The 144,179-nt window shown below is 42.5% G+C and overlaps 6 protein-coding genes across 8 annotated transcripts; 2 read left to right on the top strand and 4 right to left on the bottom strand.

Annotated features, from left to right (window-relative positions):
* Window positions 1-34,784: 34,784 nt before the first annotated feature.
* ccdc3b (coiled-coil domain containing 3b) lies at window positions 34,785-61,900 on the bottom strand (the record flags this gene model as incomplete). Its single annotated transcript, XM_080728112.1, has 3 exons — window positions 34,785-35,108; window positions 46,699-46,873; window positions 61,515-61,900. The coding sequence occupies 3 exons, from the start codon at window positions 61,898-61,900 to the stop codon at window positions 34,785-34,787; spliced, it is 885 nt and encodes a 294-aa protein (XP_080584238.1).
* Window positions 61,901-65,943: 4,043 nt separating this feature from the next.
* Window positions 65,944-66,447, bottom strand: LOC308286697 (ubiquitin-conjugating enzyme E2 G1-like; the record flags this gene model as incomplete). The annotated part of the gene is made up of 1 exon (XM_080727793.1): window positions 65,944-66,447. The coding sequence occupies one exon, from the start codon at window positions 66,445-66,447 to the stop codon at window positions 65,944-65,946; it is 504 nt and encodes a 167-aa protein (XP_080583919.1).
* A 2,728-nt stretch (window positions 66,448-69,175) lies between these two features.
* Window positions 69,176-70,558, bottom strand: LOC308286989 (glycerol-3-phosphate acyltransferase 4-like; the record flags this gene model as incomplete). Its single annotated transcript, XM_080728110.1, has 1 exon — window positions 69,176-70,558. One exon carries the CDS (start codon window positions 70,556-70,558, stop codon window positions 69,176-69,178), a length of 1,383 nt encoding a protein of 460 aa, XP_080584236.1.
* A 2,093-nt stretch (window positions 70,559-72,651) lies between these two features.
* LOC308286988 (putative chitinase 10) lies at window positions 72,652-93,679 on the top strand (the record flags this gene model as incomplete). Its single annotated transcript, XM_080728109.1, has 18 exons — window positions 72,652-72,709; window positions 74,426-74,666; window positions 74,981-75,037; window positions 75,171-75,336; window positions 76,195-76,328; window positions 76,660-76,777; window positions 77,256-77,438; window positions 77,784-77,900; window positions 78,893-79,025; window positions 79,142-79,484; window positions 79,818-79,874; window positions 80,003-80,168; window positions 80,729-80,853; window positions 87,427-87,484; window positions 89,931-90,113; window positions 90,930-91,046; window positions 91,795-91,927; window positions 92,280-93,679. The coding sequence occupies 18 exons, from the start codon at window positions 72,652-72,654 to the stop codon at window positions 93,677-93,679; spliced, it is 3,789 nt and encodes a 1,262-aa protein (XP_080584235.1).
* Window positions 93,680-99,888: 6,209 nt separating this feature from the next.
* Window positions 99,889-135,462, bottom strand: ankrd52b (ankyrin repeat domain 52b). 2 transcript variants are annotated; one of them, XM_080728819.1, is made up of 28 exons: window positions 135,315-135,462; window positions 132,750-132,833; window positions 131,890-131,968; window positions 131,181-131,251; window positions 128,855-129,055; window positions 127,335-127,422; window positions 122,525-122,667; window positions 120,904-121,116; window positions 119,289-119,367; window positions 117,858-117,972; window positions 116,596-116,678; window positions 115,740-115,857; window positions 115,075-115,143; window positions 114,854-114,994; window positions 113,474-113,536; window positions 112,105-112,216; window positions 111,931-112,002; window positions 110,703-110,907; window positions 109,655-109,742; window positions 109,016-109,133; window positions 107,294-107,513; window positions 106,366-106,453; window positions 106,105-106,188; window positions 105,334-105,479; window positions 104,783-104,865; window positions 103,274-103,359; window positions 102,090-102,181; window positions 99,889-100,838 (listed from the first exon to the last, which is right to left on the bottom strand). In XM_080728819.1, exons 1-28 carry the CDS (start codon window positions 135,348-135,350, stop codon window positions 100,558-100,560), a joined length of 3,258 nt encoding a protein of 1,085 aa, XP_080584945.1. In that variant the 5' UTR covers window positions 135,351-135,462; the 3' UTR covers window positions 99,889-100,557. The 2 variants fall into 2 exon arrangements, with proteins under 2 accessions (XP_080584945.1, XP_080584946.1); XM_080728820.1 differs by lacking the exon at window positions 103,274-103,359 and having other exon boundaries at window positions 100,699-100,838.
* An 888-nt stretch (window positions 135,463-136,350) lies between these two features.
* On the top strand, window positions 136,351-140,994 carry LOC308287821 (EEF1A lysine methyltransferase 3-like). Of its 2 annotated transcripts, XM_080729112.1 has the most exons (4): window positions 136,351-136,511; window positions 138,494-138,605; window positions 138,765-139,170; window positions 140,977-140,994. In XM_080729112.1, the coding sequence occupies exons 1-3, from the start codon at window positions 136,356-136,358 to the stop codon at window positions 139,166-139,168; spliced, it is 672 nt and encodes a 223-aa protein (XP_080585238.1). In that variant the 5' UTR covers window positions 136,351-136,355; the 3' UTR covers window positions 139,169-139,170; window positions 140,977-140,994. The 2 variants fall into 2 exon arrangements, with proteins under 2 accessions (XP_080585238.1, XP_080585237.1); XM_080729111.1 differs by lacking the exon at window positions 140,977-140,994 and having other exon boundaries at window positions 138,765-139,241.
* Window positions 140,995-144,179: the final 3,185 nt, after the last annotated feature.

Here is a 144,179-nt window from a genome sequence, read left to right as displayed (position 1 = left end):
GGCCGCCTCTGCGTCCACGGACGCGGCTCTGCGTCCATGGACGCGGCTCTGCGTCCACGGACGTGACCGCTGACCTACTGGTCCAGGCGCATACCAGCACGACCTTTGCCGCGTGTCGCTCCCCATCTCTCCCCCCTTTCCTGTCAGTCTACTGTCCTATCCAATAAAGGCATAAAAGCCCAAAGAAAACAAATCTTAGAACTGCACACTGGTCGTTGTAACAGTTTTTTTGACTACTTCCTTTCTGACCCAACCGGGGCGAGTTTTCCGGCACTGGGGTCGAGCAGTTCGTGAAACAAATGGGGGCAGTGTGTTTTGGGGAGAGCGTTCCAATTACCGACTGCCCCATCCCCATCTACAAACACAATTCCCATTTCTCTCATCAGCAGTTACCTGCCTACCTACAGTATACTCCACCAGAGCCAGGTGGTCTGGTCCCTTTTCTTTACAAGCAGTGGTTCTCAAAACCTTTTAATGTCAAAGACCCCATGAGAGAGTGCAAATGTGTACACTCTAAGAAGGGTTCCTCAAGGAGCCATGAGGGTCTGTGGACCCCATTTCCAGAACCACCACTTTACAGCAATGGTAGAACTTGAAATAAAGACTGGCTGTGCATTGTGACTGAGCTTGTAGATCTGCTAGTGTGTACGTTTATGTGCGTGCGTGTGTGTGTGTGTGTGTGTGTGTGTGTGTGTGTGTGTGTGTGTGTGTGTGTGTGTGTGTGTGTGTGTGTGTGTGTGTGTGTGTGTGAGGGACCAGGGCTGGATTAACCATTGGGCTGGTAGGGCTGTTGCCAGGGGCCCTTTGGCTCTCAGGGGCCCTTGGGGGAACTGGGCCGCGTGGTCATTGACAATTTACTATTAAATGTATAGGTTAATTAAAAAAATCGCAATGGGTGATATTCATCTAATACAATTTTGAAATTCAAATTCAATGGTCTGTTCAGTTTGGTCAATTCATAACATGAACGGTAGATATTGGCTAAAGCCAACCAATCAGATGTATCTGTGCCTCCGTGTTTATGACACCATACTCACGGAGGGGGGGGGGGGGGGGGGGGGGGGGGGCTTATGGTGGGGGGTGGGAGGGCCCTAAAAGATTATCGGCCAGGGGCCCTCGTGAGGATTAATCCGTCCCTGGGGGAGGCACCTAGTATAGACCCGTGTGGGACTCCAATCATCAAAGTAATAATAGGGTCTAAGTGGTTAAATGATCATGTATCTGGTACTGGACTTTTAGTAGACACGACAGAAACCTTAAGATGTTGGACAGGATACACAGTCCCCTCACCAGCCCTCTATGGTGTTTAGCACACAATTTGTGGATAAAACATGTACTAAACTATGTGAAATTGAAAAGAATCAGATGCTTGCTGGATGGATCCCTGAAGAAATTCAGTAGGATGTTGGACCCTGTTTTTAAAATATTTATATGAGCTGAACCTCCCTGATATTTCTGTCTGATTGTCCAGTCATTTGTAGAATAATGAACGGTGGTATGACAGACGGCGGATCGACCATGTAATCTTATAACTTTTACCAGTGATATACTGTATCTATATTTAAACATTTTAATTCTAGTTTTTCTCTGTACTTTTTCTTTCCAATAGGTTGAATCCTTTATTATTTTGTCTCGTCCTTTTCTTTTAGATTGTATTCTAATGTGGTGTTTACAGTGTCTAGTTATTGTTTTGTCTGGTTTAACACTTGCCAGCTTTGCTGCTCCATTACGGTTTTGATCTCTTTCACCACTCTGTCTTTCTTGTAAACTTCAAAACTTCAATAAACAGATTGTTGGAGAAAATAAAGGACAGGTGTTTAGCAGGCTTAGCGAATTCCCTCCGTTGGCGAGTGCGAGCACATAGATAAATGAACACATGCATTTCTCATCATGTCATGATGATGACACCTGGTCCTAGTTGCACTGAGGGGAGAATTGTTCACAAGATCATGACTCATGAGATGATGTTTGAGTAGTGGAGGAGGATGCTGTTTTTACCTGAACCCTGGCAGGGGTATGATGGGAACAAAGTATCTTCCACAAGGAGGCGTTTTGTTCAAAACGGCCCAATCCTGCAAACTTTGGAAGCCAATCTAAGCCAAACAGGATGGAATATGGAAAATCGGACAGATTCTTGTCGATCACATGAATATAGAGATACTGTCTATCCCGATTTGCGTGATTTTTTGACTGTTCAGAAATGAGTCCAGCAAAAACCAGGTGCATGTGAAAAATGTGGGGCAGAGGATCTGAATTGGCATCCATTGGCCTGGCGGAGACAAATAGAAAATCAAACCAAGTTGATGTGAGTGGTGGATGTGAGCAGTTCATGTCGTTATAAGCTATACCCTGTGTGTGTGTGTGTGTGTGTGTGTGTGTGTGTGTGTGTGTGTGTGTGTGTGTGTGCGCGTGCGTGCATGCGTGCGTGTGTGTGACTCAAAAGCTACAAAGTTACAAACAGACCCACACATGCAGTGAGTCACGCATAGGAGACGGTGTGACCACCGCTCAAAAACAAACAAACGTTAGAAAAGTTAGAAAGTGGAGATAAGTGGTTTCTGGCTGACGACACGGACAAGTAACAGAGTATTTTTATATTGGGGTAGGATCTGTATTGCTGCCAGCAGGGCTGCTCATCCTATTCTGGCCTCTCTGCTACACACATTCCAACCTCAACCTCAGCTAGATTACAACCTTACAACCAGTGGTGTAAAGTAACTAAGTATGTATTTATTTACGTAAGTATTTACTCAAGTACTGTACTTAACTACAGTGTTGAGGTACTTTTAGCTTAGATGGAGTGTTTCCCATTTTCGATACTTGTACTTCTACTCCACTACATCGCAGAGCCAAATATTGTACTTTTACTCCATAACAATTATTTGTAGATTTGTATTATTATTATTACAAAACATACATTAACCACCTCAACCCAATATACATTTTGGCCATTTGAAAATAGCAGATTTACAAGCTCACAATGCGTCGTGGTGAGCTTGTTGATCTATTCTCAAAAGATGTTATACATTTGAAAACTTGTGAAACGGGACATTCTGCATAATGAGTACTACTTTTCGTACTTTAAAGTGATCCCTGGCTAATACGACAAATATGCCTTAATACATTATAATTGTCGTCTATAACTACTATGTAAAATTAAAAACACCTTAATTATTTTATTTCTTCTAGAAATAGCTAATCTTTCACTCAACAGGGGAAATGCCCGTCGCAAGTTGATGATGTCATAAATGTCATGTGTGATCTATCCCTATGGAATTTATGGCATGCATGTGCAAATAAAAACAAACGTAATACTTCCTATGGTTAATATGAGCATCAAATCAATATTTCAAATGTGTTTTTTGCAAATGCATGCCATAAATTCCATAGGGATAGAGCACACATGACATTTATGACATCATCAACTTGCGACTGGTATTTCCCCTGTTGAGTGAAAGATTAGCTATTTCTAGAAGAAATAAAATAATTAAGGTGTTTTTAATGTTACATAGTAGTTATAGAGGACAATTATAATGTATTAAGGCATATTTGTCGTATTAGCCAGGGATCACTTTAAGTACATTTTGATGTACTTTTACGTAAGTAAAAAAACTACGAGTACTTTTTGGGTGCATCTCTCCACTCCGACATGTCTCCTTTCCGACATGTCTCCATTCCGACACTAACCCTATCTCTACCCCTACCCTAAACCTTAGGCCCATGGGGAGTGTCGCCACTCCGACAATAAGAAGTCCATTTCGGAGTGGCGACATGTCGGAATGGAGAGAGCCTCCCGTACTTTTTATGCCTCTCAAAGTGGGTGCCATGGCACCCAGGGGTGCCTCCGAATATTTTGATAATATTTGGAATTTACCAATATCACTTCAGTTTAGCCACCTGAGACCTGAGTTGCACTGTACTTTTTCAGCCTACATACAGTACACCAAGTCTCAAGCCCCAAAAATAGCAGATCTACAAGGTCACAGATGTGACACGTTGTGAGCTTGTAGATCGTCTATTTTTGGTGAATGCTCGCCCCAGAAGCTGGGATTTAAATGGTTAAAGGACAACTCCTCCCTAAATCACTTCTAGGCTCACTTTCCTTCTTATATTGATCCAAAAAGACTGTCCATGGGGTCGATTAGGCAGAAATGCCCCTGTTGTCCAGTTTCCCCAGCAGAACCCAGCAGCTCTCATACAGTAGCATAGAGTGGAGTCTATAAGCCTATCGCTTTTACTCTATTTGTTGTGGTCAAAAGTGTTTTTATTTTTCATGAATGTGGTACAAGTTGTCGTTACAAACACATCCATGTCATTGTTATCCCACACAAGCCATCACACTCTGCTAAACAGACGTTAGGCTTTTATGTGTTTTGCCAAGTCCCGGAAAAGATGCCCTGTGATTGGCCAGTACAGTCACGTTGATTGGCACTTGTGAAGAATGCTCACCCCAAAACATCATTTATGAGATTGTGGTGGCTTGTGTGGGACAACGAAGGCATGGATGTATTTGTAATGACAACAAGTAACACATTCATGAAAAAATAAAACACTTTTGACCACACGAATTAGTGTCATAGCGATAGGCTTATGCGTCGTGGTGAGCTTGTTGATCTATTCTCAAAAGATGTTATACATTTGAAAACTTGTGAAACGGGACATTCTGCATAATGAGTACTACTTTTCGTACTTTAAAGTGATCCCTGGCTAATACGATAAATATGCCTTAATACATTATAATTGTCGTCTATAACTACTATGTAAAATTAAAAACACCTTAATTATTTTATTTCTTCTAGAAATAGCTAATCTTTCACTCAACAGGGGAAATGCCCGTCGCAAGTTGATGATGTCATAAATGTCATGTGTGATCTATCCCTATGGAATTTATGGCATGCATGTGCAAATAAAAACAAACGTAATACTTCCTATGGTTAATATGAGCATCAAATCAATATTTCAAATGTGTTTTTTGCAAATGCATGCCATAAATTCCATAGGGATAGAGCACACATGACATTTATGACATCATCAACTTGCGACTGGTATTTCCCCTGTTGAGTGAAAGATTAGCTATTTCTAGAAGAAATAAAATAATTAAGGTGTTTTTAATGTTACATAGTAGTTATAGAGGACAATTATAATGTATTAAGGCATATTTGTCGTATTAGCCAGGGATCACTTTAAGTACATTTTGATGTACTTTTACGTAAGTAAAAAAACTACGAGTACTTTTTGGGTGCATCTCTCCACTCCGACATGTCTCCTTTCCGACATGTCTCCATTCCGACACTAACCCTATCTCTACCCCTACCCTAAACCTTAGGCCCATGGGGAGTGTCGCCACTCCGACAATAAGAAGTCCATTTCGGAGTGGCGACATGTCGGAATGGAGAGAGCCTCCCGTACTTTTTATGCCTCTCAAAGTGGGTGCCATGGCACCCAGGGGTGCCTCCGAATATTTTGATAATATTTGGAATTTACCAATATCACTTCAGTTTAGCCACCTGAGACCTGAGTTGCACTGTACTTTTTCAGCCTACATACAGTACACCAAGTCTCAAGCCCCAAAAATAGCAGATCTACAAGGTCACAGATGTGACACGTTGTGAGCTTGTAGATCGTCTATTTTTGGTGAATGCTCGCCCCAGAAGCTGGGATTTAAATGGTTAAAGGACAACTCCTCCCTAAATCACTTCTAGGCTCACTTTCCTTCTTATATTGATCCAAAAAGACTGTCCATGGGGTCGATTAGGCAGAAATGCCCCTGTTGTCCAGTTTCCCCAGCAGAACCCAGCAGCTCTCATACAGTAGCATAGAGTGGAGTCTATAAGCCTATCGCTTTTACTCTATTTGTTGTGGTCAAAAGTGTTTTTATTTTTCATGAATGTGGTACAAGTTGTCGTTACAAACACATCCATGTCATTGTTATCCCACACAAGCCATCACACTCTGCTAAACAGACGTTAGGCTTTTATGTGTTTTGCCAAGTCCCGGAAAAGATGCCCTGTGATTGGCCAGTACAGTCACGTTGATTGGCACTTGTGAAGAATGCTCACCCCAAAACATCATTTATGAGATTGTGGTGGCTTGTGTGGGACAACGAAGGCATGGATGTATTTGTAATGACAACAAGTAACACATTCATGAAAAAATAAAACACTTTTGACCACACGAATTAGTGTCATAGCGATAGGCTTATAGGCTCCACTCTATGCTATGAGGGCTGCTGGATTCTGCTGGGGAAACTGGACAACAGGGGCATTTCTGCCTAATAGACCCCATGGACAGTCTTTTGGGATCGATAGAAGTAGGAAAATGAGCCTAGAAGTGATTTAGGGAGGAGTTGTCCTTTAAATGCAACGTATAATGGTTATTTTCGATAGATAGATAGATAGATAGATAGATAGATAGATAGATAGATAGATACCTTTATTATCCCAAGAGGGAAATTCAGTTGACCGAATTCAGTTGTCGATCTGTCCTCCTATAATGGAAACAGATATTGTCTCAATCTTCCTCATGACACATATTGTATCTTAACGAGAAAGATTTACATAATTGACATAAATGTAAAGTAAATGTAATGCAGGCGTGCTGTGGATGAAAAGGTTATTTATAGGGGGTGAACCTGAGCCAAAAAACGTTAGAGAACCACTGCTCTCTACACAGATTCCAACCTCAACCTCGTTGCTACCAAGATTACAACTCTCCAACCAGGGGCGTCACAAAGGGGGGAAAAGTGGGACTGAGTTACTACAGTGTAGGGCCCAAGGTGGAGGGGCCTTAATTATTTTATACTTTAACTATTGAAAAATAGCAGATATACAAGCTCACAGCGTGGCACCGAGTGCCGCACTGCGAGCTTGTAGATCTGCTATTTTTGAAAAGTCGTGAAAATGTGTGCAAATCTTTGAATATATGTACTTTTTAAGCGAACATTTGTCTACAATTTTGCTTCTGGGGGGTCCCTGGAACTAAATATTTTGAGGTGGGGGTCCGTGGCCAAATACACATAATTTTTCAGGGTCCTTCACATGAAAATATTTGAGCACCACTGACCGACAGAAAAAAAAAATCAGATATATATTCAGACAGGCACAACATTTTCAAAAATAGCAGTTCTACAACCTCGCAGCGCGGTACTCGCTGCTGCGCTGTTAGCTTGTATATCTGCTATTTTTCAATAGTTAAAGCAAAAAATGTGAGTGAATCCTTGTACCCAGGGCCCAGAATTTGGTGTGACACCCCTGCTCCAACCCATGTGAAGGCTGGTCCCTGAGGACCACCACTCTGCTGCCTGAGCCCAACACCCCCCAGTCCCCCGTCCTCCCCCTGTCCCCCCCTGACCATGAAAAATGACATGAGTTTAGACATGGAGCGCTGCTGAGAGGGGCAGGGGACGGGAGGGGAGGGGAGGGGAGGGGGTGTCGGGCAGGCTGTGGTTGGAATGAAGTAGCAAGACCACAATGTAGAAAATGAATGTCCCTGTCGGGCAAGAAACCTCTTATCTCCATGTTTTAACTGTCATACCACAGCGTCATACGAAAGCATCAAAAGTAGCAGATCCACAAGCTTGAAAAAGCGGCACGAAGTGACCCGTGTTGAGCTTGTAGATCTGCTACGTTTTGCTGCTTTTGAATTTGAGTCCTGTAAAGAAACCGTTGTGGACGTGACAGAGACGAAATACTTTCAAGTACAAAAGGCCTGCAGTGCTCAAAAGGTTTTACTTGAGTTGGAGAATAACGTATACCGGTATCACAATAGGTTTAAGTACCAAAAGTGAAAGTACTCATATGTATGTCCACTTTCAGAATGTCCCATTCTAAAAAATGTAGGCTACTCGGGTACTTGAGTCAATGTATTTAGTCAATTTCCACCACTGGGGGTGTTTTCTTTTTAGCAAAGAACAGCAGTCAGCAGACAGTTTGAGGTTGTTCCCCCCATGAGAGCACCCTCAACCCTTGAACAATCACTCAAGACCACCATAAACATCTGGGGTGGAAAATATGGGAACGTAAACATAATTCCCCCCAAGTCCAACCGATAAAAAAGCAAGGGTTTTCGCACCGCTAACAACAAACACATGGAGTCGTGTTCCTGTTGCGTTTGCTTTCCGACTGCCGACTTACTGCCAGTAACCCAGATGAAGAGAAGAACAATTACAAGGCAGAGAGATGGTGTGGAAAACCATGGGGTGATGGAGGAGTGAGGGAGGATAATATGAACGTCAGGCTACCATTTTACCAACTGGCAACCATGAAAGGAAGGAACGCTCGGTTAGGGCTGATACTGGCCATGATACTGACCATGACACTGACCATGATACTAACATGATACTGGCCATGATACTGACATGATACTGACCATATACTGACCATGACACTGACCATGATACTAACATGATACTGGCCATGATACTGACATGATACTGACATGATACTGACCATGATACTGGCCATGATACTGACCATGACACTGCACACTGACCATGACACTCACCATGACACTGACCATGACACTGGCCATCACACTGACCATGACACTGACCATGATACTACAGGCATAGGCGATTTTAAGGGGTGTCCTAGGGTGCACGTGCACCCCCTGGCCGCCAGGCGGCCATTTTGATTATTTTTATTTTTTTGTAATGTAACTATATTTTATAATTATTAAATAAAACAGTGATCGTGATTTGTAAAATGTGCGCAAAAAGAGAGGTGGAGGGGCAAGTATTTCAGCTTGCTTGCTTGCAATGTAAGACCTATCAGCTTGCTTGGCGACGGCGCTGTTGGCAGACTTGGCAGGCACTGTGGGTGGGCTGTGAGATTGACACCTGTGCTGGCCGGCTGTGTGACTCTCTGATATGATGACCCACAATTCCGTGATTTCCTTATCTGTTTCCGCCCGCCTAAAACAATATGGATACAGCAGCAGAGCAGCAATAATGGCGAAACAAACTATAAATACAAAGACAATTGACCAATTCTTTATAAAGAGCAAACCCAGTGCCACAACCGATAATTCATCATCAGGAAATGTGAACACGGGTTCACTCGACACTGACAGTAATGCTAATGAACGTGAACCAGAGGAGGTGGACGGAGCTTGCAGCAGCAGTGATCCAGCCACCGACATCACTGTGGAAGGCTCGCCGTTGCCGGAGACCGAGGCCCCGGTTCCTCCACAGCAAGCAAGCCCCACTCCAGACTCAACTGTTGTTACCCCAGGCCCAGACCCAGAGGAGCCAAATGAAGCCAACTTTGTTCATGAAAGAGACCCTTGCCATGGCCCGGATAAAGCCAAGCAGTTTTTGGCTTTGGGTCCATATCAGCCAGAAGATGTAGAATGTCCATTAAAGGCCGCTGGCGAAAAACAACGCAAATTCAGAAAGGAGTGGTTTAAAGATTTTGCCTGACCGGGCGTTCTGCTTTCCATGTCGGGCCTTTGGTTCTGAGAACGCCGAGCAAGCTTTCAGGAGGACAGGTACATAAAGACACATCTCTGTTTACACAATGCTGTTGTACTCCCTCCAAGTGCATAGTCTATTATGTTATGAGCGCAGTTTCTCTACTTTGAGACAACTAAAAACGTATTTACGGACAACCATGACTGATAAAAGAGTGTCAGATATAGGCATTTTACAGATTGAGAAAATACACGAAATTAAAGTGCAGAAAATAATTGAAAGGTTTGCAAGTGCCAAAACCCGGAGGCTGCAGTTCATTGTGTAATAAGGATGTGTCTACTATTTGTTTTTGTGAAATGCTTATTTGACACTGTAAATGACTGCTTGATTGCTTGATGAATGATGATTAACTTGATGTTTGTCCTGGCTGTGCTGCCTCTGTCTGCAAAATAAGTAAATAAATCCTATAGATAGACATATGGTGTCTAGAAAAAGAAGCACCTGTTTTACACTTTTTTTTGTTTATATTGTGTTACATTTGGGTACAAAATTAACTGCAGAAATCCGCTAAAACAACGTTACAAAACCGCTAATATCCGCAATTTAAGCGCGCACGCGAGCGTCGTGCACGCGCGCTGCGCGCGTGCATGAGGTAATAGAGGTCGTGCACCCCCTGCTGGAAGAGGCTAGAATCGCCTATGACTACAGGTACATGATACTGGCCATGATACTGACCATGACACTGGCCATGATACTAACAAGATACTGACCATGACACTGACCATGATACTGACCACTGGTCGCAAGTTTACTATGAGAAACGTCACAGCTTGTTCGCGTGTAGACGACACATTTTTTAGGTCTATAGAGCATCGCAGTTGAAGCCCCACCCCGTCTTCACTCTGGTGTCGGAAGTGTTTCCCCCATTCATTTCTTCCATAGACATTTCATAAAGTATTTATTTCAACGTTTTTAAGCCTTGGACAAAGCCACCTCGGCTGGAGAGGAATCATGACAATATATATATATTTTTTGAATGCAACAATTAATTAGAAAGCTGAAAAAAAGGGCAGGGTACAAGACTGTGTACATCATTATTTTCAAAATTGCGGAAACTACACTCCCAGAATGCATTGCGAATGACACTTGTTTCCTGAAATATATCCCTTAAATCACGCTCAGTTTAGTTATCCAGGCCAGCATATGGCCTGATATGTAGTGATTGTCATCTCTGTGGACGCTCTTATCGTCATATTTAACACAGTGCATCATACTTGTAAAAGAAAGACACTCGCCCACGGAGTTCTGCTGAAGTGCAATAATTTGCCGGGCAGACAGGGGCAGTAGCTATTTTCGCGGCAACCTCAAGATATACAAAAGAAGAAGAATCTCCACCAATCACAGTCGATTTCACAGGAAGTTTAGCAGTATGGGTAATGCAGTTCTTCTCCGTGCGATCTTTATTAAAACATGTTTTTTTTTTACAGGTGACATCACCTATGTAAAAGTCCATATGGGTATTCCCCAGAATCCCTTTTATGCCCATATATGAAGATCCCTGATGTCATCGATATAATCACTGGCCAGATGGCCAATACATGGCCCATATCTGTTTGGCTGGTTCAGATAGGGATCTCCATGTATGGGCATAAAATATATTGTATGTTGTGATGTCATCGGAACCACTTTAACATAATCCCTTTTATGCCCATATATGGAGGAGATCCCTGATGTCATCAATATTAAGCCCATATCTAACAGGACTTCATATGGGAATACCCATATATGGAGGAAGACAGCCATTATCTGTATGGCTGGTTCAGACAGGGATCTCCATGTATGGGTAACTGGTCCGATATACATCACTGGCCAGATGGCCAAGAATTCATGTCGCATTGAGCCGTCTTACTAGTAAACTAGAATTGAAATATCAATAGAAAGTTTTGGTGCTTGTTGTTTTCTTAATGTGTTAAGCCGCAGGGGGGTCCGGGGGGTAATCTGCCTAAAATATATGGCGAAATTAGTACAGTTGTGGACACAAAATGACAATGATCGTGCAGTCCAGTCAGCCCAGTACACATTTATCAAATCCCACATCGATCCCAAAAGTCATCCACTGTCTTCACAAACTAACCAGGACACTTAACCATCAGAACGTCAGGTATTTCATGCCATTCCATGCCAGAAAGTGTCCAATGCATTCAAAACACGGCCCAAATCGCCGATGTCAATAGCCGATGCTAACAGCGCTACTTTGTTAGCATGGCCCTCAATACACTATAGATGACAAAATAAACACATCTAAAAAAAACTGACTGTACAAACACACAATGTTGAATGTCTTTAGTGCCTTTTCTTTGTCAACATACACTTAAAGTACCTCTGTCTGCTGGCGTCTGCTCATCCTAGACCCGTATCCTAGGCCTATTAGGGTTGAAGTGATTCGCAATCATAGTCAAAATCTACAAACCTGTAACTAAAATGAGCCAGTCTTTTGAACGGCTCTTTGAAAGGAACGGATCCCAGAGATCCAGCTCACTTCAAAGAACCATAAATCCCATCTTTACTAATAAAGTGGGGAGGGCTAGCCAGCCCACTCAAGCTGTGGCGCTCGATTCGACATCTATGCTATGCCGAGGGCACTAACATACGTGCAGACAGCCTCGCGCCGCCCGCCCATCCTCCTTCGGACACATTTATCGCCTTTCCCAAACCAAAAAAGGGGGGCCACTTGGAGCAACTAGCAAAGCCCACGAAAGGAGGAGGGCTACATTCCACATGATCTGCAATGCTGAGTCCACTGACTTCAATAAAAAGACGTAGAGGCAGCCTATAGCGCCGCCTGCGTGTCCTCATCAGGGGACATTTATCCACTTTCCCATGCCCACGTGACTGTCAAAGTGACTTCCAAAGCCTGGTAAAGAGTTTTGCCTAGCACCAAAACTAATAATGTTTGGGGGTGAATCGTCACTCAAAGTGACTCTGGCGAATCACAGCGCATCTTTTCCGGGACTTGCCTGAATCGTGCTACGGTCCATTATCACGCCTCTGGTGTCATGAGAACGACCTCGCTCTCAACGTCAACACAAGACCGAGGCGTTGATCGAGGACTGCGGTAGAGAGCACGCCACCTATATCACCATCAACGCTGTTGCTGTGGAAAGGGTCAGAGAGTTCAAGTTTTCTCTGTGTTACACATCGATGAGATCCTCAATTGGGCCCCAAGTCTTTGCCATGGAATGTGGTATCTGTTGACTTTGCCAGTTCTTCTTTTCCTTTCAGCTGTTCCCTTTTCAGGGGTCGCCACAGTGAATCATCTGCCTCCATCTCACCCTGTCCTCTGCCTCCTCCTCTCTCACACCAACTATAACTTCATGTCCTCTTTCACCACATCCATAAATCTCCTCTTTGGTTTCCTCTACAGGCCTCCCTGCCTGGCAGTTCCAACCTCAGCTTTCTACCAACATACTCACTATCCCTCCTCTGTCCAAACCATCTCAAGTACAGTACTTGAGTACATGTTCTGTACTTAGTTACTTTCCACCAATGAACATAATGTAACCTCATTGAATCCCAGTGGACAGCTGTGGAACTCAACCTCGCCCATCTGCCATCAGAAAGCCTCGGTGTCCCACTGACACCACCACACCCCATATAGAAAGGGAGGTTTACTGCACAGCACAGCACCGCAGCTCCAAAGAAGCAGCTTGACGTTCCCAACCCAACTATAGCAGTATATTTTGCTTCCCGTCTCTGAGGTCTCGGGGTTCAACATTACAGTACCGCGGGGCTTACATCGAGGGTATGGTATTGCAATTATCCTTTAGACTGGAACAGCAGACTATGGTCTCCAAAGGGGAGAAGACACGCATCACTCATCTTTATTGATGCTGACATAGAGCTAGAGCGGCCGGCCGGCCCGGCGATGAAAAAGCATGCATTCCATCCTCCACCATGAGTACATCTTGAGATTTTGTACTGACGCGATGATGAGGAAACCCCCCCCCAAAAAAATATCTAAAGCCCTGTTCATTAAAGGTGTTAATATTAAGAATCAGTGGTGGGAAAAGGTACCTTTTCTTTAAGGAAAAAGTATCAATATCAATACTGCAACGTAGAAATACTTTGTTACAAGTACGAATCTGGTAATCGAAATGTACTGTTGGCATCAAAATACACTTAAAGGAGTAGTTCACCCCCAAAATGACTTTTTTTCTATTGATTTGTCACGCCATGGAGACTAGAGTTCAATAATATTTTTAGGTTTTTCTCGCATTCCCAAGACAAAAATGTGATAACAATAAATTTACCCCCATTCATTCCGGATGGTGACCCGTTTCGAAACGGGTCACCATCCGGAATCAATGGGGGTAAATTTACTCGAATCAAATTTTTGTCTTAGGAATGTGACAAAAACCTAAAAATATTATCGAACTCTACTCTCCATGGCATGAATAATCAATAGAAAAAAAGTCATTTTGGGGGTGAACTACTCCTTTAAAGTACCGAAGGTAAAAGTAATGTTATCACATGCCTAACATATATTTTGAAAATAGCAGATCTACAGTACAAGCTTACGATGTGTCGCATCACAACACACAGTGAGCTTGTATGGCCGTATATATACTGTAGGCCTGATGGGTTGTATGTACAGTATATGTACATAAAATGTAACCTACAAGTACCTACAGTACTTGAGTAAATGTCCACCAGTGATATTAATAATGCATTGTTTTTATTGAGGACAGGTTTTAGAGACGCTTGTGGCTGTGAAAGTCAGTACATCATTTGAATTTGAAGTATATATCACTCTAGGTCGTCCTCAGACGAGCCCTCCATCGTCGCTTCCATGCACCCGGTCCTCCATACATCTGGCCAGCTCGTTGGAGCTTTGCACTCCTGCATCTTTCTTGAGTACATTCAACCATAGTAAAATCACATCGAGACCAAAGGTCTCTTTTTCAAGTGTGAACTGGCACACAGCGTTGTAAAACATGCAATTCTTCAGGATACACATTATGTCATGTCCTAGTATGAGCCAATAGGGGAAGGGGATCAACGCCACATGATTAATTGTTTGGCCCGGCAAAGACTCAAATGTTTATCGGCAGAATCGTGGAAAGTGGCGATCCTGTTTTCGTTTCACACAAGATCGGTGGTTGTTGCAATTACTTCAATTTACCTGCACTACAGTACTTAACCATTATGTTGCGCTATGACGAAAAAAAAATGTGTACGTTTCCTAATACAATCCAATTGTGAAAGCTGTGTTGTTTTCACCCGAATAAATAATGGCAGTCCTTATATGTGTCTCGAATACAGATGTAAAGCAGACACAGGGTTGTTAGGGTTACTTTTAAAAAGGAATCCCCTACAGTTACAAGTTACTTGCAAAGAAAATGTAGTCAGTAACGTAATCTGATTATCACAATTTAAAAAGTAACTGCTAGTTACTTTCAGTTACTTTTGGATTACTTTTTAGCAAAACTCTCTTTAATTAAATAAAACAAGTTTTACCATTGATAACTAGACAAGAATATTGAGCCTATGAAATTAGGAAAAGGACAACAGAATTTTACTTAAACAAAGTGGCAGTACTTTATGTTGATTCGACTTGATTATTTTATTGTTTGGCGTTATAACTTATTTGTAAAATTGATGAGGGCAAGGGGAGAATGTAATCCAGCATGTAACCCCCATCATTCAGATCCGTTACTGTAATCCAGATTACACATTTTAAAATGTAACCTGAGACTTTACAAGTTACCAGTTTTTTGTAATCTGATTACGTAATCCCGTTACATGTAATCCGTTACTTAACAACCCTGAGCAGACAATACAATAGAAATAGGAAATAACAGCCATGAAACACACCGAGAACTACAATGAGAGAGGATGAATCAAAGGAATATAACAACATTAAACAACATTAAACTTTATTGGTACAAATAGATGTTTGAACTAATACTGTTAGCAAAGCCATATTATGAATAATCCTATGAATGTGATGTAGTCTGTACTGATCCATGATATGTTCATGGTTCACAGAGTGCACATCATGTTGTTGTTTACTGCGAGGGGGCGATTAATTAAAACCATGAAGAGCTAAGCTTCTGTGCTCAAAAGGAAACAGCGGCTATCCACATGAATGATTTGACTAATTACCCACAGAAGCCCATGGATACCAGAAGTGCGGCTTAGAAAAGCGTGTGAGCTTTCCATGGCGGATTTGAAGGAAGGACCGAAATGACAAACTGCATTCTGGCAAAACCAAAGTCTAACTCAAGTAGGCCTGCCTACTGTATGTGACACCTACAAGTGTATGTGCACAATTGTAATTTTGTATTTATTTTACTTTGTGTATTTCTACTGAAAAAGGCCAAATCCAGATAGTGTTTTGTGTTGAAACTACAGTAATACTAATTACTTAGTCCCGCCACCAGGGGGAGTCTCGCCTAGGGTGAGCAGGGATTGTGAGGTATTATAGACCTGTGAGGCTTCCGTCCTTCAGACAGACTACAGCCTGCTTTGAAGAACAACATTAACGTCTCCTGTCTATATATTCTCCCTGTACAATACAGGTTAGTAATATGTGCAAAAGCATCACAACTTATAGCAAAGGACTCATAAGCCTTTCTTATTTTGTTAACTGTAAGACTGATACAGAGATATTGTGTTTTGGTGAAGTTTGAGACTGTTTGGGAAATGTGCAGTGACTGACTGTGATCCTACAAAATGGAGGCCTTGTTTATTTTCTGTAAAAACGGCAGCTCCTTGACATTTGTGCCTTAGCTCCACACTTTAGCATAGGATTTGGTGTTATATTGTACATATGATTATAGTAACTGTTGTAATGGTTTTGGGTAAAAGTATTTTGATATTCTTTATAAAAACGTTCTGTATGCAGTAAGACTGTGAAAACTAAACAGTACAAGGTTTAAAAACAATGTTACATTACAAACAGTATTACAGTATTTACTGGGAAATTAAGAGACTGGTTAAAAAGCAGTATTAAGTAGAGTGTGTTTCAGAGCACATGCAGATTAAAGCTACACTACATAACTTTTTGTAAACAGTGTTTTTGGTGAAATATGACAACAGAAAAGAGACCAATGTGTAACAATGACATTCTGATAGTAACAGTTATTGTGAATTGTGAACTATGGAATTATGGATATTTGATTATTGTGATTTGAGTGATTATTGGATTTAAAGAAGAGAAAAGAGAAAGAAAAGTGATTAAGATTTCTGTGAATAAAGAGACAGACTACAGCCTGCTTTGAAGAACAACATTAACGTCTCCTGTCTATATATTCTCCCTGTACAATACAGGACTTGTCACCTGTTAACAGCTACTCAATCGTGAGGGCTGTAACAGATTTCTGGAGGCACTGCTGGGATGAACATCACCAAACCAGAGAGGATGCTCATCTTTAACCCACGAACCTAGGACCTCACAGTACCGGTGTGGTGGGGTGACAGTTGTGCGACTGAGGCAGCTACGGACCACGGCGTGAGAGGGACCCTAGCTGGAGGAGTGCAGCACAGCTCGTCCAACATCACAGAGCCAGGGTGCTGGAGCGGCAGACGTGCGACTGAGGCAGCTACGGGACCACTGCGTGTGAGAGGGACCCCAGCTGGAGGAGTGCAGCACGTCTCACCCACTAGTACTTGAACTGTTTCGGTCCAGAGCCGCTGGACGAAGACTACTTGAACTGTTTCCTGTCCAGAGCCGCTGGACGAAGACTACTTGAACTGTTTCCTGTCCAGAGCCGCTGGACGAAGACTACGAACTGTATCCTGTCCAGAGCCGCTGGACGAAGACAATACGAACTGTTCTGTCCAGAGCCGCTGGATGAAGACTAAACATGGAAGCTAGGAAAGAGCTGACATGGAAGATAAAGAAACGGCTTCACAAATTGACAGCGGAGGAGCTGTTTGAAGTTGTTGAGAAAATCACACCAGTACCAGATGTCGACTCATCAACAGTAACTAAAGGTGATGAGGAGAGTTGTTTTGATTATATCTGTACTTATTTGAATTGTAAAACACTGGTTGATTCTGAGGATCAGGGTTTTTCACATTTACTGGCTTTGAGAGATGTTGTTAATGAGATCATTACTCTTCGTTTTACAACACCTACACCTGCTAAAGTAATTAATACAGGGGGTAAGATAGCCGATACATCTCCCACTGATTCTGCTGATCCACAGGCGGTTGAGTACCAAATGTTATTGGATAATTACCAGGCTTTGGGCAAGAAATTAGCTGAATGTAGGACTACACTGACACCAGCCCAACACACACCTACCTCCACTGTTTCACCACAGTCAAATCTGAGTGCAGACACATTAGCTCAGGACCATAGCACTACAAACCCAGCACACAGCCGGCCTGACAGCATGGTTTCTCTTAGAGACTTATCCTTTCTGCAACGTAAAGAATTCAAAATCTATGGGGGTCAGGTGGGGGACAGTACATCAGACATCAGCTACCATGGGCTATGCAAGCAGATTGATGAGGGGCTGAAAGCAAAGCATTCACAGAGTGAAATCATCCAGGGTGTTCTACGCATTGTCAAGCCAGGACAGTTTAAGGACATGCTAATTAATAAGGATGACTTAACCCTGAGTGAGCTCAAGAGCTTCATGCGTTCACACTTGAGTGAAAAGAGTGGAAGTGAGTTATTTCAGGAGTTAATGAGCACTAAGCAGGATGAGCATGAGAGTCCCCAACAATTTCTGTACAGGATGATCGGATTGAAGCAGAAAGTCATGTTTGCATCTAAACAGGGTAACATGGACATTGAATATGAGCCCCGCACAGTCCAGAATGTGTTTTTACGTACAGTTCACCAGGGCCTTCTCCCCAAATACAGTGACATCCGCACTGAACTCAAACCCCTTTTGTCTGATTATGTGGTGTCAGATGAGTCCCTGATAAGGCAGGTGAACAAAGTTTGCAGTGAAGAAAGTGAGAGACAGCGAAGACTGGGACATGGCCCTCGCTCAAAAGTAACACATGCCCACAGTGCTCAACTTGAGAATAATGACACTGAAAAACAACCGGAAAGCAAGACAAAGAGTAAAAGTAATGTGATTGAGGAACTGAATGCCAAGGTTGATGCTTTAACAAAATTGGTTGAGGCCCTCACAGCTGTTAAGACCCCAGAACAACCCTGTCAGTGTGACCATCCCAAGCCAAAGCCCAAACCCATAGCAAGGCAGTACGGATGTCCTAATTGTATCGAGAAAGGCTCATCAAACTCATGTAACCATTGTTTTGTATGTGGGGAAACAGGTCATAGGGCAATAGGATGTCTTAAAAGGGGACAGACCAAAAACGCTAGTCATTCCTCTGCTGATGCCCATGCCCTAAGCAGCAGTGAACAGCAATGCTCCACAGAGGCAGAGCTGCCACATGAAAATCATGCCCATGTGAAAACTAACTTTGTGACCCCCTCACCCATGAACAAAGAGACTGAGATCCGAGAGAGAGTGGCCCAGTTAGTTGGGAGGAAATGTAATATCAAGTGCTACATTAACAGTTATGCAGTAGACTGTTTATTCGACACAGGTGCCCAAGTGAGTCTCCTCGATCGTCAGTGGGTAAAGACTTATCTCCCTGATTACAAAGTGCGTCCATTGGCTGAACTGATTGGACGACAGCCTCTCAATGTGCTGGCTGTCAATGGGAAACCGTTACCATATGACGGCTGGGTAGGAGTGATGGTGAGTCTCCCTGACAACAGTGACCCCAGTCTGACTATACAAGTGCCCTTCCTGGTCAGTAGTGTGCCCATGGACCGCCCCCTGATCGGTTTCAATGTTATTGAGCAGCTGATACTGGGACCAGAGGGTGGTGCTGACCTCATACCTACCCTTGTGAGCCTCCTCCAGGGTGCGATGAACCTCCAGGACGATAAAGCCAGTGCATTAGTCAGTTTCGTTCAGACCAAACTCACCAACGAGGAGAAAGTCAGTCGAAGTGTGTTGAGAGTGGGACTGCATGATGTAGTTATTCCAGCAGGTCAGGTCAGACATGTTAAGTGTAGAGTCCCATCCCCCTTTGACACGTCTAACCCACTTGTGCTCTTTGAACCCACTGAGAACAACCCACAGTTACAACAGCTGGATGTTGGAGACAGCCTTATAGCAATCAATCAGGCAAAAGTCCCCTATGTAAGAGTCCCCATTGGTAACCACACAAAACATGAAGTGACCCTGTCCTGCAGAACAGTGCTCGGAAGCATTGAGCCAGTAGTTAAGATTATACAGACTGATGAGGAGGGACTGAAGTCCAGTGGCAGTCAGGAGGTCCCTAAGACTCAGCAGGGAAACAGTGGTTGTGTGGCAGAGAGGTGGGACCCACCAGTTGATGTAAGCCACTTAAGTGAAGAGCAGCAGAAAGTTGCAAAGGAACTGCTACGAGAGGAGTCAGCAGCGTTCGCACGAGATGACAATGACATGGGGTGTATAACCAGCTTAGAAATGTCTATCACACTCAGTGACCATAACCCAGTCCAGAAGTCCTATGCCTCTATCCCCAAACCCCTATACAAGGAGGTAAAGGAGTATATTGAGGATCTTCTTGCCAGAGGGTGGATCATAAAGTCTAAGTCCCCTTACTCAGCACCTGTCATCTGCGTGCGGAAGAAAGATGGCACACTCAGACTCTGCATTGATTACCGTCTCCTGAATCAGCGCACAGTCCCAGACCGCCACCCCTTACCAAGAATTCAAGATCTCACAGACACCTTGGGAGGGTACAGCTGGTTTTCCATTCTCGATCAGGGGAAGGCGTACCACCAAGGGTTTATTGCAGAGGGGTCACGCCACCTGACCGCTTTCATCACCCCTTGGGGTCTGTTCGAATGGGTACGGATACCGTTCGGGCTGACAAACGCACCTGCTGCGTTCCAACGTAGTATGGAAGAGATGCTCGCTCCCCTGAGGGATGAGTGTTGTATCCCTTATTTAGACGACATACTGTGCTATGCCAAGACGTTTGAGGACCACGTGGAAGGGCTGAGGAAAGTCCTTAAAGCTCTGCAGAGTCACGGAGTGAAACTCAGGCCCACAAAGTGTGACCTGTTTAAGCATGAAGTGAGATACGTTGGCCGGTTGGTTTCAGCCGAGGGCATCCGCATTGACCCTAAAGACTTGGAGGCGGTGCACGCCCTGAAGAACGAAACACCAACCACGATTGGAGATGTTCGAAGGATAGCTGGATTTCTGAGCTACTATCGTTCCTATGTCCAAGATTTCTCCAGAGTGGCAAAACCCATCTATGAGCTCTTGCAACAAAAGAGAAACCCAGAACAGCAGTCTCAGGAGAGGCGCAAGACTCAGAAGGGCAAGGGTGCCCAGTTGCCATCACGAACTCCAGTCGAATGGACTGAGCAGCACCAAGAGACCCTGTGCAAGCTATTAGACCAGCTAGTGAACCCCCCTATTCTCGCTTACCCAGACTTTGAGTTGCCCTTAGTGCTCCACACGGATGCATCCGATAAGGGACTTGGAGCCGTCCTGTACCAACGCCAGAATGGGAGGCTCAGAGTAATTGGCTATGGCTCAAGAACCCTCAACCCAGCTGAAAGAAACTACAGACTGCACTCAGGCAAACTAGAATTTCTCGCTCTAAAGTGGGCCGTCTGTGAGAAATTTAGGGATTACTTATACTATGCCCCACATTTTACCATCTATACAGACAATAATCCCTTAACGTATGTCATGAGTACAGCTAAGTTGAACGCAGTTGGGTACAGGTGGGTGGGTGAACTGTCAGATTTTAGATTTGACATAAAGTACAGACCTGGCAAAGCAAATGGTGACGCAGATACGCTGTCCAGATGCCCCCTAGACATCAACAAGTATGTCACTGAGTGTACACAGGAACTGCCCAGAGAAGCTGTCACTGCTACATGGGGAGGTTGCAGGGCAGGTGAGAGCGGAGATGTTGCCTGGATTGCTTCCCTGGCTCTAGCACAGAGTGCTCAGTCTGAACCAAGCAGCAGAGAACCTGTGACACCTATTGATCTTGCGGAACTGCAGCAAGCTCAGAGAACTGATCCAGTGATCGGACAGATTCTGAAAATGAAAGAGTCAAACCAAACACTGACAGAGGACATGAAGCGGAGTGTGAAGGGCACTGGAAAGAAAATGATGCACGAGTGGACAAGGCTTCACATTGAAAATGGGATTCTCTATCGTAAGACAGCAGAGAGGCGTCAACTAGTCTTGCCCGCCAGCTTCAAACCCCTAGTCCTCAAGCACTTGCACAATGATATGGGCCATGTCGGCACCGAAAGAGTTCTCAACTTGGCGAGACAGAGATTTTATTGGCCCTACATGAGGCGTGAGATTGAGACCTATGTCACCAGACAGTGCCAATGCATTAAGCAAAAGAAGCCAGTGACACACATACGAGCACCAATGGGTAGCATAACCTCCAGCTCACCACTCGAGCTTGTGTCCATTGATTATATGCACTTGGAACCTAGTAAAGGAGGATACCAATACATTCTCGTGGTGGTAGACCACTTTACCAGATATGCACAGGCTTATCCGACCCGCAACAAGTCTGGAAAAACGGCGGCGGAGAAGATCTTTAACGAGTACATCCCTAAGTATGGTTACATGTCTAAGCTCCACCACGATCAGGGGCGGGAGTTCGAGAATGACCTCTTCCGGACCCTACAGCAGATGAGCGCAGTGGGACACTCCCGAACTACCCCCTACCACCCCCAGGGTAATCCGGCCGAACGGTTTAACCGTACGATACTCCAGATGCTTCGTACCCTGAGTGAGGAAAAGAAGGAAAATTGGAAAGAGTATCTTCCCCAGATTGTACATGCATACAATAGCACACGCCATGAAGCGACTGGTTATTCACCTTTCTTCTTGCTTTTTGGTAGACACCCAAGGTTGCCAATAGACTTGCTATTCCGGATGGTTGCCAGTGAAGAACCCCAGACAGCAAGGGGCTATGCTGAGAAATGGGCAAAACGCATGACTGAAGCGTACCGCATAGCATCAGAGAACAGCAAAAAGTCAAGTGATCGTGGCAAAAAGTACTATGACCAGCACACAAGAGGAGTAGTGTTGCAACCAGGTGATCGAGTGCTCGTACGCAACCTGAACCAAAGGGGTGGTCCTGGAAAGTTGAGGGCATATTGGGAGGACTCCATCTATGTTGTCAAAGAACAGATCAATGACAATCCAGTCTACAAGGTAGTCAAAGAAACTGATCGGAACAAGTCACGTGTCCTGCACCGCAACCTATTGCATCTTGTCAATGACCTACCTGTTGATCTGCCTGCAGAGACAGAAAAAGCAAAGTCAAAGAAGAGGAGAGGTCCCAATACACCTCACAGAGAGACAGAACCACAACCTGACAGTGAATCAAGTTCTGATGAAGATGGAAAAACCTACTATGAGCTAAGATATAATCTGAGAAGTGGAAACAGAATGGATGCTGCACCCACAGAACAGAGAGAAGCAGAACAGGAACAGTATGGTGATGACCAGAACAATGAGCCTAACAGTGACATTGAAGAGGAGGAACATGATGGAAATGAAGAGCCGAGGGTCAGCCACACACCTTCCATAGCGAGTGAAAGTGATGCGGAGGAGCCTGTTCGAGAAGAGATACAAGAGAGACCTCGCCTGACCCCTAACGCTACTGATCACACACCTAGAAGGTCCATTAGAGATAGGAGGCCAGCATCACGTCTCACTTACGATACTTTAGGCCAGCCTTCAGTTCAGGGACACCCTTCAGTGAGTAGTGCAGAGGTTTATGGACCACAGATGACACATTGGGGAATGCATATGTACCCTTTCACACACTATCCAATCTCAACCCCTTATTCCATCCCATCACCATATTGGCCATCCCCTTTCCCCTATCGAGTATACCAGAACATGCCAACCTATTCTTAGAGGGTTGAGAATTTGCACTAAAGTTTGTTATTTTGGGTCTTGTGGAGTATTTTTGAATGGTAAAATGTCAGGAGCCATTTTATTTTTTGTTGGGGAGTGTGTGACACCTACAAGTGTATGTGCACAATTGTAATTTTGTATTTATTTTACTTTGTGTATTTCTACTGAAAAAGGCCAAATCCAGATAGTGTTTTGTGTTGAAACTACAGTAATACTAATTACTTAGTCCCGCCACCAGGGGGAGTCTCGCCTAGGGTGAGCAGGGATTGTGAGGTATTATAGACCTGTGAGGCTTCCGTCCTTCAGACAGACTACAGCCTGCTTTGAAGAACAACATCCTGTCTATATATTCTCCCTGTACAATACAGGTTAGTAATATGTGCAAAAGCATCACAACTTATAGCAAAGGACTCATAAGCCTTTCTTATTTTGTTAACTGTAAGACTGATACAGAGATATTGTGTTTTGGTGAAGTTTGAGACTGTTTGGGAAATGTGCAGTGACTGACTGTGATCCTACAAAATGGAGGCCTTGTTTATTTTCTGTAAAAACGGCAGCTCCTTGACATTTGTGCCTTAGCTCCACACTTTAGCATAGGATTTGGTGTTATATTGTACATATGATTATAGTAACTGTTGTAATGGTTTTGGGTAAAAGTATTTTGATATTCTTTATAAAAACGTTCTGTATGCAGTAAGACTGTGAAAACTAAACAGTACAAGGTTTAAAAACAATGTTACATTACAAACAGTATTACAGTATTTACTGGGAAATTAAGAGACTGGTTAAAAAGCAGTATTAAGTAGAGTGTGTTTCAGAGCACATGCAGATTAAAGCTACACTACATAACTTTTTGTAAACAGTGTTTTTGGTGAAATATGACAACAGAAAAGAGACCAATGTGTAACAATGACATTCTGATAGTAACAGTTATTGTGAATTGTGAACTATGGAATTATGGATATTTGATTATTGTGATTTGAGTGATTATTGGATTTAAAGAAGAGAAAAGAGAAAGAAAAGTGATTAAGATTTCTGTGAATAAAGAGACAGACTACAGCCTGCTTTGAAGAACAACATTAACGTCTCCTGTCTATATATTCTCCCTGTACAATACAGGACTTGTCACCTGTTAACAGCTACTCAATCGTGAGGGCTGTAACATGTACATCTGCGTGAAATGTGTACTGCCTTATTAACCCATAAAGACCCGAGGTCGATTCTACAAATGTTCTCAAGCGTTTTCGTGGCAAGGTCCCCCCGAAAATGATATGTATTTGGCCACGGAGTGCTGCCGGACGGCCCCCAGCGGAAAATATTATGTACCAGGGAGACGCCCAGAAGAGATCATTTGGGTTAAAACGCTCCAAATTATTCAACAAACACCTTTTTAATTATTTATTTTATTTTTCAAAGCACTGTCCTAAATCGTAAGAGTTTTCTGATGTTATATATAGGGAGAGAATGGGGTCGGAAGTACCACTTTTAACTCCTGGGGACATAATATGCCGTGAAGTGGGTGACGCCAACTTCTGGCTGTACATGAAAATGGGTCCATGGTATTGGTACAACAGTCCCCTATGTACTTTTAGACCCCATTCTTCCTATGTATGTAAATGTATATCTATCTATGTATGTATGTATGTATGTATATATGTATGTATGTATGTATGTATGTATGTATGTATGTCGGTATGTATGTATGTACCGGTATGTATGTATGTACCGGTATGTATGTATGTATGTATGTACCGTATGTATGTATGGATGGATGGATGGATGGATGGATGGATGGATGACGATCAGATTTTCTGTAAGTACAAAATAGCGACCATAAACGTAAAGTAAACCTTTCATAAAGCAAGACAAATAAACCGTGTCTACAATTAGCCCCGACCTCGCTGTATAAGAAAGGACCACCGCTGTGGCAGTCATATTGTCTGACATCTGTTTTGCAGCTTTTGGCAGTCAGTCTGCACACACACTAGTGGTTTATGTTAAGAAAGCAGCGTGTGTGTGTGTGTGTGTGTGTGTGTGTGTGTGTGTGTGTGTGTGTGTGTGTGTGTGTGTGTGTGTGTGTGTGTGTGTGTGTGTGTGCGTGCGTGCGTGCGTGCGTGCGTGCGTGTGTATATCATGGTTGGCCCAGGCCCGTGTGGGACTCTTTGACAGATGGCTGCAGGCGTGCTTGTCTGATACGAAGCTTTCAGGGAGAGAAAGGGAGGAAGAAAAAGGGGAGGAGAGAAAAAAGCTATATTTTGTAACACTTATATATCCTCCAACTGACTGCATGCCATGAGGTAAAGCTGAGGCTCACGGCGAGAGAGGGCTTGTAAACGTCCCGTCTGGGTATATGCTCTTATCTTAGCTGTATATAGAGCATCCAAGCCTGACGTCATTTACACATCCTACATGGGTCCCATTTTTTTTTTCTTTTCTCCACATAGACTTCATACGTGTCAAATAAGAACTGTGTTCCAAAATTATATCGGCGGTTTGACTCATAATGGATATGAAGCATCAATAGACTGCGAGAAAACAATTTCATTTTTTTTAAGAAACCAATGATTCCCTATGACCTCATGCACACCTGCTCCAAATTTGCTGTGCGTGTGGGGCAGTGCGTTTTTTTCCCGATTCCCGTCTTTTTGCATGCGGTAAAAACTCATTGACTCCTTTTATGACTCCTGTGGTTTCCGCACAGCATTGCACACCAAATCAAATGCATTTTAACCATGCAGCAAACAGACAAATTGCAACGGGCCTGTGTGCAAAGCATTTTACTGCCGCTGAATAAGTTACATTTTCGCCAGAACAAAATAAAAATAATATGTTATTCTCCATAGAGAAATTACTTCCGGTAAACGGGATGAACGAGTGACATCAGACTTCTATACTCTAACAATCCCAGGAATTTGGAGGCAGAGACATCCCACTTCTGACACCAATGTCACGTTTCGTGCACCAAGCTATAGAATCAAACCCCGGTTTTCAGCTCGGCAGACCGACAGGTAACAAGCAACACCAAGAGAGCTATAGCTCCCTCGGAGGAGCGATATGGCTGGGTCTTTTGCGGGGGCGGTACAATACCCTATGTCAGTACACACACACACACACACACACACACACACACACACACACACACACACACACACACATATATATATATCCGTGGTTTGTTTTATATTTTATTCAAGGAGCCCCAGTTTGTTATGCACAGACCCCTGTAACGCTGAGAATGTACAAATGGAACCAATGAAAATGATGGAGCTTGCCCAAAAACTACCCCCACTGGTTTTACACGTGTAAAAACCTATGATGTGACAATAAAGTCTGATTCTATGTACATTTCATTTTGTACTTTTACTCAAGTAAAGTATGAATTCCAGACTTTTACAGAGTGTTTCTACAATTCAGTATTGATAATGTGGATGGTTTTTCTACCTCCCATGTCTCCCATTCTCTCTAGGTTCATGAAACACGCTACCATATGGAAGACATTTGGTTTTGAGTACTCTCCTGGAAATAGTGTTGAAAATATAATAGAAGACATCTCTGCCAACATTATTTTGAATGTGAACCCAGTCCTTTGAGCACATTTCTGGCAAAGGGGGAATCAAACGAAAGCTCGAGAAAGGAAGCCATGAAATCGGCTATATATTTTATAGGTCTAAAAAGCCTTTGAATCATCACCGTTTGTCATAAAACGTTGGATTTACGAGAACAGCATCACACTGAAGATGTTGTTAATACGGCGATGTATGCTATCGATCATCCGCTATCATCGCAGGCAATGGACGGCGTGGGACGCGGGAAACGTCAGATTTTGATTTGTCAGTGTTCTGAAAAAGAAAATATCGCATTCATTTCATTCTTGATTCTTCTGTAGAAAAAATAAATAAAACAATCAGAAGACATATTAAAGAGCTTTAAAAGCACTGGTTCTCAATGTGGGGTTCCCCAGGAGTCCTTGAGGAGTTACTGCACGGTAACTCTGAGAGTGACATGGGTATATGGGATACTTGGGTATAAGTACTTACATACTGTACTTACTGTAGGTCCCAGAGATTAAGGGGGTTCCAAATGGACCCTTTCAGGTCTGTAACTCTGAAGGGGTACAAACATAGGCGACTCCACAGGGGGGCATTGGGGGGCAATGCCCACACAGTTTAGACATTGTGCCCTATCCTGTGTTGTTGTGCATGCAGCATGGGAAATTCAAATATTTTCAGTGAGAAAACTTGTAATGGACATTACTAGTTTGGCTCAAAACGCCTAAAAAATTGGCTTGCTATATATAGGGGTGTGTTGAAAAATAAAGTGCCCACTTTAGAACATTTAAGGTCCCCCTGCTGATTAATCCCTGGAGTCACCACTGGGTACAAATGGACTTATGAGGGTCCTTGAAATAAAATAATAATATTGAACCCCTGGTTGCTGTTGTTATATGTATAGCCTTTTTTATCTACGTTTTTCAGAAAAAGCATTTAACCTCCATAGAATAATCAAAGATTTTTGAATGCTTACTGTACTAACTAACCAGAGGTAGGCTACATAAAATGTATATTTGAAAGCTATTTGTGAAATATAGGTTTGACTTAATCCTTGTCCTGTGTTGCAAAAGGACGCAGTAAGAAACCATGCTCACCACATCTGTGCACCATCACTCCGTGTTGAAAAGCCTTGTTTAACTTTAAGTCATTAGGTGAGATGTAACATCGCTGGATTCTAAAAGGCGCGTGTCAAAGTTTTTAGTTTTTTCGGATGTAAAACATGAGATCATAGCCACATGTCAATCATCGTTCAAAGATGGACGTTCAACTGCAGACAAGAGGGAACGTTTTCATGCATGCCTGCTTTTCTAAGATGGAAACACAATTCCCAATATTGCAAGTGGGGCCCCAAATAATTGGCAAAGATTGTATTTATAATATGTCATTAACAGGCCCTGATTAATGCACATGCACATGCTTTAGGCCGGGGCTGCAGCCCAGGGCACCTACCGGTATACAAGCTCGGGGGGAGTATCAAACGTCTGGCCGAAAATAAAATAAAGACCAGACAATTGCTAGTGTTGAAATACTGTCCGGGGCACTTCTGCTGAAATATTGCTGAATCGGTGCTAAAAAACCCGTCAGGAGCACGTCTGATGAACCTATTGTCAATGTTACTAACCAGTAAGACCTTGACCTTTAGGGTGATCTTGGCCAAAAAACTAAAACAAATACTTATTTTCTATGAATTACACACCCCATGAAGCCTTGAAAGTTATTTTTTAACTTTTTGTTGTATTCTAATAATTTGATGACTGGGTTATCGGTCAGTAGCAGACTCAGTAGGAGACTCTTTGAGTCGCCGGTTATCAAATTGGCTCAGGAATGCGACAAAAGCGCTTCATGGGGTGAGTAATTGATAGAAAATACGTATTTTTGGGGGTGAACAACTCCTCTTACCTCACAAAAACGATCTAAACCTAAACTTAAAGGAGCTATCAACTTTTTCTTGAAAAACGGATGCTAAAATAAAAATAATGTTTCGAAAATATTTTATAAAAGAATAAGCTTCATATATGTGTTTCTATTCAAAAATGACCACAAAAAGCGTAAAATAATGATAAAATAATCATTTTGGCCATTGTCAGACTTTGTTTACATTCTAGTCTATAGAGTAGGATGTAATCAAAGTGTCGGCCCTACAATGAAAAAGTTGACTATAGCTCCTTTAAACCTAACCTCACAATAACATTTGTCAGACTATAGAGATGTTGTTGCATGAAAAAATGAACCTGGTTGGACGCTGTCACCTAACGTTGGCAATGGAGCACCCTTGTTTGATAAAAAAAAGTACATTCCCTGCGTTGACAATGACGCGACGCCCGATGGCTGCAGTGGAGCCCTGGCGTAATGGCCAGCCCCCATTTTTGACAGGGTAAGCTGACCAAATTCATTCATTAAAACACCAAAGTATCACCCTAACCTTGACCTAACTAAAACTATGCCTAAACCTAAGCTCTCGTTACTCTATAACATTTGTCGGACTATTGAGATGTCACACTAAATGGGCAGACCCCCATTTTGACAGGGGAAGCTGACCAAAATCATTCATCAAAACAAGTGTCAATGAGCTCTGAGCTACTCCAGCAACAGTTCAGATATCGTCGTTGTCGGGTGAAAATCTTGTATGTCCAAAACCGTTCGTTTTGCATTTATCATTTTAAAAATGATTTAAACTAGTGAAAACAGCCGATCTACAAGCACACAACGCCTCGTGGTGCGAGGCGTTGTGTGCTTGTAGATCTACTGTTTTCACTACTTTTGTGCGACGGCCTTGTTTGATGAAGCAGGGCTTTACTTTGCGAAAGAACGTACACATTTTGAGATACAGGTTTTCCACCCGACAATGACGATATACTAGTGTTTTTGCTGCTCTTATACTACCACTATTACTGGGGTTGGTGGGGGCCAGACAGTAGCCCCCCGTGGGCCGCAAATGGCCCGCGGGCCGCCTATTGGGGAACCCTGGCCTACGGTATATAGGGAGCGAGTATGAGAAATCAGAAAATGTTTTCTGCTTTGTACTGTTGTACAGTAGCGGTTGAAATGCAGTCACTGATTGGCCCGGTCATTTTCTGATTTCTCATACTCTCTCCCTATAGTCCTGACTGATACCGTGGAGGAACGTGTGAGTGAATCAGTCTAATGCCAGGCTAGGCTTGAGCTGTTCTCACGTTACCTTGCATCTGTTATGCAAAAGAGCTGAACAAATATGAAAAACATGATCAAATAGCCTATAAACAGTATATCAATAAAAAGTTCAAAGTTCAGACAGTTATGTAAATGTTCATATATATTTTTTACAAAACATTACTAAAATGATTATGCAAAGTAAAAAACAAAAAAAACAACAACAGATGTTCAATGTTTTAAAAACAAAATAATGATAGCTAAGCTTAATATTTATGGCAACAGAAAACTTTCATTTCTGACACAGAAAAGTCTGATATTGTACCACACAGCCTCAAGGAAGGCCCAGTGGTTGTACGTAATGAGTGCTCAGCACCCTAATTCAAAAATACAGAAAGTATACTTTCATTTGGTACAACTTTTGGTATACACTTAATGTGAATAATAAAATAAAATAAAACACCATCAAAAACCTCAGTACAATTCAAATAATACCACTAAAAATGTTTGAGTTGAGTTTCCTGGATTTAAATAATCACACTGCCTTTGGCGTAAAGTTTCCTGGGTTTAAAGAGATTAAACAGGTAAATTACAAACAGCTGGATTGCATATGACACATAGTTGCCTCACTGAGGAAAGTATAGCCAGGAATTCTGGGCCTCCGTACAAGATATGACAATCCACATCCTCAACCCCCGAGCCTACAGCCTCCACCGTACAGCACAGAGGAACCTCTTCCATAGTTTCATGTATAAAACAAAAGTCGTGTGAAAAGCTTGTATGTCCAAAACAGTTACTGATCAGGAAATTGATAAGTTCCAATGTGTTCCAATAAAATAACCCTCGCCCCAAAACACACTCATCCCGGGTCAAATCCTTGGAACGGTCGCCACCAGGTATTCCTAAACGTACAGTAAAACTATTTCTAAGCCAAACCTTAATCCTAAACGTAACCTCAGTAAAACAAAGAATCGCTTAAAACGGTTGACTTCAAACGTTTTGAACAAGCTAAAGTGTGTGACGTGCGTTGTGATTGGCTAATTTTGCTACTTTTGTGTGACATTGTGGCAACGACAAAGTAGGGCATCACATTACGAAATGTATTTCATGTTCTGAAGGATTTCCTAGTTCAGTTTGAACTCTGACAATTAGGTAGAACGTGTCATTTGGAATGACTTAAAGGTGATACACCATGAAAATTCACTTTTCCTATTTTAAAACCTTTTTTTGGGGTCCCACTAGCACCTTCTATCCTCACAAAGTCCCATTTCAGACCGTTGTGTCTTTCTCTGGTTTTGGGAAGGTGGAGGTTAAAAGCATCCCACGGGTTCTCAAAATAGGCTGTCCAGATTTGCTGCTGTTTGTGACATCATAAACGGCCGTTTTTGAAGAAAAACATTTTTTTTTCAAAAATGAGAGGCTCTCTATTCAGGAGTGGTAATTTAGCCTCAAACCTTTTGAAAAACGTTTTTGGGACATAAACAATATGACATAAATACTTTTTAAATGCATGGTCTATCACCTTTAAAGTGCTACATTACTATATTTCAAATAATTGTATTTAATTGGTTAATTGGTTACTTAACACCTCATTATGAATACTGTTGTTGACTATATAAAACAAGCAAATGCTCTGGTTTGAAAGCCATCATGGGAATATGCTTATTACGGCACTTGCTTTTAATGCGATGATCAAGAATGGTATAGGAGACAAGCTTTAGTCCAGGGCTCTCTCTCACGCTCTGTTCCAGGAACTGTGTATTCTCCATAGACGGCAAAGTGTGATGTCTAAAAATAAATAATATAACAATAGCCCTACTCACTGAAATAAAGGTGTTTTTCTAATGATGATGAAAGCCTATTTTATCTGTGGTGGGAACCCTCTCAGAAGCCAAGCCTTTGTGTAAAAATCCACTTTTAGGGCCAGAGAATAAAATATATCCACCAGAAGGGAGTTTATTTTATTTCAAGTGTGAGAGTTAACCACTTAAACACTATTGTGTACTTGGTCCCTATCTTTTCCCCCCTATTACTCCAACTCTCTTCAGTGGAAATAGCAGTGGAAGTGTATCTGTCTGTGTGTAGAAGTATGGAACCAGCGAAAAGTACTGACAAGCTAAACAATAACTACATTAGATCCATTGAAACACAGGTTCTGTTTCCATTTCCTGAAAAGTAACTGTTTTGGACAGTTTGGTGATGATCATGCATTTAAACTCGGATTTGTGCCCCTATTATGATTTTATGTTTTGGTACATTTATACCACAATAATAGATATCGTCGTTGTCGTGTGCCCAAAATGCTCCGCAGAATGGCTTTGTCTGTGTGTGGCTATGTGGCTGGCTTTGTGCGTAGCATGAATACCGCTGGTGCAGTGGTGCTGTTGAGTCACACACACACACACACACACACACACACACACACACGCACGCACGCACGCACGCACGCACACACGCACGTTGCGCAGCCTCCACCGCTCAGTTCACACGAGTGTGATTTTTGATTATTTTTAAAATGATTAAAATGTTGTGTTGTGTGCTTGAACAGTACATATCTATTTTCACTACTTTTTAGCGACACTTTTGTATGATGTAGACTGTGACGATATATAGGCCTACTGTATATTTTGCACAGGCATTTTCAACTTGTGCAAACTGTACTATAGGCCTGAATTAATTTAGTTGTGCTATAGAGTGTATAGAATGCTTTATAATGGTTATGGGCTACTGTATATGCACAAACACACAGAAGGGTTGTGTTGGGTGTTAACGGTGGTAAAAATGACTATTCAACAATAACGGACGCTTGTTGCTGCATGTTGACGTGAACAATGAACAGCAATGAGTGAGAGAATCATCAGTCTATCATCAGACAAAACGCATGTTGACGTACAAACAAGTTCTACTACAATAGAAGTATTAACCTTGCATTACTTTAGGTATGGAAGCAAACGTGGTGTGTGTGTGTGTGTGTGTGTGTGTGTGTGTGTGTGTGTGTGTGTGTGTGTGTGTGTGTGTGTGTGCGTGCGTACGCGTGTGTGCATGTGTGCGAGAGAGAGAGAGAGAGAGAGAGAGAGAGAGAGAGAGGGAGAGAGGGAGGGAGGGAGGGAGGGAGGGAGGGAGGGAGAGGAAATCAGACAGCATGAGATGTAAATCAAACAATATAGAGTAGCTGGTGGAGTAGTGGAGTTATACAGTATGATGTGAGTGAATACATTATATTGCTCAAATACAAAAATGTAACTACATTCTAATACTTATGCATAATGTGCCCAGCACAGAACAAAGACAACAATGTACAATATTTGCTTACAAGTTATGTTTTTTTCCCCCACCTTCTTTTCATTGATAGCCAAAAATGTGATACATGTGTGAGTTGATAGTAGTAGAAGGAAAGAATGGTGCAACCTAACAGTAAGCAAGATGGCTATGTGGGGTTGGAATCTGGAACCAGAAGAACCGGAGAACCGGATTCAACATGAGGGCCTTTTCCACCGGCAAAGAACTGGTTCTGGTTCTTTCTCCCGTCTATGGGATGAACCAGAGGTGAGCTTTTCCACCGAGAACCGGAGTTGGTTCCGAACCGTAAAATTGGTTCCGAACGGAACCAACCACTCTGATAATGATAGAAGAAATGATGGGATCCTCCAACATGCCTATATTTATACCCTGTGCTTTCATTTCAGTTCAAGGCTCCCTAACGTTCAAGGTGCATGACTTTAACATCTGTAGTGTTAGTTTAGTTCTGAGAGCGTACATACATACAGTATATATAACCAAATGGACCTATAATGGTCCACATTTGTACATTCCTGATTTTTTCTTCTTTTTCTTTTTTTTTTACTGTGGACAGTTCAGTTCAACTGGCAACAACCCATACTGTAATGGTGATAAGCAGACGTTCACCGTAGACTAGTTCCCAACATTCAGAATAAGGCATGGGAAATAGTAAGATATGAATGTCTCCACTGTGATTATACAAATCCCACTGGTTGAATATTATCATGAAATATCCCCCGCAGCATTCTTCTAGAGCTAGCTCAAGGACCTCCGAATTGAGAAATGTAATTGGCCACCATTGGCCACAATTTCAAAATATCTTTTGTCAAGATTTCATAAAGGCATTATGAGCTTTAATTTTGGAATAGGGCTTAAAGGAGTAGTTCACCCCAAAATGATGGAATCCACTGACTTCCACTGAAGTCATTTTGGGGGTGAACTACTCCTTTAAGTGTTTACTTGGAAACACTGTGGGGACCCCACTTTGAGAACTTCCGCCATACGTAGAGAACTAATAATAAATCAAGCCTCTTGAAAAGGCATGTAAAAGGCTATGTTCCTTTTTGCAGTGACCACACTGCTCCAATTAAACACCCACTCACGTTACTATTTGACGAGGGAGTGAATTGTGTGAAAAGGTGGTGTATACATTTTTTAATGTGGTGCCTATATAGGGCAACACAGTATTGTTCTGTTCCAAGTTTATGGAGGAACTTTTAGCCAATGAAGAAGCAGCATTCTCGTGATATCACCTTTATGCAGCTTCCTCATTGGCTAAAAGTTACTCTATAAAGTTTTTGCTCCTTCCTCATTGGCTAAATGTTATACTCTATAAAGTGTTACACGTCACCTTTACGCTGCTTCCACACTGGCTAAAAGTCACCTTATAAAGTAACCCCATGGACTTGAATGGGAAAATGTAAAAAAAACGGCAACCACAATCACAATTTCCCAGAATTGCATCTCTCTAGTTTAGTCTTTAAGCTTTTTTGCCGAGGCCCTTTTGGAGCTCTTCTGGTTGACGGTAGTGTCCTGGTCTGGGTGGTGGTGGTGGTGGTGGTGGTGGTGGGGGGCCTGCTGGGGAGGGGGGTCCGCCTCATAGAGCTGTTTAAGGCTCAGGGTCTGCTGGTCCTTGGTGGTGGTGTCTCTCTTGGCCTGCCGCAGCAGGCGCTTCATGTTCTTCACCCGGTCCCGCAGGTGACCGTTGGCCTTCTCCAGGGAACGCACCTTCTCCGAGAGCGTCTTCACCTTCTCCTCCTCCTCGAACAGAGCCTTCTGCACGGCGGAGCACAGCAGCTGGAAGGAGACGGAACAAGCCACGTTAAAGGGATAGTTCACTCCAGGCACGTGCACACATAGACATCAAAGGGGGCTTGAGCCCCTGCCCTTTTACCCGTCTGTAAAAAAAGTGCCCTCTCCAGACCTTGAATGCAGTTTTCACTATGGTGAAATAAATGCAAATGATGTCCCCCCTTTCCATGCCTAGGCTACCTGATGGCAGAATCTAGAGAATTGCGTTGTCCAAACTCTCCTGAACCTGAATGCAGCATCTTATGTTGAAAGAATTGCCCTTCATGTGTAGAAATCCATGCCATTACGCCATATCACCAGTACTCACTTGATTATGCTTTAATAGTTTAGTGTGGTATCAAGTACCCAAAATGGCCGACCTCCAAGCTCACAACGCGTCACAGGCTCACAGAACAATGCGTTGTGAGCTTGGAGGTCTGTTATTTTCAATATTTTCACCAAAGGCCCCTTTCGAAATTTCAGCCCCTGCACGTCCCTGGTTCACCCACAAAATGACTTATTTTCTATGGATTACTCACCCCCAATGAGACTGGAATTCATGGATATTTATTTGGTTTTTGTTGCATTCCTAAGCCAATAATTTGATGATGACAATAAAGACCCTCATGTACTGTATCCAGTAGGAGACACAAAGAGTCTCCTTTGTCTAACCCATAACCAGTGGTGTAAAGTAACTAAGTACATTTACTTAAGTACTGTACTGTATTTCCAATTTCCAACACTTTTACTTCTACTCCACTATACATCTCGGATCCAAATATTGTACTTTTACTTCACAACAATTATTTGAAGCTTGTAGATCTGCTATTTTAAAACATTTTTGTACTTTTACTTTTGGTACTTTAAGTACACTATGATGCCAACACCTTTGTACTTTTACTCAAGTACATTTTGAATTCCAGACTTTTACTTGCAACAAATTACTGTATTTCTACGTTGCAGTATTGATACTTTTACTTAAGTAATCATTTGAGTGCTTTTCCCACCACTGCTAATTAACCCAACTCTGAGAGATACAGACCCTGTAAGGGTCCATTTGGAACCCCCTTCAAGGAACCCTGAGAGTCCCTGGACCCCACTTTGAGAACCACTGTCCTAGATTCATATGTGGGTATTGGATCAGTATCGGGTACATCTCTAATCTCATATGCAGCTTTCATAAAAGACCTTGGAGCTGGAAAATGCAGGAAACTGTTTTTAGTTTCAGTATATTTGTGCCAGCCAAATCGTGATGTTCTTTTATTTGTGTTTGCTTTTTAACGGTTCTATTTATCTTGTATTGTTATGTGTGTTTGGTTTATTGTCCTGCTGCCCTCTTGGCCATGGTTCCCTCTTGTAAAAGAGATTTTACATCTTATTAGCTGCGGTTACAATTTAATAAAGGTTTAATAATGTCATAAAATAAAAAATGACCATACCCGGTGTTCTGGCATGTTTAGTCCATGGACAACAACTTAACTTAATACCTTAATACTTGACATTAATGCCAACCATTTTCCAAAAAGATATCAAGGTTGTTGTTTTTACACCTCGGCTGAAGGCCAAGCCTACTGCACAGCAGGGTTTTACAACGTTTTATGTCTGTCTCTTCAAAAGTAAGTCGGGGGTCTTCAACAGGGGGTCCGGGACCCCTAGGGGGTCCTCACAGTTACTACAGGGGGTCCTCCAAATCTTCCAATGCTATATTTTATATTTACAACTTGAACCCTAGCGTCCATATTCTGAGAACTTTAGCCAAAAATAGCAGATCTACAAGCTTGTAGATCGGCAATTTTCGGCAAAGAGCCTTGGTGTATAGGGGAAAAAGAGCAGACTAAGTACAGAGTAAAAGGTCAAGTTTATTAGGTAATGACATTGACGGCTCAAGTGGTTAAATATCTGAAAACACACACTGACATGAATCCAAAATACACTGATGATTGTGCTGTTAAACAATGAAACTATATACAAGGGGCGGCATAGCTCAGGGGTAGAGAAACTGGTATTAGAGCACGAAGGGTATAAATCCCGAAGGGTTCCCAGTTCGAATCCGGGCTCCCCCTGAGTTAATGTCGAAGGGTCCTTGGGCAAGACTCTGAACCCCTAATTGCCTCCGGTGAGTAGGTTGGTGCCTTGCATGGCTTCCTCCGCCACCGGTGTATGAATGTGTGTGTGAATGGGTGAATGTAATGCACAATCTATGTAAAGCGCTTTGGATTAAAAGCGCTATATAAATGCACCATTTACCATTTATATGGAATCTATGATAAGGTTGTGGGGGTCTCTGCTTCATCTCTCTCTCAACTAAGGGGTCCTTGGCCTGAAAACGTTGAAGACCCCTGAAGTAAGTCATTTAAATCTATGTGAACCGGGCTCAGTGCAGTCAACGTCGTGCAGCGGGTGGGGGTGTTCTGTGGACTACTGGTATTTTCCGGAGAGGAGAGAACTATAGTAGCTGCACGGAGCAGTCAGTGGTAAGATGGAATGGATTAGGTTCAATATGTTGTTAGCGAGCGCACGTTGCAGGTGGATCCAATCATGACCAATCAAATGGTCACTTTTGGTTAGCTTTAAAGAGCGGTTGCGCTGCGCTCTGGTGTCATATACCTGCCAACCCTCCTGGATTTGGAAGGAGTCCATTTGACCATTTTACCATTTCTCCTGCACAACTCCTGCGCCAGCATTTCTCCTGGATTGGGGGATTTTCACCCTTTTTGCGTGGCAACTGGCAAGTAATCCATGTGTCAAAGGCCCACCGAAGACCACCCCTCACAAACCCCACTATGCCTATTACAGCCATTACGTTCCTTGTCTATTTGATATGCAAATCGCCATTTGTTCTTTTTGTTGAGGAGATGCGAGACTGACTGTCTCACACCTTTCAACAAAATAACAACAAAGTAATTAGTAGTTACTATTAAATTAACCTTTTATTGCTGCAGTCATCAAATCAATTTCTGTTGGCCTGCTTTTCGATTTTTAATGGATCCAATAGTAAAGCCTTATAAAAGTGTCAAACATGCGCGCTATCAATGCCCCTAGACAGAAACGAGCAAAGACAAAAAACAGATCTACAAGCTAACAACGTATCTATCAACGTATCACGTGTTGTTAGCTTGTAGATCTATTATTTTTGTCACGTAACGTATTAATAGGCCACGTGTAGACATGATTTGGGACGTGTTCTATTTATTTATTTTATGAACAAAATCAATAGCCAAAAACTACTGATTTAGACCAAAATGCAGATTTTTTAAGGCCCCCTCATTAGTGTGTGTGATATCTCCGAAAAGAAATATCGTGGAGACATTGTATCGTCTCACCGATATTTATCACCATATCACCCACCCCTAACACTGGCATGGTCCTTTGGAGTTTGAAGAGGATTGAAACCTATATAGTCTGAGCGTTTCAGGCAAAGATTGTGCACTTTATGAAAGAAGCATGACATTTGGCACACAGTTAGAACATGCCATATGGAACATTTTTGGCTATAGGGGCATCACATTGTGGGAGCCAATCAAAGTTGCTCTCATAGACTTTACTATAGAGTAAAATAATACAAAAAATAAATATGCTTTAACTAGCATGTGAGGGGTCAAACTAGGTGTTATTCGGGATTCTGAAACCAATGCAAGCATTTGTTTTGCACGAAAAACATTCCTTTCCGAGAAACGGCCGCCACAAAACTTTGAAAAGTGATGACTCATCACTAAACCATAGTTTTATGGGGTCCGTTTTTAGCCGAAGGAATGTTTTTCCTGTAAAACAAATGTTTGCATTGGATTAAGAATCCCAACAAACACCTAGTTTGACCCCTTACATGCTACTTAAAGCACATGTATTTTTTGTATTATTTGACTCTATAGTAAAGTCTATGAGAGCCCAACTTTAATTGGCTCCCACAAGTTTCCCAAGACAAATCTGCGATGCCCCTATAGCCAAAAATGTTCCATATGGCATGTTCTAACTGTGTGCCAAATTTCATGCTTCTTTCATAAAGTGTACGATTACATCAAAATACTGCCCGAAACGCCTGGACTAAAGTAACAATGTGTAAAAGCTCTTCATGAACATCACATTAATTCTGCAGCCACACATACTTTCCTTTCCAACAATACTGACCGAGGGCAAAACATGCTGACGTCATCATCGGTCTGCCAAACTATATCATGAGTTTGTAAATATAGACCGTGGAGAACATGATTTCCTAGGAACAAACTAAGAGGGAAAATTGGGGGAGAACACCACTGGAATTTTATTTGGGCAGGCCGGCGGTGCCAACAGCCTGCATGTCTCGCTGCGTTATTCCATTGTTTGAGTACAGAGTTTAGCCACAACAGAGCTGTAAGAAAAAGAGGGGGGGAAAAAAAGAGGGAAAGTTAGGAAAACTGAGAGGGCCAGGGCGAAAGTATAAAACGTGTAATTAATCACAAACGTACCCATAAATAGGGTTACTTTACTCTCGGCGGTCTTGCTGAACAGCCTTGTAAAAGCATGTCGTCGTTGTCGGGTGAAAACCTTCTATGTCTAAAACCGTTCGTTTGCATTTATCATTTTAAAAACTATTTAAACTAGTGAAAACAGCCGATCTACAAGCACACAACGCCTCGCACCGCGAGGCGTTGTGTGCTTGTAGATCTGCTGTTTTCACTACTTTTGTGCAACGGCCTTGTATGATGAAGCAGGGCTTTACTTTGCGAAAGAACACACAAATTTGAAACTTGGAGATTTCCGCCCGACAACGGCGATATGAGGCACATTGAGTGTGAAAAAATACACTATGATCCCATGTTCTTTAGGTAATGGATTTTAAAGGAGAGATGATATTGAGGCGTATATACGTAGGTGGGGGATCGCTAACACGAATCTCGGTTAAGAGAGAAAGGTTTTCACCGTTCATTCATGCTTTGTAACACAGCCCTGTGAAAGCCATCATGAGTATGCTGACCACTCTGACTTTCCCTTAAGTGAAAGATTTGCCCCAGATGCTGCTTGCGTCTGGAACCCTAGAGTGTGGATTTCCTCGGCGGTTACTGAAAAAGGCTGAGTTTATACTCGACGCAACCAAAAATATCCGATCTGCAAGCTCACACATTGCTTCCATGCCGCCCGTGGCCTGACCTTGTAGATCGGCTATTATTATCGGTTCGCGATACGCGCACGCACACTATGTAAGTATGAAACAGGCATAATGCTTCCACTAGACCAGAGTGAAACAGTGATGTAAATTCCCTACCAACCCGATAACCGCAACTGAGGGTTTTGAGGAAATGTTAAAAAATTTGCTACTTGGATTCCGTCCCACATCTCTGGTTAGTGCATTACTTGCAGTAACATTATAGCCACGCATTTTCCCATGTGTTCTTACTTATATATCCTGGGGGGCTTCTTTCTGTAGATGTGTGTGTAATGCTATATGATACAGCATTATCTCCATAACTTCAAACAGCATCTATTCTCCCAAATAAGAGGATTCAAGTTATTATAGAAAAAGGTGGTAAAATGATACTTCATTGTCACGGAGTTCAACGTTTTTTCAGGCCTAGGACCCCTTAGCTGAGAGAGAGAGATGAAGCAGGGACCCCTCCTCACTACATATTGTATAACATTATGTTGCTGAATAAACCTTTTCATAGAGTTCATTAATAGCGTCACTTCAGACATTAACCACTTAAAACCTCAATACGAGAAATCCTGATCCGCTCTTTTTCCCCTCTAAACCAAACCACACACAACCAGAAAATAGCCAATCTACAAGCTCATAACGCCTCGCAGCATGAGACGGTGCGAGTTTGTAGATCTGCTATTTTCGGCCAACGGCCCCCTCAGAAAAGGAATTGTGGGGTTCAAGTGGTTAATGTAAAAGAAAATAAAAATATAAAAATAAAAAGTTCCTATCACACAAACATTTGCTGGCCACCCTGTAGTAACTCTGAGGACCCCCTAGGGGTTTCGCCAGACCCCCTGTTGAAGACCCCTGCTTTAGAGAAAAAGGTATACATTTCACACACAAGTGCAAATAAGTGGATTCAAGTTATAGCGAAAGGGAAAAAGTTGGTAAAATGATCCTTCATGTTCTTTTAGAGAAAATGGTTTACATTTCGCACATTAAAGTGCACCATATTTAGTTCCTATCTCTCCACGTGGACCATGTCTCTCTACAACACTAAGCCTCTGTGTATTGGACAACATACTTGGGGTAATTACCCTTGAAGAGAAGTCTGGAGGTCTGGAGCCTGAGAGCAACAGCAGCCTGCCATGCTGCAGGCCTGCCTGCTCTGTCTGTATACGTCTCAATAAACCTACAGCAGGGGTCTTCAACGTTCTCAGGCCAAGGACCCCTTAGCTGAGAGAGAGAGAGATGAAGCAGGGACCCGGACCCCACTACCTTTTCATAGATTCCATATAGTTTCATCGTTTGACAGACACACATCCCATGTTTGTTGGTACTAGATCCCGCAAGAGTGTGTTTGTTGCTGGTACAGAGAAAGGCTGATAATAAAGTAGATTTTCTCCTTATTTGTTGCTGAAAAAGGCCAAGGCTTGTGACTATCGGGTCCAATATTTAGTTCAGTATTAAACCGTGGGGCTAAAGTATGGTTCAGAAGCTGTGCTCACGTTCACTTTCCCATTGGAAATGAATAGATTCCAACCTTCTTCCCAAAAAGGCGTCAACCTACTTCACGCAGATACGGAGAACGTAAGATAGTGCGTCTTGTCAAATCCGTCTTGGGTAAAGACCGTCGGGAACGGGACTCGAACCCACGGTGTGCTGTCAGGCTGTGAATATAGATATATTTTATGTTCACTGTTACGACGCACCTGTCCCTGTAGGTGTGCAAAAGGACCTTTTACTTCTCTGTCTGCAGCTATACCAATCAAGTGAAGCTAAGGGAAACTGAACCGGAACCGGAAAGGGGTATACAGTACATATGCGACCTTCGGGAAATAGGGACTTCAGTTGTGTATACATAAGAGCCTGCTCTACTTCCAAATGCAATACAAAAAAATCGCACCAGTGTGAAGTGAGCGGTGCAAACACGACAATGCAATCGTGCATACCGTATCCTCTTGCATGGGCCGTTCTGTTCGTGACGCCAGTTAATTTATGTGTATTAGCACGAATCTCCATACATGGAGATCCGTGCTAATACATTTGGGTAAGACACAAAAAGTGAAAAGTTGGAAAACGTTACCAATGCAACCTATAGATACGTAGTGAACTATGTAATGAATTACTTTGATCACTCCTAATGAGAACAAGTGCATTCATCACATGTGAAATGCAAACTCCATAGAAACCAAACCAAAACATTAGCAACATTTAGACACTCTCCTCTCGACATTTTCCCTAATCTTCAAGGAACTTTTGTTTGAGTTAAAACAGATGGGCGTCTCGGCACAGAATACCCTGGCGCATTAGGGACAAATTAGGTCCGACTGGGTTAATTGACAAGCCTAACCACAACAGTATGCGAGGGACAATTACCTTGTGGAAGGTTTCAAGGTCCGTTGCTGCCCAGAGATGACAGCTATTTATAATCTGTCTTCTTATAAATGACAGCGTTTATGACGAGTTCTATGCTTTCTTTGGAGTTCACGCTGATCAGCCATTCCGGTCGCCTTCACTCCGTCATTTAAAACACAGTAATTTGTTTCACAAACGACGTGTGGGAAACGGTTCGGAGTTTGAAGTGTTAAACCGGTTTGCTGCTAACACTGGGACTAAACAGCAGCATGAGACAAAAAAAAGAAAGAAAAACGTATTCTAATCTATCGTTTTCATGGTTGCCATAGAACTACGGTATGTTCTGCTGTATGAGGTGAGGTGAACGCTCCACTCTCCCCAGCAGTCGCGTAGTAGAAACCGATCTGTGCGGAGTGGACGCGAGATCATAGTTTCGCCTGCCAAACGGGGCCGAGCCGGTGCCAACAAAAACAAAATGTGTTTTCCGTCAAAGACGAAGCCTAATCATAAAGGATGATGTAAAGTATAAGCACGGTGGATTATACTGCACGGACCATGGCTGATAGCTCTGATTACAAGAGCTATGACCTAAAGAGCCTGCTCATTAATGAAAACGTGAACCATGCTTTTTTGGTCCCCTTTGCCATAACAAATCCTTTGCTTTTCGTGAATAGTCAGCAAATGACTGGAAACAGAGAGTGAATTAGTAGGAGAGACTTGGATCATGTTCCTTGTATCCTCTCAAAGGGAAGAAGGGGGGGGGGGGGGTGCTGCAAGGGGTGTTTGGTGACTGCTGTTCAGGGACCTGCAGAGAATGTGAGAGAGGCAGGGGCTGACATTTCTAAAAAGGCCTTTGGTGAAAATATTGAATTTAGCAGACGTCCAAGCTCAAAACGCGTTGTGAGCTTGGAGGTCGGCTATTTTAGGTACTCGATACCACACTAAACTAAGCATAATCAAGTGAGCACTGGAGATGTGGCGTACGGCATGGATTTCTACACCAGAGAGGGCAATTCTTTCAACATAAGATGCCGCGTTCAAGTTCAGGAGAGTTTGGACAAGGCAATTCTCTTGAATGCTGGCTTCAGGTACGGCATGGAAAGGGGGGCATTTGCATTTCTTTCACCATAGTGAAAACAGCATTCATGGTCGGGAGAGGGCACTTTTTATAGACGGGTAAAAGGGCAGGGGCTCAAGCCCCCTTTGATGTCTATGTGTGCACGTGCCTGCTACTGTTGATATTTAAACACTCCCACATCCTTCTCCGAGATGCTTAGCTGGGAAATAAGCAACCAAGGTCTACGAAAACAAACCCAAATGAAGCACAATTATTCCCCAGCTTTAGTGGTGCTGTGCAACTGCAACAGATAAATTGTTGAACTCGCCGACTATCTGATCGGTTCCCCCACATCTATACTATAATTTTGCGAATGTCTGAGTGTCTGAGTGTCTGTCACAGCGTTTCTCCTCAGTGGCTGGAGCAATTGATCTGAAATCGCATCACCATAAGCATATGAACACACCTGACATAACTGTGAAGCCCGTTTGTCACTTTCACAAATCGTATGCTGTATATTAGCATTTTTATGGTGTATCTACTATCTATTCTGCATCTAGCATGAGGCACATCTATTCTGCATCTAGCTTGAGGCAAAATGTTTAACCAGCTCTGTGTGTGTGTGTGTGTGTGTGTGTGTGCAGGCAGGCGGGTGTGTGTGCAGGCAGGTGGGCGGGCGGGCTGGGGGGGGGGGGGGGGGGGAACAGTATCTCTGTAGCCATTAAACGAAACGGGTTTCTTACATTGATGCTCCTACATCATGCAAGCACCAGTTAAAGTTACTTTCCATCCCTCATATACTGTGTGCACAGTGCACATCCCATAACCCACACACTGCACATCATTTCGGAGCTCATATCTTTGAACGGGTAAGGGCTAGTTCCTATAATTGCTCCAGTGGTGTAAAGTAACTAAGTACATTTACTTTTTAGTACATTTTTTAAATTTTTAGTATTGTAGTTAAGTACAATTTTGAGTTATTTTTACTTTACTTGAGTATTTCCCATTTCCAATACTTTTACATCTATTCCATTACATTTCGGATCCAAATATTGTACTTTTACTCCAATACAATTATTTGAAAACTAGAGTTACTTTTCAGATATAAATGATTATATTATAAAGCATACATTGATCCACTTTAGCCCTATTTTATACCTAGGCTATTTGAAAATAGCCGATCTACAAGCTCACAACGCGTCGTGATGCAACACATTCTAAGCTTGTAGATCTGCTATTTTCAAACATTTTGTACTTTTACTTTTTTTTAAAGATTTGTTTTTGGGCTTACAGTAGACTGACAGGAAATGGGGGGAGAGATGGGGAGTGACACGTGGCAAAGGTCGTCCGGATCGAGAATCAAACCAACGCCGCCGCCAGGCATCCAGGTGAATTGTGAATTCCGGACTTTTACTCGTAAAAGAGTATTTCTACAATGCAGCAGTGATGGGCAAGCTACTTGGAAAATATAGTGAGCTACACTACTAGTTACTCATGATTAAATATAGCTCAACTACACTACAAGATATCCCCAGAGAAATGTAGCAAGTTACACTACAAGCTACAGGACAAAAATAGCTAGCTACATCAACACTACTTTTTTTCAAACAAATGGGTATGCAGGCTAAAATGCTCGCATTTTTTATTTATTTATTATAAAACAGACTGAAACTGGAAACCTTCTGTCTGGCTTTAAATTAAATGTATACCCCTCACTATTGGGGACACTATTGTAATGACTGTTTTATTAATGTATTTATTCATCCTGACCGTGATGGCCCAGCTACTTGGAAAATGTAGTAAGCTACATTACTACAGTAGTTACTCTTGATTAAATATAGCTCAACTACACTACAAGCTATCCCCAGAGAAATGTAGCTAGTTTCCATTACGCTACTTAGAAATGTAGTTAAGCTAGCTACTGCCCATCACTGCAATGCAGTATTGTAAGTAAAACATTTGAGTACTTTTTTCCACCACTGCCTATGATTGCTCCCAACGCGCTCACAGCCACCTGTACAGCTGAATGAAATGGAAGAGATTCATCAAATTCCCCTGTCCGCCTGAGCTGAGCTGACTTTGAAAAGGAGTCCAAGTTGTCATCACCTCATGTGATTTCCTATGTCTTGGTTTGGCAGGCCTCAACTAAAGAACATTCCTAGTTGACTAAACAGTCACGGGAATGTGTTGACCAATCCATTAGTTGATTTACAATTTACAATTTAGGCATTAATAGCAGACGCTATTAATCCAGGGTGATTTACTGTAATCAAGGTAAAGACGAGGGTAATAATACATCAAATGCATAGAAAAAGTAATCTAGCCTGATTTCAGACTCAGCGCTGGAGCTTGAGTCTGTCATTGTCTCCATTTTAAGCGATTTCAATTGGGGAGGGGATTGGTGGGAGGGGTTGTGTTTGATTGACGGACACTCGCACGCCTGTCTCTGGCTGCGTGGGAGTCCGCACAGCAGAGTTCAGAGTGATTGTGTACATATAGGATACTGTACTGTTGTTCTTAAGATTAAATACAAAAACAAACTATCAAAACTATTATTCACTATTATTATTATTCTTTTATATATGGAATTTCTTAGATTTGTTTGTTTTAAAATGTATATTATTTTATTATTGTTTGATGTAGGAAAAGAAAATGGGATTTTTACTCAAGTCGTGACCCATAAAAATGTATCTGTGACATACAAATGGGTCCCGAACCACTGTTTGCCCTGTCGAGAGTCAGGGCAAACAGGAGTTGAGGCATTACATTGTTACATTTTGTATAACACGGTTCTATTGTGAAAATAGCAGATCTACATGCTCACAACACAGCGTTGTGAGCTTGTAGATCCGCTATTTTCACAATTTCTGCCTCTAATATTTGACCATTTGGCCAATGTTCAATTTGTCATTTTAGAGGTATTAAAAAGTACTGAGCAGATACCCTATACACTTAAACTTTATGTTGGTTTGTTTACTGTTGAGTGAGAAGATCGTCTGGGGACCTCCCAAAATAATGTGGGGACCCCTCTGGGGGTCCCGACCCAGTGGTCTACTAACTCTACATACCCTGCTGTCCTCTTGTGCCTCCCACTCGGGGGAGTAGCTGTGGACGGAGGTCCCGGCGGTGCAGTTGGAGAACTGGAAGAGGCTGGAGAACATGCGGTGGTTCTCTGGGGTGTCGGAGAAGATGGGGTCCTGGAAGTTCACCCCGTGAGGGATGATGTTGTAGTTGTCATCCATCCTGCACGGGACAGAGATTACAGGTTACAGTAGGGGTGGGCGATATGGTGATAATTATCGTTGAGACGATACAATGTCTCCACGATATGCCTTCTCAGAGGTATCGTATATATCGTGATACAATTGAGGGAGCCTTGTAAAACATCCTGTTTAATCGTTAATACAGAGATTCATTGCAGAATTCAATTTAAACCTGCATTTTGGTCTAAATCAGTAGTTCTCAAACTTTAAAATGTCAAGGTCTCCACTTAACTCTGAGTATACACATTTCATTTGTATACTGTCAGAGTTACATACTTGTAAAGTTCAAATTAGACCTCCCAAAAGGAACCCAGAGAGTCTAGTTGTTGTCAAGTAACTTGAAAAATAACCATAAAAACCAATGTGAAAAAGAATCGTGATAAAATCGTGTATCGTGATTAGGGATGTGAAAAAAAATCGGAAATCGACGCGTCGATCGACTCACGCTCACCGCGACTCAAAAAGTACGAGTCGAAAAGTCGAAAAATATATATATTTTTTTATTTTTCAAAAGTTTTCCCCCCAAAAAAGGTTTTAATCGTTCAAAAACGTTATAAGCGTTAATGTTTTCCTATTATGTGAGAGGACCGTGTGTGTGTGTGTGTGTGTGTGTGTGTGTGTGTGTGTGTGTGTCTGTGTCGGAGACGAGCGCATGCCTGCATGTGTTGTGCATTCGCATGCATGCGGCGCTGGTCAGGTCCGCGGACTACTGGTTGAGAAACACTGCTGGAACGGGCTGATGTGCGCGTCATAGCAGTGCGCGCTGACTTGCCTGACTGTATCAACTCTATGGACTGGATGCTTTTGTTTACCTCCTGCCTCTGCATGCATCATTGCTTGAGACGAAAGCTCGCTTGTTAATGGCAGCGTCGCCGTTGTGTGCGATGATCGCAAAATACACGTTAATGCGACACACCCGTTGACTCGTCGGGGAGAGAGCGAGTCAGACACTGCTCCACATTTGATACACTAGCCTGGGGTGCTACTGCTAGCCTGAGCGCCCCCACTAAGTTTCAAGGACTTTGTAACTCTGCTTCTAGTCTCTAAAGAACAGACTCCATGCTAACGCAAGGAAGTGCAATTATTAATGCGTCGATTAACATCCCTAATCGTGATACAGCTTGGGAAAATATCGTGATATTGTATTTTTCCATATCGCCCACCCCTAGATTACAGATGTTGTAGTTGTTATCCATCTTGCATGCGTGAGAGAGAAAGACACATTACACACATCAGAGACGTGCAGAGAATGTTAGAGAGGCAGGGGCCGAAATGTCTAAAAATGGCAGTTTGGTGAAAACATCGAAAATAGTAGACCTCCAAGCTCACAACGCGTCACGCTGCGACGCATTGTTCTCTCCTCTGTGTCATCAGTGCCCATACTAGGTGGGGTTGGCGAAAAGGCCTTTCTGTGTGGAGTTTGCATGTTCTCCCTGTGTCCCAAGGGTAGGTACCCTCACAAACAACATGCAGTAATCCTGGTCTCTAATCTCTATATACTGCCTCCCCCTGGCCAGCCGGGGTGCCTGATGGAGGGGAAAGGAAAGGTACTGGTTGGAATAACGTATTCCTTCCAAACGCTATGTCCAACCACCTGTCAGGTGAAAAGAAGTGGCCTGCACTCCTCATACAAATCCCCAGGTAGAGGGAGAGTAGTGCCCATTACAATTTAGGCAATGGCACAAGGTGAAAATGGGTTACAAAAATTGTGGGATAAAGATTTAGGGAAAGATATAAAAGAAAAAGGCCACAAAAAGTCTGGAAAGTTTCGGTCAATGTATTTCTCCTCTTTAAAAAATACCAGGTATATTGCAGGAGATTTGGGCAAAAACCATTATGGCGCTACCCACACATTTAGCTGTGTTGCTCATTCCACGAATGTCCGATACTTACAAGCTGTACTTCGTTGCAAAGGTGAGTAATCAACAATAAAAACTATATAAAACACAATACCAATTGTTATTATTAAAAGGGAGAAATAATTGTCCGAAGTTAACTTTCCGAACTAGATACAGTATATTTCTTATACTGTATACAATGCCATACACTGCATTGGAATGATGAATTACATGTGGTGCTGACTCTGAAGTTTGTCTCTGCGAGTTATAAGTGCCAAAATATGCATATTAAATCATATGGTACGCAGATGATGTTTATGTGAATGTAATGGAGTAGCACTGCCCAAGGTCAATGGGGGAGGGGGGATGTAACAGAGCTCATATATGAGCTCATAATCTCCCCTGGCCATGGGGGGATTCGATTCCCCTTTGACTGAATGGTGGTAGATGATTGGTTTATGAAGCGGGAGACCCGGGTTCAAATCCTAGGTATTACATGCCATTTCCCCCATTTTTGGGGAAATACTTTCAGCGAAATGTAGATAAGCTGACACATTTCTAGTCATTTTAGGTACATAGCTACTTGTGTACAATGACAAATCACAATGAACACAACAGTACAGTAGATAGATCAGTAGATAGATCACTATAATGCCTTAAATATATCGCTCTATCAAACTATAGTGGCTGATAGCAATCCCCAACAAACCGATCAGCCGGCAGGCTAATAAGCCTGGGAGACAAACTAAAAAGGACTCACGTCCAAAACTAAAGCTCAAGTATAAAAATGCTTTACTTCAAAATCACAAGAAATAATAAAAATGTTCCAATAACATACATCTGTGCAAAGAAATAAAGAGAACATGAGCATTTCCCCAAAAAATGCAATCAACTGAAATCAACCCTCCCAGCTCACCCTGCTATTAACCCACGGTCAAACCAGCTGACGTTTTTGCTAGCTCTACTTAATAGTAAGTAAGTAAGTAAGTAAGTAAATTTTATTTATATAGCACCTTTCAAAACGATGTTACAAAGTGCTTTACAGTGGACACATCCGACACAATAAAGACATTAACAACAAGTAAAACAAGGTCAACCTAAAACACAACAGTGTAAAATGCAAACAACAGAAAAGAAAAGAAAAAAAAGGGAAAGGGGCAAAAACAATGACCCAAGCAGATAAGGCCAGTAAAACTTCAAGAAATAAAATGTAGTTGAAACAGATGTGTTTTCAGCAAGCGTTTAAAACTGTCGACTGACATAGCATTTTTTAACACCAAAGGTAGGGCGTTCCACAAAGTAGGAGGCTAGGAGCCACCACTGCAAAAGCCCGGTCTCCCTTCGTTTTAAGGTTCGTCCCGGGGACCTTCAGAATATACACTGCTGCATCATTGTGCCTTATTGCCTATATGTCTTAAGCCAATCAGAATGCTTGTTACATTCCAAAATCACTTTCTGCCTAAGTCAGCTTTAAAGGGAAACTAGGTCACTTTAAGACTATTTTGAATATATAAGTATATGCATTTTTTAGCAGTCATTTCCCTTTATCAGTCACTATATTACTGTGCTGTGGTGTTTCCTTGCAGAAAGACACATCCCTCTGGCTCTATTTTGGTTCTGTTCCACTGTTTATGTTGACATTCATCCCTTGGAGGGAAGTTTTTGTCACGGGGAGCTGGCCAGAGCTCTTAATTGCTCCCTTTGGACTTCAAAGTGGTTGTGCACTGAGGTAATTGATTGGGCCATAAAAGTGTCAAGTAGTCTGGGTCCCGACCCAGTGTTTGGGAACCAGTGACCTAGATGACTTGAAAGTGATTTATTTTTTATTTTATTTCTTTTCTTTCCTGAAAACTTAAAAAATGCATGGGTAACAATTTATAACCGCTGGAGGCCACCAACAGAGACACTCCCTTCCACCATCAAAACTGCCAATGCGGTGCCTACCGTACATCTATCACACATGTGAATGTATGCCAATTATCTAATCCAGTGCACAAACACATAACCCATTTTAGCTCCTACACAAACCAATCTTCAAGGAATGTGATGTTGGCAACGAACAGAGTTGAAATAACACAGTTGCACAGCTGGAACCAAGACAAATTTGTTAGACTATATTTAGAAGTCAGAAAGGCATCTTTCTGCGGATGGCCTTTGTGCATACTGTACTCTAAATCTTCCTCCTCTCCCACTGTCTGTCAGCTATGGTAGCTCCATGCCAGTAGTGGCGTTTCCATAAAGCCACTTTTTGCGCATTAACGGCTTATTCGCAAAATGTTTTTATGGAAACACTTCAAAATGCGAATAAACTTTCATTATCCGCAAAAAAAGTTATCCGCTTGGAGGAGGAGGATTTTGAGCCTTTATCGAATAAACTAAATGCGCATAAGTGAATGGAAACGGGTCAGACAATAAATGCGAATAGATTATGACGTTCTAGGTCCATTTCCCCTGCCGCTTTACGTCCATGGTATAGCGTTAGCCTAAGCCCACAAAACAAACCGGTTGTTTGTTACACACGGAGTGACACGGATCGTGTGTAAATTCCTCCCGTTTTCACCTCCCGGAGTCAAGCCATCGGTGGCGAACCCTTCCTCATCACACGGTGTTGCGTGCCTGAAGTGCCCAATCTACAAGTTCACAGCAGCTTGCATCCACGTCTCCGCGCCCCGAGGACTCAACCGGGCGGCGGGGCGGCCGCCTCGGCTCGGGGACGCCCCGATCGGGGCGCCCCGGCCGGGGTCGCTTGCTCTGTGCTCCCGCCGGCCGCACTTTCTCCGCGGCGGTGCGTCGCGACCGGCTCTGGGTCGGGATGTGTGTGCACTGTGCAGCGAGTCACAGCAGTGCCCTCACGTCTCTCGGTTGAAAAAATCAGCCTCATGATCCCATCCCAGCTCTGTGCACTGTGTGCAAGCCCGCGGGAAGTGTTTACAGCACGTTGGTTAGACGGACCGAGGCAGGATCTCCCAAGAATCGCATTTCACCAGTTTAATGGAAACGGGCTAAATTCGCTTTGTCTTAATGCGTATTTCTGATAATTCGCTTCCCTAATGCGCTTAAGTTTATGGAAACGCCACTACTGTATGTCAGGGTGTTCCCTTCATATCTGCAGCACTGCAAAATATACTTCAGGGCTTGGCTAGGCCCTAAAAACAAAGCAATGCTGCTGTTTATGTAGGCCACATGCTGCTGTTTATATGTCTCTAATAAACCTAGCAGCCAAGGGCAATCACACTGTTTTATATCTATATTTAGAGCATGTTGACTTACATAGTTATTCCAAAACACTACAAAGATTATTGGATAATTTGGCTTACTGTAAGTGTGGGCGTTTGGCTTAAGTGTGTGTGCGAGTTAAACTGGACGGACATAATTCTGAAAAAAGTGACTTGTTGTTTAAGTTACACCGAAAATGTTTGCGGATGAATAACTGACTGACTGACTGACTGACTGAAAGATAGTGTAATAGATACAAATAGCAGTTTACACAATTTAATCATGGCTGGATCATGATACTCTTAAACTTATACAGAAGAGAAACTGAAATAATTTAAATTGTTTAAAAGGCTTTTGCAGATTATGGCATTGATTACAAACTCTTGATTAGGTTATCATTCTCTTGGAACATTTTTCACAGTGTAAAACAGAGGGTCTTAACATTTTTCAGCACTGTCATCAGTGTGTGTTGGATTCGTGTTAATGTGTATTTTCAGACATTTAACCACTTAAACCCGCAATACTAAGTAAACTTGACCTTTCACTTTGTACTTGGTCTGCTCTTTTTTTCCCTCCACACCAAATCTCTTTGCCGAAAATAGCCGATTTACAAGCACAAAACGGATACGGTTGAATTATGTTGCTTTTCTTTCACACAAATCTTCTATTCTTTGGGTTCCTGACACAAAACAATTTGAGATGGGGGGGTACACGGCCAAATAGCATATAATTTTGGGTGTTCCTTGACGTGAAAACGTTTGAGAACAACTGCTCTAGCGGTGCAAGGTGTGGCACGCCGTATGGTTCATGTATGGTTAAGTTAACACTCATGTGCTGTGTGTGAAGTGTGAGAAAGTGGACGTTTTTGCAGCGGCATGTTTCTCTCATGCATCTGGATTCAATCTTCTGTCCCTTGAGGGACATCAAACACTTGATTGTTCTTGTCCATCAGAACCTCTGCATGTGTGTGTGCGTACGTGTGTGCGTGCGTGTGTGCGTGTGTGTGTGTGTGTGTGTGTGTGTGTGTGTGTGTGTGTGTGTGTGTGTGTGTTTGCACACGCACGCGCATCCATGTTTTATCTTTCAGAGCAAGTGGTTGAGGTTTAGTTTCAACAAGATGTCAGATGTCAGACTGTGAACTTCAGCTAGACCTTCGGGTCCAGACAGAGTTTGGTTGGCATGGCATCCACCACATGTTTTACACTTTTGTTTGTTTTTCCTAAATGAATGCCCTAGAGTTCGTTGTATGAATACCAAAACGCTCGCCCCAAAAACTGCCTCGCCCCGGGGCAAATCCGGCAACCTCGGAACTTAATCTCATTAAAATGTTGCCAAAACCTAACCTTATTCCTGAACGTAACCTCAGAGTGAAACTATACAAGCTCACAATGCATCGCCACTGAATATCAGAAGTTTAGCCTGACACTCAGCCTCAATTTTCTTTTCGTTTTACTCCATTATTCAGTCTGAAAGCCCTTCCTACTATAGCCGTTCGTTGGATGGATGGGTTTGTTGGCTGGTCTTTGGCTATTGGTTCATCCCCTGGTCAATCATAATAGTAGCAAAGCAGATGACATCATTGTTAAGCCAATAAGAACCTTATTGGTGTTGTTACAATTTACAATTTAGGCATTTAGCAGACGCTCTTGATCCAGGCCCCCTTTAAGTCAATTTAGAAAACAATAACGTAGGTAGACCTATGCACCTAATCAGTAAAAACGTTTTGTAAAAACCTACAAAATGCTAACTAGCTTTCACGCATGGTCATCGAGGGAAGGCGAGTGCTTCAGTAAGTGCTATGGGTTTAGGTGGAGTCTGAAGAGGTGAGTCTTCAGTCCACAGCGGAAGCTAGGGAGTGAGTCTGTAGTTCTAAGTGCGACAGGGAGTTTATTCCAAAGTTAAGGGGCCAGGAGGGCAAACTGTCAAGGCCAAGTCGATTTTTGCCCTGGTGTTTTTAGCGAGGGTTCTGTCAGCATCCCTGTGTTAGCTGATCTGAGTGAACGGGTGGGGTTGTAGGGATTGATCAGGTTTTGGAGGTATGGAGGTGCCATACCTTTGGCTGCCTTGAAGGCCAGCATCAGTGTTTTGTATTCTGTGCGGGACAAAAACCGAGAGCCAATGGAGGGCCAGCAGAAAGGGGGAGACATGTGAGAATTTTGGCTGGTTGAAGACCAGTCGTGCCGTGGCATTTTGGATCAGTTGGAGAGGTTTAAGTGCACATGCCGGGAGGCCAGTGAGGAGAGAGTTACAATAGACAAGTTTTGATATGGAGGAGCTGGGCTGACTCCTGGGTGAGGGTGCTACTTGCTAACCAAAAAGAAAACGGCAGAATAGGAGTGCTACTAACTAGTAATCAAACACAGTAAAATATATCTGTTACTGATGTTTCATAGCGAGATCGATACGATCGCAAGTTACTGTAGCGGACGACACCATGTTTGTTTATGTTTGGGAATGTCCGGTCCGGCGCTGTTGTTTGACGTCATCAGAGGTAGCCTCTCCATTGAGAGTGTCACCAGCAGTGTTGCAATGTTCCATTCACGCACATATCTTTTTTGACCAGTGCACGCGCAGGGGCATGCATTGATTCAAAATGACCCCCAAATTTACACCTCGACAACGGTTGGTGTCACCGAAGGGTGATTTAACAAAGAGATGAGCCTATTATATGCATATCAATACACCATTGCCTGAACCTGTTAACGTCTGCAATGTAGGTGTTAAGCGACACGCGCGTGACGTCATTAAAACCGCGTACCCCAAACATTGAATCACCATGCAACACTGGTCACCAGACCCTGAATCACCTGAACATATGTGTTTTTTAATGGGCGTGGCTAGCGATTCAGGTACTGGAGCCAGGCTTTCACAAGTTATGAAGAATATGAACTCTTCAGAAGCTCAACTCCCGAGTGACACAAGTTATAAGACTCCAGAAACCGTAGACTACAGCGAGACGAGGTCTGTCCATATGTCCAGGGAGGTGCTGCTATGCTTTACAGTACAGTATGGGTTGAAATGTTTTATTGCCTGACACATAGTGAGCGGCCAGAACAGTCTGTCTCATTTAGAAACGTCCCAATGGGAGATACCATGTTGCATTTTTCCCCCTTCTCTGCTGCTTCATCCTGGGAACTCATACTCGTGATTGATTGGGGGAAGAACTATTTTTGGTCTGAGACAATGTTATTACAGGAAATGGAAAGAAGTCCACTGGAGACTGCGATGAGAACTGTTCAGCGGTGACAGGGCACTTTGCTGCAATGGAGATGCAGAGAGAGAGAGAACGCACCATGGCAACACAATTTGTTGTGAAATAAGCAACCAGGTAGGAAAACAGGCCTAACAGAAGCGACTATACTAGGCCACATGAGCACTTTAAACCTTCAGTATATATGTCACAGTATGATGGGAAAACCAGTCAGACTGACAAACGTGCACTCAGTTTCACCGACGGAGGCGTGCTGTCTGAAGGTGACTTGAGCCACGAGTGGCAGGCAGAGTGAGCTTAGGTGAAGAGTTATGTCCGAATCACCCCAAAAAACACACTACTACTGTAGCGATATTTAACAAGCAACTTTACAGAAAACGAAGCCTAAAGTCGCTTATAATAAGCAGATATGTCAACACTGCAACACACCGTTGAAATTCTCAACTGCTCTGTTTTAAGTTTACGACTGGGAGATTAGTAGTGTGAATTTACCTTCCAGCTATCTCAATGTGTGGCTCTTCAGGTACCGGTAGATGCCACTGACTTTTTGTGTATACCGTTTGTGTTTTATTGTTCCCGAAGGGATATTTGTCTTCACATAACCATATACTGTAGCGCAAAACAACATATCACCAAAACATAAACATGAGGGCAGTTTGTTTTAATCAGCGATGGCTGAGGGGACAAAACTCCTGCTAAAACGAACCTTTTCCCACTTCAAGGTTCCGCACCTTCACCCAGATGGCATGAGGTCGAAGTAGCGATACAGTGGATGATCAGTGTCATTAGTGTGGTTGCCCTCTAGGGCAACCAGACTATAGTATTCGTCCGACTTTATTCCTTCCATCCATCCATCTTTCCAGATACACTTTATTTTGCAGCGCAAACTCCTCCCACAGTTTTAGTGGCACGCACCATATAATCGACCGGCTTCATCGGGACACGTCTGGGCGCATTTTGCTAAGAGATACGTTATATAGTTTAATTTATATTAATTTATTAGTGAATCATCATAGATGTCTGATGTCATAGTCATAGACCACATGAAACTGACACAGTATGTCCATATATAGGCATTCCAAGAAATTGATTAAAATTGACGACATCAGGGATCTCCATATATGGGCATAAAAGGGACAAGTACTGACACAGACATCTCCATATACAGTATGGCCATTCATTTATTTTCCCCATTGTCTTGAATGGGGAAAATTCAAATGGTAAGACGGAATGAATCTGCAAGTGTGACTCGCGTCACCGCAGCCACACTTGCAACTTCCAATTGCATCTTTCTAGTTTGTTATTGCAAGTGCTAAGCGCTTGTTGGCCTTATTGTTCAACCAGAAATTGTGGGTGTGGGAAGTCCGATGATCTTGGAAGCAATACGGGACGGGTAATACTGAAAAGGTTGTTTCGAGAGAAAATAACACCGAAAATTATACAAAATGGAATCATTTTGGATCTTGAAGTCCACATGGGAAGTGTAAATCTCCAATGTGACATCATCACACATCTATAATGCTGTCAGCCTTCAGGAGAGTGTTTGTCTTTCAGTCCGAGTGTATCAAAAAGGCAACTGGGTTAAGGTGGAGACAACCTCCCGTTGGTCGACCTGGTTAACTATAACCAGGTTACCATACACCAGCGTCGGCAGGTTAGCATTTATTTCACCAGGTTAGCGATCACCAGCGTCAGCAGGTTAGCATTTCACCAGGTTAGCATTCACCAGCGTCAGCAGGTTAGCATTTCACCAGGTTAGAATTCACCAGCGTCGGCAGGTTAGCATTTCACCAGGTTAGCATTCACCAGCGTTAGTTTTACCGAGGTTAGGGTTAAGGTTAGGTTTAGGTGTATTTCCTTCCCCCCGACTTTCGGCACCTCCGTGCAGCCAATCACAAGCTGCCGCTGCCTTAACCCAGTTGCCTTTTTGATACACTCGGACTGAAAGAACTGCAAAAAAATACTCTCCCATCAGCCTTCTATGACATAATCTGTGATTTAAGACTGAACATATTGCCAAGGTCTTTCAGCCGGATTAGAGCTCCTGATTGACTTCCATTCCAATATTTCAAAACATCACAAAACATAATTATGCGATGGGAAAACAAGTGTAGTGGGAATATCTTTGGCCATGTGTGCACTGTGCACGAGACATTTTGGCCTTGATCTGTCCAGCATCTTCCAAGATTAGGCTCCGGACTAATCTCTCAAGACAGGTTCCCAGATTGGCTCCGGACACACGCACGCACGCACACACGCACACACGCACGGACAGACCCTATTATCAGACTAGAGATGTAGCAATAAAAATGTTTCCTTCTGATACTGATTCCGATTAGAGTTGGGATCCGGAACCGGAGGAACCAGAGGAACCGGATCCAACATTGAGGAATCAGGAATGAGTTCCATCACATTTGGAACCCTTTTCAGAACCAGGTTTTACCTACACTGTCAGAGCTGGTTATATTGGACTGGCTTCACGTCTGCTATGCAGTTACAATACCGGTGGTTCTCAGACTTTTTTTATTTCAAGGACCACCATAACTCTGAGAGTGTACAAATGGAACCAAATGGGTCCGTAAGGGTCCATTTGCTTCCATTTTTACACAAACTCTGAACGGAGGTCGGAGGAGGTGCAACTCTCTAATGAATAGCTCTGCTATAAAACAACTAATAAAATAACGCATTCTCATTGTTATGCCATGATTTATTTCAGCTGTCATGGCATCCCTTGTTGCAGCATCTCATTACACAGCATCTCATTATTTTAATGGCTCCCTGATGGGAATAATGTGTTTTAGGGAATTGAATTTATAGTGAGATAATTGTGTGCTGATTGGATGGATGCATCTGTATGTTTTAATTATTACAATGCTTACCATGGTTAGGGTTAGTTAAGGTCAACAGCACATTGCTGCTGGTGTTATAATCAAATGAAAGAGATCTTTTCAATTACAGCACAGTGTGTGCGTGAGTGCGCACGCATGCATAGCTCAGGGGTAGAGAAACCGTTATTAGAGCACGAAGGGTTCCCGAAGGGTTCCCAGTTCGAATCCGGGCTCCCCCTGAGTTAATGTCGAAGAGTCCTTGGGCAAGACTCTGAACCCCTAATTGCTACCGGTGAGTAGGTTGGTGCCTTGCATGGTTTCCTCTGCCACCGGTGTATGAATGTGTGTGTGAATGGGTGAATGTAATGCACAATCTATGTAAAGCGCTTTGGATAAAAGCGCTATATAAATGCACCATTTATTCATTTTATTTTGCATGCACACTGGGCTCTATTTGATTGTCTTAAGTACCAGCTCTTATGCCTTAACTTAAAGGCCTGTCCATACTGTCTCCGAGCACCAAACTTTTTGTTGGAAAGGTCCGGTTCAACTACTCACATCTTCTGAAAAGCATTACCCCAAATTAGAGTTTGTAAAGCTGCGCGTCGGAAAGTCGGAACTCTCCAACGAAAAGTTGGGTGGTCAGAGACAGTATGGACAGGCCTTTAAGTTAAGGCATACGAGCTGGTACTTCAAGCCCCTATCAGAGTCGGTACCGCGGTGAAGAGCTATCCACCGCGGTGTAGTCTTTTTGAGTCATAAAACTACAATGTTGCGTCATTACTCGCGGTGAAGAGCTTTCCACCGCGAGTCCCGACACATCTCTCTGTTTTTACTTTCAGACAGATAGGCTCTTTATCCCGTTCACTGATTGGTCGATCTAGACCAGTCAGTCACGGTGAATAGGACTTCACCGTGACTGACTATGATGGCCTTCACTTATTTTCTGACTTGAGGTGGAAAGCTTTCCACCTAAAATTTGCGGTGGATAGCTCTTCACCTTGGACTCTGATAGAGGCTTAAGACAATCAAAATACAGTCACTATTTAAAAATGATCAGTGAAATCACAGCCCTCTCTCAGCCCCTGCCCACTTCTCACCAACAGTACCATTGGCTGGTGCAACCATGCACTGGCAGGGGTCCTTGAGGGGGTTCCAGGGGGTCCCCAGCAAAATGAGAAACAGTTTAAAACACTTAAGCCCTATTAAGATTTTTGGCAATTAAAAAAATAGCTGATCTGCAAACTCAGCGTGTTGCAGAGATGCTTTTTGTGAGCGGTATATAGCCACTCCAATACGTGACTGTGTGTATGTCCAAGTCTGTATGTCCACCATGCAAAATGGACAGGCTATCAAATACTTATTTTGCAACCATATGCCCCCTTTCTTTCTTTTTTTTAATCCATTTTTATCCCACAATTCTGTAACCCATTTTTCACCCGGTGTCAATTGTTTAATGTAATCCTGGGCGCTACACTCCTTCTATGCAGAGTCCAAGTCACTTCTTTTCACTTGATGGGGGGAGTTTCCCCGGTTGGACATAGTGCATGGAAGGAACACGTTATTCCAACCAGTTCCTTTCCCCTCCATCAGGCGCCCCGGCTGGTCAGGGGGAGGCATTATAGAGACCAGGATTACTGCATGTTTTTGTGAGGGCAACTACCTACCCTAGGGGGCACGGGGAGAACATGCAAACTCCACACAGAAAGGCCCTTTTGCCAACCCCACCTATAGGGTATGGGCACTGATGACGCGGAGGAGAGAACACGCTCCCAGCGCCCATAGCGGGAATCGGACCCAGGACCTTCTAGCTGTGAGGCGACGGTTAGCATCTCTCAATAGAAGGATCATAACTATTAAGATATTATTCCAGTCCTTGGCGTTGGTGCACAGCAGACAGCCATGTGGGCTATCACATCGTTTAGCTTCAAAGTCCAGAAGAACTCCCTTTGAAAGACTGACCTCTCTCTCTTTGAAATGTCTGTTTGACAGGAACAGAGGAACATGAAAAACAATGGGTTGACCTGCAGGCACACGTCCAGATTGTCCATTTTTACAAAACAGATGATCAAATCAACATGTTTTGGAGGGGTAATATAATAAGTATGACAACATGCTGTGTGCTGTGCTGCATCGCTGGCTAATATCGTTGCTGTCTGGCAGAAACCACTCATCTCCAAGTTTCAACTTTTGGTGGTAAATGGTAAATAAATGGTGCATATATCGACGTAATCCAAGTCTTTACAATGGTTGTGCATTACATTCACCCATTCACACACACATTCACACACAGATGGCAGAGGAAAATATGCAACCTCACTCATCGAAATTAGTATAAAGTGCCCTATTATGGAAACAAGCATAGTGCACACTGCACATAGTGCTTTCTTGGGTTTAAATGCTATTAGTAGACCTTTATCTGATTCTGAACTGCATTGTACTGTCCTGTGCTTTTCCTATGCGAACTGCATACCGTAGATTGAATGAAGTATTTATTCAACCAATCAATCCATCAAAGCAACCTGCTTATTATGGGGAGTAGTTAGGGGTTCGGTCTTCAGTTGCTCAAGGATTCTTCGACACTTAACTCTGGAAGAGCCCAAAAGGGGCCGCTCTATACCTCCTGAGCCACTGCCGTCCTAGCCTGGGGCCAGCCTATATAGCCTACTAATGCAGCTAACTAACTGATCCCCTCCTTGTTTTAACATGTGTGGGGATGATGTCTAGCTGTAGCTAGGCTACTGCAGTCCCACTTCCTCATATACAGCCTCAGATTTTCAGGCTGCTTTCCAAAGACCATCCATCAAATGCATCCGTCATTCTTGTCTTTTATTCTTGCTTTTTTCCTCAGCAAAATAAACTTGATGTATGGCCTATAAGGAGCATCACTCAAGAGCATTGACATACAGCCTATGTATAGGCCTATTAACCTCACACCTTCTACACAGGTGTAGCATTATGTTCTAAACTCAGCAGTGATGGAAGAACTACTTAAGTAAAAGTATCAATAGGCTACTACTGCAAGGTAGAAATACTTTTACTTGAGTAAAAGTACAAAAGTATTGTCAACAAAATATACTTAATCGTACCAAAAAGTAAAAGTAGGCTACTCATTGTGCAGAATGTCCAAAATGTATAAAACAATATTTTGAAAATAGCAGATCGACAAACTCACAATGTCACATGTTGTGAGCTTGTAGATCAGCTATTTGCAAAGATTGAAAATGGACGAAATTTAGCCTATATGGCTGAAGTGATTAATGCATGTTTTGTGAAATTGTGATATCAATCTAAATCTGCAAAGGAACTAAGCTGTCAAATAGGCCTCATTTAGTAAAAGTACAATATTTGCCTCTCTGAGATATAGTGGTAACATGTTGTTTTTGTTGCATTTTATGCAACAAAAACAAAATACAGGATTGTCAAAAAAAAGAAAAAAGAAAGGAAATACGCAAATAAAAAAAGAAAGAAAGAAAGAAAGAAAGAAAGAAAGAAAGAAAGAAAGAAAGAAAGTGGCCATATCCATACCTCAGAAAGAAGTAATAGTTGTTGTTCTCCAGCACGCTGTAGGAGAAGCAGGGGAAGTATCCCAGACCGGTGACATTGAACCTGGAGCCGGCGGGCACCTCCAGCATGGAGCCCCACGCCTGGTCGCACAGCAGCTCGATCTCCGCCGAGAAGAACAGGTCGGTGTCGTACTGCCACGGCAGGTAGTTGTACACGCTGTACGAGTCCTTGTGCAGCGCCAGCACCCGGGCGAACACGATGATCTCCGCCAGCTCCGCGCGACACGCTTCCGTCTGCGGTCGCCAGTCCTGGGGCAGCTGGCACCCCTGTACACCTCCACCTTGTCCACCTAGACTGGCGAGGCTGCAGCAGGTCGCTGCCAACAGCAGCGCCAACGAAAAGCACATGATCCGCAAGTCCAACGACACTGTCTGTGTGACTGACAAAGGGATTGTTTTAAAGTGAAGGGATGCAACGGTACCAGTCCAGGCTACACGCTCAGCAGACCACTTAATAACTGTTGTAAGGATACCATTACGCACGCCAGATGCATGCGCCCTGCGCGTAATATACAACGTAGACCTTCAAAGCTGACAGTTAGAAGAAGTATAAATGTTCACACCTCTTTTTATAAGAGTTTACCTCGTACGTCGTACTTCAAAGTAGTCCAGCTACTTAAAAAAGTGTTCTCCTGTTGCTGTTTCCTAGCCCCCGCCTGCGATCATCACGTTGTGTGGGATCTTGTTCTGATTTGGTCATGCACTTAGCACTTCTGCAGCATCCCTTGCAAAAGCCTTTTAGCTCCCTCGAATCTTAAGCAAGAAGTGGGACTGTGGGAGGCTGGGAGCAAAAGAAAATATGAATGAAAAACTAGAATTGGGCAGCCTTAAAATATCGTGAATTTTTCACATTTGTTGTGGTTTTGAATGTGTTATGATTGTACATCTATAGCAAGAACAATAGGCAACAATCTAAAATCAAAAGTTGGATTAGAAAATGTTTTTGAAAGATCGTTGACGGCCTCTAGTGGTAATATGAGGGAAGTGCAATTACCAGTGAACCACCTTGATTGATTGATTGAAGACTTTATTAGAAGTTTGCATAGGAAAAGGTACAGTTTCATGACGGTACAGTTCACTGGTACAAGGTCTACTAAAAGGAGATCCATGAAAAGACTAAGCTTATTTCCACTGGAAACCATTGAAGTATCTCATATAACATTGAATGACAGACAAATAGAACACAGTACTATGCAGTAGATATGTAAAGAAAAAGAAAAAAGAAAACAGTAAGTCTAAACAAACATTCTGCCTAATTGCCTAATTGTAATTATTAGGCAGTTGGATAGTTATTTGGGCTCAATATAAGTAGGAATGTATTATCCCGTTTTACTTTTAGGCTACATTAAGTAGCCTATATTTTGATGCCAATACTTTTATACTTTGACACAAAATTTGTGTACTTAATACATTTTGAATATCAGACTTTTACTTGTTACTTATTCCACCACTGGCAACCACAGCCCAAAGGAATAGTGAGTAGGCCTACAGTAGCCTTGTGTGTTTGTTTGATTGATTGAATACTTTATCAGTTTGCATAGGAAAAGCAGGACAGTACAGTTCAGATACACAGTCTAATAGGATTTAAACCCAAGAAAGCACAATGGCTTGCCGCTTGTTACATTGGGGCCCTTTTGCAGGCCTTCCCAAAAGCATAGAGGAAGCATCATCAATATTTCTATTCTCATTATTAATTTTTGTTGAAACTTCACTCAGATGGCAGATGGCACAGGGGCAAAGCACCTTTCCAATACTGCGTAGTCTTTGAATCCACTGCGGTGAATCAAGCTTGGCTGAGCATCTAGATACAAACATAATTGGCGATGAGATTATGCTGATCACGTGTCAGCCTCTGTTCACTAGTCATTAGTGCAGCAAAGATCTTCCTGCCTGATAACGGCTATCATCCTCTCAGAACACAACCAGTTATGTTTGTATAGACGCTCGGCCAAGCTGGATTCACCGCAGTGGATTCAAAGACTCTGTGGCATTGGAAAGGTGCTTTTCCCTGCTCCATCTGAGTGACCATAGCTGTGCTATAGTTTCAATTTATGAACTAGACTGCACTCTTTCGAGGTGCCAACTTCTGCCTCGTGCACTCGTGGCCATATATGGCCTACTTGTGCGCCAGCAGAGTGCCCTGCCTTTGTACTGTCGGCCGGAAACAGACAGCCGGAAAAAGTAGTACTTGCGCGCTCTGTTGGCACAAGTAATAAAGGGTTTTGGAGGAATGGTGGTTTGTTATGTTTGCCAGACCCATGACATGGGTAGGCCTACATAAGCAAATGTCGGTCTGTCCCTTTTCTATATAAAGGGTATATATGATGATGACATGATGATGACATACCTACAAAAGGCATGATGTCATAAATGATGATGACAGACAGGGGGTCTGGCACAACCAGGTTGACCTGGTCTAGTTTTATTACATACAATACTTTTTAGGACCTTTTTGTATGTATGACAATATCCCATATTACAATAAAAATCACACCCAATGTGAAGTGAGCGGTGGTCGTGCTTGCATAACGTCTTCAATTGGTAATTGGTGATGTAATACAGGCTACACACACGCACATTGCTATGGCAAAACACATTGCTATGGCAAAGCGCTGAGGAAAAGTGGCTACAGATAGGTCTAGGATGTAATTGGTGATGTAATATGGCTACACACACGCACATTGCTATGGCAAAACACATTGCTATGGCAAAACGTTGAGGAAAAGTGGCTACAGATAGTGGCTACAGATAATTGGTGATGTAATATGATGTAATATGGCTTCACACACACATATTGCTATGGCAAAACGCTGTGGAAAACACATTGCTATGGCAAAACGCTGAGGAAAAGTGGCTACAGATAGTGGCTACAGATAATTGGTGATGTAATATGATGTACTATGGCTACACACACACACACATATTGCTATGGCAAAACGCTGAGGAAAACACATTGCTATGGCAAAACGCTGAGGAAAAGTGGCTACAGACACACGCACAGCCACTCTTAGGAGCGGTTTACCACCGCTCAAAAACACACAAAAATGGGTAATAAAAAACTAAATTAAAACGAATGCTTAAAAAAATTGAAAAATAACCGTGGTAAAGTCTTCACGACAAGGAGGCGGACCCACCTTGCATGTCACACCCGCGTGTCATTTAAAATCGCACCTGTATTAAACAAGACATACGTGCATATCTCCTTGAATGGGCCGTTCTGTCCATGATGTTAGTTATCTCCATGCATGGAGTGTATGGAGAATAAACTGGCAGGTAGAGATATAGCAAGCATAGGCCAGTAACCTATTGACTCGGGTCAGAAATTCAGTATGACATGCCATGAACAAGTTAATAAAAACAAAACATGGTCTAATGATATCCCATGTGGATCTTGGACTTCATGTGGCCAGCATGTGACATCAGTCTTCTATGACATGTTTATGACATAATTATGTATGACGTATGACTCCAAGTTTGGGTGACGATTCATTCACTTCATTTCCATTATAACATTTACTAAAAAAAAGATACAAAATGTGTGGTATAAAAAAGGGCCCATGACTTGATTGATCTCTACAGTAAAATGTCTCATAAATCAATATGTTGAGTATACTCAGGTCAGATTTGAGACTTCAAATGGCACGTAACACTTGGGCTAAAAGGATAACTCAAAAAAAGCTGTGGTCCTAACAGGAGTCCCATATTGAGAATGTCTGAATAAAAATAGGGTAATCATGGTTGGTGGTGTTCTTGACAGACTGAAAGCCCATAGAAATAAAAGGCAAATAATCTGAATTTTCAGAATTATCCATCTTTAAAGATGACTTGGAGCCAAAGTAATGCTGAAATTTCCGTTCAAACAGCACCCATAGCCACGTCGACAGCAGTCGCAGCCATGTTTATGACCTGAATACTGCATCTAATTCTCGTAACAAATCGATCGGGTTGAGTTCAAGAACAGCGCTGGCTGGCATTTGATGTTTTCTGCTGTAAAACATGAAACCTGAAACTGCCTCGAGTTATGATGTTTTCTGGTTGCCCGTGTACGTATAGCAGTCCTGCTAGTGTATAGGCAACCGAGTCCTTTCCCGTCTTATTCTTCAACTTGTTGGGATTTCAGCGTAAACACTACTAAAGTCCCCTGTCAATTCATAAATTATATACTTCCCCAAAAACCCTATATACCGTACTTCTGTTCATCAAATAAGCGGAAAACAACCCCTCCACAAACTCACAGTGTATCACAAAGGTGACACACTGTTAGCTTGTAGATCCCCTTTTGTCGCTGAATGTTCGTCAAATATTTGTCTATTCTCGCCGGATGTTCACCTTCCATGACATTGCCCAGAATAGGTATGTTAGGGTTCGCGGGTGGTTTGAAGAGAAAAACCCTAGTCAAACGACTCCTGACTCTTCCGTACGCAGCGAGAAACCTTCTTCTTGAACTCCCCCAGGGGGTCGTTCCTCCAGTCTTTGGCCGCGTCCACATTGGCGGGAGAGTCTCCGTTGGGGTCGGCCAGCATGGAGATGACGCTGATCATGATGGTCTCCACCGTGTGGACGGGCAGCCAGCGCTCCTCGGGCCTCTCGTAGCCGTACTGGTCCTCGCCGGGCTCGTGCAGGATGGAGATGCACACGTTGCCGTCCTTGCTCACGTTGGGGTGCCAGATCTCCGTGATGAACCTCATCCTGGGCGGCTTGTTGGGGTAGTCCTGGGGGAAGATCAGGTGCGCCCTGAAGAAGCCGCCCTCGTACAGCGTGTCCTTGGGGCCGATGATGACCACCTCCCAGTTGTAGATGTCATCGTCGATGAGGCCGGCAGAGAAGCCCTCCACGGGGTTCTTGGTTAGCTCGCCGAGTTGTTTGGAAAGTAGCAGCTTTGATTGGTTGGACATGTACGTAGCGTTTAGGGGGGGTTTCCTTGATGTTGGCTTGGTACAAAAGTCTGCAACAACTCGATTTCAACCCAAACCGCCGCGAGTTTGCTCCTTATAAACAGGCCATGACGACATAATGACAAGTCCTTAGACTCTTCGCTGATTGGAGGGCTACAAGCAGCTACACTTTCTTTGAAATATTTTACTTTCATTTTATAATCGGCGTCAATGATTTTATAATGGAAGTCAATGGGGCAGGGATTGATCGCGCTGAAACCTTACCCAGGGTTTGAGTCATACATCATAGCTACGTCATTGACAACTGACATCATAGATGACGAATGACACAGGCCAGCAGATCGTGCAAGTAGGGTGATGAGTGCTGTCTGTATGTATGTGGCTGACAGTACAAACTGGCTGTCCCTTTAGCCAATGAGGGAGCAGCAGTCTCGGTGACGTCACCACCGACAAGTGCGTCCTGATATAATTAACAAGGCGCAAGTTGGCACCTCAACAGAGTGCCAACTTGCAAACATCCATACCCATACAGCTACCGTCACCCTACTTGCACGCTCTGCTGATCACACTTGTCGTTTTCTGCGGAAAGTGACGTGATGAGTGCACAAGGCGCAAGTTGGCACCTCAACGGAGTGCAGTCTACTTTGTGAATGTGAGACGTGTTAAAATTGAGGAAGGCCACAAACCCATACAGCAATACTATCCCCCCTTGGAAGCGGTGAAAGCCGCTTCCAAGGAGTGGCTTTGTGTGTCCCGTACATGTCCATATATGGTCATTCCAGTCCAGAATGAACAGGTTTTATCTGTCCCGTACATCCAGAATATGTGTGTCCCGTCTGTCCCGGTCTGATGATTGGATGATTAAAAATGTCCAATGAGACCATACTTTGAAGCTTCACGTGACAATTCATTTTTGAAAAATATGTGTGTCCCGTGCGTCCAGAATTGAGGATTGGTCAAGCTTCACATGACAATTCGGCCCTCCAGATAAAGATAGATCTAGAACACAGAGTTCATAGCTCTAGAACACATAGAATAAAAGTTCACCGCTTCACTTCGAACCGAGGTTTGATTTTTGTATAAAATTACTACAAATTTTGTAATTCTATGCTAATATGTAATTTTATAGTTCTGGAATATGAATCCATTATCTTTGCATTTTATACGGCCAAAATAGGCCATAATTATGTAACAAGAAAAGGAGATGACAATTAGTGCAATTAGTGGACCCACTACTAATCTCTCTCTCTCTTTGTGGTTATTAGTAGCCTACTGGGTCCAGTACTGTAAGTAAGTTTTGTTTTTAATTGGAGTGATGTTGGGTCATAATATGATGGTCTTCTTTCGTGTATCATGGTCCTTGATGATTGGTTGACGACATTTGATAATGGGTGTGCCCTGTGATTGTTTTTGAGCGGTGCTAAACGCTCCTACGTCTGGCTTTGTCTTTTGACCTGGAATGCATTATTACGTAGGCCTATTATTACTTTAACCATTATCTTATGCTTTAGCTATTGAAAGATAGCAGATACACAAGCTCATAGCGCGACACCGAGTGAGCTTGTAGAGCTGCTATTTTTGAAAATTGTGAAAATGTGTGCAAGTCTTGACCCGATTCTATAAATATCTTCTAAATCTCCTCTCCTCACCTACTCCTCTTGACGGACAGCCATTGAGTCGTTTAATATATATATATATATATATATATATATATATATATATATATATATATATATATATATATATATGATCAATCATCAGATTAATAATTGAAGTCAAAAGGGCTCGGATCAGGCTGAAACCTTGCCCATATCCTAGATATCGTAGATATGTCCAAAGCCATTCCATTTATGAGCAGTGCAAACCGCTCCTATACTGTTTGCTTTGTGTGTATTAGCACAGAGCTCCATGTATGGAGATCCGTGCTAATACACATAAAGTAGCCGACGTCACGAACAGAACAGCCCATATAAGGAGATATGCACGTGTATTGTGTTTGCACTGCTCATTTCACACTTTGAGATTTTAATTTTAATTTTATTTTAAATATATTAAAAAGTATTGAGAATAGCCAATCTACAAGCTCACAACTCGTCACATCATGGCAGATTGTGGGTTCGTAGGTCTGCTATTTTCACTACTTTTGTGCGACACTCTTGTTTGATGAAGTAGGGAATGATTTTATGATGATGAAAAAACATTTCAACAAATTTGAAATATGGAGATACAAGGTTTCTGCCCGACGGCAACGATAATGTCACTACCAACTGATTTCACCGTTCTCAAGTGGATCCCAAGATACACATGATTACTGTAGGAAGGAGTGTCTTTCTATAATGACCTGTGAATCTGCATTTGTTTAAACATTTGGCTAAAAATTCTATAATTCTATAAAAAAAATGTAATAAAAATGATTGCTCTCTTGTGTTGGTCTGCTGAACAGTTCAGCAAAGAATGATTAGGGATAAAATACAAGAGTGTCTCTGAGGAAGACGACATGCCACCTTAGCTTCATTTGAACACAAACCAGGCCCCTTTAGAACCATTACATCAAAGAGGACTCGGAACAATCTGTGACAACATGCTAGACTGAGGCAAATTGAGTCATGACGCGGTGACCGAGAAAGCCAAAAGAGGACAGCAGTCCAGTGCACAAAATGCAGCGGGGAAGGAAAAGAGCTTTGACCGCCTCTATTAAAGCCCCCTTCTCTCTTTTAGCGAGCACCAGTCAGTCGTCAGACCCGTTTCCATCAGCTCTACTGTCCTCTTGGGTTCCCACCAGTATCTGACTGTAGAGCTTCTGCTGTTCTTCCTTGAACGTGTGCTTCACCTTCGCTCGCTTCAGACCCCCGTCCCACAGGAGGTCAACCAGTCCTCCTTGCCTGGCTATGGCGGCCTTCACGCGGTTGGAAAACTGCACCGCGTCCTCTCCTTCCTCCTTGTGCATGGGAGGGAGGTACCACACGCTGCAGACGATGGCCCAGCTGCTCATCATGCGCAGCAGGTAGCTGACCATGCCGAACTTGCTGCTGTTCCAGAAAGCGTCTCCGAAGCGCGGGTCGTACTTGATGGCCACGGGGTAGAGGGTGGTGCTGATCTCGAAGCTCCCCTTTTTGAACATCATAACCGACGTGTTGTTGATGCAGGTGCCTTCCGGGAAAATGAGAATGGGCAGTTTTGCTTTATCTTCCACGTGTTCGCTCAGTCTTTTGGCAACCAGGTGGCGATCTTTGGCCTCCGAGCGTTCGAACCAAATGTGCGGACAGGCCTTGACCATGGACCTCTGCATGATCCCCATCAGCCCGCCTTGGATCTGGCCGACCATGGCGTAGCACCGGTCGCTGGCCAGGATTATGACGTCGATGGGAGACGTGTGGTTGGCCACGCAGATTCCACCATTCTTGGGCATGTTCTCAGTGTTGTGGAAGGTGATGATGGCGGTTAAAGCTCGAACGCATATTCTGCAGCACATCAAGTGGACCTTCTCGCTCAGGAGGTTCTTCCACGGGCCGTTTGGCAGGAGCCCTATGAGGGCGGTGAACAGCACGAGCTGGCCTATCCCGGCGAAGGCCAGCGTGACCCGGAGGGGCAGCAGGAAGCCGTAGCGGATTATCACGCCCAGCCCCCACAGCAGCCGGAGCCTCAGCGGTACGTTGTGCACGTAGTTGTTGCTGCGCGTCAGCAGGTTCCACGACTCCAGCTCCTCGGCGTAGAAGCACTTGGTCACTTCGTCGTCCACGATGCTCTCCATGCCTCGCCGGGCGAAGTAGAAGATGTCGGACATCTCGAACTCGGACACCGAGTCCAGGTCCAGGTCTCGGTCCCGGTCACTGCTGCTGCTGCGCCGGATCTCCTTGATCTCCTCCTCCAAGGAGGCGGGCTCCCGGGTGGCGATAGTGTTGGAGTAGGGCTTGTACAGGTGGTTCTTCTCCTGCACCACTCCCTGGCCTTGCCGAGGCATCGCCCACTCGAAGATCCTCAACAGCGATCTCATGTAGAGGCGTCTGAAACCGAAGGAGACCCCTAAGATGGCTGGGACGATGATGCAGACAAGTAGAATGGTGAACCATGCTGTGAAGGAGATGCCCAGCATGAAACACACAAGTTCCATCTTGAATGTATGTGCGGTGCCGTGAGCAATCACGAGTTTAGAACCTACAAGCTGAACACAGCTGGCTAAATCAACATATTTCGTACTTTTCATCACCCAACTCTTTTTAAGACTGTGTGTGTTCTATGACATCAGTCCTATGATGTCAGCCATTCCCTTATTTGGTAGTCATCTCCATATATGGCAAAAGATCAAGTGCTTGAAGGCCAGTCTATGACGTCAGTGATATATGTCAGTATCTCCATATTTGGGCAACAAAACAAGTGAATCAGACTTGCCTCTAAGTACTCTGGTCGGCATCTGATGGGAAACCATGGCAACCCAATATCAACAAACCTGGATGCTGTGTCTTTTTAACAGCCGCCCCCAGATTTGGGAAATCTGTCCTCCTAGACCTAGAGGGAGCAAAGATGACCTGAAAAACAACTGGTTTGGTGTGGGGGACACTGAGGAGGAGCTCAAAGGACAGGGAACCTTATCTACAAAGTAGTAGCCTAACTAAAGTTGAAGTAAAAGTGCCGCAAATTGGAAATACTCCAGTAGGCCTAAAGTAAAAATACATACAATGTGTACTGTTGTACATGTACTTTTACAGTTGCTCTCCACCCTTAGCCTGATTTCAGAAACAATCCACTCTGAGAGTGGGTGGGGTCTATGGTCTGGAACCAGGCTACTCCACCCCTGGTGGTTGTGCCTGTCAGTGGAGGGGTGCATGTTGAACAAGAGTAGCAGGGCGGTCGGAGATGCTTCATCCTCCCAGGGAGGAGGTACAGTAGTGGGCTTAAATGAATTATAACAACAGTCTCTCGTTATAGGGCTGGAAACAGGTGAGACCAGCCTGGTAATTAAACACTTAACTAAAGCATGTGGGTGCATAGCACTTAATACATGACATAGGGACAATGGAGATTGCTTAATCACCAATAGAAAGTGAGTGCGTGAAGGCAGTTGACTCACACAGTCAGTGTCAGTAGACATTTCCAGTGTCAATAAACTCACAGCTTCACATTTGAACTAGAGAGATGCACTCCTTGGAGCGCAGATCTCCGCCAGGCCGGGTTGTCTACCCAGGGCTGTATCAAGGGCTCTATTATGATCCAGGTCTTATGCCTTATGCCTTAACTTCTTTGCCTTTTTTTTTTACTATTTTGAAAAACATTTTTAAATACTTCAAATGCTGATCTACATCTGCACGTTGTGAGCTTGCAGATCAGCTATTTGAAATATTTAAAAAAATATGTCTATATAGTAAAAAAGGCAAATAAGTTAAGGCATAAGGCATAAGACCTGGATCATAATAGAGCCCTGTGTGTGTATCGATCATCAGCTACAGACTGTGCTGCAGCTCTACTTCCTGATAGCCACAGCAGGAAGTAAAGAGAGTAACGAAGAACAGGTCTAGCAAGGACAGGACTACAGTAAATTAACATTTATTAAAAAAAGAAATAAATGAAGAAATGTAATAAACAGACTTGATGAAATGCTTTTTCACAGCCATTTATGTTCACAACTCATCTCTGGTCTGTGGTCTTCTTAATACGGCAGTCTTTTATCTGGAGGGAGATAATTGAATGGGGGTTGGCCAGATGTGAGTCCTTGGATGCGGATGTGGTACAGTATTATTGTGACACAGACAATTTATGTATTTATTTTAAGATTATTTTCAGCCTTTCTGCTATATGTTGCAATGGCAACAGTGAGAGAGAAATGCAGGAAAGAGAGCAAGGAAATTACATTATTATCATAACAAAGACTTAACAATTTTCTCAATAGAGACTGAGGACAATGCATTGCAGTGCATTGCAAAACCAGGTTGGTACTTACTGCATGGGGGTGATGATGACACTCATGACAGGAATGGTTTCCATGAAGCAGAGAGTGTAGCTATAGGTTAGTCGTTAGCGAACATTCTCACTATTGTTCGACTGTAGCAAAGCACCTGTGACCTTTTGCATTTAGAAGTCCCCAGATGGACTTTAGATAGGCGGATGTCTCATCATCATGACTGAGGAGCGACTAAAGCCTGTAATACTAGAATATCTGGTCTTTTGATGGAAACCTGCAGCTCTGCGACCCTGCTTAAAAACCTCACAATGATCCCAGTTGTCTCAGAAACAGGACCAGTCTCCTCAGTCCTCACTAAAGAGACAGGTAAGTCACCACTCCTTCACAACTTTTGGTGCTGTTGTTTAGAGTAAATAAAATGTTGAATATATTGTCAAAATTAAAGTAATATCTTTTGGTTATAACAAAATGTTATTTTTTAAGTATAAAACACTATATTGTGATAGTTATCATTTATATACTGTGTAGAGCGTCGGTTCAGTAACAGAAGTCTCCCAGTCTCTTCAGCTCTTTGATAAACAGAAAATGTAATTTCAGGGAGGTGACAAAATGTCTGCTAATGAGGAGAGAGTACCCATTTATCAGCTTTGTTTTTATAGTGTCCAATTTTGTCTGCTCATTTCGTTTTGTCATCACTTCCAATTTCACTTGTTTAATCAGTCAGACTGAGTTCTCTATCCTGATTGGATAAAATTGGTATCCTGACCTGAAAATGTATTTTCTGTATAACCCATTTAGACCTAGAATTATTTCATGCTTTAACTATTGGAAAATAGCAGATATACAAGGTGTAGATCTGCAATTCTTTTTAACCGTGATTTATTTTGCAAGTCTTTGAATATATCTTTTTAAAAGCAAAAATTGGGAACCCAAATATTTGCTTCTGGGTGGTCCCTGGAACCATACATTTTGAGATGGGGTCGGCACTCGGCAGCCAAATGCATGTCATTTTGGGGGTCCTTGACATGAAAAGGTTGAGAACCACTGAAGGATTTAGAAAATGTTCACGATTTTTCAAAAATAGCAGATCTACAAGCTTGTAGCGCGGCACTCAGTGCCGTGCTGTGAGCTTGTATAATGTAGCTGCTATTTTTGAGCGGTGGTCACAACGCTCCTATACGTGGCCGTGTGTGTGGGTCTGTCTGTCTGTCTGTCTGTCTGCGTGCGTGTCTGTCTGTCTGTCTGTCTGTAGCCTGCAGTAACCTTTTCTGACCACACATGTTAAGGGAGGGGCGCTGTTGTTCAGGCCAGGCCAGACCAGGCACACACACACACACACACACGCACACACACACACACACACACACACAGGGGGGAAGGGGGGGGGGGGAACCACCGCTCAGTTCACACGGGTGTGATTTTTAATAGTTAAAGCATGAAAAAAAGGTTAAAGTGGTTCAAATCAACACAGATTTGCGTTTGGATGGATTAATAAGGAGCTGGAGAGACATGGACACTCCATACACTCTATAGCAGTACTATCACAATATATAGCTGTTTAATACTTATTTTTGACCAAAGAAAACCCTACCTTTAATTAAACCATAAAAGCACAAAAATCATATACTCTTTTCATTATTTCAGGACACAATAAAAGGAGTGGTGAGCGTATCAAACCATGGCTCGTCTGACAATCGTGGCTGGTATGTTTAAATCTCACTAATCATTGTTAATCAAATTAAATAATATTCCTTTCACAGTATAACGTATGGTATATTTCTGTATGGTGGTGCAGTTTCTCAAATGGATTTTCTGCTTTTAGGGCTAACCCTTTTGATGTGTCTTCAAGTAGGTATGTATATATTCATTCATTCATTAATCCATTTAATTAATTGGGATTTTACAATCATAATTCTTTCACCACTGGAACCCCAGCATTCATAATTATGAGGAAATATTTGCCCAAAATAGCTGTAATAACTATATTTATATAGTTATAGTTAAGTCTAGAGTGGTTAAAATTAAATGTCTCAGAAGAGGAATCTCATGCATCCTCATGAATGTTGTTTCTTTATCAAAAAGCGTCGTCATCATCATCATCATCATCATCATCATCATCATCCACCAAACCCCTGCTGTGTTACTTCACCAACTGGGCCCAGTACAGAACTGGCCTTGGCAACTTCCTTCCTGCCAACATCGACCCCCACCTGTGCACACACCTGATCTACGCCTTCTCAGTCATCAACCACGCTAACCAGCTGTCTACCCATGAGTGGAACGATGAAGTTCTCTACAAGGCCTTCAATGGACTCAAAACTAGGTGAGTTATGCTGTAGTAGCAGCTATAGCAGAATTAACAAAATGAGACCAGACACATGGATGTAATTTAGCAAATTTAGCAGGTGCCAGGTTTATTTGTAGACCTGGCATCCAATAGTTTGTATAGTTTCAAGGTATAGATTCAACAGTGCTAAATGCCTGAATTGTAAACTGTAAACATATCACACAAGTTGGTAAAACGTCTAACTCAGACGTGTTACTGTCTGTAACAAATGTATTTATTTCCACTCCGTTTGTCAGCAGTAGCACACATTCGTTCATTCACTAAATATTGTGATGTCTCCTCCTTTGCAGCAACCCTGGTCTGAAGACTCTGCTGGCTGTTGGTGGCTGGAACTTTGGAACTTCAAAGTGAGTTCAGAAAACCTCAGCAGCATGGAGTTATGGCTATTTGATTGATAATAAATACCATTCATTTATACTGTCAATCAAGAAAATCGTAAACAGTTGAGATGTTTGTCGTGTTGTTTTCGTGCCTCTATAGATTTACCAGCATGGTTTCCTCCGCTGCCAACCGCCAGACCTTCATCACGTCGTCCATCTCATTCTTGAGGAAGCACGGGTTCGACGGGCTGGACCTGGACTGGGAGTACCCTGGGTCACGAGGAAGCCCTCCAGAGGACAAGGAGAGGTTCACCCTGCTCTGCCAGGTCAGATTAGCCTGGGATCGCTTCCAATTTCTGGATTTTTTATCCGGTCGGGAACGGAAACAGCCTACGTCATTTTGTAGTCCTAGACGGACTACACATTGGCCGAAACTACCAAACCGGAAACCGTTTTAATCCAAAACAATTCCCCGCGCTCAAGGATATCATTTTAGGACATACCCAATAAAACCCTTGATGCAGCTGGCGTAGTTTTGCTTATTTCTTTTGAAAAGTTTGGTATATCCATCTTTTAGTCCAGCTCGCAGCAACTGACAAGACTACACTTCTTGAGCATTTAAATAGGGATTTGGGAGCCAAACAGGGGGGAACGAAACAAAGCGACACAGCTTCTTCTGCTTGTTTCCAGTTTAGGCCATGCCTAAACTGGAAAGGCCGTTGTAAACACAGACTTTCCTCCAAGGTGGAAAGACTGGCAATGCGAGGTTAGGTCTGATAGAGAGAGCACTCCTAGCATAATTTAGCATAATGACAATCCTCAAGGACCTCCCCACATCTAACCCTGAGCTTGCAGATAGACCTGCTGTTTTCAGCGAGTGACACCTTGTGCAATAATGTATAGGCTATATCAAGGACAGGATTTTTTCCCCTACACTATGCTTATTAGTTCAAATGTTTTCTTCAATTTGAAGGACTAATTAAATATTATTTAAACATATATTTGATCCATTTTACAATATTATTATTGTTGTTAATTATTTGCTCCCCATAGATCACCTATAATTATTCCATTGACCGCTAGTAGTCTGTTGTCCAATGAGAAACAGTGTGCTACCTGTACAGTCAGTCATCTTTGTTTTAAACAACACATTTTTATCACCTATTTTGTTTTTGCATGTGTAGGAACTACGAGCCGCCTTTGAAGAGGAAGCCATTCAAGCCAAACTCAACGGAGGATCTAGGTTGTTGCTCACAGCTGCAGTGGCTGCTGGGAAAGGATACATCGACAGAGGATATGAGATCGCTGAAATCGCTAAGTGAGTTCAATTACTGTCAAATAGTAAGATTCGATTCCCAGATTCGATTCCCAGATTCGATTCCCAGATACGATTCCGGCTCCTCCTAGCTGTGTCGAAGTGTCCTTGAGCAAGACACTGAACCACTAACTGCACCCAATGTGCAGGTTGGTGCCTTGCATCGTTTCCTCCGTCATCACTGTATGAATGTATGTGTGGATGAATGTGAAATACATTGTAAAGCTCTTTGGAGTAAAGCACTACTGTAAATGCAGTCCATTTCCATAATGGCAAGATGTATTTTGTCATCCTTAAAACCCTGTGTTGTTGTTGTTGTGTGTGTGTCTAACAGATACCTAGACTTTATCCAGGTCATGACTTATGACTTCCATGGATCATGGGAGAAACACACCGGCCACAACAGTCCTCTGTACAGTTCTTCAGAAGAGGAAGGCAGCACCCACAATGTGGTCAGTAGAAATCTCACTATAGGCATAGAGAAGAATATACCTGTGTTCAACTCATTGCCTCCAATATATGATGTCCTGTCCAGTGTCTTTGTATGTTGGACTCAGATTATCATACTATGCTTGTGTTGGCCACTGGTAGGCCTCTATACACATAGTAACCAAAACGCTCACCCTAAAACATACTCGTGGAGTGCACGCCCCCAGCGGTTCTTGTATTTGTTTTACAGAGAGGTTGAGTTTAGGAATACGTTTAGGGTTGACCCCGGGCGAGTGCTCTTGTATTCCTATACACTGATACCCGTTCATCCACGATCATGATGCTATTATTGGACTGCATGCTTCCATCCTGTGTAGATTTTTAAACTCTGGGTTCTCTCCCCCGGTAAAATAAAGGCTAAATAAAATAGGAATCGCCATTACACATCAGAGGAAATAATCTAGTCACATGATTGGCACTTTCTTTTAATGTCCCCTCCAGGACTTTGCTATGAATTACTGGAGAGATCAAGGAGCTCCTGCTGAGAAGCTCCTGCTGGGTTTCGCTACGTACGGACGCACATTTCACACAACTTCAGCGGACGCCGACGTCGGAGCAGCAGCCGTCAGGGGAGGCTCTGCTGGAAGCTATACGAGGGAAACTGGATTCTTGTCTTACTATGAGGTCAGTGGATGTTGGATGTTGTTAGTAGGTGACTTTAAGTTACAGCCAAGGAAGAAGTTATACTTATGCTGTATATTAAACAACAAACTATCTGGAGAGAGTATAGGCTATACTAAAAGTTATCTCAAAGGTGAATCAAAAAATGTGTCGATATTATTTCTCTTGAAATGTTGGCTGGCTAATGGCACTTCAATGCCATCCAAAAATCCTTAATAAGAAGCGACAGACCTCAGAAAAGAACACACCTATTCCCTGCTCAATTTAATAGCTTCAAGTGGCTCATATGTTTTACAGTACATTCTTACATCTTTTGGATTGCATTTAAGATTTACATTCTTCCAACAGGTCTGTACCTTCCTCCAAGGAGCCACTGTCAACTGGATTGATGAGCAGAACGTTCCCTACGCTACCAAAGGCATGGAATGGGTTGGATATGATAACAAGGAGAGTTTTGCACACAAGGTAATATACCAGTAAGACTCCCTAATCGGGAGATAAGCGACCGTAGGTGGCTTATCTCCACAAATAGGGCAAAAATGTGTTTTTCCAAAATCTTCCTGATCCATGTTGATGACATGAGTGTAGACATGCTGTGTAGTGATATTCGTGATTTTAGGGCAAAAACTGTAGGAGCAGTGTCCAAAAATGTGTTTTAAAAATCGGCCTGAAGGTGGCGCTAGAATAGGGCCATGTGAGAAATGAGGGGTGGGGGCTCCGCGTTGCCTTGGCGGACGAATAGGTACCGTCCCCGGCTCTCCCGGACGCTCCTAGCCCGAGTTACGGCATTTTATGTGCGCTGCAGTGGCAGGGGGTCCTCCACTGGGGGCGCCACCACTTTTGCATCCGTTCTGGAGCACCAGGAGTCGGTGGTCCCCGGGAATTCCCTGTGAGCAGCCCCGTTGGGGTGGTCATTTTTGCACATTTGGTCATTTTATACATCTGGGGGTCCCCCAGGGACCTGGGGGTCCCTGAGGCTCCGGGGGTCCTTGGAGGTTGTAGTTTGGCAGGCAAGGAGTGTGTGTGTAAAATCTGGCATGGATCGGGTCAACGGGTGCGGAGATATAAGCAGGGAAAAAGTGTGACGTGTGACGTGTGAGCACATTTGGTCATTTTTTACATCTGGGGGTCCCTGGGGCTCCGGGGGTCCTTGGAGGTTGTAGTTTGGCAGTCAAGGAGTGTGTGTGCAAAATTTGGCATGGATGGGGGCAACGGTTGCGGAGATATGAGCAGGGCAAAAGTGACGGACGGATGGACGGACGGACGGACGGACTGACTGACTCACTCACCCACGGACAGCCGGTGGAGGTTTTGGTAGTAAATGCGACCTACGGTCGCAATAACATAGCTTTATGATCTAATCATGTACAGATACATTAAAGCTAGGTCATTAAGTTGTTATTATCTATTTTATTCTCAAATCAGATATAAATATTTGGACTGTTGTTGTTCCACAGGTGAAGTATCTGAAAGACAACAACTTCGCAGGAGCATTCACATGGAGTATTGACCTGGATGACTTCTCTGGGGAGGTGTGTGGAGAGGGCAAGTACCCCCTCATCAACCACCTACGGACCCTCTTGGATTCAGGTAAACAAACAAACAGCACTGCATCCATCATAATTATGAAAGACGATTTATCACCACAAGGCTTCACAGGAAAACCCTGTTTCTGTATTATTAAAATATAACCAACAATCCCTCAGATGACAGCACCACCACTGATGCTCCAGCCACTACGACCACAGTTGCTGCACCTGTTGCAGCTACCACTACAGTTGCTGTACCTGTTGCATCTACCACTACAGTTGCTGCACCTGTTGCACCTGCAGTTGCTGCATCCGTTTCCACCAAACCCCTGCTGTGTTACTTTGCCAACTGGGCCCAGTACAGATCTGGACTTGGCAACTACTTTCCTGACAACATCGACCCCCACCTGTGCACACACCTGATCTACGCCTTCTCAGTCATCGACCACGCTAACCAGCTGTCTACCCATGAGTGGAACGATGCCGATCTCTACAAGGCCTTCAATGGACTTAAAACTAGGTGAGTTATGCTGTAGTAGCAGCTATAGCAGAATGAATAAGAATGAAACCAGACACATCGATGTAATTTAGCAAATTTAGCAGGTGCCAGCTTCATTTGTAGACCTGACATCCAATAGTTAACTAGTTTCAATGTACAGATTATTCTGTGCTAAATACCTAAATTGTAAACTGTAAACATATCACAATAGGAAGTTAGACTCAGTTAGTAAAACGTCTAACTTAGCAATTTTACTAACTGTTTGTAACTAATTTATTTATTTCCGACTCCGTTTGTCAACAGTAGCACATATTCGTTCATTCACTAAATATTGTAATGTTTCCTCCTTTGCAGCAACCCTGGTCTGAAGACTCTGCTGGCAGTTGGTGGCTGGAACTTTGGAACTACAAAGTGAGTTCAGAACACTTCAGCACTGCAGCATGGAGTCATATAAAGGCTGTTGGCATTCATTTATGCCATCAATCAAGAAAATCGTAAACAGTTGAGATGTTTGTTGTGTTGTTTTTGTGCCTCTATAGATTTACCAGCATGGTTTCCTCCGCTGCCAACCGCCAGACCTTCATCACGTCGTCCATCTCATTCTTGAGGAAGCACGGGTTTGACGGGCTGGACCTGGACTGGGAGTACCCTGGGTCACGAGGAAGCCCTCCAGAGGACAAGGAGAGGTTCACCCTGCTCTGCCAGGTCAGATAGAGAGAGCACTCCTAGCATCACTTAGCATAATAACAATCCTCAAGGACCTCCACACATCTACATGTTGTGAGCTTGCAGATCTGCTGTTTTCAGCTAATGCAATAACATAGGCAATGTCAAGGACTTTATTTCCCTACACTATGCTTATTATGATGATTGATCCATTTAACAATATAATTATTATTGTTAATTATATAAATCATATTTTGCTCCCCATGGATCACCTGTAATTATGCCATTGACCACTAGTAGTCTGTTGTCCACTGAGAAACAATGTAATATCCATACAGTAAGTCATCTTAGTTTTTCTTTTTAGATTTTATTTTTTTGGGCTTTTATGCCTTTATGGATAGGACAGCAGACTGACAGGAAATGGGGGGAGAGATGGGGAGTGACACGCGGCAAAGGTCGTCCGGATCGGGGATTGAACCGGCGACGCTGCCAGGCAGTATGCCTATGTGGTATGCGCCTGGACCTGGACGGGCGCCCCAGTCATCTTTGTTTTAACAACACATTTTTCATTATCACCCATTTTCCTTTTGGATGTGTAGGAACTACGAGCCGCCTTTGAAGAGGAAGTAAAACTCAACGGAGGATCAAGATTGTTGCTCACGGCTGCAGTGGCTGCTGGGAAAGGACACATCGACAGTGGATATGAGATCGCTGAAATCGCTAAGTGAGTTAAATTTCTGTCAAACACCTCATACCATATTGGGCAACAGTGGCTAAAGAGGTAGAGCAGCCGTCTTGGAATCTGAAGGTTCCAGGTTCAATTCCGGCTCCTCCTGGCTACGTGTCGAAGTGTCCTTGAGCAAGACACTGAACCCCTAACTCAGGCCCGGCGGCAGGACACAATGGCTTAAGTACCATGCATAGTAGTACATAAGGACCGCAGGAATACACAAGAAACGGAGGGGGAGAGTGATTTATCCGGTTGGTCCGGAGGTCCGTACGTAATTGTTTCTCTCCGTAACCTTGCGGACAACACTCAACCTGACGGATTAAAACCGATAAAAACGTACGTACACATGAACTACCCGTGGCGAACTTTTGTCAACCGTGGGGGCAGTAATGAGGGAGAAATGTTTCGTCTTTTTTTCTGGTCTCCATTTCGTATGTGGAAGTGACCTCATGCATTGCCGTGAGCATTTAAAAAAAAAGAAAAAGAAATACATCAAAAAGTAACCAACACGCTGAACAGTGAACAGGCCAGGACGCAGACCCGTTGCCAGCCTAATCAGCGCTCTCTGCCAGCTCTCTCGAATGCGCCTCTCTCCACTCCCGCGCACACGACTTTTGCGGGTTTAAGGGTGTTTTTAGTCGGTATTGGGTTGGTTTGGGTGGCTCATTAAATGTCGGCGGCGCCCCCCTTGAGATTGCACTCTAGGCGGTCGCTTTTACCGCTTATACCTTAAAGCAACGGCACTGCGTGTCCACGCTCATCCATTCTCCAGTCTTTTTTATTTTATACCCAGACAGCAGTGACTAGCGCCGATGGGAGAGTGTTTTCTGCAGGTCGTTCAATCCGAGTGTATCCAAGGGTGCCTATAAACCTCTCTGTCAACAATGTAGCATTTGCTCATTGGGAAGATGCATTTGGGTGCCATCTAGTGGATACAGTATGTACATAGGCTCTATTGAACCATAATGTAACACAGAGACCGTACGGAACTCGATGGAACTATGCATGTTGACGCAATTACCGTACGTTCTCTCTCACCCCCAAACGTACACAAAATCAACCATACGTAACTGGCCCTTTAGAGGGCCGTCCGTGAGCTTAAGGTTTCACGGATGTGTGGGGGAGTGCAAGGTGGTCTGCGCGAGGGGGGCCGGCCCCCTGATTGCACCCCTGTGCCGCCAGGCCTGCCCTAACTGCTTCCGACGAGCAGGATGGTGTTTCTTCCGCCATCGCTGTGTGAATGAATGTGAAATACGTTGTAAAGCGCTTTGGAGAAAAGCACTATATAATAAATGCAGTCCATTTCCATAATTGCAAGGTGTTTTGTCATCCTCAAAACCCTGTGTGTGTGTGTGTGTGTGTGTGTGTGTGTGTGTGTGTGTGTGTGTGTGTGTGTGTGTGTGTGTGTGTGTCTAACAGATACCTAGACTTTATCCAGGTCATGACTTATGACTTCCACGGAGCATGGGAGAAACACACCGGCCACAACAGCCCTCTGTACCGTAGTTCTTCAGAAGAGGAAGGCAGTACCCACAATGTGGTGAGAAGAAATCTCACTATAGGCATACTGAGAAGAATATAACTGTGTTCAACTCATTGCCTCCAATATATGATGTCCTGTCCAGTGTCTTTGTATGTTAGACTCCGATTATCATACTTTTAGAGCAGTGGTTCTCAAACTGTAGGGACTCTCTTGGCCTATCCTTTATGGGGGTCTAAATTGACCCTTACAAGTCTGTAACTTTGACATTGTACAAATGGTACCAAATGGTCCATTTGGCTCCATTTGTACTCTGTCAAAGTTAAGGGGAGACCTTCAAATTTCAAAGTTTGAGAACCACTGTTCTAAAGGTTAAAGGGGTAAAGGGTGACATCATAACTTCACAATTCAAGTAGGTGACACTGTGATAGCAAGAAAAAAATCAAACTTCGGTTCGAAGTGAAGCGGTGAACTTTTATTCTATGTGTTCTAGAGTTATGAACTCTGTGATCTATACATTCTTTATATTCTGAATGAATGAATGATTTTATCTGGAGGGCCGAATCTGGAGGGCCGAATTGTCATGTGAAGCTTGACCAATCCTCAAAGTATCCAATCATCAGACATTTGAGCTAAAAGTATTGTGGTCCAATGTATTCAATTCATAAATATAGCGTAAAAATAACACCAAAATACAATATCATCAACAAATATAAGTAGAAAATGAAAAATAATTAAAAACAAAACAAAACTCTCAGTGATCCAAATTCTTTAAGGAATGGTGTCAGGGCATTCCATACTTTGGTGGCGGTGCAGTAGAAAGCGAGTGTTCTGTAGGTGGGTGGCAGGGACGTGCTGGGCCCCTGATTCAGCCTGGGAAAAAGAGTTGGAGAGGCCCTCATTGCGTGCTATAGAGAGAGATCTCTCTCTATAGCACTGCTGCTACGCAAAGATTTGCCATTTCAGATCATGACAAGTGACAAGCCAGTGGGCCAATTACATGAGTTATATTTCGTCGTTGTCGGGTGGAAACCTTGTATGTCCAAAACCGTTTGTTTTGTATTTATCATTTTAAAAATGATTTAAACTAGTGAAAACAGCCGATCTACAAGCACACAACGCCTTGCACCGCGAGGTGTCGTGTGCTTGTAGATCTGCTGTTTTCACTACTTTTGTGCGACGGCCTTGTATGATGAAGCAGGGCTTTGCTTTGCGAAAAAATTTACAAATTTGAAACTTGGAGATACAAGGTTTCTGCCCGACAGTGACGATTTACTTTGTTGGCCGCCCAGCCCCCAAAATGGAACGAAGGCCGACATTTTATTTAAAATAATTTCCTAATGGCCGGCCTGGGCCGTCCGGGAATGAACCGGCCATTCGGGTGTTGTCCCGCTTTTCCCAATGGCCAGCACGTCCCTGGTGGGTGGTACCAGATCGTTGTTGTCGCAACCTCTAGTATTGTGGCTGTGGGTGTCATTCACTTTGGTGAGGTTGGTAGGAGAGACAGCCGCTGATACGAACGACCTACGGCCTGGTCGCGACCTAGGCCACGACCTGGAGGTCGTAGGTCCCGGTTCTGGAGGTCGTAGTTCGCGGTACATACTTGTTAGGTCGCGGCCGGTCTAGTTTCGCGACCCCCGGCCGTGGTTGCGCCACCTCGGTCGTCCCCGGGCCGTCTTTTTGCAGAATATTCTAGAGCAGCAGCGCTATTCAACCTTTTGAAGCTTGTGATTGGCTGAACCGGAGGTAGGAAGCGCTCCATTGTAGTCACTTGGACCGCGCGAGGTGCACCAAAACCTATCCTTAACCCTAACCCCAACTCTAACTCTAACCCTAACCTTAACCCTAACCCCAACTCTAACCCTAACCCTAACCCTAACCCTAACCCTAACCCTAACCTGCCGACACTGAGTAGCTAACCTGCCGACGCTGTTGAAAACGAGCGCTCCTTCCCTTAGCAAGCGTAGAGTTTCTAAACTCGCGTCCCTTCCCTTAGCAAGCGTAGAGTTTCGATCGCGGCGCTCCTTCCCTTAGCAAGCGTAGAGTTTCTAAACTCGCGTCCCTTCCCTTAGCAAGCGTAGAGTTTCGATCGCGGACTTCCCAGGTCGCTGAATTACGACCGAGATCGCGCAAAACCTCCAGAACCGGGACCTACGACCTCCAAGTCGTGGCCTAAGTCGCGACCAGGCCGTAGGTCGTTTGTATCAGCGGCTCTTGCTGCTTTTATGCGCCTTAGACAGCCGCTGATACGAACGACCTACGGCCTGGTCGCGACCTAGGCCACGACCTGGAGGTCGTAGGTCCCGGTTCTGGAGGTCGTAGTTCGCGGTACATACTTGTTAGGTCGCGGCCGGTCTAGTTTCGCGACCCCCGGCCGTGGTTGCGCCACCTCGGTCGTCCCCGGGCCGTCTTTTTGCAGAATATTCTAGAGCAGCAGCGCTATTCAACCTTTTGAAGCTTGTGATTGGCTGAACCGGAGGTAGGAAGCGCTCCATTGTAGTCACTTGGACCGCGCGAGGTGCACCAAAACCTATCCTTAACCCTAACCCCAACTCTAACTCTAACCCTAACCTTAACCCTAACCCCAACTCTAACCCTAACCCTAACCCTAACCCTAACCCTAACCCTAACCCTAACCTGCCGACACTGAGTAGCTAACCTGCCGACGCTGTTGAAAACGAGCGCTCCTTCCCTTAGCAAGCGTAGAGTTTCTAAACTCGCGTCCCTTCCCTTAGCAAGCGTAGAGTTTCGATCGCGGCGCTCCTTCCCTTAGCAAGCGTAGAGTTTCTAAACTCGCGTCCCTTCCCTTAGCAAGCGTAGAGTTTCGATCGCGGACTTCCCAGGTCGCTGAATTACGACCGAGATCGCGCAAAACCTCCAGAACCGGGACCTACGACCTCCAAGTCGTGGCCTAAGTCGCGACCAGGCCGTAGGTCGTTTGTATCAGCGGCTCTTGCTGCTTTTATGCGCCTTAGACAGCCGCTGATACGAACGACCTACGGCCTGGTCGCGACCTAGGCCACGACCTGGAGGTCGTAGGTCCCGGTTCTGGAGGTCGTAGTTCGCGGTACATACTTGTTAGGTCGCGGCCGGTCTAGTTTCGCGACCCCCGGCCGTGGTTGCGCCACCTCGGTCGTCCCCGGGCCGTCTTTTTGCAGAATATTCTAGAGCAGCAGCGCTATTCAACCTTTTGAAGCTTGTGATTGGCTGAACCGGAGGTAGGAAGCGCTCCATTGTAGTCACTTGGACCGCGCGAGGTGCACCAAAACCTATCCTTAACCCTAACCCCAACTCTAACTCTAACCCTAACCTTAACCCCAACTCTAACCCTAACCCTAACCCTAACCCTAACCCTAACCCTAACCTGCCGACACTGAGTAGCTAACCTGCCGACGCTGTTGAAAACGAGCGCTCCTTCCCTTAGCAAGCGTAGAGTTTCTAAACTCGCGTCCCTTCCCTTAGCAAGCGTAGAGTTTCGATCGCGGCGCTCCTTCCCTTAGCAAGCGTAGAGTTTCTAAACTCGCGTCCCTTCCCTTAGCAAGCGTAGAGTTTCGATCGCGGACTTCCCAGGTCGCTGAATTACGACCGAGATCGCGCAAAACCTCCAGAACCGGGACCTACGACCTCCAAGTCGTGGCCTAAGTCGCGACCAGGCCGTAGGTCGTTTGTATCAGCGGCTCTTGCTGGAGAGTAGTGAGTCAGATAAGGTGGTATTGAGGGCAAAGACCCTCTGACTCTCTTGACAACTAATCCCATTTTGAATTGCTTAACCCTGTCTTCTACCCTGAGCCATCCCAGACTGGCAAAAATGTGTTGGAATTAGGTGGGTTGTCAGCTCCAGGTAGTGGAATCAGCTTGTTTTGGGAGGTCTGAAGCTTAGTTTCTAGTGACATTGGGATGTTGGGAGAAACAAGAGGTGGAAGCATAGTCAAAGTGGGTTTTGAGAGCACGTTTGTTGACAAAAGAGGTAATTCTGCCCAAGAATCTTGTTCTTTGATTAACTTTTTGGATCACTTTTGATGCAATCTATCACGCAAATCGGTACACAGTATGTCTACACTCATGTCATCAACATGGATCTGTCCCATTTAGCGGCACCTTCAGGCCGATTTTTTAAAACACATTTTTGGACACTACTCCTACAGATTTTGCCCTAAAATCATGCAAATCGGTAAACAGTATGTCTACACTCATCTCATCAACATGCATCTGTCCCATATAGCGCCACCATCAGGCCGATTCTTTCAAACACATTTTTGGACACTGCTCCTACACATTTTGGCCTAAAATCACGCTGCGACCTGACGGTAGCTTATCTCCCGATTAGGGAGTCTGGCTCCCAGCTATCTCTCTGACCTCTTCAAACAGCATATTCCCTCCCTCAGGTCTGGCAATGCCAACCTCCTGGAATTCATCCATAAAACAAACGCACCTGACCAACTAATTATAATTTTTTCTGTTGCTGTTGGTAGTCATGGATGCCAGTTCCCACTTGATGTCATGTGGGAGTTCAGACTGATTCAGGCCATAATGAATAACTGATAGCTTGCACAATGTCTTCAAAGTAGGACGTAAATCTAAGAAGTACAGGTCATCAACAGAAGGTATAAAACCTTCTCTTTTTCCTCCATGGATGATAATACAATCTCCCACCATGCAACAGCACATCCCAAAAATCGTATAAGGGTTTTTCCCCTTGGGCTCAACCTGCTTCCAGGAAAAGGTCTCTGGACTGAATTTCCACAGGTCATTTAAGTAATAGTCCTTATAGTAACCACCCTTATAGTCACCAAATTTATAGCCACCAAATATGTACAGCTCTCCATTGTAGGCAAAGGCTGAATGAAATGAACGTGTTTCTGGGAGAAGGTGTTCTGGAAGCCTGCTCAGCCAGGTGTTGGTCTCTGTATCAAACACTGTGATGCTGTTGAGGTAGCGGCCATTATAGCCCCCAAATACAAACATCTTTTTTCCGATGATGGTGGCAGAGTGACCCTCTGAAGCAGGGGGTGGAGTTCCTCTGGTGTTAATTACAGACCAGACCATTATGGAGGTGTCCAACTTGTGTATATCATTATTACATCCAGTCAGGTAGCACATTCCTCCATACACATACATGACATTCTCCAGGACACAGGCTGCGTGGTAACGCCTTTCTTCTGGAATAGTCCCAGAAACATTGGGTTTGAACCAGCTGTGGATATTGACATCAAAGGCATAAAGCTCATTGCAGTAAGGCTCCCCTCCCCAGATGTAGACAGTTTCTCCTACCAGCACAGCTGTGTGGCACCAGCGCCCGGAGGGAACCTCAATGGGACTTCCTCTTCCATTTGTCACTGGGGGCAACTTCATCCAACTCAGAGACAATGTGTTGAAGATGTGGACTTCAATCTGATCCCTGTTGTTCCGGTAGTTATTCCATCCTCCAAATGAGTACAGCTTGTCTCCAACTACCACAGCAGCATGGTTATGCTCGTTAGGTCCTCCTATCAGATGTATCGTCCAGTGAATCATTTCACACACCAGCACCACTTGTGTGGGTTGTGAATCAGTGCACTAATTTACAGAAGAGCTTGTTAGAACTTAGGGCAAATTCAAAGTTAGGGCAATTCATAACTAGCAGTTGAATGGTGTTGTGTTGGAAAATACAATAACATCATTTAAAAGTACAATTACACAATGTAATAATGATGTGGTCATGACATTGCATGTTGACATCATTATATGGAATAGTGTTTTTCAACCTGAATCACTATTTAGCTAAACCTAGAATCAGTGTTGTTAGTACTAGGACACCAGTAGTATGACATCAGTAATACATATTTGGGCATATTGCGACGAAGACAGACAGACAGATATTGGAACTTTGGAAACGGAGCGTTTGTGGACAGCAGCTTTTAAGGACGGTTCCTCTCTTTCTATAATACTAGAAGCTCAAGCGTCTAGTTGGGGACCGGCCTACTCAGGAATGATGTAAATAGGGAATGAATGCCCTGCCCTTTAATGCAAATCCCATTATACCTGTTGTCATAGGACCCATTTTGACCATTGCGTCCATTTTATGCCTATATATGGACATCTATGTATTTGATATCTATGTATTTGCCGGAGTATTTCACCGCTTAAAAAATCGGCTACCTGGTTGCATGGTTGTCAATAGTCAACCAGCAAATTTGTTTCTTGCAAAGGGTTGCCCCGCTGATCAATATTAAATCTCGAAAGACCCTAGGAGGTGCTCTTATTGGCCCCTCATTGATTATGGAATCCTCGTTTGGTATTGCGATGCCCCAGCTGCCTTAAAGTTAAAGCTCTAAACAGCACAGAACAAACTAATTAGGGTCGTGCTTGGTCTTCCTCCTCGGGCCCACCGTACCGATCATCACCACAAAAGCGTGGGGTGGCTCAAAGTAGCTGACAGAGTACAGCATCTTGCAATGGCCTTGGTGTACAAGATACACTACACCTCCAAGATACCCATGTACCTGACAAACTACTTCCTAAAGGTCAAGGATGTTCAAGATCACAACACCAGAGGCAGCTCCACTAATCAAGTTCAACGTAGATTTAACACTAAACAAGGCTCTAATTCGTTCTCCTGCTATACCACCAACATGTGGAACGCCCTTCCGCAAGCCTTAAAGGAGAGCAAATCCCTTCCTAAAGGTCAAGGATGTTCAAGATCACAACACCAGAGGCAGCTCCACTAATCAAGTTCAACGTAGATTTAACACTAAACAAGGCTCTAATTCGTTCTCCTGCTATACCACCAACATGTGGAACGCCCTTCCGCAAGCCTTAAAGGAGAGCAAATCCCTAGCCTCCTTCAAAATTGGTATGAAAAGTCACCTTCAGGCGGCTGCTTCTCGTGACTTGTAAGCCCCCATGCTCCCCTCCTTTTCTGCTTTTGTAATTGATGTTACACTTTTTCTGCTTTTGAAATTGATATTATCCTAGATAAAGTACTATGTTCTATCCGTCTGTCTTTCAATGTTATATGAGATACATAAAGTGTGGTTCCTGTGTAAGTAAGCCGTAAGGCTTTCTAGGATCTCCTTTTAGTTGACCTTATACCAGTGATTTGTGCTATCATGAAACTGTACTTTTTTCTATTGCAAACTGCTAATACATTCAGGCTGCATGTATGTGGGTAATGGGTATTTATCCAGTTTAGAGATCGTGCGAGTGAGGAGAAGAGTAAGGATCCCCTAGCATACACAGCAACTGAAACGCTCGCTCTAAAACACACTCGGGGAGAACTCGCCCCCAGCGGTTCTTGTATTCGTTTCACTGAGGTTAAGTTTAGGAATAAGTTTAGGGTTGCCCCTAAAGGCCGAGCGTTCTTGTAGGCCTATTCCTATACACTATGCCTTCATCTATAATGAGATTCTTGATCTGCATGCTTCCATTTTGTGTAGATTTTTTAACACTGGGTTTTCTCTCCTGGCAAAATAAAGGCAAAATAAAATGTATTGAAAAAAATGTATCTAGTCACATGATTGGCATTTTAGCAATCTAATTCTAAGTACCTGGCAACTGATTAAGTACACTACACTGTCTGACTACAGTTTGTATGTTTTAATTTCCCCTCCAGAACTTTACTATGAATTACTGGAGAGATCAAGGAGCTCCTGCTGAGAAGCTCCTGCTGGGTTTCGCTACGTACGGACGCACATTTCACACAGCTTCAGCGGACGCTGGCGTCGGAGCAGCGGCCGTCAGGGGAGGTTCTGCTGGAAGCTATACAAAAGAAACTGGATTCTTGTCTTACTATGAGGTCAGTGGATGTTGGATTTCACCAGGACAGTATATACTATATTTACACAGCATAGCTTTATGATCCAATCTTGTACAGATAAATTAAAGCTATAGGCTATAGGATTTTAATTAATTAAAGTCAGTCATCTATTCTATTTTATTCTCATTGTAACCCGTTCCTTTTCACTGATGATTTGGCTTTCATCGTCTCTCATCATGATAAAATTACCACAAAACTAGCATCTTGTTATTGGACTATAAGCTGTCTCTCCATCTTGGCAAACAGAGTTGATATGAGTCTAAATGTAAAAAGTCCCCTGGCTGAGTTCAGAGTGGTAGTAGGTGACTTTTAAGTCAAGTATATAAGTATAACAAACTATCGGAGAGAGTATTGCACTTTATCTCAAGCAAGTTATCCCAATGTTCAATCAAAACAAATTGTGTAGATATTATTTCTCTTGGAATGTTGGCTGGCTAATGGCACTTGTTCAATTCCATCTTGATTATGCCCATACAGTATATGCTGGTACACTAACAGTAAGACTTGAAAAATACCTACAAATGTCCTCTAATTTCTTTGTCTGTGGTGTTGTAGATCTTCTATTTTGAATAGACAAAGTATAAAAAAGATTATGGTTGAAGTGGTTAGGTGACACTAGATGCGTTCCCGGTCTTAATGGGTTTATAAGAAGCGACAGACCTCAGAGAAGGTTGATCCCCAAACTCCACCACATTACATACCTATTCCCTGCTCAGTTCATTAGCTTCAAGTGGCTCATATCATGTTTTACAGCACATCTTTTGGGTTGCATTTGAGATGTCATTCTTCCAACAGATCTGTACCTTCCTCCAAGGAGCCACTGTCAACTGGATTGATGAGCAGAACGTTCCCTACGCTACCAAAGGCAAGGAATGGGTTGGATATGATAACAAGGAGAGTTTTGAACACAAGGTAATATAAAGCATATAGCTTTATGATCCAATTTCGTACAGATACATTAAAGATTGGATTTCAGCCATTAAGTCATTATCAATTAAATTGTATTCTCAAATCAGATGTAACTACTGTAAAACTGCACTCTGTCGAGGTGCCAACTTGCTCCTTGTGCACAAGTAGGCCTACTTGTGCGCCAGCAGAGCGCACCATGAGGTGCACTCACCACTGGCATCACCAGGAATGCTGGTCCCTCATTGGCTGTTAATGATGACATTGCCATGAATACTGGTTCCTGATTGGGCTACAGGCTTAAACAAAGACGGACACCGACATACATACCCAGCCATTCGCAGTACTTGCACGCTCTGCTGGCGCAAGTAACTAGATTGCACTCTGTCGAAGTGCCAACATGCGCCTTGTGAACTCGTGGCCATGCGTGGCCTACTTGTGCGCCAGCAGAGCGCGCAAGTACTGCGATCGGTGCTGGGTATATGTGGGTATGTGACGACACTTGTTGGTTGGTGGTTACGTCTCGGTGACCTCAGATCTATAGTGAGGGTTATTTGTATCAGGTCACACTTGTTGGTGGTGACCTCACTGAGAACGCTGCTCCCTCATTGGCTAAAGGCCCTGCCTTTGTACTGTTGGCCGGAAACAGGCGGCACCAAACACAGTACTTGTGCGCACTGCTGGCGCAAAAAATACTTGGTAATTTTTGTGCAGTATCAGGTATCAGGTTGTGTGTTGTGTTGTTGTTCCACAGGTGAAGTACCTGAAAGACAACCATTTGGGAGGAGCATTCGTATGGAGTATTGACCTGGATGACTTCTCTGGGGAGGTCTGTGGGGAGGGCAAGTACCCCCTCCTCAACCACCTACGCACTCTCTTGGATTCAGGTAAACAAACAAACAAACAAACAGCACTGCATCCATCATATCGTCGTTGTCGGGTGGAAACCTTGTATGTCCAAAACCGTAAATTTTTTTATTATTATTTTTAAAACGAGTTAAAGTAGTGAAAATAGCCGTAGATCTGATATTTTCACTACTTTTGTGCGAGACTCCTGTATGATGAAGCAGGTCTTACATTTACGAAAAAATAAAATAAAAAATAAAAAACGTACAAATTTGAAACTTGAAGATAACAAGGTTTCTGCCCGACAGTGACAATATAAAGATGATTTATCACCACAAGGCTTTACAGGAAAACCATGTTTCTGTTTTATTAAAATAACCAACAATCCCTCAGATGACAGCACCACCACTGCTGCTCCTGCCACTACCACGGTTGCTGTTCCTACCACAACCACAGTTGCTGCACCTGTTGCTACTACCACCACCACAGTTGCTGCACCTGTTGCTACTACCACCACAGTTGCTGCACCTGTTGTCACTACTACAACCACAGTTGCTTCACCTGTTGCCACTACCACTACAGTTGCTGCACCTGTTGCTACTACCACCACCACAGTTGCTGCACCTGTTGCTACTACCACCACAGTTGCTGCACCTGTTGCCATTACCACAACCACAGTTGCTGCACCTGTTGCCACTACCACTACAGTTGCTGCTCCTGCTGCCACTACCACAGTTGTTGCGGTTGCTGTCATCACCACTCTTGCACCCAACAGTAGCTTCTGTGAAGGGAAAGCCAGTGGCCTCTTTGTAAACGTTGAAGACACCAACTCCTTCTATCAGTGTGCCAACGGAATGACCTTCTTCCAGAGATGCGCCGCCGGCCTCGTCTTCCGGGACGGCTGCAAATGCTGCGACTTCCCTCGCAGTCCCTTCTGCGAAGAGAAGGCTAATGGTCTCTATGTAAACGACGAAGACACCAACACCTTCTTTCAGTGCGTCGAAGGAGTATCCTACCTGCAGAATTGCGCGGCTGGTCTCGTTTTCAGAGACGGCTGCAAATGCTGCGACATCCCTCGCAGTAGATTCTGTGAAGGGAAGGCCGATGGCCTTTTTGTAAATGACGAAGACACCAACACCTTCTTTCAGTGCGTCGAAGGAGTATCCTACCTGCAGAATTGCGCTGCTGGTCTCGTTTTCAGAGACGGCTGCAAATGCTGCGACATCCCTCGCAGTCGATTCTGTGAAGGGAAGGCCGATGGCCTTTTTGTAAATGACGAAGACACCAACACCTTCTTTCAATGCGTCGGCGGAGTGTCCTATATCCAGAATTGCGCCCCCGGTCTTGTTTTCAGAGACAGCTGTAAATGCTGTGACTTCCCTCTTGCGGGTGTTGCTGCGCCTGTTGTTGCCACAACAACAGTTGCTGCTCCTGCTGCCACTACCACTACTGCTGCTGCTACCACCACTCTTGCACCTGACGATAGCTTCTGTGAAGGGAAGGCTGATGGCCTTTTTGTAAATGTCGAAGACACCAACACCTTCTATCAGTGTGCCAACGGAGAGACCTTCCTCCAGAATTGCGCCCCTGGTCTCGTTTTCAGAGACAGCTGTAAATGCTGCGACTTCCCTCGCCCTAGATTCTGTGAAGGACAGGCTGACGGCTTCCATGTTAATGTTGGAGACCCCAACTCCTTCTATCAGTGCTTCGATGAAATAACCTACGTCCATAACTGCCCTGCTGGCCTTATTTACAGACAGAGTTGTACATGCTGTGGCGTGACTGGCCTTTAGATACATGTGTCCAAGCCAAGGTATATGATAAGATGAAAACTTGCTTGTTTAATCATATTTCTTTTTACTGTACTAGCATTATATCCTTTGTCATAGAAAGCTTTCCGTTTTTCATTTTTAAATTGTAAAGGTGTCGTGAACATGCATTTGTTGTATGAGCAGAATTTTAAGTCTTGAGATAAAGAGTCAAAGACACTAAATTGTTCCTTTCTTGGAGTGAAGTTACCACACCTTGCATATCAGGAGCTCAATTAAATCACTTCAAAAAAGAAAAGGTTTCCAGCGGTGCTGGAGATTATCGGCTCAAAATCACACAAGACTAAATAAAAAAATATGCAAGTATAATAGTTGCCAGAGGAGAATAGTTTATTTTAAGGCCTCAGGAAGTTGATACAAATGCCATACAGTACAGTACAGTACATACATATAATTAAATCACACTGTGCTAGAAGAATATTCTTAAGCAGGCCCACCTTACATTCTAAAGTTCCCACAGTTTGGGGTTAGTATTCAAAACATGTCATCAGTACTGTGACTTTGAAAGCCAAACATTGTTTGTTCAGAAGAAGGGGGTGGTGTGGTCATAGCTTATTTGAATGTTACATCGTTTAAAGGGTACTTTACAGCAGTGGTTCTCAACCTGTGGGATCGGGTCCCCACATTATTTTGGGGTGGCCCCCGGAAGACAGTAAAGTGACAACTGAATGACTTTTAATCAACAAACTATACCACTGCTTCACAGACGTATGAGGGCTGATCGAAAACGACTTGCATAAAAAAAAGACTTTATGCATCACAGGTGGCATTACTGTAAAGGCATGGAGACAGGTGGTCAGTTTTAATCAGGCATTTTATAAAGAGTTCTCACTTTGATTGAAGGGTTCAATTTAACCACTAAACACTGACATCTCTTTCTTGGGAGGGGGGGGGGGAGGGGGGGGATCATGTCATTTGAGGCGGAAAATTCCGGATATCCGGTAACAACTTTGAAAATAATTATGTTCAAGTTTTATTTATTATAATCTTTTTTTGAAAATAGGGATTAAGAGCTAAATATAACGCTCCTTAAACTGATGTCTATTCTACTCAAATTTGGCATAGAAAAATACTTTTTCTTTCACCCTGTGTGCTTTTATTTCTACCCCTATAACTCCCCCCCCCAAATCTAAATGAAGCTGAAAAGAGATTGGATGACATTCTAAAACCATCCATAATAATATATCACACATAAATGTGATGGCAATAACGTAATTAAGACGAACAATAGTTGAAGACTGTTCAAGCATTGCTTCTGAAAGTGGCAGGAATGTAGGGACAAAATGGCATATTATTATCTGGGGGACTCTCAGGGGTCATCAAACATGTCCGTCCGTAGACGGGCAAATGTGTCCTTGGCAAAGACTTTTTTTACACACCATTATAATGTTCTTGTTTTGATCATAAGACCCAATTACAGAATATTTGTGACACTTATTTACTATGACACTATGGGCTCTATTATGATCCAGGTCTTATGCCTTATGCCTTAGATTCTTTGCCCTTTTTTACTATATAGACATATATTTTTTTTATATTTCAAATAGCTGATCTGCAAGCTCACAACGTGCAGATGTAGATCAGCATTTGAAGTATTTAAAAATGTTTTTCAAAATAGTAAAAAAGAAGCCTTAAGAAGAAGTTAAGGCATAAGGCATAAGACCTGGATCATAATAGAGCCCTATGGCTCATAAGGATTCCAACTAGTATAGTGGTTCTCAGATGTTTTATTTGCAAGGGCCCCCTTAATTTAACTCTGAGTGCACAAATGGAACGATTTGAACACTCTCAGAGTTACAGACCGGTTATGGTCATTCAGGGCTATCTCTTTATGTGTTTCTGGTAATAGTACTGTCCCTCATTTTCTATGTTTGTGGCAAAAATGGAATTTGACAAAAAATATTCACCACAAGCCAGCATGGCGATGACCCCTGTCTGGGGGAGATGACATTGCCGGGGCGGAGAGAGCAAATACAGTACAGTGATAATTATGATGCATGTACATTATTATTCTATGAAATAAATATGTTTGGATCTGCCCTCACGTAATACTTTGCATAGAGCTTAATAACACAAAAAAACAAATTAAGTAAATTCTTCATTATCTTTTTTTTTTTCCTTCTCCACAACATAATGTGCAAAAAGTATGTACTTGGAGGAACAAATACTTAGAGCTTTGGTAGTACAGTTGGGAATAAATTCAAACGTATTTTAAAATACACAAATTTCGAAGACAAAAGGGAGGAAAATTAAAAAAGCTTGTGTGAAATGCTGCCCTCTAGTAATGACATTTTAAAACTACATTATGCTCTATAACACATTGTTAAAACAAAATACAATCATTAAAGACAAAGGTAGCAATAATGGCTCTAGTATGAAATCAGGTTCTGTTTCTTTCATTTTCTTGAGCATGAGCTCATTGTGCAAACATAAAAATAAAGGATTGAATAAAACCCAGAAAACTAACATTTGACATGTGTGCTCTGCTTAGTTCTTTGATTTTCCTCAAAGTATCTTGGTAGGGCTCACCCTACCAAGATAATTAGACCGTTTTTGTTTAGGTCCGATTCGCACCCTTCCTGATAATCGTGGCGTGTGTTCCTGATTTGAGGCAGGACGTAAACCGATTATCTGCCAAAATGATTCTGTGGTGTGTGAGGAGTTTCCAGTAGAGGCCTTAATCGGGTGGTGTCGTTGCATTATTTTCAAATCTTATTGAGTGCGCATGTCTGAGATTATAAAATACAGATCTGTGAAGATTCCCATTATGTGCATATCATGCAACCCGATTTCAAATTCGTCTGGGATTTAAAACAATCTTTGTAGCGACTGTGAGCCAAGCCTTAGTCTGAAAATAAGTTTCACTACAACTGGTTTGAAGTTTTCTTTCAGTTTCCAAGTAGGCTATTTGGAATATTCCATTAGGCACAAATTTGCTTAAAATCAAGACAACATATCTGATACTTAAAAGCTGCATTGTGCGATATTGTATAAAGTTACAGAATATGTGTAGGTAAGTTTGTCTTAAAGTCTGTTGGGCGCATGCGGAGCGGAGCGCTGACTTGATTTGACACAATGGAGCTATACCACTTACTGTACCTACAGCCCTATAGTAGGTGCAGCATATCGCACAATGTGGCTTTAAAGGTATAAAGAAACTGTACTAGTATCAATAGAGCAATATTCCATTGGATAACAAGATCATGCATAGGAATTCAAAATGTCTAAAAATGTGTGATTTCAATTTCTGGTATTTGATATAAATATCGCTGATTCAGAGTTTTTTTATACTTGTTTATCGTTGCAGTCGGGCAGAAATATCTCCTTTATGATAACTTTTTCTTTTTGTTTCATAAATTAATGCCCTACTTGATCCACAAAAGCAACAAAAGTAGCAGATCTGCAAGCTCGCGGCGCGTTTTGAGCTTGTAGGGCTGTCACGATTATGACATTTTACATGACGATTAATTGTCACTCAAATAATTGCGATTAACGATTTAATAGTGTTTTTGTCGTTTACAATTACATTTCTGTTTGACTTTTAGGCTTTGAAGTTGCACATGGTAGATAAGACACATAACCTAAACACAAAGAAATTACTGACGTATTTGACAACTTTATATTAAAAAAGAACATTGAGAGTGGAAATAGCCGATCTACAAGCTTACAACGTGTCGCATCGCGACGCGTTGTGAGCTTGTAGATCTGCTATTTCCACTATTTTTTACTTTTTTTTTTAAATATATGAAAAAAAAATTCAACATGGAAACGATTATGACAATTATGTAAAATAATCGCCATTATGTAAATATAATTACGATTAGACGATTATGTCATAATTGTGACAGCCTTACTTGTAGATCTGCTACTTTTGCTATTTCTGATTTTTTTTGTTTAAACCCGACAGGAGACGATATATTGGACAAAGGACAAAATGTCACATTTATCAATGGCATTGATAAATGGCATAAGCCCCCACACACACACATACATTTTAAATAAAAATTAGCATAGATGACCCGTTCTCGTCGACGTGTGCTCACGTAAACTTTCCTTTTACGCTATTGGATATCGTTGCCGTCAGGCAGAAACCTTGTATCTATCTCCATGTTTTTGACTTTTTTGAATGCCCTATGTGTGCTTACTGCTTATAGATCTGCTAGTGTTTGTCAAGTTTTATGAATATTGAACCAACGAAAGGTATTAACGAGAGCTTGTGACAAAGATAACTTCGCTGAATGCATGATTGGAACCAGTGTTCGCCGACTAACATTTTTCGCAGACGAAAACAAAAAGGTTATATCTAGTCGACTAAAACTAGACGAAAACTAAACATTTTCAGATTACTAAAATATGAGTAAAACTAAATGAAATTAATCAAAATTTGCTGTCAAAATTTACACTAATTGGAATTTGGAACACCATTTTTTTTTTACCATTTCCTGAAAAGTAACAGTGTTTAGACATAAAAGGTTTCCACCCAACAGTGACGATATGCTTGTCTCTCCCTCATCTTTCAGATCGTACAGAGACCTCTATTTTCGTCCATGCCTTACCCATTATCCCTAAACTTCGTTGCCTTTTTTTGTTCTATTTTGAGAAAAAACATCTAATAATTCAAATAGCCAATCTACATCGACATGTTGTGAGCTTGTATATCAGCTATTTGAAATATTCAAAAAAGTTTTCCAAAATAGTACAAAATGGCAAAGACGTTTAGGGATAAGGGGTAAATAAGGCTTGGATGGAAATAGGGCCCTTTGACTATTTTCCTTCCTATACTTCAGCTTGTATTTGAACCTTCAAGCTGAACCCCACATACAAAAAAAAAAAAAAAAAAAAGCCAACCTGAATCAGAATTCTGATTCGTCTTATATGAGGTTTGGCGTGAAATGGCCCATATATTGCAACTATATATATATCTATAGCATCTCCCTCGGTCCATAGGGATATCCCTTTGGATCAATGGTTAAGATATTGGACTTTCACACGGGAGACCCTGGGATATTTCTCAACCGTTTGTTGATTTGCGATCTCAAATCAAGAAAAAACAGTTTAATGTTCATCATTATGACTTATCATTCGCTATTCCTGAATCCTGCTGGTTAAACAACAAGCAATGAAACGATATCTAATAAATCAAAGTGAAATGCACTGGTCATAAGATCATGATGGTATATTATAGGAACTACGACTGTATGTTATTAATTATTACATTATTATTATACCAACATCTCTTCAGCACCACGGGCGTCGGGCGGGATTACAAAATAGACTTAACTAACTAGGCTCTTATTCATTTGCATAATTAATACTTCTGACAGCACCACTCAAGGGGTCTAAAGCTGCAACACACACAGCAACACATACACACTACAGTATTGCATGCGCACAAACAGACCCATGCACAATCTAACACGCACGCACCTCTGCTGCACACGCACACACGTACTACACATGCGCTCACACCAGACTGATACGATCGATTTGGCCAATATATATATCGGTCATTATCTGACCTTTTTTGAGTCCTGATTTTTAGCTTTACAAATACAAATAAAAAAATCTCTGATCTACAAGCACACAATGCATTGCAAAGCAACGTGTGCTTACAGATCTTTTTTTTTTTTTTTTAAGATTACGAATAGGGCTTAAGTGGTTAAATAAAATAACAGTTCAGTGTATGTGTATTTTATATTTACTTTGTTTGCTTGTTCATTGTGTAATTATAATTTCTTATTTATTTTTTGCCTATGAGTTAAATGTTCTCAAATATATATATATATATTTATATATATAAAAAAAGAAAATTGATTCAAGATTTTGTCCTGTTGACTGAAATACTGGTCAAAACATGGGTAACGGTTGGTCTTGGTCAGGACTCTCTCAACATCGCAATCAGACCCAGAAACATCTGGCTTCGGTTCGCCAGGCTCCAACTCTCACACGCACTTTCAAAGTATTCTTCGTGCCCTTGTTGTGTTAGACAGAGAGTGTCTAATGAGGTGATCTAGTTGGGTGTTTAACCCATTTAGAACGGGTACACAATTATTGTGTATCATTATTTTATGCTTTAACTATTGAAAAATAGCAGATATACAAGCTCACAGCGCTGCGAGCTTGTAGATCTGCTATTTTTGAAAAATCTTGAAGATTTGCACACATTTTCACGACTTTTTCAAAAATAGCAGATCTACATGCTCGCAGCTGCTTGAGCTTGTATATCTGCTATTTTTCCACTGGTTAAAGAATTCAATAATTCTAGGCCTAAATGGTTAACTAACTGAGGACTAAAGCCTGACGTACGCTCCGTCTTGTTAACGGCGTCGCGCTGCCGAGAACGAACGGCCCGAGAATCGTGAGCTTTGTGTGTTCGGCTATAATTCTCTGGCGGCGAAGCATTACAGTCGCACGACGAAGTATGAATCAGGACTGAACCCATTTAGACCTGGACAGACATATAATTTGTTATACCTTTCAATCCGGGGGAAAATATCTGTGTAATTTTAGTTGTTACTATAGTATCGTAACTGTTGGGCAGAAACCTTGTATCTCCCAAGTTTCTAAGTATGTTTTCTTTCGTAAATGAAAGCCCTACTTCATCATACAAGTGTTGCGTCACTACTTTAAATCGTTTTTAAAATAACTATAAAAAAGGAACGGTTTTGGACGTACAAGGTTTCCACCCGACAACAACAACAACAATATATAGCAAGCAACAAGATTTAAAACAATTATAATTTCAATCAAAAATAGAAGTTTCAAAAACTTTTTAAGATCGGCCTCAGGTCTAAATGGGTTTAAAGAGGATACGGGAGGAGGCTTGGATGGGGCAGGGGATTCTACTCTGTGAGGCACCCGTGCACACCGACAGCAGCGCTGGGGTGACCTTTGACATAGTCCTGATGATGATGATGATGACGGTGACGCAGGCTACCGTTGGCCAGCGAGAGGGAGGAGCCACAGGCCGCGATGCCACAGTGCTTCAGGTTGGCGTTGAAAAGGGAGGGCACCGCCGGGGTTGCCATGGCGCAGGGAGGGAAAGGCCTCATGGTGGACAGGATCATGGCCAGACAGTCTGCCACGTCCTTGTTGGGGGCACACGCCAAGGCTGGGGTGTGGCCTGGTGGGGGCATCATGGAGACAGAGACAAAGACAAGAAGAGGCAAAAAACATAAGAGAGAGAAAGAAGGAGTAGTTCAGCTGCCAAACATTACGTATTTATCTGAGGGGTCTTCAACGTTTTGAAGTCAAGGACCCCTTAGCTCTGAGAGAGATGAAGCAGGGACCCCCACTACATATCGTATAAAATTGTGTTGCAGATTAAAAATGTACATGGATTTTTACAGTTTAGACTTGACAGCACTATCATCTGTGTAGGTTGGATTAATGTGTATTTTCATATTTAACCACTTGAACTGTCAATACCTACTATAGTCTGCTTTTCTTTTCCCTGTACACCAAACTTCTGTTCCAAAAAATATCCATCTACAATACCGATCTGCAAACTCACAACGCCTCACGCTGCGAGGCGTTGTGAGCTTGTAGATCTGCTATTTTTTGGCTAATGTTTCACAAAGAATGCTAGGGTTCAAGTGATCAAACATGATCACACAAAGATTTGGCAGACCTCCTATAGTAACTCTGAGGACCCCCTAGGGGTCCCGGACCCCCTGTTGAAGACCTCTGTTCTATCAATTACACCTTGAATTTGTTCTGTTATGGTCGCATTCCTGAGCCAATAATTTGATAACCGGGTGGTCATTGGTCAGTAGGAGACTCAAGAGTCTGTTGAGGTGATTCAAGAGACTCCACAGGTTATCAAAGTGTCCTTGTCATGAAAAGGTTTTGAGCACCACTGACATAGCAGTTTTTCAGAAAACTGTTAGGATTTAGAAGAAAAACTGAATTATTGAATGCTTTAACCAGTGAAAAATAGCAGATATACAAGCTCACAGCGCGGCACTGCGAGCTTGTAGATCTGCTATCTTTGAAAAAGTCGTGAACATGTGTGCAAATCTTTGACTATGTATTTTCAAAGCGAACGTTTGTAACTCAAATTTTGCTTCTGGGTGGTCCCTGGAACTAAATATTTTGAGATGCGGGTCTGTGGCCAAATAAATATCAGTTTGGGGGTCCTTCACATGAAAAGGTTTGAGAACCACTGACATGGTAGTCTCTCAAGAACAGACTAACTGAGCTCCAGTTAATTGAAAAGGACCTTTTCTTTGACGGTAGCTAGCCAGATTGCTGACATATCATAAGTTCTGATGAAGATCACAAAGTGATCGAAACATTGGCGGCAATACAGAATGCAGCGCAGCATCACCGCCAGTGTGCAGACTTTATTTCTCCAGGGCTGAATAATACTTACCCTCCTCATCAACAGCCATTACAGCTGCTCCTCTGCTGAGCAACACCTGCACTACCGTTGCCAGACCATTTCTGGCTGCAATGTGAAGGGGCCTAAATGCATGCGGACACAAATAAATATGAAGAGATCTAAACACTGAAGTGGGAAATACACAGTAACAATTCATGCAGTATGTTATATACCCATTAGAGATGCACAATATTGAAATTTTGTTCGATATCCGATATGTAGCGTCAAATCAGCCGATGCGATATATGTACCTGCACAAAAGACGTAACAATAAAGTACAACCTTGAACCTTGAATTACATAATTATTATATTATATTCATATTGAATTTGAATATTTTTCATTTTCAAAGCCATTAACGGTCACATAATTATCGTGTCAATATCGGCATTTGCTTTTTTAATGAAATATCGTCTGATACCGATATGCTACAGATAATATTGTGCATCGCTACTTGAAAGGGTAATCTAAAACAACCTAATCTAAAAGCCAAACAACCAAGATATTGGTGCCCTGGTGGATTATTAGTAGGCCTAATGCTAAGGTGGTATAAATAATATCATGAGTTAAAATCTAAAAATCAAAACCACAGTCATAATTATTTCATATCCCTTCTTTCTTCCCCATAATGGTTTGCCCTGTGTACTATCTATTACACAGTAAAGCAGGAATAAACAGGAATTAACAGGAAGTAGTTGCTTCGCTTGTCCTCCTAAAGTTACAAAAGCTTGATCAAATGTAACATAGGGTACTCAGATGAAAACTGATATTAATGTCCATATAACCAAACTTTTGCGCATGTGGCTGCTGCTACTGTAGATGTTTTTCTAGATACACAGGCAGCTGTATAATATATAATATTAATGTTACAGATGTAGGCAGTAGTTAAAATGATCACCAACACAGAACTAAATAATAGTCTTATAGCTTGGGAATACATGAGAATCAAATTAGTGATATTTCTCTCTTTTTCCCCTCCACAGTCCACACCACATCTATTTGCCAACAATAGTCGATCAACAAGCTCACACAACGCGTCGTGCAGGTCTGATATTTTTGCCAAATGTTCCCCCAGAATCGGGACGCTACAATTTACAATTTAGGCATGCTAGGGTTCAAGTGATTAAAGGACGGGGGACGTGCTTAAGTTTCAACGCAACCTTCACTTTAACTCACATTTGGAGAGCACTGTTTGTAGCATTTATGAGGGAAGAAGAGTCACTGATCTCTCCTAGGATTAACAGCGCACACATCTCATGAGCCTGCAGGAGTCAAATACATCCACAAGCCAGGGTTAAGTTTGTTCACTAAGACTAAGACTAAAAAACTAAACATATTTTGATATTTTGTTGACTAAGACTAGACAATTAGCCAGAGGCTATGCCCCTCCCAAAAAGCTTTTGTCCAATGCTAGCTTAGAATAACTTCCTGCTTGCCAAGGTTTGCCTTGGCAACAGCCTTGGCAAGCTGCCGGTTGCTAAGCTAGCATTGGACAAAAGCTTTAAGGGGAGGGGCAAAGCTACTGGCTAATTTCAGATGACAAAAATAGGACTAAACTAAATGGTGTGCTGTCAAAATTAATACTGGTATTTAGGTACTATGCAGTGTTAATTTTGTTGACTAAGACTTTCAGATGACTAAAAATAGGACTAAAACTAAACGGTGTGTTATTCAAATGACTAAGACTAAGACTAAATCAGAATTTGATGTCAAAATTAACAATGCCACAAGCTGTGGTTAAATGAACATCAAACCAAGTAGCAGTCCATGGACTACTAGTCTCGCATGGCCAGACTGTTTCTTCCCACAATTTTCAAATGCTTCCAGTCATACAGTCTGGAGCAACGGAAGCTCTGATCAGGAGTCAAATATGAAGCGGATGTGAAGCCTCCGCCCCACTTCCGTTTTGTTTTTGCAGTCAGGCATATTTATCCTAACATAAATAATTAATAATCTAAGCATATCGTCGTTGTCGGGTGGAAACCTTGTATGTCCAAAAGCGTTCGTTTTGTATTTATCATTTAAAAAACGAACTAAACTAGTGAAAACAGCCGATCTACAAGCACACAACGCCTCGCACCGCGAGGCGTTGTGTGCTTGTAGATCTGCTGTTTTCACTACTTTTGTGCGACGGCCTTGTATGATGAAGCAGGGCTTTGCTTTGCGAAAAAACGTAAAAATGTGAAACTTGGAGATACAAGGTTTCTGCCCGACAGTGACGATATATACAGTAGCTTGCTGCTTAGCAGGAATAGAAATAAAAAAATAATAATGTAAAGATATTTTAAAATCTATTTTTGTGTGAACGGAAATGCCAGCTGGTGTAGTTCCAGACTCTATATGGCATTCAGAGATTATGGAATAGTTTTCTGGCTATGTGAGACTAATGGACTACTGGTGTCTAATCCTGACAAACAATTAACCCAGTGCCCCCCAAGGTACAGATCAAGTAGAGCTGGGCAATATAGCGATATTATAATCAATATCATGTTATAAGACTAGATAGTGAGTGGGATCTTTTTGTATCGGAATATCGAAATTAGATCGAAAATAGTTATTTTTTTTACAATTTTGAGCTATTTTGTCACAACAGTCATGATATTTCCCTCCATATCGCCCAGGCTTATTAAAACTCATGGCATGATGATGACTAAATCAGAGGAACAAGTGTTGTTGTCATGTGACCTTGATGCATGCTAGGTGAAGGGCTGTGTTATCATGGGCGTCCAGGAGGGTCAGGTCCGGCTTAGCCTGGTGTAGCAGGATCTCTGAAATATAGAAAACAACACATCTTAGCCTGGTGTAGCAGGATCTCTGAAATATAGAAAACAACACATCTCCATTATACATCCATCCATCTTCAACCGCTTATCCAGAATCGGGTCGTGGGGATAACAGTTCCAACAGAGACAGTCCCCATCTCAGTTCTGTGCATACAATGTGTAATGTGTGTGATATGTGATTCCTCTGGAACTGTGACTGGTAGCCTATCCTATGTGAGGCTCTATTAAGGCACTCTATGTATGGATTCATCTCGTCTGGATGAGCCCCGGAACAGTATTATTAAGGATATAGTCAATCCTGGGAAGAGCTGTCTCTTCAGTACTCATCCAGGCTGCCTAAACACTGGAGAGTCAGCCTTTATTTATGATTTTGTTGTGTGATGTCAATGATTTGTTCAGTATGTACTATATGGACCCCCAGTGTGTCTGGAATAAAGTTTGAATTGTAATTACCAACAGCAGTGGTCTGTCCGCAGTCGGCCGCCACCATCAGAGCAGAGCGTCCATCCTGGTCCACAGCGTCCACCTCTGCCCCCTCCTCCAGCATCAGCTTCAGCCCGACCACGCTCTCTGAGAACGCAGCCGCATGCAACGGTGTCCTACATGATAAAATAACACTCTCTGAGAAGGCAGCCGCATGCAACGGTGTCCTACATGATAAAATAACACTCTCTGAGAAGGCAGCCGCATGCAACGGTGTCCTACATGATAAAATAACACTCTCTAAGAAGGCAGCCGCATGCAACGGTGTCCTACATGATAAAATAACACTCTGAGAAGGCAGCCGCATGCAACAGTGTCCTACATGACGGATACCACACAGAACATAACATGGCATCCTTGAATAAAAGGCTTTTGTTCAACAGCATTCTCCCTCTTTGCAGTTGCTTGGTTCTATTCAAATGATACTGCATTATCTACAGCAGTGTTTCTCAAGGTTGATTCCAGGGACTCTGGGTTCCTTTAGGGGAGTCTAAATTGACCCATAAAAGTCTGGAACTCTGACAGTGTACAAATGAAACCAAATGGACGCTAATGTGTCCATTTGGTTCCATGTGTACACTGTCAGAGTTAAGGGGAGACCTTGAAATTTGAAAGTTACAGTATCACAGATCGGTCATTTCATAAATCAAGTGCATGAAAAAGGAAAAAAAGTGGCTGCCACTGTTCTAAACTTCTTTTAATTGTTGGTATAATATTATTCAACACAAAGGCACCACCAACCTTCCTTTGGTATCTCTAATGTTAATCATCTGAGTCCCAAATGTCTGCACCAGAAACGTGGCAGCGTCATCGTGGCCATTCATTCTGCACACAGGAAGGACAAGAGTTAAAACCCCATCAACACCACAGCCTGCTTACAGAGGAAAAGAATCATTCACTGTGAACTCAGACAACCGAAGAATGATCTGCATTTCAGTGGATTGGCAATAGGATTGCTCTATGCACAGTGTAAAGAGGTGAAGGATTCATTAGGATACTCACAGAGCACAGTGCAAAGGGGTGAAGGAACTTCCTTCCTGGATAGTGAAATGGTTGTTTTCAAGTAAAATGTGTAAACAGTCCTTGTGTCCTGAAAGATAGAAATTATCATTTTTAACAAATAATCAACTATTTAGAATCAACTGATTATAACTTATACTATTACACCCCCTTTCAACTGCCCCTAGCGAAAAACCAGAAGAAAAAAAAAAAACATTATCATTATCAAAATCATTAAGCGCTTAATGTCCTCAAAGTCACGCATCCAACAAGCTTTGGACTGAGCAGATTTGGCCTTCTGTTCCAGGGATGATGGCCAAAACATAATGGTAAGGCAGACGGATATGGCAGTCATGTGTTGGATGCAGCTCAAAGTGAATTTAGGCATCTAGTTTGTCGCCATCCGACGTTCCTAGCGTGTTATTAAAGAAAAAGGGGTGACAATAGGCAAAACTCAATCGAAAATCAGTGATAAAAAAATCGGCAAAAGTGTCTTGTTTTCAATATGTTTTCGCCATTATCTCTGGAACGGAAAGTCCAATCTGCTCAGTTCAAAGCTTGTTGTATGCGTGACTTTGAGGACACAACTTGAGGACTCAAGTCAGCACAGTAGGATCCGGTCAGGGTCGGGCCCCAAAGTGACTTTTTTTCTATTGATTATATTTTTGGGTTTTTGTCGCATTCCTAAGACAAAAATTTGATTTGAGTACATTTACCCCCATTGATTCCGGATGGGGACCCGTTTCGAAACGGTACATTTATTGTTATCACATTTTTGTCTTAGGAATGCGACAAAAAACTAAAAATATAATTGAACTCTAGTCTCCATGGCGTGACTAATCAATAGAAAAAGAGTCATTTTGTGTGTGAACTACTCCTTTGTGTATGTTATGAATGTTGTCCCACCCCTAGGTGGGTGTGTATGTGTTACCATGGTAGGCAGCCCAGTGGGTGGGGGTGTAACCGCTGTAGTCCAGCATAGAGTCCAGGGGGTCTTGCTTCATGGCGGCTACCACCAGGCTGTGGAGGAGCTCAGTGTGGCCGCGGGACGCAGCCAGGTGGAGAGGGGTTCTGCCGCGGGAGTCCCTGCACAGAGCAGAGGCTCCGTGCTCCAACAGAGCAGACACACAACCCTCACCTCCTATACCAGCCTGCAGGCGGACCACAAGGAATACAGAGTCAGACATAATGAGCACTAGGGCTGTCACAATTATTACATAATCGTCTAATCGTGATTATTTGACATTATCGCAATTATTTTGTCATAATCGTCATAATCCTGAATGTTGAAAAATGGCAGAAATAGTGGAAATAGCAGATCTACAAGCTCACAACGCGTCGCATCGCAACGCGTTGTGAGCTTCTAGATCGGCTATTTCCACTATCAATGTTATTTTTTAAGTAGTAAGTTGTCAAATATGTCAGTAATTTCTTTGTATATTTGGGTTATGTGTCATATCTACCATGTGCAACTTCAAAGCCTAAAAGCCAAACAGAAATGTAATTATCAATGACAAATACACAATTAAATCGTTAATCGGCAATTATTTGAGTGACAATTAATCGTCATGTAAAATGTCATATCGTGACAGCCCTAATGAGCACATTCCACCCATCTATCAAAACATTGAATACTTTATTAGTCAGAAATGTAAACAGCACGAGGTACAGGTAAACATTAAGACTAAAAGGATAACACAAAAAAGTCCCTGGGCACTCCTATGTATTTAATTCATCAACATAGCATAAAAGAATCAAACCTCGGTTCGAAGTGAAGCGGTGAATTTTTATTCTATGTGTTCTAGAGCTATGAAATCTGTGTTCTAGATCTATACATTCTGTGTTCTAGATCTATACTTTCTATGTGCTTTAGTTCTATATTTTTATGAATATCTGGAGGGCCAAATTGTCATGTGAAGCTTGACCAATCCTCAATTCTGCATGCACGGGACATGTACGGGACAGACAAAGCCTGTTCATTCTGGACTGAAATGACCATATATGGACATGTACGGGACACACAAAGCCACTCCTTGGAAGCGGCTTTCACCGCAGGTGACAGCAAGGTGTAGCCCTTCCTGTCTACTCACCGCTCTGTGTAAGGCGGTGTAGCCCTACTACTCACCGCTCTGTGTAAGGCGGTGTAGCCCTACTACTCACCGCTCTGTGTAAGGCGGTGTAGCCCTACTACTCACCGCTCTGTGTAAGGCGGTGTAGCCCTACTACTCACCGCTCTGTGTAAGGCGGTGTAGCCCTACTACTCACCGCTCTGTGTAAGGCGGTGTAGCCCTACTACTCACCGCTCTGTGTAAGGTGGTGTAGCCCTACTACTCACCGCTCTGTGTAAGGCGGTGTAGCCCTACTACTCACCGCTCTGTGTAAGGCGGTGTAGCCCTACTACTCACCGCTCTGTGTAAGGTGGTGTAGCCCTACTACTCACCGCTCTGTGTAAGGCGGTGTAGCCCTACTACTCACCGCTCTGTGTAAGGCGGTGTAGCCCCTCCTGTCTACTCACCGCTGTGTAAGGCGGTGTAGCCCTACTACTCACCGCTCTGTGTAAGGTGGTGTAGCCCTACTACTCACCGCTCTGTGTAAGGTGGTGTAGCCCTACTACTCATCGCTCTGTGTAAGGCGGTGTAGCCCTACTACTCACCGCTCTGTGTAAGGCGGTGTAGCCCCTCCTGTCTGAGGCGTCACATTTGGCTCCTTTCTCCAGCAGGATGTGAACACAGTCGGTGTGACCGCCAAGAGCTGCCAGCATCAGAGCCGTCCTGCATGCAGACAAACAAACAAACATACATCAATGATTCAGTTCCACATCAACCCTAGCATCCCTATTCTGGACGAACATTCAGTGAAAATTGCCGACCTCCACGGTCACATTGTGACGCACCATGAGCTTGCAGATTGACAAATGTTAGCAAATATATTTGGTGTCGAGGGAAATTAGGAGGTGACTTCGAATAGAGCGCCCTGCAACTCCAGTCAATGAAGTACAGCATATACTGTAGGGTTTACAGTAAGAGCTGTACAAATCACCAGTAATTTTGGCTCATAGCGAGCTTAATGTGTTCATCAGCTATTTTTGAACATTTTTGGAAAAATCTTGAAAGTGTGCATCTAAATCTACTGATTTAGAAGGCATTTGTCGAATCGGCCTCAGGTCATAACTACAGTACCATCAAGTTGATAGGCATTTTAGAAGATGTGAAACATTGATAATTCCCTCCATTACAGTCTCTTATTGACATAATAACAACAAATGATGACATAGAAGACTTGAGTGACTTACTGTCCGTGTACATCTGCACTGTCTATGACATCAGCACTCTCCTCCCTGTTGACCAGGATGAGCAGACAGTCCATTTGGCCCTCGGCAGCTAGATGAAAAGGTCACATTTAAATAATTATCAATTTAGCCTGTTTTGGGGGGAAAAAGGTGATAAATGATAAATGATACATTTTCTTAAGGAGGTCCCTGGCACAATCTTTTCAAATGGGAGGTATAAGCGGCCAAATAGAAATCAATTTGGGGGTCCCTGACATATTTTTGAGAACCACTGCACTTATACATGGACACATAGAGAGTTGTTCCGATACAGATCGGAAAAAGCTGCCTAAAATGCTGGTATCGTATGGTGTCTGGTGTCTATGGCATTCTGACACCACGTAATTTATCACATTATGATAATGCCATTTACAATCATATTTTCAATGTTTCATTGATGCTGCACTACAGTTTTATACTCTTACTGCTTTACTCCATCCATTTTCAACCGATTATCCGGAATCTTACTGTTTTACTCCACCCATCTTCAACCGCTTATCCGGTCGTGGGGGTAACAGTTCCAACTGAGATTTCTGGAGTTCCCTATCCTGAGCAACTTCATCCACTCCCTCCGGGAGTATACAGTACAGAGGCGTTCCCAGGCCAGCTTTTGGCAGCTTGTACCCGCAACCTTATACATTCGGTCATGACCCACACTTCATCACCATAGGTGAGAGTAGGAACAAAGACTGCTCGTAGACGGAGAGCTTTGCCTTCTGGCTCAACTATTTTTTCGTCACAACAGTGCGATTAAGCGACTGCAATACCACTCCTGCTGCTAGATTCTCCGGTTGATCTCCTTCTCCTTCTGCGTCTTCCCCTTTCTCTCATTTGTGAACAAGACCCTGAGATACTTAAACTCCTTCACCTGGGGTAAAGTCTCTACTCTTAGTAAAAAAGTACTCTTACTTAACTCTTCTCATACACAAAGGAGTACTCTTTACTAACTTTTAGGTGCCCAATAATAATGGAATTTTGATTTATTCCGGTTCATCTCTACAGACACACACACCTGCCACGTGGAGCGGGGTCCACTTGCGCCGGTGCTCCTTAAGGACGCAGGACGCGTTGTGTTTGAGCAGCACCTCCACGCACAGAGGATACCCTCTCTGAGCGGCCAGGTAGAGCGCTGTGCGCCCAGCCCACACGTCACGCACGTCCAGGTTCACCAGGGTCTCTGCCAGGACCGTCAGCGCCTCGCAGTGACCGTAGTACGCCTTTTAGAAAGACAACAAGGTGAAGAACCATATCCTCTAAAGCCTCGAACAGAGTCGGGTCGTAGTGTGTAGTGCGGTGTAGTCTTTTTGAGCGTTAACGTTGTAGTTTTATGACTCAAAAAGACTACACCGCGGTGGATAGCCTTCCACCGCGGACCCGACTCTGTTCGAGGCTTTAGACACTCACAACATCCCTATTTTACAGTCCCCCAAAAAAATAACTACTGAATCTGGACGAAGAGCATTCCACTACAAAGCTCCATCTGACTGGAACAATCTCCCTCTTTCACTCAGATCTATTACATCCTTGGCCGCTTCAGGACTTCCTTGTACTCACATCTTGAAACAACCTGTTCATACTTCTAATACTGATTGTATTTACTATTTACTGTATTTCTAGTCTACTGTTTTATTTTATTTGTTATTTATTTGCTATCCCAGTTGTAGTACCGTATTCTCCATTATTTTTTAGGGTTGGGCGTATGGGTGGGAGATGGTGAGCAAGCTAACTGTACTGTACGTCTTGTGTGTCTGCATTGTATGTAGTGTCTTATTCTTGTGTTTTTGTACTGTGTGTATGTGTTCACTTATGTGTTTTTGTACTGTTTGCATGTGTTCACTTATGTGTTTAGGACCCCCTCTAAAATGAGATGCTGCATCTCAAGGGGTGATCCTCTCAATAAATTCCGACCAACACATAACATCACCACACATCAACAAGGGGACAAAGTTCACCCAAAACATTTCTTATTTTCTATTCATTTTTGTTTTTGTCACATTCCTGTGGCAATCATTTTGATAAACCAGGTCATTGGTCAATAGGAGACTCAGTAGGAGACTCTTTGAGTGTTGACCGACTCTGACGGTCATCAAATTATTGGCTTAGAAATGTGACAAAAACAAATAAATCTCCATGAATTCAAGGCTTCATGGGGTGTGTATTTCATAGAAAATACAGTAAGTAATTTGATATAATTGCACAACTCCATCATTAAATAAAACATGATTTATTTTTGCACTTACAGCCAAGTGCAACGGACTGACGGGGATGTTGCTCTCAGCCTCTCCCAGACAGTTGAAGGACATCTCCAAGAGCTACAGGACAGTACGACAGGGAGGGTACAGACAACGTTCAATTAGGTGTACACATACTCTAATCAAATCTCCAGTGTTGATTTCATAAAAAAAACTACTGACCAGTTCCAGGTAGTGCTTGTTCCCATGAGCGGCTGCATAGTGCACAGCACTGTATCCCCTGCCATTCTTCAGAGTGGGGTTTGATCCATTATCTAGAAGGTACTCTAGACAACTACACGCACATGCGCACACGCACACACGCACACACACACACACACACACACACACACACACAAATATAAAAAAATAGCAGATATACAAGCTCACAGCGCGGCACCAAGTGCCGCGCTGCGAGCTTGTAGATCTGCTATTTTTGAAAAATCGTGAACATTTGAATTTTGACCCGATTCTATAAGTGTCTTTTGAATCCTTCTAAGATTTTTTGAAAAACCTATGCTTTTTATGTCAGCAATCTCGCCAGCCATCGTCAAAGAAAAGGTCCTTTTCACTTAACTGGAGCTCAGCTAGTCTGTTCTTGAGAGACTACTATGTCAGTGGTTCTCAAACCTTTTCATGTGAAGGACCCCCAAAATGATAGTTATTTGGCCACGGACCCCCATCTCAAAATATCTAGTTCCAGGGACCACCCAGAAGCAAAATTTGAGTTACAAACGTTCTCTTTGAAAATACATACATTCAAAGATTTGCACACATTTTCACAACTTTTTTCAAAAATAGCAGATCTACAAGCTCGCAGCGCGGCACTCGGTGCCGCGCTGTGAGCTTGTATATCTGCTATTTTTTTCAACAGTTAAAGCATTCAATAATTGTAGGCCTAAATGGGTTAACTAGAAGCAGTGCTCTTCCAAGCACAGGTCTCCGCCAGCCAGGTCAGGTAGGTTATTGTGGCCTTCTGGTGGTACTATAATAGGCCAATGTGAAAATGGTGCCATGTCTTTTTCGGCCTTTCACGGCAACCGGACGATGCATGCATGATTTTGTTCCAAAAATTAGTTTTGCGAAGGTTGACCTGCTGGTGGTGCTATAACAGGCCAATGTGAAAAGGGTGGCATTTGTTCCTTGACCTAGTGGGAATGTAAGTGCAAAATTTAACAGAAAGTGCAAGCTGCGTTCATGATTTGAGAAAATTAATTTGAGGCATTTCGTTAAAAACTACCAATTTGCAAAAATATGTTTTGCATAAATCGGCCTATGGTGGCGCTAGAACAGGCCCATGTGAAAAATGTGGGGCAGAGGTTCTGAATTGGCATCCAGGGAGTGTGTGTGCACAGACAGGGCCAACCATGCCGGAGATTATCCGGTAACAGACGAACGGACGGAAGATTCCAGTAGAGTTGCTCAACAATTTTCCTTGACAATCATGACTAACGGGGGACTTGGTACAGAACTATAGAAGAGAAAACCTCAGAACAAGGGGATTTATTTCAAATGGGTTTCCATCTACAGAATAAGACATGATGTGACTTACAGGAAAGCATCCTTCTCTCTCTCCTCACTGTGGTAGTTATCAGTCTCATGTTCATCCACTCCTCTGTGGAAGAGAAAACAATCAAGCTTTTCAAACTGTAATCATGATCAGGCTTGTGTGTGAGCTGCATGGATGCACACGCACACACACACACACACACACACACACGTACGCACACACACACACACACACACACACACACACACACACACACACACACACACACACACACACACAATCTACTCCACATCTGTGAGGCAAATATTGTAATTTTACTCCACTACAATTATTTGACAACTTTAGTTACTAGTTACTTTGTAGATTTGAATTATTATTTCAAAACATACATTAACCATACATTTCAACCATTTGAAAATAGCTCACAATGTGTTGCATTGCGATGCATTGTGAGCTTGTAGATCCGCTATTTTCAACAGATCTTTATACATTTGAAATCTTGAAATGGGACATTCTGCATAATGAGTACTTTTACTTTTTGTACTTTATGTACATTTTGATGCCTATACTTTTGTACTTTTACTCAAGTAATAAGGTTAGAATTCAGGGCTAACTGCATTGCACTATTGATACTTTTACTTGAGTAAAACATGTGAGTACTTTTCCCACCACTGAACACAACAGCACTTTGCCGTTTTCTCTAGAGACCGGTGTCATCTAAGGGTGCATTTTAACAGCGTGCGACCACAGGCGACAGCCTGGAGTAATTTCCGGAAGTGCGTTATTTGTCGATGGGACACGTCAACTACTGTTGACACTAGGCGAGGAGGCGATTATTGCTTTGTTTACCCAATGGAGGACGTACGGTAATGACGGCAGGACCACCCACTAGGAGACCTTTATCGACCAGCGTCACCGACTGCTGCCCGCAGTTAAAACGTAGGGTTAGTCAGTGTGTGTCTGTGTCTGTGGGACCGGCGGAAGGTGTGAGAGGCAGCAGCATAGTGTAGGGCAGGGGTTCCCAAACTTTTTGGTAAATATATTTTTGGTAAATATATTTTTTTTAATCCGAGGCACCCCTACATTATAATTTTCACTCCTAGCACCTTATATTTATAGCATATCGTTGTTGTCCGGTGGAAACCTTGTATGTCCAAAACCATTTGTTTTGTATTTATCATCTATAAAATGTACTAAACTAGTGAAAACAGCAGATCTACAAGCAAACAACGTTGTGTGCTTGTAGATCGGCTGTTTTCACTAGTTTTGTGTGACGGTCTTGTATGATGAAGCAGGGCCTTACCAAAAGACGTGCACATTTGAAACTTGGAGATACGAGGATTCTGCCCGACAGTGACGATATTTTAGTGTGTGTGTGTGTGTGTGTGTGTGTGTGTGTGTGTCCGTTTGTGTGCGTGGTACCTCCTGAATGTGTGTGAAGCAGCAGCGTAGTGCAGGGGGCTGCAGCCCGTCAGGTCCGTCTCGTTGACATCAGCGCCCGCTCTCACCAGAGACACCGCACACTGGCTGTTCCCATTGGCTGCAGCGTAGTGGAGCGGAACCCTGGGACACAGAATGTACAGTAAGACAACCGTGGCGTCCCGTAACAATGGCTTAATGCTTTGCAGTAACAGACCACTCACCTTCCCAAGTCGTCCTTTGCATCCAAGTCAGAACCACTGCTCAGCAGCAAGTTCAGACATTCCACGTGTCTGCCACAAAGAAACAGATATAAGAGATTAACTAAAAGCCTTTAATCTTTGGGAATGTTGCTCCATAAAAAAACAAGTCATTCATTCAGAGAGAGTGTGTGTGTCTGTAGGGCTGTCACGATTATGACATTTTACATGACGATTATTTGTCACTCAAACAATTGCGATTAACGATTTAATTGTGTTTTTATCGTTGACAATTACATTTCTGCTTTTAAGTTATACATGGTAGATATGACACATAATTACTGACATATTTGACAACTTTATACTTAAAAAAGAACATTGATAGTGGAAATAGCCGACCTACAAGCTCACAACGCGTCGCGATGCGACGCGTTGTGAGCTTGTAGATCTGCTATTTCCATTATTTTTGACCTTTTATTTAAATATATGAACATTTTTCAACATGGAAACGATTATGACGATTATGAAAAATAATCACGATTATGTCAAAAAATCACGATTAGACGATTATGTAATAATTGTGACAGCCCTATGTGTCTGTCTGTCTATCAGTCTGTGTGTGTGTGTGTGTGTGTGTGTGTGTGTGTGTGTGTGTGTGTGTGTGTGTGTAGAGTAGAGTATTGATTCACCCTCCAGAGGCAGCGGCGTGCAGACAGGTCCTCCCCAGGTCGTCTGGGGCGTTTATATCGAATTTGGCTGACAGCATGTGAGCGGTGCGGGGAGGAGACACCATGCTGTACAACTGACCTGAGACACACACAGAAATAGCACAACGTCCTAACATGAGTTCCAATGCTAGAATATTTTGACTTTCTGGAGAAACATGATGCTTTGTAACATATCCAGTTGCATTAAACCGCTGATTATCTTTTTAATTGCAAGGACCTCCAGTTTGACATACACATTATTAGGCCATCACACAGTAAAATCAATATAAAAGAGTTTCATTTGTACCCTCTTAAAGTGATCCCTGATTTGTAAGCCATGTAGGCCTTAATATGTTATAATAACCCTCTTTAACCGAAATATACCTTTTAAAACACTTGGAATATATTCCTTTGAGAGAAAAAAAGTTATATGTTCAACCCCTGGGGGGAGCCATTGCACTGTTCGTCGCATGCAGTGATGACGTAGGCAATGCATTTTGGCTCATTTTGGCTGGTCGGGCCCATTTAAAATGCATTGCCTACGTCATCACTGCATGCGACGAACAGTGCAATGGCTCCCCCCAGGGGTTGAACATATAACTTTTTTTCTCTCAAAGGAATATATTCCAAGTGTTTTAAAAGGTATATTTCGGTTAAAGAGGGTTATTATAACATATTAAGGCCTACATGGCTTACAAATCAGGGATCACTTTAAGAGTTACAGACCCGTAAGCATCCATTTGTTTCCTACTTCCTAACAATCATTTAGCAGGGGACCCCCTCAAGGACCCCTGGGGGTCCCCGGACCCCACATGAGAACCAATAAACAGAAACTCACCTGAGGAAAGCAGCTTGCGACAACAGTCTGGAAACCCGTACAGGACGGCCAGGTGCAGAGGAAGCATGCCATGAATCCCTTGCCTTGAGAGGAAGTTTTTTTATTAAATATTCATTTGATTAATTCATAAACAAATAATTAATTAAACATCCAAGACAATCTTAATTCTAAAATCTAAAGTCTTGACTCTCGACAAAAGCAGCAATTTATGAAATATGCTCTGAAGGTAACAAACTTGGCAATTTAAAAACCAAAATGTTAATGATTTTAGCGATGAAACGGCTTCCATAATGATGAACTCCATAAGTCCAGTGTTAAACAGATATTTTGGTTGTCATTGCATTTCTTTAACTCACTTAGAATATAGTCATAAATTATGGCACTTTTTTTTTCCTTTCTTTTTTTTTAATAAAATTATTATTATCCCACGATTTTGTAACCCATTTTTCACCCAAGTACCAATTGCTTAAGTTGTAATCCTGGGTGCTGCTCTCCCTCTGCCAACCTGGGGAGGGCCCCGAACTGAGCTCATGCTTCCTTCAGTACATGTGTGGCTGGCCAGGGGGAGGCATTATACAGACCAGGATTACTACATGTTTTTGTGAGGGTACCTACCCTAGGGAACACAGGGAGAACATGCAAACTCCACACAGAAAGGCCCTTTCGCCAACCCCAGGGTGTGGGCGCTGATGACGCAGAGGAGAGAACACGCCCACCCACAGCGTCCCCCGGCGGGAATCGAACCCAGGACCTTCTAGCTGTGAGGTGACAGCGCTAACGACTGCGCCACCGTGCCTCCTATGGCATTAATTGTTGAATAATTATGGTGTTCTACAACCACCAGTTTTATTATATTAGGAAAGCATTTGATCAGGTGTGGTTTTGCTATGGGTATAGGGCTGAAACAATCAATCATCTTCTCAGCAATTCATCTATCACTTACTTTTCCTATAAATGGAATAACCAATTGATTGATATTACCCCCCGGCAGCATTGGGGTAGAGAAACTGTCATTAGAACATGGAGGGTTCCCAGTTCGATCCCGGGCTCCCCCAGAGTTAGTGTCGAAGAGTCCTTGAGCAAGACTCCGAACCCCTAGTTTCTCCCGGTGAGCAGGTTGGTGCCTTGCATGGTTTCCTCCGCCATCGGTGTATGAACGTGTGTGTGAATGGGTGAATATAATGCACAATCTTTGTAAAGCGCCTTGGATAAGGGCGCTATATAAATGCACCATTTACCATTTAACATAGAACAACATTTACCTGGCTGTGTCGGCACCGTTAGTCATCAGAGTGCTGATCAACAGCTCGTGACCGTACTTAGCAGCAACGTGAAGAGGAGTATTACCATACTTATCAACACAGTCAATCTCTGCGCCTGGAGAACCAAGAGGACATGAAAGGGAAAGTGTAAGTGCTTTGATGTTTCACATGCCACCCATAGGTCAGTTTGCAGTGGGAGCGATACAAGCACTGGAGAGCATGGGTGTTCTGATTATGCCATGGGCTGTATTCCAGCAGTACTGCTGCCACTATCAGTTGTGTACACACACTTATGTGATGTATCTCAGCTGTACATACTGTAACACGAGACTGAGATTCTACAGTATATCTGCTGCTATTTATATCCACTGAAAATGTGTCTCTACTTTTCTATTTTGTCCATGCACATTTGGATATATCGTTAGCGTCATAGCATATTTTTAAGGCTTTCAGGAAAGAAGAAACAAGATCACTTTCTGATTATGTCATCTAGGTGACTTGGCAATCATGAGATATATATATATATATATTTTATTTATTTTTTTCATTTTTTTTTCATGTTTATCTGACTTTATTTATATCTGCTTTAACTCTACTCTCCTAACACTGCTGATTCATTGTGCCTTATTGCCAATGTCATCAGCCTCAGAATTACTTAGGCAGAAAGTGCATGCAACAAGCATTCTGATGAACATTGAAGCAGCAGTGCTGAGAGAGTAGTGCTGGGCAGAAATGTAAATTTGGCCCAAAATGACTTGGACAATTATACTATGAGGCTAACGATTTTACATTGTGCATTCATGTTATCTGACTTTGTTTCCCTGGTTCCTTTCTGAATTCTTCAGCCTTTACAACTCTTCTTGAAACGTTTGGAGCTTATACAAAAACAAAGAATTTCAACCACTGGTTTACACCTGTATAAAACTTGTTAAGCGACAATCAAGTTGAAGTTGAGTTGAAGTTACTGTGGACACTCATCGTTACAATGTGTAAAAACTCCCCTTTCAAATCAGTTTACATTGTCTGAAGGATTGGACAGCCTACTGTATATGTTAATTGTACACTGTTCATAGAGTAGCGAAGTCCTGGCGTCACTCATTCATCCTCTGGGTATTTTAATCTATGGAAAATAACATTGGGTCATCTTAGAATTGTCTCATAAGAATCGTGGTCCAAACATAAACAAATTGTGATATTGTCTGCGATATTGTCAGGGAGGTGGCGCTGTATCGTTTACGATAGTCAGTCACTCATATATCTGATACAGTTTGATTCTGGCGAAAATCAGGTAGGATGCGTAAATTGCGTCAAGACTTCAGTACTCTATTGCATTTATCAGCTTTTCACAATCAGACAATGCATTAAAAAGAGGGCATTTAGAAGGTTAGGTGTATTCCCTTAGCTGTTTATGGCTGCTTGCGTTAAGATTACCATTTTGGATAAGGATCTGAGAGCGAGTGAAGCGGCCATGGAGAGCGGCCATATGCAGAGGGCTCTTCCCCTCCGTACTCTGTTAGAAAGAGGACAAACAGGCAAACACAACACTTATTACTCTGTTAGAAAGAGGACAAACAGGCAAACACAACACTCTGGTCGAATGAAAGGTTCAGCTTCATGGAAAATAAAACGAGACATGGTTCTAATAGTCTCGCGTTGCCTCCCACAATTTACAAATGCTCCCGTCATACAGTCTGGAGCAACGGAAGTCTGATCATGCGTATGCATCAAGCGGAAGTGAGGCCTCCTCCCCACTTCCCTTTCGTTTTTACAGTCGCTGACATTTATCCTAATATAAATAAAAATGATCTATATTTAGGTTGCTGCTAAGCAGAAATGACATTTGAAATATATATTTTCATGAACGGAAATGTCAGCTTCCGTTACACGGATTTCAGGAGGTGTAGTTCCAGACTCTATATAGCATTCGGAGATTATGGAATAGTTTTCTGGCTACGCAAGACTAGGGTGAGACAGCGTGGCTTCCCATGGAGCTCTGTCATAATGACATCCAAATATCGATTCAAATGGTGAATCTCAGATTATGAATGATATAAAACCTACTGGCAGCATGTACAAAAAAAATCAAATCACCTGTTTGAAGTGGAGCGGTGCAGCTATTGTGTGTGTGAGTGTGTGTGTGTGTGTGTGTGTGTGTGTGTGTGTGTGTGTGTGTGCGTGCGTGTTGCAATGTTGATGTCGATTGTCGGTATCGACCAGAAATGTCACATCGGTGCATCCCTAGAGATTAGCCACAGTCACACGAACGCTCTTCTAGATGGCTCACCCCATATAGGCGCCATGCCGTAAAAATAAACCCAAAATGTATCTATTCAAGGTTCAAGGATCAATCAAGGTTGTACTTTATTGTTACGTCTTTTGTACTGTTACATAAGAGTAAAACCTATTCTTTTTTTCGGCTTCCTTACAGACAATGCAGTGGTATATATAAAATAAAGCAGAACAACAGAAAACAACACATTTAAAGATAAAATAACAAGTAATAATGACTTGCAAAAGGCAAAAGAGCAAAGAGAATGAAAAAAGCATCCTCAGCTGTGCATGTGCATAACGTTTGGTGTATTTTAAACACCAATGGCATTATTTGTACTTTTATTCATAATATGATCAATAATAAACATTCTTGTACGTTGCACTACATTACTAATAGGGCTGTCACGATATGACATTTTACATGACGATTAATTGTCACTCAAATAATTGGCGATTAAAGATTTAATTGTGTTTTTGTCGTTGATAATTACATTTCTGTTTGGCTTTTAGGCTTTGAAGTTGTACATGGTAGATATGACACACAACCTAAATATACAAAGAAATTACTACTTCAAAAATAACTTTGATAGTGGAAATAGCCGATCTACAAGCTCACAACGCGTCGCATCGTAGATCTGCTATTTCCACTATTTCGGAAATTTTTCAACATTCACGATTATGACGATTATGACAAAATAATTGCGATAATGTCAAATAATCACGATTAGACGATTATGTAATGATTGTGACAGCCCTAATTACTAACACTCTTTACCTGCGTGTTGACGTCTGCACCGTTGTTGACCAGCAGCTCCAGACAGAGGGCTCCGTTGGTGGAGATGGCAGCCAGATGCACGGGCGTGTAGCCCTGCTCGTTGGGCTGGCACACGTTGGCACCGCGGTTCACCAGCTCACAGGCCACGGCGTCCTGGCCCACGTAGCACGCCATGTGCAGCGCCGTGTTCCCATAGCCGTTGGGCTCGTCGATCTGAAGGGGCAGAGGAGAGAAAGGATTTAACCTGAGGAAGGATTAAGACCCGAGGCTGATTCTACAACAGTTTTCTGGAAAAAAAGAAAAAGAAAAAAAAAAAATATATATATATATATATATATATATACACACACACATACATACACACAGTAGTATATCGTCGTTGTCGTGTGGAAACCTTGTATCTCCAAGTTTCAAATTTGTATGTTCTTTCGCAAAGTAAAGCCCTGCTTCATCATACAAGGCCATCGCCCAAAAGTAGTGAAAACAGCCGATTTACAAGATCTGCTGAGGAAGGATCTCTGCTTGTAGATCTGCTGTTTGAATCATTTTTAAAATGATAAATGCAAAACGGTTTTGGACATACAAGGTTTTCACCCAACAATGACGATATGTTTCTATATCAGTGGTGCTCAAACTTTTTCATGTCAAGGACCCCCAAATTTACATGTACCTGTACTTGGCCTCCGAGCCCCCATCTCGAAAGATGTTGTCCCAGGGACCGCCCAGCAGCAAAGGTTCTGGGCTTCAAAAATACATACTGTATATTCAAAGATTTGCACATATTTTCACAATTCTTTCAAAAATAGCAGACCTACACATTTACACAAGCTCCTTATGAAATATCTTGAAAGCGTTAAAGTGTTGTACAAAAGGGAATCTCAATCTCGTCCATGGAATGCTAGAGTGATTCCTTCTGCTGGCAAGATATACAGTTTAGTGGATGAGTGTATTTTGGTAGAAACTAGTTCTCAATGCAACCATTCACAAAGGTCTGCAGATTACGGTGAGTGACCATGTCATCATGACTCCTGCACAGAGATGTTACTGTTGAGTCTATTTTAAAACCAACACATTGAACTCAAACAACACGTCGAAACAATGAACTCCATTGTACTGCTGGGGTGACAGCAGATATCTGCATGTGCATGCATGGCAGAAATCACACACAATCTAACGCAAAGAATACATGGCTGGATTGACAGCAATCCAGTTCACTATTTTGAACATGAACTTCCGCCTTTATTGCAAATAATAATTTACAATAAAGAGTGTACTATAATTTATACATTAATGTATGGAAATTTGTTTTGTGTAGCTATTGGCCGATTGGAGGTCTCTGCATAAATGGTGCATTTATATTGTGTTTTTTGTCCAAAGCGCTTTACATAGATTGTTCACCCATTCACGCACACATTCAGTCTTGCTCAAGGACACTTTGACACCAACTCTGGGGGAGCCCGGAATCGAACTGAGAACCGTGAGGTTCCCATCCGGCCACTGAGCTGATTTTATTTTTGAAAACCAGTTTATACAGTAGGCTAATGCAATGCTAATGGTAATGGTAATTTAATTAATAATCAACTTTTACACATCCCAAGTAGGGACCAGCAGGCCTCTTTACCTCCACCCCCAGCTTCAAGAGGTACTTGACAGCTTCCAGCTCTCCACTGGCGGCTGCAGCGTGGAGAGGATTGTAGCCATGTCTGTCCTTACACATCACATCAGCACCGCGAGACACCAGCAGCTTCATCACATCCACATGTCCTGAAAAAAAGACATTTGTTATGTATGGTAATGATAATTGTGCTGGTTTCATTAATAATATTCTTGTGGAAATACAATGCCAAGAAAACATAGAAAACGGCCAGGAAAACCTTTGGCACCACAACTTTAACCCAAAGCCGCAAAAGCATGCATGCCATTTTAGAACAGTGGTTTAGAACAGTAGTTCTCAAAAAAAGCAGATATTCAAGCTCACAGTGCGTCACTTTGTGACATGCTGCGAGCTTGTATGTCTGCTATTTTTTAAATGTTTTGAAAATTTTTGATTTATTTTTATCATAAATCTTCTCTTCTGGGGGTCTCCTGGCACAACATATTTTCAGATGGCGGGGTCTGCAGGCAAATACGTATGAGAGTGTCCTGATTTCTGGGTATATTTGCTGTGTTCACAACTCAACCTACAAACTTGTCTCCCACAGCACATACAAGTATGTCACAGCCATCTAACACAAATGTGTACTGTTTGTACAACCTTTGAGGGGGTTAGCACTTAGCAGCATGTAAGCATGTCAGCGCTTGTCAGTAGGGTATTGTCATTAAGGCGTGTCATTAAGCCAATTTAGGACACTTTGTCCTTATGACAAGTGAGTCACATGTCTAAAAATAAAAATGGCCTTTCTGCACATCATGATGCATGTTCCGATAATAACTGCTTCTATAAGAGTGTTTCATAACATGAATGAATCAATCAATGGATTTTATTTGTATAGCGCTTTTCCAAGTAGAACGTGACCTGTACTTGCCCCAACGGGCAAGTGCCTCTGTGACCTTAGTGTGAATCCCTGAGATGGATACTCTCTTTCAATTTGTGTGTGGTTGGACATGATTGGCAAGGAATTCACTGGGAACTGAATTCCGTCTTACCATTCATATTACATGTTGTGATCTGATGTCAAGTGAAGCATGACCAATCCTGTCTGATTGGACATTATACTGTCCTAGTCTAGTGGAATTTCTGGAAAATGTGATTGTTAGAGGCATTTTGGGGTAAAAGTTGGAAACCAGTCTATTTTACACAATTCAAGGGTGCTGAATCTGAAAAAAATTGTTCCCAAGCAAAATTTTGAACGAAATAGCTGCCGAATTGTCAATTTGCCGCCCTGCTGTGAACATTTGTGCAAGTCTTTGAATATATTTGACCCGATTCTATAAATGTCTTCTAAATCCTTCTTCTAAATCAGTGGTTCTCAAACCTTTTCATGTCAAGGACCCCCAAATGTATTTGGCTGGGGACCCCCATCTCAAAATATTCTGTTCCAGGGACCACCCAGAAGCAAATATTTGAGTTACAAATGTTCGCTTTTAAAAAGATATATTCAAAGACTTGCGAGAAAAATAAAATCATGATTTTTCAAAAATAGCAGATCTACAAGCTAACAGAATAGTTAGAGCATTAAATAATTCTAGGCCTAAATGGGTTAAAAGGTTAACAAAAAACAGGTTCACTTTATCTGGTAGGAAAGTTCTCACACCTAGAACAATAGTGCGTTGCCTATAGCCACCACACTAATAATAAATAATAAATACAACTTACTGTACCTGTTGTCATTTGGACTTAAAAGTATTAAATTGCCCTACTTAGAAAGACACATAATTAGTGCTCCCAAAGAGATGCAAAGGGGAATGCCTGTGAACAGCTGTTCCCATTTCCTTAAATCCCTGTGGCTTTAAGTACTCTACACATAATCTACTTGGCAGCATGTGGTGCATTACTGGACCAGACTCTGCAAACAGCAGTAAGGCTGGGCTAAACATAGGACATCCTGAAAAGACACCTTTACATCAACATGGCTTTCAACATGGCTTTTTATATGTGTTGGATTTTGACAGCAAATTTAGATTTGCTTTAGTCATAGTCTTTTGAGTAAAATGTATTTTAGTTTTAGTCATATTTTAGTCATCTGAAAAGGTTGACTAATTATCGTAAGATTTTAGTCAACTAAATCTGCAGTTGATTTTGTAGACAAAAGGATTTATTTTGGCGGGCCTTGATGGCGTCCTAATGGCAGATTTTACACTTGGCTTTGTTGGCTGCATGCTGAAAATAGCCACGAGCTTGTAGATCTGCTATTTCTGAGCGCAACCACACATACAATGACTTGTTCTACTGTATCTCTTCTCCATTAGTCCCTCCCCAACATTTTAGTCTAGTTTTTATTTGTTGACGAATTTGGGGGAGCCGTGCACGTGTGCGTGTTCCCTTCCACGGCTGCCGAAAGTCTTTTCTTTCAAGCGGAGAAGAAAATTTACAACCGCCATGATCTGTGTGAAAGTTACGGTCCATAGAAAACAGGCCGTTTTGACCAAACGTGCGATATGGGAAAAAAAGCGACATATATCCATGTTTCTGCAGCCAGGATGCATACAATTCAATGGTCACCGGAGGTCACTGGATGTAGTATTCTGCAATGCATCATGGGAAACTGAGTCTTTTCGCTTATTCCCAAACGCAGCAGCGCTGGGGCTATTGGTTACCATGGTAACCAGTTAAAGGGATATTTCACTTTCAAAAGAACTTTTGGTCATTTTATCATCTAATCAGGCTTTTATGAACACCCTGAACAGTTTTTAATTTGCTTCATTCAGTATTTAGATGTTTGATGTAAATGTTACCAGGCCCTCCAGGTCCAGGGCCTCTCCACATACACACCCATTGGAACTTCAAACTCCATTTTAACCATCAGTGATGTTAATAGGTTTTTAATGTAATGAGTCCCGGGACCCAAGACGGGTCTTTTGGATGAGTCCCAGGGATATTTTATGGGTCCCACAAAAATTCAACGCGTCATGTCATTTTTTACAAAGTGCAGCATTTAACTTGAATTGGTTATTATATGGTTATGGTTATGTTCATGTTACGTAGAAATGTGTCTGAAAGAAATGAACCACAATTCCAAATCTTACAATTTTAATACTTCCAAATAGTCATGTGATGGTTTGATTTTTTTTTATACAGGACAGGTCTAACCGGTAATATCGGATGTTGACCACTTGGGGGCGTAGATAGCTTTTACCAAGTCTTCATAATCAACAGCCACCTGTTATTTTATATACATCGATAATATATGGATCTTCTAAGTGAGATCATGATGTCTCCTGTTTGTACTGTTACTGCTTCTATGGAATGGGGGAAATGCTGTGCTTGTGTTTGCTCTGCTGTACACAGAGAACCAGTGGACTGGGTCAAAAACAGTGGATTAGGATTGCTTGTAGATCGGCTACTTTTGTTCTGAACGGTTGATCATAGAGGGACGTGCCGCCCCTCTATGGATGCGGGAGGGCAAGGCACAGGCGGCCGCGGTGGTCCGCTGCCCCGGCGGACCACCAAATGGACGGCGCCGCCACGAAAACACTATAATCAATCAAACAGTTAGCCAGCCTAGGCTACATACAGTACATACATACTGTCTCAGATAGCATACATGCTAGGCTAGCTTGCTTCCTCCGTGTTGTAGTTGAGCCAATAAAGGTTATTTGACCACGTTCACCACAACGTTAATCGTCGCTATTGTTGTAAAGACGCAATGAAGACCTGTGTGGCTTCTAACACGTTGTCCAATGTCCACCACATCTATAAACAATAGCGCGTGTATCCAGTTGTTATTGAATGAAGAGGACAGAGGGAGAGGAGGCGGGTCGCTGTGTGAGCAGTGAGCATGTCATATTTCTGCGCCGTGCGTTCTGTGGGGGAACCCTTTTTGGTGTATCACCTAACACGCTGTGCCACTATGGTCAGAGAGCGGCCCGGTGCTACGCTAAAACTCAGGCACCCATTGAATTCTGTGACCATCCATGGACACACAATGGCGTTCAAAACACACTGTCGTTAGTTCTATCGTCTGTTTTAAGACTTTCTACGCGGATTTAATTTGTGTTAACATAGCGTTAAGTAGCATGCCTTCACCCATGAACAATGGTGGCTTTTTAAAATAATTTTTTTTCGCGATGTGGTAAATTATTTTAATGTGGACTCCAATGGAGGCGATGCGTCCGTGGGACCCACGGACACTGACGTGAATGCGTCTTTAGGCAACGTGAATGCGTCAGAGACGCGTGACGCGCACGTATTGACGTCACTGAACCATGATAGATTCATTAAAAACACCAATTATTTTTTCTGGTGACTCATATTACCCTCCTAATACGTGAGCAGGCCATGTTTTTTCAATAACTTTTTTCATTTATTTTTAATAATTCTTTGGGAAAATGAAAAAAATAAATACAATACAAAATTATAAAAAGATAAATGAAAAATGTGAAAAAACACGGCCTGCTCACGTATTAGTAGTGTAATATGAGTCACCAGAAAAAATAATGGGTGTTTTTAATGAATCTATCATGGTTAAAAATGAGTTTGAAGTTACAATGTGTGTGTGTGGCCTGATAACATTTACATCAAATATCTAAATATTGAATCAAGCAAATTAAAAACTGTTCAGGGTGTTCATAAAAGCCTGATTAGACGATAAAATGACCAAAAGTTTTTTTGAAAGTGGAATATCCCTTTAACACGTCAGGTAACATGTTAACAGGGCACTTCACGAGGGGGAATCGTTAACATGTGTGGAAACATATTAGGCACTCCAGGTGTTAACACTGTTAAAACGGATCAATATGCATTATATGATTGGTTGTGAAGCAGCACCTACCGAGGTACGCAGCCCAGTGGATCGGCTGCCTTTCCTTCTTATCACTGGCATTCAGGTTGGCCCCTTTGTTCAGAAGTAACTTCACCATCTGGAGAAAGATAACCACATAAAATGTATGGACGGGTACACATTTTTGTGCTTTTACCCCTCAGGCCGGGAACACATTTGTATACATGTGTATTACAGTAGGTACAGTATGTAGTACAGTCATTTCTTTTTAAATATATTAGATTTTTTACTGATTTATTTTTTCTATGAAAGCCAAAGGTGTAAGCTATCAAATAGTTTTTGAATTTTGTTTCTAGATGCTACAGAGGCTATGTACTGTAATAGTTTTCCAGAAAAACAGTGGGCAATTTTCAAATCAGACTTAGGTTTAGGAGTTACATAAATGTTGAGATTGCATCGCAGAGTACTAATGTGTTGTGCCCTATGGTTAATAATACTACGAAAATAAAGAAAATGCAGTTTTCAACTAAAACAAAAAAAGTGGACATAACATTTCCATCACAGACAGTTATTGCACAACTGGACGTCAATGGTGACTATTCTGCCCAACGGGGACCGGTCTGGGTTCTCCAACATTACCTCTGAGACTCCTACATTCAATCCCTCATATATTGTGCACACCCCCGGGCAAGGTCCTAGTATAAGTCTATTTTTTTTGAATAGTCTTAAGTAATGTAAAGTATACATGATTGAACATGCACAGTACATCATTATCAGACTTTATTGTTTATGCCCCAAAATGACTGGATATACAGGTTTTTCCAGGAATTTGTTTTCACATTGAACATTTGAATGTTTAAGCATGTTCTTTTTAACATTTAGGACAAAAAAATAGCCAATTTAGACATTGAGGTGCCACTGCCCAGATGTCCCTATAGTTCCCACCTGTCCTGTTACCTATTGAACCTTGTGGCTTACCTCTAGGGGTGTAACAATACATTTAATAGCGATACGCATCACGATACATGGTTGACGATACAATACATGGACGATATTGGTTAATTCATGGCGATACGATTCGATTCAATGATTTAAAATCGATATAGTAACTATTTGGCAAAGAAATTAAATCTGTGTGAAACATGTCAATAGTCCAAGTAAACACTGTGATTCTCTAGCAAATACATGCACATTTTATTATATTATTATTATATTATATTATATTTCTTAACATATGGACAAACCCGCACCTTGAAAAGGACACATAGATTACACACATGTATCGATAAACCAAGAGTAGCTATATGGAATGGAAAAGTAATTAGGCCCCTCTTTTAAATTTTCCCTCTTAAAATTGCTAAATACAAGAGACAAATACTTAGTTTCCATACATTCAATTATTTGCATTGCAAAACGATTCGATAACAATTATCTGCATTTTAAAACGATACGATACAAAGCCAAACGGTACGATATTGTGCTTTTGCATATCGATATAGTAGATCATAGCAAATTAAAATCTTTTTTTTTCTTTTCGATTCAGTTACTATTATCGTTACACCCCTACTTACCTCTGCATGGCCGCTGAGAGCGGCGTGATGCAAGGCTGTCCTTCCTGACCGATCAGCAGCGTTCACACTGCTCAGGTGGGGAATCAGGGCCTCAGCGCAGGACGTAGCCCAGTTAGAAGCTGCCACGTGTAATGGAGTGTGCCACAGTTTGTCCCTCGTGTCCACGTCTGCTCCCTCCTTTATCAACAACCCCACAGCCTTCTGAAAGATACAAGACACATAGAAATGTGACAATCACATGGCATTCAACCTATAAGTCTACAACATGCAGTACCTGTTGTCTTGTTGATTACTTGAAGGCCATTCTTTAATCTATGACATTTGTAGTCAGTACCCGTCACAGTATTTGGAGGCTAGTCTACTGTATGACATTAGTACAATTTACAATTTAGGCATTTCGCAGACGCTTTTAATCCAAAGCAACTTACAATAAGCAGGTAACTAGAGCCCGACCGATATATCGGTCAATTCGATATATCGGTCGTTTTGGAGGTATCGGTATCAGTATCGGTGAATTATTCCACCGATACCGATATTTTTTTTTTTTTTTTTTTTTTTTTTTTTGACCCCATTAAATCTAGTAAACATGATTTCAATCGCGATTTTGCATGTTCCACCCCCCATACAACCCCATCTTTCATACAGGGCAGCCATCTTTGCTTACATAACATGAAACGTAAAACATAATGGCTATTTTCTCAAGAATGCCTGAACGGATTTCCAATCTGATTTTTTTGTTTGAAAGCTGTGAACAGCCTGCACAAACATGGTGCATGCTCTGTGCATGGGCGTGCATGATCTGTGCACTATAAATTACATGGAAGTCTATGGAGATTTATGGCAGGGAGAACCCAAAGAAGGCATATTTAATTGGCAGTAACTGAGTTAATTGTCTGTAACATGTCTGCGGATAGAGCATGAAACCCTGAGTTATATAGGCCTATGTGTGGGCAATACCAGAATTATCCAGCAGAGTGCAGTATAATAGTCCAAGATGCAAGCCAACACTACTGGAGCTGCTGCCTCTCGTGTGTCGTTCACTCACCACATGCACTGTCTAACTCTGATTTTTCATGTTGCGGTGGAGGAAGGTGTGTAGGCCTATGTGAAAATCCACAGAGAAATATAGATGTCTGACTATAGACTATAGAACTTGTGTTGTTTAATTGCTTGGCAATGCATTTACGTTTGGATAAAAGACACATATTAATTCATAAACGAGACAAAACACAGCAGAACCCCCAAATTAAAAGAGTATTATTATCCAACAAGCAATAGAAATTGATAACTGCGACCAAACTTAAAGTTTGACATGAAAAGCACAAAAAAAGCAATAATCTGACCATTTATCCGAGGGGCGAGCTGTCAATTAAATGATCTTAAATGAATATTTTTTTTTTTTACAAAACATCGGTATCGTATCGGTATCGGTGCTCTAGCACTCTCCAACATCGGATATCGGTATCGGTCGGAAAAAATGGTATCGGTCGGGCTCTACAGGTAACACATCAATATAATAAGCAAGATAATATGTCAGAACATCAACAACAATACAACAAATGCACCAGCATACGTAAGTAAAAGTATCAATACTGCAATGTAGAAATACTCTTATTTCAAGTCCCATATTCAAAATGTTCTTGCGTACAAAAGTATTGGATTCAAAATATACGTTAAGTACCAAAAGTAAAAGTGCTCATTGTGCAGAATGTCCCATTTCACAAGCCGATCTACAGGGTCACAATGCGTTGCATGACATCGCCACGCTTTGTGAGCTTGAAGATCTGCTATTATCAAATGGCCAAAATGTATATAGGGATTGAAGTGGTTAATGTATGTTTTGTAATAATAATCCAAATCTACAAGTAATATACAGTAACTACATTTTCAAATAATTGTAGTTGAGAAAATTTACAATATTTGCCTCTGAGGTGTAGTGGAGTAGAAGTTAAAGTATTCATAAAATACCTACAAATTGTACTAAAGTACAGTACTTGAGTAAATATACTGAGTTACTTTTCACCACTGACTGTATATGACATTAGTACTAATGATGTCTCGAGAGGCAAGACGACACAGAAACGCAGAGAGACTAGAGCAGCACACAAACGTCACAAGTAGGTTAGGTCGGGCTACTCAGTGTGGAACTCCATGTTCGAGCAAGATCGAAAGACAGACACGCACACACAGATACCAAGAGATTCCCAGAATTAACCCATTAAGGCCTAGAATTATTTAATGTTTTAACTATCGAAAAATAGCAGATATACAGGTCTATTAATTGCATGATGTTTTGAAGGACATTCTACGGGGGGGGGGGGGGTACCTCGTTTCGTGAGGCGGCTGCTCGATGCAGGGGAGTCACCTGGCTTTGGTCCTTAGCATTGACACTTGCACCTGTGAGAGACAGACAGCAATAAGGCAAAATATATACACGCTTAAAGATGGGGTGCCATGACTTTTTGCCCCCTCTCCCCCCCATAAAACATGATGATCAGGTATTATGATTATACTTGGAGGAAGATGTTTTAAAAAAAACAAAAAGCGTACAGAAAGTGTTAAAATGCATTTTTTTTATGTGGCCACAGCCACACCCACCAGTTCATTAAGTATGCCTGGTTGTCAGGGGGGTAGGTCTATGGTAAAAGGGCCGATGATTTTATGATATCATTAAATCTGTGTTTTTTGCTCAGGCTTTCAGCTTTCAGGAAGAAACCAAAAATACACAGGGAAGGTAAATTTGCACATTACAACCTCACCCGGTGGTCTACTAGAGTAATGTTAAATCTGTGGACACATACAAAACAGAATAGGTACAAAACTATGGCACCACCTCTTAAGAATTCACTCACAAAACCATGTGTAGCTAGAAATACCTGTAGGCCTGTCGCAATTATTACATAATAATCACACTTACTGCTATTATGTTTGCATAATCGTCATAATCTTCAAGCAAAATGGCATAATCGTGACAGCCCAAGAAATAGGTTTGCTGATTGCAATTAAACAAAGTGTTTTCCAATGATTTCTTTTACCAGAAGTGATGAGGAGGTCCATGATTTGCACGCTGCCCAGACAAGCAGCAGCATGCAAGGGGGTCCGGCATTCTTGGTCCTGTGAGGAGGGATTCAAACAGTGAGTGAGCAATAGGGATGGGACGATAAGCAATATTATCGTTTATAGTGATTAAAAACACTCACGATAATCGTATCGTGGAGATTTAATTTATCGTGATATCATCCACTGTCATGCAGCTGGGATCAATTCAACTTTAATTTGCAGAGCTGCATATCTGGTACCACTTAAACCCTCTATAATTGGTAAAAGGTACTAATAATATACGTACTTGATAGTCTTTTTTTCACTCTCTACCAAAATGTCTTTGCCAAAAAAAAGCAGATCTACAAACTCACAACATGACACGTTGTGAGCTTGTAGATCTGCAATTTTTTGGCAAATGTTATACAAAATATGTGATAATATCGTGATAATATTGTAAATCGCGATTGCTTTTGTCACTATGACATTTTCATATCATCCCATCCCTAGTTCTGATCTTCTTTTGACAGGGACAATACAAAAAACAAGTTATAAAAACATGAAAACATTGCATTGTACAGTATATGGGGTTTATAGCCGAGGCTAATTTGCGACCCCAGTCGGCCTTTCTAAACAAATATCTATTAAACTATTTTCTTTACTTTTTTCTATACTAGTCTTAATGCAAAATCTCAGGGATAGTTCTAATAGTTAGGGACATTTGAAATTCATCTTATTGACATTTAGAAAGAAAGAAGAAGAAAATCATTAAGGTTGCAATGAGTGCAAAATGTGTTTTATATACAACTTAAAACATGATCAAATGTAATTTGCCGTTTGTACAGAACATAATTACCAGTGTATTGACATCTTCATTATGGTGCAACAAAAACTTTACATCCTCAGCATTTCGGGCGAATATAGCCTGGACCAATGGAGACTGAAAGAGAGGTAAGTAATGTATTAAGACACATATGTATGAACAGCATTCAAGTGATACAAACATGAAGAGAGAAAGTTACTGTGAACATCAGAATACAGCTACTACAGCGGTATTGTATGATGGGCCACCAAAAACAGTCGTTTACTTTTCGTGAATGGTACTTAAACTCCTTATGTTTTTTGTTGTTGTTTTTTTTCCATAAATGAAGGTCCAAAAAAGTTTTCGAGTAGCAGCCGTCTGTAGGTGACTTTTCAGGCCGATTTTGAAGGAAGCTTGGGATTTGCACTCCTTTGGGGCCTGCGGTAGGGCGTTCCCAGTGCTTAATTTGTCAATGAATAGGTGCCAGATCCCAGGCTGCGCGTGCGTGTACTGTGTGCCTAGACCGATTTTTATTTTTTTTACCTACATTTACTCACTCAGTATAACATTAGCAGCAACATTTGGCACATACGTGGCCCATGAGAACACTGGTAGTCAAAACACTGGTAGTCAATCTATCAATTTGGAATGGTCAATCTGAATAACTGTCATATTAAAAATATATAGGCCTACTGTTTATTTGTAACAAAATTCTATGACACCATGTATGTGTGTACTGTATAGCTTGTTCACCTATGAAGCACCACATCAGAAAAAGTACAAGAAATTGACAGGGAAGGTCCTGGATCCAATCAAATAGGTGCCGGATCCACAGGATCCAATCAAATAGGTGCCGGATCCAAATATAGAGGTGGGGGAACACGACACGTTCCCCCTTGTTCCCCCACAAATTAAGCACTGGGCGTTCCACACGTCAGTGGTATGGCAGGAGAACGAATTAGAGCCTTTTTTGGAGTCAAATCTGTGTTGAACGTGATTTGTGGAGCTGCCTCTGGTGTTGTAATTGTGGACATCCTTGCAATAAAGCAAAAGAAAAGCAACTCTTTTGATCCATTTCCTTACATGTATAGGACATTTTCCTATACATGTTTGATGATCTAAGAGGACCCCGCACCAGTCAAGTCAGAGCGCAGTGGGAACAAAAAAGGCTATTGGATCTGAACACACATAACAGTTTTGGACACACCATGTTTCCACCCGACAGCGACGATATGCATTTAAAAATACTTTATACACTCATGAAATAGGTAATAGACTACAATATAATCAGACAAAGAAGTCAACAAAAGTGTTTATGTCCAAATGCAGACTCTGTAGATCGGGCTAGTGTCTCTGGAGGATGCACTGACAGCACATCAACTTATTTGACTTCCTATCTTATAAAAGCCTGTGGTTGTGAATATGGTGCATGGTGTATAGCGCAGTAAGTCTGCCTGTAGCCCAAAAGCCTAATATATCTCCCCTAGCTGGCCCAGGAAAGGAGGGCTTCCCTCTTGTCCTATAGTGGTAAATCATGTTTGGCTTCCCATGTTTGTATGTCGGGTGGTGTTACATCAGTGCTGCCCTGACCCGGATCAGGTTTCCCGGTGGGGTGGGGTGTGGTGGGAGTTATTGGCGGGTCAAAGAGGGGTGAATGTAGCTCGGCCCTAAACCCAAAAGCATAATGTGCTACTATCTCTCTCTGGCCAAGGGCCGGGGGGTTCCCTCTGGACCTAGTAGCAGGAGACCTGCATGGGTTAGACTCTTAGTCTTGGGTCTGTCTATCTTACGCTAGCATAACCATATTAAAGCCAAGCCACACAACATGTACAGGCACCCATTTACTTATTTTGGAACAACTATATTTGGGAGTTTAGTTGTATCTGGGATTGGAACATGGTCTGTGTTCTTCTCCAGAAAGCGGTCTATCTTCAAAACTTGTATATAATCACAGCAATGATTTAGAAGCTCTGTTTAAGGGGAGAGCTAAAAATGTAAGGTCTAATTTTACGGAAGGAATAGGCAGGGTATATAATGTCAAATGCCTCCCAGACAGACAGTGCCACAAGACGTTCCTGTGAGTGCAAAGCAAAATTCATCATGCTAAATCATTCATTTCAAATGTTGTAACTTGTAGTTGCTGTGTTGTGTTGTCAATAAGTAGTCAATAAGTAGGTCTATACTCCACTCAACAACAACTTCAACACTATAATTTGTTCTCATCAAAAGGATGATTTTTTCCCCCCTATAATATCTGGACTGCTAAAACTGACCCTGGAATAGAAATAAAGTCACATCATTAAACATGTCAACACACTGACCACACACATAACATTAGACACACACAGTAACGTAGCCATGGTGGGAGGTATGTATGTATGTGTCACACTCAAAAGTATACAAACCCCACCGAAAGTAATAAGGAACAAAATGTGGTGTAACGTAACAATTACATTACCACTATACATTAAAGTAGCCAATAACAGCTGGCCCTGTGTGTGTGTGTGTGTGTGTGTGTGTGTGTGTGTGTGTGTGTGTGTGTGTGTGTGTGTGTGTGTGTGTTGTATGTATGTGTCTGTCTGTGTGTATGTGTGTGTGTGCACTTATTCGTACACTTACCTGCTCTGTGATGTCTAGTATTCCCATTTCACACATCAACCAGGAAGCGCTTTCATTAGGACTGAGAAAAAGTAAGATTATATCTGACACTAGCTAGCAGACATTCTTATAAAAAATATATTAGCTAGTGATTTAGCTCGTCTGGCTATCTGGGTCTCCAAACCAGCTTTACTGGATGTTATCGCGAGAGAAACGGGTGCAAAGAGCTCTCAGGAAGGAAGGGAAGCGACAGAGACGTCACACGGCCACACTTTTCCTGTCATATCATGACAGTCATGGATGAACTTCACACTGGTGTTTGCACTTTCTCTATTAACGGCCCGTACATCCACATAACCATGAAGGTGTCAAATATAACTGCTAACCCCATGGCCACGGACGTTACAATTCTGTTCGGGCTCTTAGAAGTATCCGTAACTACCGTATAGTTCAATAAAAAGCATGTATCTGAACGGTGGCCATTTTCTTCATTATAATAACACGGTGCAATACATCTTTCAACCGATAGGGTTCGCGTTTTGAAAGCAATGAAAGCATACGGGGGGGAAACTGGGGGGATGCCACCGATCGGATAAAAAATGCTTTTTATTTAACAAAACAGAAGATACGGTTAATTCTGAGGGCCCGAACAGTAATGTAACATCATTAAACACTGGATTATTTGAAATCCGAACGTTTCTGTAGATGTACGAGCCGTAAATGGAGAAAGAGCAAAGGTTCATGTCAAGTTCATGTGATCCATGGCTATTTCCGCAGTGGCTGTTTGTGGAAAGTCTGGTTTCTATTCACCGTTTAACGTTCTCATCCGGTCTTACAACCCGCCTACTGTTTCCGGCCATTTGTCAGTGCACATATACGCATATCACCGTTTCCGTTTTCGCTCTAAACTCAGACCGGATAAGCAACATGCAAAGCGAATCGACCCAAGACAGTCTAGTCTAATAGCATGAGCAGCATACGCATGCCACTGGTGTTGTTGCCATGCCACGCTGCAAACTATAACTGCTAATGTATGTGTTGTCTCCCTCATTTTAGTTAACAATGACGGGAGATGAAGAGTGTTTGTTTCCCGTGGATGATGGTCTTTTTGCGGACACATTTTCAGAAGACAGCCGGTACAAGTTCATCGGTCAGGAGCTAAAGATCAGCCAGGTGTTCGGTGGCAACCTCGGCGTGGCTGCGCCGGTTTGGGACGCTGTAAGAAAATAATAGCCTACTACTACTGTTCATTATTCCAACCAGTATTGTTCAGCAAGTGGGCCTACCTCAAGTAGGCTACTTGTCATGTCATGAATACCCCTATAGTCCAGTCATTTTAGGCCAAAATTAGGCCAAACCTGGAACAAATTGCAATAGTAGCAAACTCAACTGATTTTGTATCCTCAATATGTCCTTAGTGAGGGAAAAAAAGTCCCAAGGAATCCCATCGGGGCAAAGTTTTGAAAACGACCTATCTACCTTCACTTACTGTCTATACACTACAATATAAAGGAAAAAATGACTGAAAAAAAATCTGCTTTAAGTGGGATGTGAGGGGTCAAACTAGGGGTTTTTAATTATTCTGAATCCATTGCAATCATTTGTTTTGCACGAAAAACATTCCTTGGGCCAGAAATGGCCACTCAAAACGTCAAAGTTCATCAATTTTCATCAATTTTCAGTCTTTTGGGGTCCGTTTTTAGCCCAAGGAATGTTTTTCATGCAAAACAAATGCTTGCAATGGATTCAGAATAATTAAAAACACCTAGTTTGACCCCTCATATCCCACTTAAAGCAGATTTTTTTCCAGTCATTTTTTTCCGTTATATTGTAGTGTATAGTAAGTGAAGGTAGGTAGGTCGTTTTCAAAACTTTGCCCCGGTGGGATTCCTTGGGACTTTTTTTCCCTCACTAAGGACATAATGAGGATACAAAATCAGTTGAGTTTGCTACTATTGCAATTTGTTCCAGGTTTGGCCCTAAAATGACTGGACTACTATGCTTGGTTATTTATTTGAATACAGTTCAATTCAATTTTCAATGGTATGAGAAAACATAAGTTTGCATTGCCAAAGCAAGTGTCAATATAGGATTGGTAGGCAGTGGCACATATAGGGACATATGGGCACCTCTACTGTAAAATTGTCTATTTTGACCCAATTAAAAAAAAAAATAAGTATCTGGAAAAGAGAATTGAGTAAGATGAACCACTTTTTGCTTAAGTTGCCCTGGAAGCAAGAAAAAGTGAGATGGCAGTAATATCAAAAGATCTAGACATATTTCAGGATGTGCAAAAGAGGACAAAATGTGCCACAGAGGTACAACAAATCCAGGTCCAGGCACTCAGGTGGATTTGGAAATTAAAGGCCTTTATTTGGACAACGGGCTATAACATTAAAAAAACACCAACACGTGTAAATAACGTATTTATTTACTTATCAGAAATATTTTAATAACACATGTATTTCCCTTTTGCAAATAGTCTTATTCTTTTCCATAAGAAAAACTATTAAAACCAATTAAATAAAGTTTGTTATTCAGAACCTTTTAATATTTGCAATTATTAATATATTGAAAACTTTTCATAAATGAGTGTATTCATCAAAATGAAAGATCATTCAGCATAATTTGAGTAGCAAAGACCTACAGTAATAACAAATATGAATGGTGATTCATATTAGGAAAATTGGTTAAATTTACCCCACGGCTACCATTTTGACGTAATGCTTCAGGCTGATCTTTAGCTAAATGAGTCACATAGTTTTATACATTGGAATATCACTAACATGCATGATATAGAAGTTTAGACCTGGGTGCACTGCACATTTGCTTTAACATAAAAATCATTATACCATAAAAGTAAAACAATTACTTCGACCAGCAAAACACAGTTTTTTGTGTAGAAATATGCTTGCCACTTTGCCCATGTGTCTTTTTTTTACATTTTGGAAAAAATAGTCAATTTAACAATGAGGTGCAATTTAACTTACTTGGTGCCCACCTATCAGGTTACCATTTATTTTACTGTGTGTGTGCGTGTGTGTGTGTGTGTGTGTGTGTGTGTGTGTGTGTGTGTGTGTGTGTGTGTGTGTGTGTGTGTGTGTGTGTGTGTGTGTGTGTGTGTGTGTGTGTGTGTGTGTGTGTGTGTGTGTGTGTGTGTGTGTGTGTGTGTGTGTGTGTGTGTCTCTCCCTCTCTCTAGGCTTTACATCTATGTCGCTATTTCGAGGAACAGTCATTTGAATTGAGAGGAAAACGGGTCCTTGAACTGGGTGCTGGAACTGGCATAGTTGGCATCTTGGCTGCACGCTTGGGTATGGATGGATATATGGATGCTGTCTGTTATTCATTAGAACGTTTGTCATCCGGCCCCAATCTGTTAAATTCACTGCTTCATCTATCTCTCACCTAAGGGGTCCTTGGGTTTGGAAAAACGTTGAAGTATTCTCTTTCTGTCTCCCTTGTGTATTAAGGGGCACACGTGACCCTCACAGACCTGCCTCTGGCCGTCGAACAGCTCCAGGCCAACGTCTCTGCCAACATGCCATCCTCCGGCTGGCCATGCGACCCCCCGCCCACAGTCCTCCCTCTGTCCTGGGGTCAGGATCAACTGCGCTTCCCGTCGGACTGGGATCTGGTGCTGGGAGCCGACATTGTGTACCTCTCAGAGACATACCCGCTCCTGCTGGAGACACTGGTCCATTTGTGCCGGGACGGCGCGGTGGCGTATCTTTCGTCCAAGATGCGGAGGGAACACGGCACTCCTGGGTTCTTCGAGGACTGCTTGCCCAGTAGATTTGTCGTGGAGCTGGTGGCCAGCGACGTCAAGCAGAACATTAACATCTACAAGGCTTCTCTCAAGAAGACAGATCAGTGACAGTCAGTTTTTTACAGCAATGACTTTTGAGATTTACATAATTTTTACAGATTATTGCCTGGTGCCTTATGAACAGGAGCGACAGTGGCCGCTGGCCGGAAACCAAACATTTATATTTTCTTTTTTGTTTTTAACTCTTTGTTTATTGAGCACCATGTTCGCACTACAGACGGTGTATAACATAAGAGAAAAATAACAGAAAAAAAGAATGCACGATGCAAATGACATTTGAAAATACATTTATTTTTCCCCCCTTCCATTCCACATTTCCTAGTACAGACCCATTTTCAAGCTAGTGTTGACCTTTCTCAGTCTCTTGAGAAGTCTTCAATTATATCACACTAAACACTTCCACTTCTTGAGGGAATATGTTTTACAATAGTTTCAAAAAGTGTTTTGCTGGTCTGGTCTTGCTGCTAGTCTTTAATAAATAAAATATTTTGAGCAGTGCCTTCAGAATGCATACCGTTGCTGTCAGTCTGGCAGAAACCTTGTATCTCCATATTTCTTTTTATATTTTTGAGCGGTGCTCCTGGAAGGAGCTAAGCTCCAACATCTGGCTTTGTCCGTTTGTCCAAAGTGTGTTGTATGCCCAGGGTCACATTGGCCAAGTTTGGCCTACATCTGGCCTACATCTTTGCACAAAGCATCGGTCACTCATAAATAGCACCGCTCACTTCACACTAGGTGTGATTATTTATAAATTACAATGTCCTACTTCATCATGCACAAGTGTTGCAACAAAAGTAGTGAAAACTAGAAGCAGTGCTCTTCCGAGCACAGGTCTCCACCAGGCCAGAGGCCAGGCGTACTGGTGGTGCTATAATAGGCCAATATAAAATGGGTGGCATTTGTTCCTTGACGTAACTTTGGAAGCCAATATTAGCCAATTAGGATGGAATATGAAATATCGGACGGATCGGACTTGATCACATGACTATAGAGATACTGTGTACTGATTTGCATGATTGTTGGAGAAAATCTGATGGAGTAATAGCAAAGAATGTGTTTTACATAAGTTGTCCTCCTGGTGGCGCTATAAAAGGCAAATGTGAAAAATGCAGAGCAAAGGTTTATCCTTAGCCTCTAGGGAGTGCGCATACAAAGTTTTCCACTTATCGGTGGAGTTAAAGGTAAAAACACAAATTGCCCTGTTATAGCGCCACCATGAGGCTGATTTGAGAAGTGCCATTTCTTCCTCTGCCTATAGTGGGAATGTGCGCGCCAAATTTCACCAAGATTGCACACTGTGTTCATGATTTGAGGCATTTTGTTCAAAACGGAGCAATCCTGCAAACTTTGGAAGCCAGTTGTAGCCAATCAGGATGGAATATGGAAAGTCGGACAGATCCATGTCGATCACATGCCTGTAGAGATACTGTCTACCGATTTGTAGGATTTGTGGACAAAATCTGTAAGAGTAGTGTACAGAAATGTTTTGCAAACATCAGCCTCATAGTGGCGCTAGAACAGGGCCATTCGAAAAATGTGGGGCAGAGGTTCTGAATTGGCATCTAGGGAGTGTGTGTGCTCATTTGGGCAGCGACCAGGCCAACGGCGCCGGAGATTAGCTGGTAACAAACTGGAGGGACGCACGCACGGACGGACAGGGCCGAAAACATACTCTCCCCCATGCCTTCGGCTGGTGGAGACAATAAGCAGATCTGCAAGCTCACAACAACTGTAGATCAGCTGTGTTCACTGTTTAATTCTTTTGCATGCTAGTCCTCTTGTTTCCAAAACAGCACAATTATATTGGCATACAGCCAACCAGTTGAAGAAATCTCTTTTTTCTTTTTTCTTTTTAGGGTTTATGGAAGATTCTCCTGAGAGTTTATTGCTAGTTTGACCAATTTTCCAGATGTGATGCACTACAACAGTAGTTCAACAGTGGTTCTCAACCCTTTCAGGCCACAACCCATAGCCATAAAAAGGTACAGTAGACGCCTCCTCCGGCTCTGGGGCCGAAGGACGCCTACACGTGCGTCACAGAACGTTCGGTAGGCCAATCAGATGCGGGACTCCTTCTTTCCCAGAGGCACTTGCTTTGGCAATGTAAACGTTTGTCTCCTCATGCCAATAAAGCTCCTTTTAATTGAATGTAAGTCCCGGAAAAGACACGCTGTGATTGGTCAGTAGTCACTTTGAGTGGCAGAGTTTCTTACACACTTCCGCCAATTCTTTTTTACCAGTCACGCCATATCTATGGGCACAACCCTCCAAAATAATACATATTTGATCTGGAGATAGAATAATTATTTCAACTGCAGTATGGGGGGGTTGTGAGCATGTAGATTGCCTCTTTCTTATATTATTTGACAATTTGGCCAATGTTTGACAATTTCTTTGTATAATTTAGTTTAATTGGTTGATTACGTTTGATGCAGCAATGGTCTTTTTTCCCCCCATTTCATTAATTTTCTTTTTATTTGTATTGTCACTTTACTACTGTCATCTGGGAATCATTTGGGTCTACACAGGTGATTCTGGCCATGAGGATAGAAATTTTAATGATAATGACATTCAAATAAAACAAAGGAATGTGGAAACAATTGCATGGGATTACATTAAAGGAGTAGTTCATCAATTACACACCTAATGAAGCCTTGAATTCACAGAGATGTTGTTCTTGTCACATTCCTGAGCCTATAATGTGATGACAGGCGGAAAGGTAGGAGACAGTAGCAGAGCAAAATAAGTCATTTTTGGGGTGAACTACTTTAGTTTTGTTGATAGATTGATCACTGATAGTTTGATCGTTGATAGATTGTTTCATAAACATGCTCTGAAAGTGCACACGGCCCACCCATCTGACCATGGGTGCTGTGTTGAGTGGGGGGCCAAATACATATACCAGGGGTGGGCCACTATATTTCCACACTCACTCCAGAGGGCCACTATATTTCCACACTCACTCCAGAGGGCCACTATATTTCCACACTCACTCCAGAGGGCCACTATATTACCACACTCACTCCAGAGGGCCACTATATTTCCACACTCGCTCCAGAGGGCCACTATATTTCCACACTCACTCCAGAGGGCCACTATATTTTCCACACTCGCTCCAGAGGGCCACTATATTTTCCACACTCGCTCCAGAGGGCCACTATATTTTCCACACTCACTCCAGAGGGCCACTATATTTTCCACACTCACTCAAGATGGCCAAGCTAAGCTCCAACATCTGGCTTTGTCCGGATGCGAAGCCTACATCTTGGCACAAATTGCTCAAAGTTTGTTGTACGCCCAATCTATCAGTATTCCGATATTAACCAGCGGGCCGCATTGAGTGAGGGTGGGCCGCCAACTGCCCATATACATTTAGGTGGTCCTTGACATGGAAAAAGTTTGAGAATCACTGAGATATATCCACAACTTTCCAACATCCCATCGTGCACTTGCGCAGAATGTGCAGGCAGCTTCCGGCGCCGCAGCCGAGAATGATCTACAAGCTCACAACGGTTGCATCTGCGACGCGACGTGAGCTTGTCAACCGGAAGTGTCCCGCAAATAATGCTACAGTAAATTCTCGCAGAAACAGGTGGATAAACATACAGATTTGGAAGACATTTTGTTAGAATTGGCCTCATGTGGGTCTTAATGGATTAATCATAGATAATAAAAGCAACGCAGTTTTAACAATTCGAAGGAACGTATAATGATCATAGAACAGAATAGATTAATGAGTTTGTCAACATCAACAGATTGTGCTCTGTCTGTGTACTTCATCCCTCTCTGCTTCTGCTGTCTGCTGATGTACAGGGTTTCTGTTCACAACGGGAAAGCCTGTTTGTTACGCTACGGAGTTCCAAAGAAAGGGAGGCAGCCCCTCCACCCCCACCAGCGCTCCCTGCACTACAATTCAGCCGACAAAACAACAGATCCCTATCTACATGCACAGTCTGCTCCCCTCCCGGTCCCAAGTCCATGGATTGGGCTGGCTGGCTGCCTGGCTGTTCTGTCCACACCACCACATAGAGAAATCCTCAGTGTTAATTTAACCACTGGTTGAGAACCACTGCTTTATTGATATAATAATAACTATAAAGGAGGATATAGCAACAAGCAGTGGTGAACTGTAACTAAGTAAAATGACTTGAGCACTGTTACTTACGTAAGTAGATTTTTGGAGTGTTTGTGTTTCTTAGTTTTTCCAAACCCATGACTGCTGCATTGTACTTTTTGACTCCATGACTTGGAATGGACTCTTATGGTTGGGACCCAAACTCACAAAAAAAAAAAGAAAAAAAGAATTAACCACTTTTCGCACTATTTCAAATATAGTGAAAATAGCCGATCTACTTAGAAAGATTCTAAATTATAGTTGCATGGTAAATTACAAGGTGTCATTCAATTGTATCATCTTCCAAGTTTTGACATCACTTTGCAAAACAAAAATAATGGTAATATCTCAAAACAAAAGTATTCCTATTCACTTGATTTAAACTCAGCAGAGTGCACAAATAATGGAACCAAAATGTTGAATATTCGTCTATTCTCACTATTTTTGAACATTTCTGATTTTCTTTTTTGTCATTTACTTGAGTATATATTATACTTTATCCACCCCAAGCAACATGAGATCGTTTTTTAAAAAGACTTAATGAAGTAATCCCTGTGGCGTGTGGAGGTTTGCGTGTCTAGGTCAGTGGTCTACAACCTTTTCAGGCCGCGACCCCCAAAATAATAATATCTTAACTGGGGACCCTTGACGAGGCAGTTGGGGGTCCTTCACATGAAAAGTTTTGAGAACCACTGACATAGTAGTCTCTCAAGAACAGACTAACTGAGAAAATTATCTTTTCTTTGACGATGCCTGGCCAGAATGCTGACATATAGAAACATAGGTTTTTCAAAAAATCTTAGAAGGATTCAAAAGACACTTATAGAATTGGGTCATATTTTCACGATTTTTCAAAAAGTTGCATTACATTTTGTATAACACGGTTCTATTGTGAAAATAGCAGATCTACATGCTCACAACGCCTCACAACGCGAGGCGTTTGAG

This window comes from Nannobrachium achirus (genome assembly GCF_963921795.1).
Source record: "Nannobrachium achirus genome assembly, chromosome: 6".
Taxonomy (NCBI): Eukaryota; Metazoa; Chordata; class Actinopteri; order Myctophiformes; family Myctophidae; genus Nannobrachium; species Nannobrachium achirus.
The sequence above is the reverse complement of the archived record's forward strand: the minus strand, read 5'-3'. Positions and strand labels throughout refer to the sequence as shown.

Coding starts and splice junctions, on each gene's coding strand:
- ankrd52b (XM_080728819.1), bottom strand. CDS start 135,350: ATGTGTGAAATGGGAATACTAGACATCACAGAGCAG. Junction 110,908..111,930: donor TCAGTCCGTTGCACTTGGCT/GTAAGTGCAAAA, acceptor TCTTTCTAAAAG/GCGTACTACGGTCACTGCGA. Junction 106,454..107,293: donor CCACTGGGCTGCCTACCATG/GTAACACATACA, acceptor TCTATCTTTCAG/GACACAAGGACTGTTTACAC.
- LOC308287821 (XM_080729112.1), top strand. CDS start 136,356: ATGACGGGAGATGAAGAGTGTTTGTTTCCCGTGGATGATGGTCTTTTT. Junction 136,512..138,493: donor CTGCGCCGGTTTGGGACGCT/GTAAGAAAATAA, acceptor CCCTCTCTCTAG/GCTTTACATCTATGTCGCTA. Junction 138,606..138,764: donor CATCTTGGCTGCACGCTTGG/GTATGGATGGAT, acceptor TTGTGTATTAAG/GGGCACACGTGACCCTCACA.